The sequence below is a fragment of the Camelus bactrianus genome, chromosome 10, assembly GCF_048773025.1.
Source record: "Camelus bactrianus isolate YW-2024 breed Bactrian camel chromosome 10, ASM4877302v1, whole genome shotgun sequence".
In the NCBI taxonomy this organism is placed as follows: Eukaryota; Metazoa; Chordata; class Mammalia; order Artiodactyla; family Camelidae; genus Camelus; species Camelus bactrianus.
In genome coordinates, this window is record NC_133548.1 from 4,234,794 (window position 1) to 4,345,646 (window position 110,853).

Here is a 110,853-nt window from a genome sequence, read left to right on the forward strand (position 1 = left end):
TGATCCAGCAATCCCACTCCTGGGCATATATCTGGAGGAAACTCTATTTCAAAAAGACACATGCTCCCCAGTGTTCATAGCAGCACTATTTACAATAGCCAAGACATGGAAACAACCTAAATGTCCATCAACAGATGACTGGATAAAGAAGAGGTGGTATATTTATACAATGGAATACTACTCAGCCATAAAAAGAATAAAATAATGCCATTTGCAGCAACATAGATGGACCTAGAGATAGTCATTCTAAGTCAAGTAAGCCAGAAAGAGAAAGAAAAATACCACATGATAGCACTTATATGTGGAATCTAAAAAAAAAAGAGAAAAAGAGGATACTAATGAACTCATCTACAAAACTTGCAGACGTAGTAAACAGTCTTATAGTTACCAGGGAAAGGGGGTGGGAAGGGATAAATCTGGGAGTTTGAGATTTGCAAATGTTAGCTACTATATATAAAAGTAGGTGAAAAGATTTCTTCTGTAGAGCACAGGGAACTATATTCAATATCTTGTAATAACCTTTAGTGAAAAAGAATATGAAAATAAATATATGTGTGTATATGCATGACTGGGACATTGTGCTGTACACCAGAAACTGACACACTGTAACTGACTGTACTTCAGTTAAAAAAAAAGATTAAAAAAAAGAGTGATGCCAAATCCACAAGAAAATTTTTTTTTTAAAAAATCACCTGTCCTCCTGGTTACAAGAAAGAACCGTGGGCCTCAAACCATGCAGATCTGATTTTTTTTTTTTTTTTTGCTTATTCCAGCCTGTTTTTTTTTAAATTGAAGTGTAGTCAGTTTACAATGTGAGGTCGATTTCTGCTGCACAGCATCACGTTTCAGTCATCCGTATGCATATATATATATATATATATATATATATATATATATATATATATCCATTTCCATATTCTCAGCCCTGAATTTATATCCTTCCTCTCAGCCACCTAGAGCTCCGGCAAGACCCCCACCTTGCGGGGCCTCGGTCTCTGCATCCTTAAAATGGGGATAATGACGGTGGCATTCCCACTTGCAGCGAGAAGGGACACAGGACAGGGCCTGTCCTTCCACTCCCTCCCTTCGACACCATCCCTGGAGGAAACATAACGCAGTGTTTTAAGATCACAAAGAATCCCAAGTCCTTGTCACATTCAGTCTTAAAATTAGCACCAAGATTAGTGCAGCGACAATCCTACCGTTGTGCTTGGGGGAACTAAGATTCAGAGGGGCCGCATGCTCTGTCCACGGTCACACAGCAAGTGAGGGACACAGTGGACCTCAGGCCTGCCCGAGCCCAGGGAAGAGAATGTGTCAGCTGAGCCCGGGGCCAAAAGCAGGGGCGTCGGTTGAACAAGTCCCTCGTCTGTGCCCCGGAGACCAACCCCTGGGAAAACCAGATACTTCCCAGGCTGGGCACAGGCTGCACGGGCTATTTTCAGTTCTCCCACACATGATACAAACAGGAATCTGGGGAGACCCAGATCATTGTCCCGTTGGGAACCGAGATGCTCAGGGTGGCTGCCAAGAGAAAGGCTGTGAGTGCCGAGGGTCGGCGGGGTGGGGGCAGGAGAGCAGAGGGCTGGAGGGATGCCTTCACGGTTGGGGTGCAGTGCTGGAGAGAAGCCCCATGGGGGGCCCGGAGCAAGGGCCTGGGAGAGGCGGGGGCGAGTCGGCCTGACTGGGAGAGGAATCCGAGGCTTTTCCAGGTCAGGCGAGCGCACACACACACACACACACTCACACACACACACACACACACACATATGTCCTCCTGAGCTGGGAGCCTGAGACAGGGTTTGAGCAGTTTGTTTGAACTGCGATTGGAGATGTAGGTCAGGGAAGGAAGGAAGCCGTGGAAGGAGCGCTGTCAGCCAGTAGCAACAGTCCCCATGGGGACCTCAGAGAACAAACTCAGGGTGATTCCACCACCTCGGGGCGAGGAAGCAGGCGTGCTCCTAACCGCCCTGCAACGTGGCCATTGGCTCGGGCAGCTCCTAGGGTGTGAATTTCCCTGCACAGAGACGTGCAGGTCCCGGATGGGTCGGTGTCACAGCGCTACCAACCAGCATCCACGGCAACGAGGCTGTGCCAAGCTCAGACCATCCCGCACACCCCTGTTCACCCAGCACCGCCATGTGCCCAGCCCCGGCCACGCACCAAGGCACAGCCTCGAGCTCGCAGTCAGGTCTCCCCTCTCGGAGGTGGCATCTCATCAGAGAGATCAAAAATGAGACAAGCATGGTGGGGAAACAAAAATCCTACACAGGATTCGTGCACGAAGGGGCTGATGGAGGGATAAACAGAACTCTGCACATCCATCCAAAGGCATATTACTCAGCTATAAAAAGGAATGAAGTCCTAAATCTTGGCAATAATTATGCAATGCGGAAGAAGTCTGATACAGAAGGCCACGGATATATTGTATGATTTCATTCATATGAAATGTCCAGAGTAGGTAAATTCACAGAGACAGAGGCAGGTTAGCGGTTGCCAGGGTCTGGGGGGAGGTGGATGGGGAGGGACTGCTAGTGGGTAAGCGGCTTCTTCTGGGAGTGATGAAAGGGTTCTGAAATTAGAGTACTGATGCTGGTGCAATCTTGCGACTACACTAAAAATCACTGAACTGCGCCCTTTAAAAGGGTGAATCTTATGGGAAGCGAATTCATTAAATCTCAATTCTAAAAAACACGCAGAGGGGCCATCTTTAGATGAGACGGTCAGGGAGGGCCTCCAGGAGGAGGTGATGTTTTAGCCGAGGTCTGAAGGACGATGGGGAGTTGGCCACAGGGCAGGCAGGAGGGGGCGTGGTGTGTAGAGCGAGTGACAGCGGGCTGAGGACAGTGAGCTTGAGGGGAGGGGGCCAAGGCAGAGCTGGGGGGCCGCAGCAGCCCCTGTATGGCTTCGCATCCATGCTGAGGGGGTAGCTTATTCTGAGAGCAATGGGAAGTCGGCTGGAGGGTCTCCAGCACAGGAGAGAGACGGGATGGGAATTATGCTTTAAAGTGTGGTGGTGGGTGGAGAGGAATGGATTAGAGGGGCAGGAGGCAGACCCCCCCCCCCAGGAGACCAGTTGCCCCCTGGGAATCACTTGGGACTGGGGCTTACCTGGTACCAATGTGTTCTCACCCTCCTGCCTTAAGGAGGGGCCGTGGGTGGGGTCACCTAGCTCTGGCTGGCCACTTGCATCCAGTGGTGTCTTAAAGGCACCCTTGCCCTCAGGTGATGCGTTTCAGGCTAGGAGAGAAAAGGCCGCAGCACCGAACAGGGGCTCAGGGGGAGGCTGCCTGGCAGGGGCTGGGGGGAAGGTGGGCAGGGAAGGTGGTCTGCAGGTGAGTGAGAGACAGCAGGACAGGGACCCTGGGACCGCCTGGGAAGCAGCCCAGACTTTGAGCTTGCTGCCAGGCCAGCTGCCCAGGCTCCTCAGTGGGGCACCAGCCCAAAGGGCAGAGGCCACCAGGACCAGGAAACCTGGAAGGGGAGGCCCCTTGTGGGTGGACTTGAGGCCGAGGAGGGGCTGGTGGTCATCCAGGTTGGGGAGGGCAGGTCCTGCCTCAGCCTGCCGGGGAGCCAAGCCAGGCTAGGGGACCTCGCAAGTCACGGTCAAGAACTGTTCTGAGAGCGGAGGGAAAGTCCCCACCCAACTCAGACGGCTAATGGACCACGTGGGCTCCTCAGGAAGCCGGCAACTTCCCAGGAGCTGGAACTGGGGAATCTTCTCAAAGAACAATGCCTAGGGAACAACACTGCTCTTCAGAGCTGGCTGAGGGAGCCACACCGGACACGTGCATCCCGCATCAAGCGTTCCTGTGTGCCAGGTCCTAGCTGGCCATCATGGGAAGGCTTCCTGGAGGAGGTGACCTTTGAACTGGGCCCTGAAGGGTGGTGGGAGTTTTCCAAGGAATAGCAGGTAGAGAGAACCCATGAGCACAGACCTAGAGGTTGGAAAGGGCCTGCAGCAACCCGGGAACTGAGCCTGGGGCAGCGGGTGGAAAGCTGGGGGGACTCCTCTGGGAGGGGTATGGCCCTAGGATCTCTCTGCCAGGAGCCCCTCAAGCTAGGCCGACCTAGGATGGGCCAGCTACTCCCTAACTGGTTAGATTCCTTTGACTCTCCCAGCTTCTGGGCCGAGTGTTTGCCTGGTTCCATCCCTGACAGGTCCTTCCCCAGGTGAGACTGCCGACGGCGTGGGGGACGACAGGGTGACAGAACCGCACATTTCTGCAAGGAGGGACTCTGACACAGTTCAGAGCCAGACAGGAGTGCATCACTGAGGCGGTGGCTCCCACCATCTCAGGGAAAGACCACTTTGCAGACCCCCTGGTAGGGAATCCCACTGCAGAAAGAGGCCTCAAAGACATGCAGGCACCCCCTCTGTGTAGTCAGGGAAGCCACAAGCACATAGGGCGGAAGGCTGCACGCAGCCCCAGGACCGGACCCAAGGCTCAGCAAACTGCCTGCACTGGAATTCAGCCCCGCACACCTCTCAGCCAGGACACACAACCCAACGACGGTGCGCACGCACGGCGGCCCTGCCTGCAGCTCTCCCGCATAGCTCTGCGGTCCCGCTACGCGGCCTGGAAAGGCCCAGATCCCCACGCCTGCCATGCCCTGCTCTGTGCTACTGCTTGTTTCTGTTGCAGAACAGCTCACCTCGAGCTGCCATCAACCCCTGGACTTTCAGAATGGATGCTTCTGCTACTATTTATTTATTCATTTTGTTTTTTTTTTAATTGAAGTGTAGTCAGTTTAGAATGCTGTTAGTTTCTGGTGTACAGTATAGTGATTCAGTAATGCATATATATATATATATATTCCTTTTCACATTCTTTTTCATTATAGGCCATTACAAGTCATTGAATATAGTTCCCTGTGCTGTACAGTAGGACCTTGTTGTTTATCTATTTTATCCCTCCACCCCTCCTCCTTTCCCCATCTGGTAACCCCAAGTTTGTTTGTTTGTTTTTTAACACTGTTCTCATACCCATATTGAAATAGACTTTGAAGTGCCTTCTTTCCTCCTTTCTTTCTTCTTTTATTGGGGGGGATTATTAGGTTAATTTATTTTGACAGAGGCACTGGGGATTGAACCCAGGACCTCACGCATGCTAAGCACGTGCTCTACCCCTGAGCTATACCCTCCCCTCCAGGTTTGTTTTCTATGAGTCTGTTTCTGTTTTGTAAATAAGTTCATTTGTCTCATTTTTTAGATTCCACATATAAGTGACATCTTAGCGTACTTTCTTTCTCTTTCTGGCTAACTTCATGATGTATGATAATCTCTAGGTCCATCCATGTTGCTCCAAATGGCATTATTTCATACTTTTTTATGGCTGAGTAGTGTTCCATTCCATCTTCTTTATCTAGTCATCTGTTGATGGACATTTAGGTTGCTTCCATGTCTTGACTACTGTAAATAGTGCTGCTCTGAATATTGGTGTGAAGGAATCTTTTCAAACTAGAGTTTCCTCTGGATATATCCCCAGGAATGGGATTGCTGGATCATAGGGTGCTTCTGCTACTATTTAACTCTACTTCAAGTGAAGGCAGTTTTGGGAAGATGGGCAAGTCAGTGGGGCCCTGATGGTCCGGAGAACTGAGGACCCCCCAGCCGCCAGCAGTTTCCACTGCAAAGTATGGTGGTTCCATCAGACAGCAGAAGCTAGTAACTGGGAGGGACACGCGGGTTTCCATCTGTAGTGGGTGCAAGGGGACAGCAGTAGGGTCACACAGTGCTGGGGGCAGTCTGGGCCCCCGATCCCGTGACAAAGTTGCTGAAGCACCAGAAAACCTTCATTACTGCCCTTCCAAAGCCCACATCTCCTGTAGCCACCGAGCTGACGTTTTAGAAATCAAAGCCCAACTCTGACCCTGGGGGTCAGCACAGCCATTTGAACTCGTGGCCACACGGGTTCCCTCAGTTGAAGTTGGGACATCGATTGGGAAAGAGGGGAACCCTGAACATTGGAACAGATCCCATCTGGAAATACTGCCAGGCGGCTGAACCTCCAAATTCCACAGAACTCTCCTGCCTGGAGAAGCCGCCCCCGGGCCCCGCTCTGAGGGGTCAGCTTGAAGGAGCTGGGATAATCACTCGTAAGGGAGATGCTTCCTCAAGGGGCCAGTACTCCTCTTGCTTCTGGATCTAAACTCAAGCCACAGGGGCAGGGGTTATAAAATCTGACCCAGGAAGATGCACTGTACACAGCAAAAGAACTAACAGGCACCTCCGGCTTGCAGTGGCAGAAAGCCAGGCTCCGTATGCGCAAGGCCCTGCGGGCGTTACACCGGGTAGAAGGAATGCAATACTGGGTCAGCTTCACTTTGATGTGGGCGCCCGCACCTGTCCTAGACTCAGTGTATTAACCCAGAGCTGGGAGAAGCGCTTAACAGAATGCTCGTTTCATTGACTGAAATCTGGACCCAGTGGTAGCCCTTTTTTTTAAGTCAAAATTTAACTTTTTTTTTAATTGAGGGGAACTTTCTTTCAATTCTATAGCGCTTTACAATTTCCAAAGTTTCACACACATGACTTCACATCATCCCATAATAGCCTCCCCCCACCCTCTCCTGCCCCTCCCCCACCCCTCCTCCACCCCTCTCCTGCCCCTCCCTCTCCCCTCTCTCCGCTGGGAACCACTGGTTTGTTCTCTGCCTGTGAGCCTGCTTCTTTCTTGTCTTATTCCCTAGTTGGCTGTATTTTTTGGATTCCATGTTGAGTCCATCCAAGTTGCTGCAAGCGGCAAAATGTCCTTTTTCACAGCCGAGTAGGATTGCATTGTTTATGTAGACCACAGCTTCTTTACCTGTTGGTGGACACTTAGGTTGCTTCCATAACTCGGCAAATGTAAGTAATGCTGCTATGAACATTGGGGTGCGTGTATCTTTTCAAATTAGTGGGATTTTTTTTCCCAGTATATACCCAAGAGTGGAATTGCCAGGACATAGGGTAGCTCTGGTTTTCATTTTTTGAGAAACCTCCATGCTGTTTTCCACAGTGGCTGCACCAACTCACATTCAGTGGTGGCCCATCTTAAACAGAGGTGAGGTTCCGGGACTTCCCGGGTGTGCTATAGAGAACGGTTTTTCAACTTCGGCACTATTGGTATTTGGGGCCAGACGACTCTTTGTTGCAGAGGTTATTGTGGGGCTTAGCAGCATCCCTGGTCCATGAGGTGCTAATAGCACACCCCTCCCGGTTGTAACAACCAAAAGGTCTCCAAACATTGCTAAATGTCCCCATGTCGGCTGGGGGTGGGAAGCAAAATCCTTCCCGGTTGAGAACTACCGCTGTAGAGACAGTCCCCAAAGCCCTGGGGAAACGGGACTGTGGAGCGCATTCATTACACACAGCCTGCTCGCCCACGCCCTGTCCACGCCCCCGGAAGGGCCCTTCACCAAAGCTTCGAGAAATACATTGAGAAGAGGAACCCAGCATGTGGCTGTTCTCTGTGGACCGGGAGTGACTTTGGGAGATGCTGCCACTGAAAAGAACTTCCTGAATTCAGTGAGGATGAAGGCCTCCCAGTGCAGCAGGGCCGAGGAGACGGGGAGGGTGTAGCCACCATGATGGAAACGTGATAATCAGAGTAACGTGACCCACAGAGGTCCTTGGCCGTGGCTCATGGATCACGAAGTGCCTGGGACTGAAATGCTTAGTTTGACCATATGAAATTGCTGATAGGCGACCATTGTTGACCTGAACGACCATGAAACAGGGTTCAATCTAATCAATGAGCAGCATCCTGGGGTCTTACTTGACTGGAGTAAGAAAAACAGCTCTGGAGCTGGTGCACAGGACAACCTACTGACCCACTGCACTGACGACATCACGCAGGTGGGCCCCGACCAGCCAGACGCACAAATGCTCTAGAAATCTTGACTCACACGTGTCAGCCGGTAGGAGGTGATCCCCACAAAATGCATTGAAATTTCTAGAGACACAGTGACCTGGGGCATATTGAGAGAGCCCCACCAAGAGGAAGCACAAGTTGTCAGACCAGCCAGCTCCTGGGAGGCACCACGACACCTGGGGGGCCTCTTTAGATTGTGGACGCAACGTTTATTCCCTGAGGTGTGCTCCTCCGACTGGCTTACCTGTGAGGCTGCCAGGTGTGGGCAGGACCCGGTACGAGAAGGCCCGGAGATGCGTCCAGGCTGCAGGCCCTGGCTCAGAGGACGCAGCTAGAGGTAGCTGTAGTTCTTATGATCATCACTGCACGGGCCCCCAGAGGAGAGGGACAAAGTGCATCAGAGAGGTGAGAACAGGACATGGAGGGTGAGATCCTGAGCCCAGAGGAGGTGTTCAGAGCTGCCCAGCTCTGCATCCCCTCAGCCTCATCCAGCCCCTCATTTGCCTGTGCAGCCAGCCGCCTGCCTCAGGGCCTTTGCTCATGCAGTTTCCTCTGCTGGGGATGACTTCCTTCCTCTTCTCACCTGAGCCACTCCTGCCCAACTTTCCCCACAGGCTCCCTCATCACCTCCTCCAAGAAGCCGTCCTGATCTCCCTGGACTGCCTGGCCCTAGTGCCTTCTGTTCAGATGCAGTTTTACATGTGTCCGGGTCATCTGATTCCAGCCTTGCCTACCATCTTCCCGAGGGCAGAGACCTCATCTGTTGATTCATCAGCCCGGAGCACAGTGCCCGGCACCTGGCCGGTGCTCAGTGACCATCCACAGTGTGTGCGGTGATGCCTGGGAGGCTGTGAGCGCTCCCTCCTGGCTTGGAGGGACCAACCCACCACATAGCAAGCAGCTCGGCAACAAGGGGCCACAGAAGGGCCCGGCACAATCCTCCTGCCCGCAGGGACCCCCCAGCAGAGGAGTCCAGGCCTGCACCCTTGTAGGACGCGTGGGGTGGACCACAGAGTCCACCTGTGAGGCCCATGACAGGAGACCATGAAGAATAAAGTTCCCTTCTACTGGAGGGGTGGAGGATGGCACCTGATGGCTGGGTGGTGACTGTTCAGAGCAAGAGGACAGAACATGAGGATCTCCAGGGCAGGGATGGCATCTCGGTCGCCACATGGCCAGCCCTGGGCTGGCCACTGGAAGTAGCCCTAAGCCTCGCTGAGGGAGGGAGGGGAGGAATGACAGTGCTTCCGGGGTCACAGAGAGCTTTTCTGCCCAGGACCTGATTCCTTCCTCACGGCAACTCCATGAGTCATTCTTTTTCCCACCTGACAGTTGAGGAACCAAGGCCTAGGGTCACCCAAGATTTGAGGCAGCCACAGGGGCCCCACGTGTGGCTGGGGGTCTCCCCACTGTCCCTGCAGGAGCCCAGAGGATTCTAGGTGGCAATGGGACATGGCAAACCCAGGCACAGAGTGGCTTTCTCATTTACAAGCACCTCTCATTAGTTTTGAAAGAAACAGATTTCCAGACCAAATAAGGCGGTGGACTTCAGAGCCGCTGCCCACTTCACACAATTCCTTTTAAGAGTTCAAATGCAATTACACTTGGAACTTGCAGGGATTGGCTCCCCCCACCCCCCACCCCACCGGCCTCCAGCCTCCGCATGTAAACAAGCAGCCCAGCTGGGCCCCAGCTGGCCTGCCTGGGAGAGGAGGGAGGGTCACCAGCCGCTGCCTGCCGCCTGCCCAGCCCCTCGCTCTCAGCCTTGGGCATGGCCATGAGCTTCGGTATCCTCAAGCCCCTCTTCACCCCTCCAGAAAAACAAATGCCCCTGGAGGTCAGCTGGACCCTGCAGGTAGCCCTGCGATCCAAGCCCATCTGAGGTTCACACTTGGGTGGGGACATCGGGCTCCTCCGGCTGGGCACAGGGGTCCTGCAGCTCCATGGCAGGTGCAGGGGAAGTTCAATTTCTGGGTCCTCTTTAAGGTACCCACAGAGGCACCCCCTGCCTCCAATCTGGGCACCGTGTGCTCCAGCAAAGAAAGCACTCATCAGAATTCCCTCAGGCTCCCTGGGCCATGAGAAAGTTGGCCCAGGGCAGCGGGACCTTCCCTGGTGGCTCCCTGGGAATCCACTCCTCACCACCCCCGCCCTCATGGCCATCCCTCTGGCCCCTGCACCCCCCAGGCTTTGGCTCGATGCCCCAGGACCCCGCGGGGGGCTCGCAAGGGAAGAGGGGGAGCTGACTCATCCTCCCGCTGAGCAGCGCACGCACCAGGCACCACAGCTGCCGATCTCCCTGCTCAGTCCAGGCAAGCACTGTGATTTTCCACTTGCGCCATCTGACTGCTATTAGGGCTGGGGAAAAGGGAATTCCTGGCTCCATAAGCCCACAGGGGGCCCTGGGCAGATTCCGGGATGGAAGGGGGAGTGGGGTGCCACCTGGCTGGCATCACTGTCCTGCTGCCCACACCAAAGGTCCCTGCACCACCCCTTCCGTGAAGCCCTCATCCCGCTGCTTCCTGGCATCTCAGCATCAGCCCCTCGGTACATTTAAACCACCGGTGGGGACCTGCAAGCCCCGAAATGCGCAGTGGGGGCCGAGGGAAGGCACCAGGCAAGCAGACAGCCTGGCGCTCCCTCTCCCAGGGCAGCGGGCAGCCCTGTGGAGCTGGATTAACAGCCGGACTCGGGCTGCAGTGCTCAGGCCAACGTGACGTCACCAGGCGGAGAGCTGAGTCCCTGTGGGGCCCTGGGGGGGCTCCTGAGCAAAGCATTCCTTCTCAAAGCCTCCTCCCGGCTCAGCCCCTCCTCCTCCTCCCCCTCCCCGCCCCCTCCTGCCGGGCCTGGAATTGGGTTTGGGGCGGGTTACACTTCCAAAGCCATCTCCTCCAGCAGGCGGGCAAGGGCTCTCCTCCACTCTGAGCTCGAGCTTCCCGAGGCTCCGGGCAGTGTTCTGCGCTGGCCTGCTGCCCTGGTGGTCGGCGACCAGAGGTGGGCGTCACAGGAAGAGCCCTCCACGAAGGGAGGCCTCGGAGCATCAGGCCAGCTGCAGGTAGTTCGCAGCGTCGAGGGCCCAGGGGGGGCATCCGGGCACCGGGACCGCAGGGTGAAGGCCAGGCAGGGAAGGAGAAAGAGGGAGGCACCTTGGAAACTGGCAGCCCCCAGAAATCCCATAGCCCCCAGTAGGAACCCTGAGACCCCAGGGCAGTGCTGTCACCACCAGAGAAGGCCCTCCTGCAGCACTCCTGAGGCCCCAGGAGTCCCAGGGACACTGGGCAGCTCTGAGAGTCCCCTCTCCTGAGTGGCAGGCCCCCACACTCTGGCAGTTCCTGCCCCGCAAGTTGTCTTCCGCTTCCAGCTCTGTCCTCCTGTGGGTGGGGGCTCCCCCTCCCCCACCACGGCCAGCGTGCTTTCTGGAAGGGCCGGGAGGGAACACCCAGCAAGAGCCGTGGCTCCCACAGCTCTCACGCACGCCGACGGCTCTCCCCTCCTCCACGGGGCTGAGCTCCGGCAGCTGTGGGGCCGGCCCCAGGGTGGACACCCAGGGGTCAGCCTCAGCAGTCAGCGGACAGCTGTGGCCCACCTTCCCCAAGGTGGGCGGTGCCTGGCGGGGTGTCCGCATTGGATGAAGGCTGTTCCTGAGACTTTCTGAAAGGTCTCCTCTGTGTCTGGGGGGAGTGACAGCCACAAGCCCACCTCATGGCCAGTGGCCGCCCAGGGACAAGGAGAGAGACTGGAGAACTGGCATCTGCCGGTTCCCACCGAGGCCTCCTGGAGGACAGCCTTGCCTAGCGGGGCGGGTGGGGGGCCAGGGTAGGCTTGCAGCTGGGCGTGGTGTGCAGGTGTGAAGGCATATGAGGAGCCGGGTAGGGCGGGCAGACAGGTAATGGGGGCCCATTCCTGGGCTTGTGTTTAAAGGGGAAGGTCAGGGGTGAAATGAGAGAGCAGCTTTTTTTTGTCTGCTATAGCTAAAGCTAGTTCTATCACAGGCCAGATCCCAACCTGAGGAGCACACACACTCACACTCACACTCACACTCACACACATGTCACACACATGTCTTCCTATGGCCCATGCGGGGTCCAACTTGGCTTCCCAATCTCTCTGCATAAATCCAAGAGCTTTCCAGGTGGCCCGTTGCCTCAGAGACACACGAGGGACACCCACATGTCAAATCAACCAGCAGAGGTGAGCTGGGCCCCCACCCTCGCTCTATGCCCAGCCCCAGCCAGCTGCCCTGGAGGCATCTGTGTTGTTGTGGGGGGTCCAGCCCTGCAGAGGTGAAAGGAAGAGGCTCTCAGAGTCAGGGCACCCCTGGGGCCCAGACCTAGGGGTGATGTGCTTCTGAAAGGGCAACCAAGAAGAGCTGGACCAGTGGAGAAGGAGTGTGGAAGGAGGGAGTACCCCAGGCCAGGAAGGATGGGGGAGAGGCAGGTAGTTTGTGGGTGCAGGCACCAGCAAGCCCCAGAGCGCGGAAAAGCCTGAGGCCTGTCTGTGGCAAAGGGGACAGGGGCCCAACTCAAGTTATGCGGGGGAGGGAGTTGGGGGGGGCACGAAGTACGCACGCCTCCTAGCACCCAATATCTGCAGGCCCACACTGCACACGCATCACAAGTGCTCACTTGTTCTCGCGCACAAGGGCTCCCACTGCCTGCGCAGCCACCTGGGGCGCCGGCGCAAGCCCCGCGCCGTGCGGGGCCGTGGTCCCGGGCCATGCCATCCGCCCTCCCGGCCCCGCCAGCTGCCCCTAGGGGCGGCCGTGAGCCACCGGCTCCGGGAGGCCGAGGGTTAAAGAGGGGCGGGCAGCTCGCGGGGACCGCCTCCCCGCGCAGCCAATGAGCGGCGCCTGCCCGGCCCCGCCCCGCCCTGGGCGGAGGGGCCGCGCGCGAGCGAGGCGGCGGTGGCCCTCAGCCGAGGAAGGAATTCCGGAGGAGTCAGGAGGAGGAGGGGCCTAGCAGCCTGCAGCCTGGCTGTGCTCCCGGAAGGCCCCTCCTCCGCTTACAGCCTCAGTGTCCCGCCTGCACAATGCGAGGGATGGGGGCTGGCGGACCAATGAGCTCTGACTGGCCAGGGTGGACAAGTCTTGCAGGGACGCCCCCTCCCCGACCTGTCACTTCTCCCAAGCCTCCTGATCTGCAGTCCTGGCCCAGTCCAGCTGCCCCTTCTCCAGCCTGGAGCTGAGGCTACCACAGCGGCCTCCGGGCCGGTCCCTCCTGCCGCCGCAGCCGCTCTAGTCCTGCAGATACACAAATCTGCCAAGCTACAGTGTGTGTGTGTGCGGCTGTCATAGTGTGCACCCAGGACAGGTGACCTCACCTCCCTGAGCCTCGGTGCCTTCATCGTGCCCTCATCGTACGGGGATAACTACACCTGCCTCACAGTCCGTAACCAGGACCACATGGGAGGACAGGTGTGGGCTGGCTGGCACTCGCTGACAAGAGGTTGATGATGGTGGCAAGGATGCTAATGATGACCAGGCTGTCCTGCCTTCCAGGCACCTGCAGAGGAAAGACCAGACACCTTAGCATGTTACATACACGTGGCCCAGGCAAGCCTTCTCCTCCAGGAAGTTTTCCTGCCAGAAATGACTTCTCCTCATCCACTCTCCCTTCTGGGACTGACTGCCCAGAGCCCCTGTCCCATGGCCAGGCATGAAGGTGGTGGCCAAGAAAGTGTGTGTGGGTATAGATGTATGTCTCCAGAAGCCTTCTGGCTTCAGAAATCTTACAGACCAAGCAGGAAAGGAGAGGGACTTCTTCCCCAGAAAGCGTCACTAGTGTGTCAGCAGAGGGGTGAATGAGGGTCCCGGGGCAGGAGGGGGCGGTGCACATGGATGTGACCTGCTCTGGACTCAGCAGGACACCCCGTCCTTCCCATAAAGCCTGTCCTAGGGGCCTGGGGAGGGGTCTAGGAGGGCATGGAGAACACTGCCGCCCTAATGTGAGCCTTTCTGCCTTGCCAGGTGGGCTGGGCGGCCCGGTAGCTGTGAGCAGAGCCAAGAGGAATCTGGACTCACCAGGCCTGGAGATGGCTGGAAACTGCTCTTGGGAGGCCCATCCCACCAACAGGAACAAGGCAAGTGTCACCAGGCAGCTCCTGTCAGAGGGGGCTCCTCTGCGCGGCTGCAAGACAGGTGCGGTGGAAGGGGGCAGACCCAGCCCAGCATCCCTGGCTCACAAGCTCTGCCAGCCAGGCCCCGTTCTCTAGCTCAGGACAGACAAGCAGACAGCAGGGCCCCTCTGGGCTCTGTGGCCTGGCCCTGGCTACTGGGTCCTTCAGATTCCCAGGGCCTTCACCTCCGGACATCCTTGAGTCCGGTCCCATGTAGACCTTGGGGTGTCAGTTACCAGCCTTCAGAGGCCTCATCATTGCTTCCCTGTGGATGTGTGGTGGGCAGCAATCTCCCAAGGCCAAGCCCTGCCAGGCTGGCTCCCAGGGGACCCTGATGTCACGTGCTCCATGGAGCTCTGGGCCACCCTGCCAGTGTCGCCCCCGGCTCGGGTCCATTATTCACAGTTAATCACTCGCCTCCAGGCTCCAGCCATGGCTGAGACTCTGACAGCCCATCAGGCTGACCCACCTCTTCTGCCCACACCCTCCTTTTTCTCTGAGGCCCTTAAAAACTCTAGAATTACCTCCCAAATCCCAGACAAAACACTCTCAAGTTGGAAGGACTCCTTGAGTTTACCACGTGTAACATCTGGGGAAACTGAGGCTCACACCAGTGTAGTAACTTGACTGGGGTGAGTCCAGGGGTCGGAAAAGAACCAGGACTCCTCCTACCCGGGGGTCCCAGCCAGGCCCGCAGCCCTTTCACCTTTGGTGGTGACCCCCGTGGAGTGGCCGCCACGGGGGACAGGCACAGATGGGACTGGCTCGGGAGTCTCCAGAAATCCCCCCTCCCCAGAGAAAAGACAGAGCCCAGGGAGGGGACCGTGTTCCAGGGCAGGCGTTTTACAAGGTGGTATGTGGCTGGGATGGCAGCTACACACCCAGTGACTCACCCACCCCCCCACTCTGACTCTGAGGAGAGGATTGCAGGGTTTTTCCAGCCTGCGAGAGGCAGAGTGATCTGATCTGTCCGATGCGGCCCCTGCAGCCCAGGTCCCTCCAGCGCCCGAGCTGGCCCTCCGTGGGCTCGTTTAGGCAGTGGGTCTTGTAAATTACTGGGTCAGCTCCCCAGCTAAGGGGAGGCTTGTAGGAGGCCACTCTGTGGCCTGAAGTGCCCAGAGCCATCAAAGGAAAGGCTGAGTAAGGAGCAAGCTAGAGGGTATGAGAGTTGACAGACAGACAGACACATGTGTAGCCAATAAATGTACTCAGAGAGTGATGGGTGGAGAATAAGACCCCGTGCCCGGACCGCATGGCATCTCCCCAACATTTGCCAGCACCCTCAGTCCCTGCTTGCAGATTCCCCTTGACCAAGCCAGGCCGAAGTTCCCTCCCTTTCCCTAAAAGAGCAATCTTTTAGGACCCAGCTTTCTGCCAGAGCTGGAGGCCATCTGGAAAGTGGCATAATGGTCCTGCTTCAAGAATCTTCTAATTTGTTTAGTTGTTGTTTGTTTTGTTTTGATTTTTTTGGAGGGAGAGTCACAAGCGATGAGAACTGATACCCAGCCTTAGATTAGGGGTGGCCAGGTTCAGGCCTTGTGGGAAAGAGTGCTGGGATGGATTGGTGATGTCTGCCAGGGTGTGGGAAGGGGAGTGACAGACAGTGCTCTGGGCAGCCTTGACCGCCTGGAATGAGAGGTCAAAATCGACAGCCTGAGAACCGAATCCAGCTTGTAGACGTGTTGTGTTTGGCAAACACATGGCTTTTTGAATGTGAACATTTAAAGATCAGGATAGTTCACATTGTGATCTAGAGTTCTGGCTTCTCTGGGGAGAGGGGAAAGAATGACCCACCGCTCAGCCCGCCGGTCTCCCCTGGCGCCCACTGGCTGGAGCAGGGCTGCTGCCCACTTACTCAAGACGGGTGCCCTCTGATCTGCCACCGCCCCCGCCAACTTGCCAGTTGCTTGCACTTGGCCCACCTTCATGCATTTGTATGCCAGCCTAGACCCCGCAGGCAAGACTGGTTCTTAGCCAGATGGACTCGTATAAGCAAACCAATTGTCAAAATACTGAAGTGTCCCCCCACAGCTTGATAAATAGCCACTGCCTCAAGGGTCGCCCCTTCTAGGGACCCCCTGGGCCAGATCCAGGTCCCTCATGATCCAGAATCCCAAAGGGTCACCCTGGCCCAGCAGGGGCCCACCTCTGATTCCCCAGGGCTCTCTGATCCCTGTCACTATGGGACAAGGTCCACTTTTGTTTTGAGAACTTACAAGTGACTCTATTTTTTTAAATAAATATTTTCATGTTTTAGTGTGAAAAATTGTTTCATGTACAGAAAGTCTGCACACACCTTCACCGATTCATCAACTGTTAGCCTATTGCCACCTGTGCTTTCTCTCTACGTATCTCTTGATAGATTGCCTTTCTGTCCCAGAACTATTTGAAAGTAAGTTGCAGACATCAAGCCCCCTAGCCTCCAAACAGCCTGTGTCTGCTAAGAACCAGGGCATGTCCGTGCACAAGCACTGCACATTTTCCTGTTCAGAAAATGTAACATTGGTACAACACCATTGCCTCTATTCCATAGTCACATTTCTCCAGCCATCCCCACGGTAGCCTCTATAGCAATGGTTAGATCCACTATAAAACCCAGGCTGACAGCCCTGCACTTGTTGGCCATGTCTCTTAATTTCTTTCAATACGAAAAAATTCTTCAGTTTGTCTATCTTGCGTAACACGGACATTTTCCTTTATGGAAGGCTGACTTTTCTTCACTGTCCCTCCTGTAGACTGCTGGCTGCAGACTCTGGGGCGTGGAGGGTGGCACTCTGTGGGACCGGGGTGCCCTGCTCCAGCTGGAGCCAGTGGTTCTACAAGTCTACAGTCAGGACCAGCACACCTGGAATCCAGTGGGGGCTTAGGGGTGGAGCTAGCACATCTGGACACAGGTGCGAGTTTGGGGGTGGAGCCCGGCCAGCATCATCAGGCCTCTCCCCTCCACGCCTGCGCAGATGTGTCCCGGTGTGAGCGAGGCCCCCGAGCTCTACAGCCGTGGCTTCCTGACCATCGAGCAGATCACCATGCTGCCGCCGCCGGCCGTCATGAACTACATCTTCCTGCTTCTCTGTCTGTGTGGCCTGGTGGGCAACGGGCTGGTCCTCTGGTTTTTCGGCTTCTCCATCAAGAGAAGCCCCTTCTCCATCTACTTCCTGCACTTGGCCAGCGCGGACGTCGGCTACCTCTTTAGCAAGGCCGTGTTCTCCATCCTGAACACAGGGGGCTTCGTGGGCGAGTTTGCCGACTACGCCCGCGCCGTGTGCCGGATCCTGGGGCTCTGCACGTTTGTCGCCAGTGTGAGCCTCCTGCCAGCCATCAGCTTGGAGCGCTGCCTGTCGGTCGTCTTCCCCGCCTGGTACTGGCGCCGTCGGCCCAAGCGCCTGTCGGCTGTGGTCTGCTCCCTGCTCTGGACCCTGGCGCTCCTGGTCACCAGCATCCACAACTACTTCTGCGTGTTCCTGGGCCACCAGGAGTCGGGGGCGGCCTGCAGGCACATGGACGCCTTCCTGGGCATCCTGCTGTTCCTGGTCTTCTGCCCGCTCATGGTACTGCCCTGCCTGGCGCTCGTCGCGCATGTGGAGTGCCGCGCCCGGCGGCGCCAGCGCTCCGCCAAGCTCAACCACGTCATCCTGGCCATGGTCTCGGTTTTCCTCGTGTCCTCCATCTACTTAGGGATCGACTGGTTCCTCTTCTGGGTCTTTCAGATCCCGGCCCCCTTCCCCGAGTACATCACCGACCTGTGTATTTGCATCAACAGCAGCGCCAAGCCCGTAGTCTACTTCCTGGCCGGGAGGGACAAGTCGCAGCGGCTGTGGGAGCCTCTCAGGGTGGTCTTCCAGCGGGCCCTGAGAGATGGGGCAGAGCTGGGGGAGGCCGGGGGCGGCACGCCCAACACGGTCACCCTGGAGATGCAGTGCCCCTCGGGGAACGCCTCCTGAGAGGCCGGCACCCGGAGGGGAGGCAGGGGCCAGAGTGGCCTGTGGCCTCCGGGGCCCTTTGTGGAAGGACAGGAGCAGAGGAGCCGCCCCGGTGCCCGAGTGCAAGGAGAAAAGTCTGCTTCCTGCCTCACGTGCCGCCTCCCCCTGGGCTGAGGCTGTGGGAGTGGCCGAGAGACATGAGACGGAGCAGCCACCTGCAAACAGGCCCTGGGGCCACGCCGGGCTCTCCCCAGCCTTGTCCTTTTTCCACGACCCACTGTATGGAAGTTGCCCCCAGGTGGGGCTCCTCCTTGCCCCAGGCTGGTCAGGAAAGGAACAGAAGGGGTCACCCGTCCACCTCCTGCCCCGTTAGTCAGCCCTCCTTGTAAAGAACAGCCAGCACCTGCGCCCGTCAGGCCAGCAGACTCGTCCCGCTGATTGGACACCTGCCGTCTCCATCCGGTCCTCTCAAGTCAGCACTGTGAGCAGACCTGCACGAGATGGTGCTATCGGGGACAGTGTTCTCCCTACCCTGCCTTGCAGCTCAGTCTTTCTGCAGATGACGCCTTGCCCCCCAGTGAATCCTTTGGAGACTGAAATGGGGCTTTCTGTCTTGGCGATGAGCTGGACACAGGAAGGACCCTTGGCCGGCTTGGTGGGTCACTCTCTCTTCTGACTCCGTGCCGGCCAGTGTGTCCGAGCTGCCATCAGCCTGGTCTCTGAGGCTCTGGGGGGCCTTCCAGGCCATCTCTGGGCCCCTACCCGAAAGTGGGCACTGGCTCCACCTGGCCACCTTGACCCACCTACAGGCACCGTGGCCCAGTGTAGTCAGGGGAAGTTTTATGAGAGACAATCAATGTGTATCAATAAACGTTTCTATCTTGCATTGAGGAAGGCTCACTGCCCTCTGTCCTGCCCGTGGTCTTGTTCCCACCATGAGGATTCCACGGGCAACCGAGGCCCAGATGAACAGGCTTTCCATGCCGCACCCCACGCAGCTGCTCTGCACCCCAGCTCTTGTGCCTCGTTCCCGCCTGGCCTGTCTCCACCCTTGGCGTGCTCCCTCTTCCAGTAGGATGTCCACTTCTCTGCCGGAGGGAGCTTGGTCAGCCGCGCTGTCCTCTTTTGGCTAACACCCAGGCCCTTTTCACCCACACAGGGACATCCTGCTCCCCCGGGAACCTTAGTTTTCTTCACACCTACTCAGTGCCAGGCTCTGTGCTGGCTGCAAATACAGTCCCTGCCCATGAAGAACACAGTGTGTCCACACAGGGGACCCCTGGGGTGGCAGCTGCATTTTCTGCTTTCTTGCCCCCCATCCAGAACCCTCTGTTCTGAGCTCTCTGAGGCTGGGGCTGGCATCCGTGTGCCCGGCACCTCCCCACTTCCCAGCAATAGGCTGGAGCCCCTCTCAGGAGACAGCCTCAATTAGGGCCGAGCCGGAAGTCCTCCTGACTGCCCCCTCGCCTCTGTCAGCCCCTGGAAGAGGCCCATCTGGGGCTCCTGGTATCCAGCCTGGGACCCTGGCCCCTCTGGGGGGAGATCTGGGCCCAAGGAAAGACCAGGCAGAGGCATCGGGGGTCCAGGCCAAGAGCAGGTCCAGCCCCTCTTCTGTGGAGGGCCAGGAGATGGCCGGGAGGACTGGCTGGCAGGGTGGCTGAGGGAGCAAATGGCCCATGAAGGGAGAAGTACCGCCCAGCAGCTGCCACTCTGCCCGCAGACCCTGGACTCCTTCTGCCTGACCCTGGTGGTCCCAGAGCAGGGGTGGCCACACCACCCTTGGGCCAGCTGGGCCCTGAGTGCATTTCCCTGATGACTGGCCCCCGGCCGCCCGACTTGTCCCTCTGGCCACTCTAGGCCACTGCTCTCAAGTTCCCCTTTCTCACAGTCCCAGCCGCTCCTCCCAGCAAGGCCACTGCTCTGCAGAGAGAGAGGACCCTGTGTGGTCCAGAGACGAAGGTTCCTGGAGCTTCCGGTGATGGAGGTGCCCCTTTGCCCCTCTCCCAGTGCTTGGGGCGCACCCACCCCAGCCTCCCACCCATCCCTCCCCGAGCCAGCCAGAGGATCCCGGGAAAGCAGAGTTGGAGGCCACCCCCACTGACACTTCTGGGGACTCAGAGAAGCCAGGTGGGGTCCTGACGACACACATGATGGGGTGGGGCTGGGAACCGCCAACCAGAAAGCTTCCACAGCACAGGCCTCACACAATGGGAAGGCCTCCGAGGCCTGCAGGTGCCCAAGGCGGCCTTCCAGAGCCTGACTCCTTAAAGTCCAGTGAACCGCAGCCCCTGGGAGTTCGCCTCTTCCTCAAGGGCCCCCAACCCTGGGCCTCCAGCCCTGACCCCCCATGGGGAGCTGCCCCCCACCCAGGAACTCAAGGGGCCTCCCTGCCTGCTGTCACGGCTCAAAGCCCAGGCTTGGTGGGTGGACAGAGAGCCCTCACCCACTGCCCGGGCCTGGAGGGCAGGGTAGGGCTGGGCCCCATGTGAACACGCATGTGCCCTTAGCGGGCGCTAGGCCAGGAAAGGTGGGGGGTGAACCCCAGGAATCAGGCCTCTCCCGGCCCCTGGAACCTTCTCACTACAGTCTTGCTAGAGAGCCAGTCCCTTTCTCCCTCCAGCCAATCCGGCCCCCAGGAGGCTTCCATTCACAACCTGACCACCTCATTTCTGTGCTAATGGAGGGGCAGTATAGATGCCTGCAAGCCAGAGCTTCAGGCCCTCGGCCACTTTCTTCCTCCCTCCTTTGGTGTCTAATTATTACAGGGGCCAGGGAGCTGGCTGCGGGGGTGGGGCGAAGTGCCTCTGCTATCCCTGCCGCCCCCAAAGCAGCACAGCCAGGTCCCCCAGTGGTCCCCCAAGCTTCTTTCCAGTTATCCCATCGAGGCAGGAAGCCAGGGGGCCCCAAGCATCACCCTGAAACTGCCTGGAGTGAGGAATCTGGCCATTCTCACCTGACAACTGCTGGTCCACAGAATAACAGAATTATGAGTCAGGGAGTGGGAGTCTCTATTCCTGTCTAGGCAGCTGGACAAAGAGCCATCACTTGCCCCCCTGTCCTGGCTGCTCTGCTCGATACAAAACCCAACTACCCACCCCCAGGACGTGCAGGGTGGGGGCGAGGGGGTGGAGGGGTGGCCACGGGCAGGGAAGGGCGCTCCACATTTTCATCTTTCCGGTCACTACTGTCTCTATAAAAACGAGCAAGTGGAGAAGCATGCTCTGTTAGATCACCCAAGGGATAAACACGGCCAAATTTGGGAAGCCAAGAACAAGCTGCAAGGAGGCAGAGGGCCGCCGCCCGCAAGCTATGGGACCTCGGTCTCCAGTGGCTCAGTTTCCCCACCCACTACGATCAGGTTTCAGAGGGGAGGGGAGTGGCCGCAAAAGGAGAGACATTCACAGGAACCACCAATCCCAGACCGGTGGTTGGGGGAATGGCTGCCATTTGTTGAAGACCTACTATGTGCAGAGGGCCCTGGGCTGAGACCTCCACTTATGAATATCACTTAATCTTCACGACAGTGGTCCACGATACAGAGTATTAGCGGTTGTTGTGGAAGCCTGGGCTCCCAAATGGGTTTCCTTGTCCAAGGTCAGTCCTGCCAGGTGGACAGCCCTGCCTGGGGCCCCAGTCACCATCCAAAGGCACCAGCACAGTGGTTTTCTTGTTTCCCTGGAAGCTCAGGCCTCTGAGCTCCGTGTTTCCCATCAGCAAAGCACTGGGAGTTGGGGGTTCAGGAGTTATGCATGGAATAGACAGCGCATGCCCAGCATAGCCCAAGGGCACCCCTGACCGGCCTTGTTGGATTCCACAGCCTATAGAGATCAAAGGAGGGGACAGCCCAGTTTCAGGCTGTCGGGTTCTGGAAGGGAGTGGGGGATGGGACAAGGATGCGTGGGCAACAGACAGCACAGAGAATGGCCTGAAAGCTGAGGCCTCCTCCTGTCTCATCTTCCATATTAATCAGAGGAAATGGAATGCCTCTCTGGCATCTGCCCGGCTTTCCCGAATCTCCTGCCAGTATAGTTTGGAGATAACTTGAGGTTTACATTTTAGGCCAAAATTTTGAAGCCCCAGGTCTCTTCTGCACAACTTGGGTTCAGAACCTTCAGCCAAGAAGATTCCTCCTTCCCAGAAACCAAGGGCTTCCTCTAGAAGGCGACACGGAGTGATGGGTCCATTTATGGTCCAGCCTCTCAGCGCGCGGGGAGAAGCCCCAGCCCAAGGAAGTGTGCCCTTAAGCACACTGGCAACCAGGCCAAGGCGTTCTGCAAACAAACTGCAGAATCTTCTCGAACCAGGATGACTTGAGAACGCCAGTGCAAAAATATGACATTCTAAGCCAGTGGGGGCTGGAGAGTAGCCAGCAGGGCTTTGGAGAGAACAACAGGACACAGTTCACAAAACTGAAACTCATGGAAACTCTGCCTCAGTGAGTCAGAGCGCCAGCACCAAGTTTCCTGGCGAATCAAGAGAAGGCTTCCCTGCTCAGACAGATTTTTTTCTTAAATCTTTGTCATTGATTTAATTGCAGTCTAATTTATATACAATTAAATGCATCCATTTAATATATAGTTCGGTGATCTTTGACAGGTGTATCTAAAGCTCATGTTATCATAAAATCAGTACATAAAATGCTTACATCTCCCCGAAAAGAACATTTCTATCACCCCCCGCAGAAGTTTCCTAGGGCATCCAGCCCTCATCCCACCCTGCCCCCAGCCTGAGGCAACCGCACATCTCTGCTTTAGCCTCTATAGAGATTACAGGTTAGTTTCACGGGCAGATTTTTATACCGTATCAGGCAGCACTTTTAGTGACAAATACCAGAAACTCAATTTAACTTAGCTTGGGGGAGAGAGGTACAGGTGGGGGCATGCGTGTGTTTAAGGGAGTGCACTGACCCGGATATCAGAGAAGTTCCAGAATGGTCTTCACTCCAGACACAGCTGGATCCGGGCCTCAAATGATGTTCCTGAGATTACTTCCCTTTTTTTTCCTGTTTCTCATCTCTGCTTTTGTCTGTGTTGCCTTTATTCTCAATAAATAGACTAAATGACAGGTAACTAACAGTTCCTAGTTTTCATTTGACAAATTCAGCAATCCCAGCAGAAAAGAGGGCAGCCCTTTCCTGATAATTGGGACCAAAGTCCAGACCATTATGCCCACCGGGCAGGCCCCAGTCTCATGCCCTTCCCTGGAGTGGGAGGTGGGCTGGGGCATAAGGAGGACGCCCACCTGCTGAAGCCCAACAGGCTGAGAGCAGGGAAGAGGTGAGCTCAAAGAGAAAGAATGAAAAGGAGCTGCTAGCAGGCAAAGTGACAACAGTGGGCCACATTCATCCCCCAACATTCCACCACCCACACACCCGTTTCTTGCCCATGTTTCATTTTATAACATTCCCACCCCAAATCTGTAGCTATATTATTCACAGCAGACAATGCACTCCCCCTAAAAGAGAGACAATTCGAAGTCAATTCCAGGGACTGCCCCCCTCCCCCAGCACCGAGCCCAGGATCTGTGGGCCATTTGCATCTCTCTCCATCAGATCCAAAGGTACTTCCTCTAGGGTTGGTACCCAGTCCTAGTGATAGGTTCCATCCATGCAATCCAAATGATGATGGCCACTCTCAAGACACACAATTCACTGTGGACAGGACAGATGGAATAACTATGACTTTTTTTTTAAATCGCATTTGAAAAGGAGAAAATAGAAACAACAAGTAACAGGAAGGGGATAGCTCAGTGGTAGAGCACGTGCTTAGCATGCGTGAGGTCCTGGGCTCAATCCCCAGTACTGCCGTTAAAAAATAAATTTTAAAAAATGAATTTAAAAAAAAGAAACAACACACAATGTTATTGGGCCATAGCATATTCTACACTGGACGGAAAGCAGTGAGGACTGGCTATGAGGGAGGTTCTTCTTCAGAGAGTAAGCATGGTCACCAGAATCCAAGACGGCCCCCAACAGTCCATCTTGTGGTATTCACAGTCTGGTGTAATCCCATCCCCACGGGTGTGGGCTGGACCGGGTCACTTGCTTTTAACTGACAGAACGGAGAGAAGACGATTAGGTTACAGGAGGCTGTGACTCCCACGGTGGGAGCAGACTCTCCGCCCTCCTGGCTTTAAGGAAGCAAGCTACCATGTTGGGAGCTGCCGGACCGGGGAGGTCCCCGGAAAGGGGCTGATGGCAGCCTCTGGCCAACAGCCAGCAACCCACTGAGGCCCTCGGTCCGACAGTCTGCAAGGAACACAATCCTGTCCACAGCTGTGGAAGTTTGGAAGAAGGTCATGCCCCAGGTAAGCCTTCAGACGAGACACCTCCAAAGACCGCTTCCTGACAGTCCCACAGGACGAGCCGCTTTGCCGGGTCTGGGGAAGCCGCCTCCAAACTCCTGCACTGTGTGTGGCTTCTTTGCTTTCAGTCAGTTCCATGATCTAATAACCAAAACCAGATCCCTTGTTGAGTTGTGGCCCTTGAATCTAAACCCTGGCCCGCGGCGTCCCATCCCTCGGGCACAGGTCTGGAGGACCAGCCGTCCCCCTGGCCTCAGCTGAATGGCCTCCATGAGACTCAGAGCCGATGGAAACAACGGCCCTGGGAGCAGGCAAGCAGAGCTGATCTGTCTCCTGCCACAGAAAGTGGGGCTTAACCACCCCCATGGCGTCAACCCGCTGGGGTCGGGCAGGCGCACACTTGAGGCTGGGCGTTTACAACATGCCTCTTTGCCTCTCTCGGGTAAGAGCTTCCCCATGGTCAGGATTCTTGGTTGCAAGTGACAGAATCCCTGTTGAAACATGGTTTGTGTAACTGAAATCAGTCCAGGTATGGATGGGCTCCAAGAACAGCAGGATCCAAGGACTCTGTCGATGCAACAGTAATTAGTCAAAAATGTGAGCATCTGTACAGACCAGGCACTGTTTCTAGGCACAGAAATTCCAAGAACAGGGGAACCCCTGCCTTCCAGAAGCTCATGTCTTCTTGGGCAGTTTGTTTGTGTCTCTTGGGTCTGAAGCCCTGTATTTCTCTCCTGACTCATTCTCAGGCTGTCACCTCCTGGAGGAAGACATCCACCATGGCCCTCACTCAGGAAGCCCAGAATAGAAGCCTGTGACAGTCCAAGCGGTTGTAAAATCAGGATGGTCCTTGTGCCCCAGAGCCACTCATGAGCACAGGGGAGCCTCCGGGTCCTAAGTCACCTCTGTTTCCAACCTCCCTCCCACCTGCCTGGTGCAGCGCACGTGTTAACTCCTGATTCTCTTGGGAAATTGAGGGTGGCTAGGGACAGATTCTGAGCATCACAGTGAGGACTTGGACTCTCAGGGAGGCCGCCTAAACTGCACAATTCTCTAGCTAAGAAGAGGCAGAACTCGGACTTACAAGGTGGTCCTGGAACCTGGGCCCAGTGCGCCCTCCCCCAACCCGCAGCCCTCCACATACAGAGCGCTGAGCGAGTCCATTAGTCAGAGCACCTCTCCTCGTGGACGTAATGGCCTCTCCACGTCCTCAAGGGCCCCTGTTCCTTCCACAGCCCCACCCTGACCCCCATCATCGGGGCCTGCTGATGCTCTGAGGTCCCCTTGGCTGTTCCAGACGGCCTTCAGGAAGGCAGGCATTGCCAATATGGCACAGAAGGCAATCCTTCCGTCACTCCTCTCAGGTCCCCAGCTTCCGTCTCCATTTCTCTACAACCCAGCAGACCCCATCCCTCCGGCAGGGAGCCGGGGAGCCACGCCCAGCCAGGCCCATTAGCCCCCGCCTGGCTCTTCTGCTGGTCTCCCAGTGGGTGGGGCGGACTCCTCTCCTGCATTTATACCTCAAGCTCCCCTCCCTGCATCTCAGAGGGAGACAGGAGAAGGTTCTACAGGGGTCCCAGAAGCGGGGCTCCTCTGAGGCCAGGGCGTGGGGCAGCGGGAGACAGTTCAGAGCATCCCTGTTAAGCCGTGACAGTGGGGCAGGAGAGGCTTGGGGGCCTGGGCCAACAGGAGCTGCCGAGCTTCCAAGTCCAGGAGCAAGGATGGGGCCAGCCACCTTCCCTGAAGGACTGAGTGCCACACCGGGGAGCAGGTGAGAGGGCCAGGTGTCTACTCTCTGGGTGGAGGCAGGAAGGCATGCTGGTGACAAGTGATGGCCTACAGTCCCGCTAACCCCCAGGTGAGAGTCCCGCTCTGCTGAGGGTGGCGGGGGGACCTGGGCGAGTGTCTCAGCTTCTCTGAGCACGTATCTTCTAAATAAAATGGGCTAATGAAGCCTACCTTTAAAGTATTTAAAGGGGTGATGAGTTCTTACCATCCCCCTGGGTGCCTGCCACCTGGAGGTCCCCCGTCAGTGGTAATAGCAGAGCCAGGATGCAGGTGACACCAGCAGGTGTGGGGGAGCACCATTTAAGGAGAAGACGTACGACTCACTGTTGAAGAATCAGTGAGGTAATATATTTTCATTTTAAAATAATGGATGTGTAAATGCACAGGAAAACACTTCAAGGATATAGACACACAGTAAACAGTGATACCCAGGGTGAGGGCAGAGCAAAACCTTATTTCTTCTTTACCATTCGAATCTTTAAAACTAAGACTATTTTGTGGAGGGAGGGGTAGAGCTCAGTGGTAGAGCTGTGCTTAGTATGCACAAGGTCCTGGGTTCAATCCCTGGTACCTCTGTTTAAAAAAAAAAAAAAAGGCTATTTTGGTATCTAACCTATGGAATTTAAAAAAAAATGTTTAAGGTACAAGGAGAAACAGACACTATCACAACAGTAGTAGGAAATAACACATTTCCATCAGTCTTTAGTGGAATAGACAAAAATTCAAACAAGGCTTTCAAGGACAGAAAGACCAAAACTAACTCAGTAGTTTCTAGATTTTAAACCATCATCCACCAATAAACCGTCACTGAGCAGCAACTCCCACAGGCTTGGTACAGAGGGATGAAGCCAGCCCCAGGCCGGCCTGCCGGGCTCACGGTGACAGATGCCCCAGGGCAGCTGGCATGTAAGGCTGGATGGAGGGAAGCAGGGGAGGCTGTCTGGGGGCTCTCTGCAGAGCACTGAGGCCAGGGGCACCTCCACATTTATGCAGCACCCACTGTGTGCCGAGACCTGACTCAGGGATGGCTGAGACACATCCTCCCCTCCACCCACCCCAGCTTTGTTGTGCAGGTGACCTCACTGCAGAGAAGCCAGGCATTGGCAATCACGTGGTCGATTTTCTTGCCGTGTGTGTGTGTGTGTGTGTGTGTGTGTGTGTGTGTGTGTGTGTGTGTGTGTGTGTGTGTTGTTTACTTCCATTGGGAAGTAGTCACAGTTCATTATTCCACTAAGTTGGTGCATTAGTCCGCTTGGCTGCTGTTACAAAACAGCACAAATGGGGCGCCTAAAACAACAGACATTTATTTCCTATCAGGCCTGGAGGCTGGAAGTCTGAGATCAGTTCGGTTCCTGGTGAGGGTTCTCTTCTTGGCGGGAGGACAGCTGCCTTCTCACTGTGCTCTCCCAGGGCAGGGGGAGGGAGGGAGAGTGCACTGGCATCTCTTCCTAAAACGACACTGATCTTGTTGGACTAGGGCCCCACCCTTATGGCCTCATTAAATCTTAATCACCTCCTTAAAGGCCCATCTCCAAGTACAGTCAGGCTTGTGGGAGGGTTAGGCTCTGACAGATGGATTTGAGGGAGACAAAATTCAGTCCGTAGCAATTGGGATAAGGACTCCTCTGTCTTCAGTTCCCTCTTTTCCTTCCTCAGTCCCAATATTTGCCCTCCCCTCGATTTTCACTGAAAAAGAAGATGCCCCCAGGACCCCCTCCTGCTGCCTGGGCCTCTTTCCTGGTCATCAGTTTTTCCCTTTTTGCCGAATCACTCCCATCCACAACTGAATATCTTTCTTTAAAAATAAACAAAACCTCTGCCTCCATTGGCTCCTGTCCCTGCCATCCATGTAAGAAACTCCTTCAAGAAGTCGCCCACACTCCCTGACTCCACCGCTGGCTCCTCAGTGCGTGTGGGGGTCTCTGCCCCTCTCCCCGTCCCCCACCCCCACCCCCCGCTCTGTTACCTGGGAGAGTTTCTCATTAAAACGCCTGTGGAGCAGCTGTCACCATCTCTGTGACAGTGACCACGTCTGAAGCTACTTCTTCTTGTGCTTCTTGCTTATTGACCATCTGTCCTCAGAACCTAAGCCCCTGGGGAGGCAGCAAGTGTCTGACTTCTTGTCCCAAGAACCCCAGGACCTGGAATAGCATTGGCCCCGTCTGCCCTCTGACTGCGGGTGAAGGATGGATACCTAACGACTGCTAGGAAAGAAGCAGGTGGTCTGAAGACCCCTGATAAGGGGCATGTGGGGAGCCAGGGGTGTTGGCCTGTGTTGATCTCCCACTCCAGGCTCAGCAGGTGCAGGACCATGTCCCCCCATCACGAGAGAGCACCCCAACCCAGCTCACTAGTGTGACTTGACTGGACGTGCATTCATGGAGCCCTGCAGGCAGCCACCCAGCAGTGGCAGCCTAGGATGGCGGCGTGGAGGAGGGGGCCCGCTGGCTGGGGAGGGGCTGGGGGACCACAGTCTGTGGCCCCTCTGTGGAGGAGCCTCAATTGGTCCTTCAGGGCATCCCCTTTACCTGGCCTCTCCCAGCTGCCCTTGGACCTCAGTACCTCCCAAACCATCCATCCTCTGAGTCCCCACCTTGTTAGCTATCTTCCACCCAGGTCCCACCACTGCACCCGGCGATTGGAGGTAATTGTCTAATTGTGCATTTCCCACCCCGGACTGCAAGTTCTGTGAGGGTGAACTTGCCTATCATAGTCATTTCTGTCTATGTGCTGTGTGTGTGCATTCATGTGTCCACGTGTATACATGTATGTGCATGTGTGTGTACATGTGCCCTGTCCTATGTTTATCTATGTGTTTGTACTCTGCTGTACGTATATATGCTGCTATATGTGTTTGCTGTGTGTGATATCAACCCAGATCCTCGGACTCTTGAATCAGTACAAATTGATAAAAGGCCAAACAAGAAATTCAGACAAGGCTTTAAGGGGCTCAAGATGCAGCATGAGGAAGTAAGAACAGTAAAAGGTGCCCTTGCTGTCTCCCCAAGGGAGGGCGAGCTGCTCCCTTAGATGCGGTGGCGGAGAAGATCCATGGATCAGGCCGGAGGGGTGGCTTGGGTGGTGCCATGTGCAGGGATCATGTGCAGTCCCCTGCTTTCGCTCCAGGCACCTCAGAAGTGGCAGTTGGGTTTTGCCCTTTCTGTCTCTTACAAGTCATAATTTTCCCCTACTGAGCACGCACTCAGTCATTTTTAGTCCCTTATAGTTTCTTTGTATTCTGTTGCTCAAAGAGCTGTTTGTCCAAATGCAGTAAAGGGTCCCAGGTCCCAGCCTGTCTCAAATGTTTGTACATATGTATATGTGCTATTATATATATACGTACTGTGTGTGTACATGTGTGTGTGACACGTGCTGTGTGTGCTACATGTGTGTTGTATTTGCACGTGTATGTATATATGCTATTATATACGTATGTGTGTTCTCTCTGTGTATAGCACTTTGTATCTGGCACATAGTATAAGTTTGATAAATATTATTTAAACTTTTTTTGAACCTAAAGGAAAGACTTCTGGTTGTAGCTGCAGGGCACCTGTGGAGGTTGGTGCCCATATGACATGGTCCCACACTCCCACTGTGGATACAAAGAAACATGGGAGAAAACATAATCCCCTCCTGCCCACCAAATAGAATTCAGAGCTGAAAGGTGAAAGAGGGAAAGGAAATCTCCAGATGCCTCAGTAAACTTGCAACTGGCGCTGACATTGATGGCCCAGGGTGCATCATACAGGCTCTGGGGACCGGAGGTGCGGTGGGGCTAGGGCGAAGAAGGGGTAGGGGGCAGGGAGGTGGTCTCGGAACGACGTAAGTGGGGGAGGGAGCCTGATCAGGGGGACCTCTGAGAGGCCAGAATTCTGGGAGGACCTTGCTGCTTAAAGAAAGCAACGTTCACCCAAATGCCATTAGGATCCTCTCCCCGCCTGAGGCTGCGGGGTGGGAGGGGTGGCGGAAGAGTATTGAGTGGAACTGGACACCAACTGGAGTAACCAAAGCCTTGCATTTGTACCATTCAAATCTGAATTTACACACCAAACCTCCAAGCCAGGAAATCCAACAAAAACCAGGTCTTAGGCCAGTGAAATCCTTTGAAAGTCCAACAGAGGCCAAAGCCAAATGCCTAGATAGCAACATAGATACACAACCTCTTGGGGCTCCCAGAAGAAGTAATGTCATCCCTGTGGAAGACAGCCCAAAATTGCAAAGTATATGGGGAATGAATAGGAAGATTAGGAAACATTAATTTTAAAAATTGGTATCAGATCAAATAGACTTTAAAGCTAAAAAAGTACTAAGGATGAAGAGAGCTACACCATAAAAGGGACAATTCACCAGGATAATATAATCATCTCAGATTTGCATACACTTAACAAAATTTCAAAAATAGCTGAAGGAAAGAGAAAATGACAAAACTGGCATCATAATGGGTTAATATTTAAATCAGACAAAAAATTAATCAGGATATAGACCATTTAAAGAATGCAATTTGAAAAGCTTAATCAGATGAGTATAGAGGGGCTGGGGGTGTAGCTCAGTGGTACATGTGCTTAGCATGCACAAGGCCCTGGTTTCAATCCCCAGTACCTCCATTTAAAAGAATTTTGTTTGACAACAAAAAAAAAAAGTATAGAAAGTAAATGAAAATTGGCCTCTACTATGCTACCAAGTGTGTCTCAACAAATACCCAAAAATTGACCACATTGTCTGACCGCAACACAGTATCAGAAATCAACAACCAAAAGACAGCCAAAGCGCGCGTTGGGAAATAGACTTCTCAGTAATTGATGGATATTCAAAGTGTAAGCTGAAAATGTTTAAAATGGTTTTAAATGGTAAAATATTTAGACATAAACAACCATGAAGACACAACATACCAAAACTAATGAAACAGCTAAAGAAATACTTAATAGTATGTTTATGGGCCTAGACATCTGTTAGAAAAAGTAGAATGTTTGAAAATTAATTACCTAATAATTCAACACAAGAAGCAGAAAAAAGAATCCCAAGGTAAATCCAAAGGAAGTGGAAGAAATAAAAGCATGAATCAAAGAAATGGGAAGCAAAGAAACTACAGAATTGATTTAAAAAAACAGTTGTCAAAAACAAACCTCTTGGTGGGTAGGAGTAGCTCTGTGGTAGAGCACGTGCTCAGCCTGCATGAGGTCCCGGGTTCAATTCCCAGTCTCTGTATTGGACATAAATAAATAAACACATATTGTTTAAAAACAAATAAACAAACCACTGGTAAAATGATAAAGAAAAAGAAGGAACAAAGGTACAAATTTAAAACGGCAGACAGAGTTGAAGTTTTAAAAATAGTAAAAGAATACCATGCAGTGGATTATATCGAAAATGTGAAACCAGAAGCATGAACAATTTTCTAGAAAAATATTACTTACTGTAACTCAAGAAGAGATTGAAAACTAAATAGACCTAAAATATTAAATAAATCAGAGTTGTAATTTTTTTCCAAAGCCATGCCTATCCACTAACACAAAAAAATTACCAGACCAGATGGTTTTACCTTCTGCCAAATCTTCAAAGAAAGATGATCCTTACATGATACAGGTTGTTCTAGAGGGTGGAGAAAAAGGACAATCTCTCCAAGTCATTTTATGAAGCTAATAGAACCTTACAGCTTTGAAATTAAAAAAACTGACAAGGATAGTACCAGAAGGGAAAATTGTGGGCAAATTTGTCTTAAGAACATGGATGAAAATGGTCTAAATAAAATCAGAGCATCAAGAGGGAAAAAAAGAAAAAAAACAGAACACACTAGAAATGGTTTATCCTAAAAATATAAGGATGAATGAACACCATAAAATGTATCAATATGTATTCACCACATAAGTAAGCTAAAGGAGAAAATTATTAAGTAAACTCAGAAAAAAATTTATGATAAATTTCATCATTGACTTATGATTAAAAAAAACTCTTAAAAAACTGAAAGGGGAGCTTTCTCACCTCGATAAAAGATAACACCAAAAACTTAGAGCAAACATCATATTTAATGGAGAAAAGTTAGACACATTATGTTTAAGATTAGGAAAAAGATAAGCGTGTCTGATTCCAGTCATTGCTCAGCATCATACTAGGTATTCTGGGCTATGCTATAAGATATGAAAAAGAAATTAGAGGTATGAGGACAGTAGCATAGAAAATCAAAATATTCAACAGACAAAGTGATAGATATGATCAACTAAATGAGGTTATTTGCCTGATAAACGAAAGCTACAGAAATCACCAGTGCCCTCTACACCGGCAATAATCAACGGGAAAATATAACAGAGGCACTTCTGTCTGTGGCCATGATGGAGTGACTGGTACTAGCCCAGTCCTCTGGTTGTAAACAGCTAGAAAACCGGAGGAAACACGAGAAACAACTGTTTTCAGATACTGGACTAGAGGCATCCCAGGACTATAATCTCAGACGAGAGCCCTCGCGTCACCCAGCTCTCTGCTCGGAGCTGCTCTCTGCAACGCGGCACAGGAAGTGGGCAAAGCCAGGTGGAGCACGGTGGTCTCCTGGAGTTCAAGACACGAAAGTCAGACTTCAGGGAGATTAAAGTGGCTAGAATTTGTAAGGTGGAGTACTAGACAGAACGGAGCCCACTACCCGGAAAGATAACTCCAAACATCTGCACGCGGGCTCGAGCCTTTGGCTGAAAACTAGGCTGGACACGTTAGGATGAAACTGGCAAAGAACATCCACCGAGCAGCTGTCAGCTCAGAGCCCTCGGGGGTGGGGGGCTCACACAAAGCCATGTTTACTTTAGAAACAACAACAGTGTGTTAACGTTGCAGGAACAGACAAACCAATGACACAGAATGAAGAAGGCAAAAACAGTCCCGTGTGTAAACAGGAACAGCCTAGAACATATTGTTGAATAAGAAAACGAAAACAAAACCAGCACGAATTCTAAATCACAACGGCATTTGTAGAAATTAAAAACACTTATGCAGAACCATCTGTTGTGCAAGACGGTTAGATGTCCAAGGATGTATGTTAATCAGGTCAGAAGAGATGTGAGTGAAGGCAGGGGAAAGAGGCCGGAATGAAGAGGGAAACTGAAATAAATGATTTTGTTTGATTTTCAAAGACCTGCTGATCATGGTAGGCCGTAAAGTCAGGGTGCAATTAAACTATTCTTTGCACCTGAGGTCCAGTTTAAAAAAAAATTAATTCACAAGATTTGAAGATTACAGCAGGCAAAAAAAAAATGATACTATCAATATATATAGAAAAGCCTTTAAGTCAGTTATCTCTTCATGATGGAAAGAATAATTAAAGTCAAAATAGAAGAGAACCTCTTAACCTGACAGAGAGCAACTATAACCACTTTGTGTCTGCAGTGGTGGGGCTGGCAGATCCGGGAGGGGTGGGAGCTGGGGGAGCAGGGAAAGGGTCAGGCCTCCAGGTCACTGTCTGTTGCCAAAAAAAAAAAAAAAAAAAATCAGGGTTAGAGCCCTGGAAGGGGAAACAAGGTGAGGGTCTCCCAGGAGTCCCCCAGGGGCCAAGCAACACAGAACCTCACATGGACCCATCTTCCTTCCATAGGATGAACCAGACTCTGAACAGCAGCAAGACCCCAGCATCAAACTGGAGCGGCCCCCCGGGGGAAACACTGGGCGTGACCACCTGGGTGCTGAGTGCGCTGACCATACTCACCTACGTGGTCAGCATCGCAGGCAATGGCGTGATGGTCTGGCTGCTGAGCTTCCGCGAGCAAAGGGGCCCCTTCTGTGTCTACATCCTCCACCTGGCCGTGGCCGACCTCCTTTTCCTCCTCTGCTTGGCCTCCAAGCTCATCCTAGAAGCCAGCCTGGTGGCTAACATGGGTCATACAATCTACTCAGACCACACAGTTCACATGTTCCCCACGGCCCTCAAGGCATTTGAGGTGCTGAGGAGAATGAACTTCTTGGCCTACACGGTGGGCCTGAGCCTGCTGACGGCCATCAGCACGGAGCGCTGCCTCTCAGTCCTCTTTCCCATCTGGTACAGGTGTCACCGGCCACAGCACCTGTCTGCCATGGTGTGCGCCCTGCTCTGGGCACTGGCCGTCCTGCTGAATGTGATCAAAGCGTTGTTCTACAGAGAGTTCTGGAACCTGGACGCACAGCAGTGCTTCACAGTGGACCTCATCTTCAGCCTCCTCATCCTGGCACTCTTCACGCCCGTGATGGCCCTGTCCAGCCTCATCCTCTCCGTGCGGGTGCAGAGAAGCTTCCAGCGGCGCCGGCGGCAGCCCACACGGCTGTATGTGGCCATCCTGGCCTCCGTCCTGGTGTTCCTCATCTGTGCCCTGCCCCTGGGCATCTACTGGTGCCTCCTCTACTGGCTGGACCGGCACCTGTGGACAGACATTAAACTCAGCTACTCCATATTCTTCTCCTCGTCCGTGAGCAGCAGTGCCAACCCCATCATCTACTTTGTGGTGGGCCGTCGGAGGAGCCCGGGCCCGAGGGAGGCCCTGGGGACCGTGCTTCACAGGGTGCTGCAGGAGGAGGCCGAGCTGGAGCCTGGGGACACGCCCTCCACCGGCACCAACCAGGAGGGGGTCTGAGAGCGGCACGCCCGCCCGGGAGAGCTGTGTGCCTGTCTGGCCGCTGGCGGGAGCCCGGAAGGCTTTGCATCTCACCCTGTCCGGGTCCCTTTCTTGCCTGCCAAGGCTCCCCCACAGAACACCGTGTCCTGGATCTCACAGTGCAGCTCCACTGGGAAGATTAAATGTCATCTTTTTCTTTGCAGACGATCTTCTGGTTAGAAGGCAAATGTCAGCTTTCAGCCCTGGCCTGATTGAAGCTAATTATCTCAATAGTGTCACCAGTGGGTGCCGCCCCTAAAAGCAGGTGTGCTCTGAGCACCCTCCTTTCCTGGCTCATCTGCTTTCCCATCTCAGCTCAGACCCCCAGATGTGTGTTCCCCAGGGAGGCATGTGGGTGGGGGGTCTTCATCAATCATTCCGGGCATCCCATGGGGCACCCTGCACCAGCACTGGCCTTGCATGCATAAGCACTTAATAAGCACGCATTTCCCTAATAAAAATAACTGACAGCTGTACAGTGCTTTCTAGCCGTGGAGCTCAGAGAGGTCAGTGTTTTGTCCAGCGTCACATAGCCTGTGAATAAAATTGCTAGGATTCAATCCTTATATTTTGGCCACAAAACCCATGCTCCCACAAACCTGGGCAGGGACAAAGTGGGCCGTCTGACGCAGGTGGTTGGTGATGAGGGTCACCTCACCTCTTGAGGATTAGTGGTTATCATGGGGCCCCTCAGTTGCATGTGGAAAGAGAGGAGCCCTAGAAATTGTTCACACAGTTACATTTCAGTACAGTTCACTGTATCACACATCAGTTAGGACCACAGTCTCCCTCTACGCCAACTTTTCCTCCATCACGCTCCACCTCAGGCCATGTGACACTCGCTTGGCCACAGGTGTCCAGGGAGCTGGCTAAAGGAAAGTTGGGTCAGTGGCTCCTGCAGTGTGGACTCACCTGGCATCATGAAGGAAAATGCAGGCCCAGAGTCGTCTGGACATCAGATCACCAGAAGCGAGTGCGTCCTGGGCAGCGGAGAAGAAATCAGCTCTGAAATGTTCATAATCAGAAGCCAGTCACTGGCCATGTACGGTTGTAAGAGGAAGATTCCCCTCTCACGGATGCCCGGTTGAAATAGTTCTCATCTGTGAGGAATATGCCTGAAATTGCAGCGTGTGTGATCGTAAAACATGCTCTGCCTTGTTTACTATGGGAGACGTGCAAAAGCACAGTTTATCACACATCCTGCTCTGCAGAATAGTCCTGGAGCTGGGCTGCAAACCGCCAAAATGTCTGTGTGAAGTTGCCAGCTTTATGCATGCCTGCCGTGGATGTTACCAAATAAATCTAATCAGTGAGGAAAGACCGAGTTATCTTTCTATTTTCCCTGTAGAAAATATTACAAAAATGTGCAAGAACAAGAACTCGGGGTCACACGGTTGCAGGGGCGCCGAATCTAGTCCATCACACACAAACCATGTAGTCTGGTCGAGTCGTGACATCTCCCTAATTCTCCACATTCGCATCTTTGAAGGGGGACAATACCCGTGCCTGTCTCAGGGGTTTCCCGGGGGTTCAATGAGATGACTGTGCCGTGTTTAGATGTATGTGGCCCACAGCAGGGACTCAGTAAACAAGTTACGATTTTTATGCACCAGATCTTTTGGAGGACTGGGGAAGGGTGCCCCGAGCCTCCAGTCCTCATTCCTGGGACCCCACAATTTCCTACTGTTCCTCTTTGTGGGGCAACTTGGTTAATCCAGGAGTCCTCTGCCCCAGAGACCACAGGGGTCCCCTGAGCCTCCCTCCACAGGTCCTCACCACCCCAGAACACCGAAGGGCTGGCCAGGACCCACAGTGGCCAGGCCGCCTCTGCCCCAGGATGCCAGGTCTAGACGAGAGGGAGCCAGGGCAGGAGAGCATTCAGAAGTCATCCAAGCCCCCAGCAGCAGCCTGACATTAACTGAGATCTTGTCCGATGCCTGTTCTGTTTTCAGGCCGGATCTCCAGTCTCGGTGTTGATTGTGCAAACTCTCCAATCTCTCTCCAGTTACTTCCCTTTTTCACTGAACTTGTCTACAACATGTTTTCCTTGCCTGCAGCCAAGGAGCACTCACTCACACAGAGCTCCTATCAGCAAGGCAGCTGATAGCAGGGCGTTGAGAACTGAGATCTGGCCGAGAGGGTGAGGCTGGTGAAGGGCGGACCCCGAAGCTCCCCGCCGCGTGGGCTCCCCCGAAGGCCCTGGAGGAGGCCCGCCCTGTGTTCGCCAGGACGTTCGTCCGTGGAATTTGCATGGTGACATGGTGAGGCTTTTTAACCAGGACTGGTTACCACGGCTGCCTCTCTACCCCCTCAAGTTCTCTTGTCACTCTCCCATTCATGTCAGTGGCACTGGAGTGGCCGCGGATGGACCTCTGGGGGAGGCTGAGTCGGGGATATGCTCAGTTTGGGTTTAACACTATATATTTACCTAGTTCACAAGTCACTTCTATGTAACCATTGTTCCCTAGTGAGATTAGTGGGTTTACCGGCGTCAGGACACGAAGGCACGGCCACCAGAAGTTGGTGGAGCCCTACGGCGCCCAGCACACGAACGGTCTGGGCGGCAGAGGAGACATGTTCAGCCAGAAGCCAGGCTATGGGAAAGTCTTCCGGTCACCCGAGTCACAGCATTTGAAGTGGAGAAGTCAGTTCCCAGGGATGCTGAGATGCAGCAGACAACCACCATGCACCCTAGACCCCGTTGGAGAAAGAGCTGGTCCACACGGTTGCCAACTTCTGTAGTGTTTTCAGGGGTTATAGGTTTTCTCTCTTAGTTCATCTTGTAAATGGAATACTGGAATGGAATGGAATGGAGTACACCCCCCCCCCGACTTTTCCTCTTAAAGAGCCGTGAATCGTGAGCAGGGAGGGTGTAGCTCAGCAGAAGAGCCCACGCCTAGCGTACACGGGATCCTAGGCTCCATTCCCAGCACCTCCCTTAAATAAATAAAACATAAATCAACCTAATTACCTCCCACCAACCCCACAATCAAAATTAAGGAAAAAAAAAAGAGTTATGCATAACAAGTTATCCATCACAAGTCTGCTCGAGCCTCACGTCAAGGGTATGGTGACATTTTCAAGACTCTAAAATACATTTCTGAAGACTGGATGTGGCAGAAAAACACCAGTTGTAAACAACACAAAAAGGTTATTCATATTCAGAAAGGTATTTTGGAACATTTCCCCCCAAACAGTCAGAAAAGATAAACTCTTGACTTAAATAGATATGAAAGGGAACTTCTGTTGTTATCTTTAATTTTGCTTATTTGTGAAAGAAGTAAGAGAAAGTTCAGATTAAAGTTACTGAACTAGGATTCATAGCAATACTATATACAATAGCCAAGACAAGGAAGTGCCCATCAACAGATGACTGGATAAAGGAGTTGTGGTATATTTATGCAATGGAACACTACTCAGCCATAAAAAAGAATAAAATAATGCCATTTGCAGCAACATGGATGGAACTGGAGATTATCATTCTAAGTGAAGTGAGCCAGAAAGAGAAAGAAAAATACCATATGATATCACTCATACGTGGAATCTAAGAAAAAGAAAAGAAAAAAGAGGACACTAATGAACTCATCTACAAAACAGAAACAGACTCACAGACATAGTAAGCAATCTTATGGTTACTGGGGGACAGCAAGTAGGAAGGGATAAATTTGAGAGTTTGAGATTTGCAAAGGTTAACCACTATATATAAAAATAGATTTAAAAATGAATTTGTATGAAAAATGTATAGCACAGGAAACTATGTCCAGTGTCTTATCATAACCTTTGATGAAAAAGAATGTGAAGGCGAATGTATGTATACATGTGCATGATGGGGACATTGTGCTGTACACCAGAAATTGACATATTGCAACTGACTATACTTCAATCAATCAATCAATCAGTCAGTCAAGTTAATGAACAGGAGATAGTTTGAAATTGAAAGCTGAATTGTAACCAAAAGTAATTCATTAAGAGGAAGAAATTATTTTAGAAGAGAAGAAATAAATAAGCTCTTGGATTTTGATTACCAAATCAGAATGTGTCTTATGAATACATTTGGGAAATGTTTAAATTTCATGCTGATTTGACTTCATTGATGGCAGCTTAAAATCATGTCACCACTACAGCAAGGACATTGACAACAAAATAGTTCACAAGTGTCACCAATTCAAGAAATATTTCAGGTCCATCACCATATAAGAAAAGGAGGTGCCCTGAAATCTTACCGCTCAGATATGAAAAAACTTAGAGATCTTCCCAGATTTGATAGCAATCCTAAAAATGTACGACATCACCCATAAAGCTAAGAAACATATTTAAACTACTGATATCATAAAACAAATGTTGATCAGCCGTGCTAGGAAAAAAAAAGGGATTGAATTATCTTTCACGTCTCTCTATGGAAAATACTCAAATCTGTTGAAATATGAGAAGACTACCAGAGTGTGCAGCCAAAAAAAGATAGGGGAAAAAAACATTGCAGATGTTTTTCTCTATTTTGTATTACTTTTTGGTATTTGTCAGCTTTTAAAAATCTGTAATTTGCTGTGTGATTCTTTTTCCCATTCTAAATAACTACTCGTATCTAACTTTGTACTTATAATTTTGTTTTTTTTTTTAAAGAAGACCCCCCCATCTCATTGATAAGCTTTAGGCCCCACAAACTTTGCCTTAAAAGGACGGTGGAAGAATTCTCAAATTCCAGATGATCAGCAGGACCCCTGGGTCAACTGAGGTCAGCCTGAGGGTGACCACAGGGCTATCGCCAAGGATACCCACCAAGAGGGGGAGGAGCCCAAGGACCACAGGGCTGCGGGCCGCTTCTGACAGCACTTAAGTCAACAGAATGACAACTCAAATCCCTAATTTCTTGTTTTGAAATCTGGACTGAAACTCAGGGACTTCCGAGGCCAGTGCTGAGAGAACATTTTTTTTTAGTAGCCTGGGCTGAGATTGATTTGGAAAACCAACCAACCAACCAAATGAACACACAACATGCTTCTGCCTTTTGCTGAATTAAAATATCTGTTGAATTCACAGCTTCTTGGGTCTGTTATTCATTCAACAAGCATTTGTGATCATTTACTGTGAGCCAAGCATTGCTCATTAGAGGCTGCACTTCTGTTCATGGAAAAAGAGATACTGAGAAGGTTCCAGAAGACACAGGGCAGATCCTGACCCTGAAAAGACAAACTTCATGGAACGACCCATAGACTTCTCTTGCCGGGAAAGTTCCTCTCCTCCTTGTCTGAGGCCACCCCACCCTTCTTTGAGGAGCTGCTGCCTTCCCAAGGGAGCTCTGCTAAGGAAACTAATTCATTATCCCCTCAACCTTACCTTGGACCAGATCCCCACCCGAGCCTGGGTGGGTGGGGAGACAGCAGGAATTCCAGCCCCCAGGTTAGAAAACATGTGGGTGATGTCTGTGGGAATGGGTTCTGGGGAGTGCTTAACAGATGAGGGCACAAAGCTACTTAAAATCATGGTATGCGTATGTTTATAGAAACTGCACCCATGGCCATGCCCACAAGGCTGGATGTGGTCCTGGGAGCCTCGGGGCTGTTAACATGAAGCTGAAAGTCACCCAGGCTAAGGGGCTCAGATGACAGAGCCCTAGGCTTAATATGGATGGAAGGACCCAAAAACCTCAGAAAATAGAAGGGAATCGGGTCCGGGAGTGCCCCCACCTCACGCACCATGGCCCCAGAGAGGACCCAGAGGGACATGAGACGATGCCAGGACATTCCAAAACACTGGGTGTGAGGGGAGGGGCGTTGGGGAGGGGCGTTGAGGAGGGTGTGAACTGGGAGAAGGGCGTGTGCAGATGGACTTGCTGCCGCGTGGTCCCACCTCCAACCCCCTTTCTAAAAGAACAGAACTCCTCTGTAGGAATGGCCTTCCAGTCCTTTTATTTTTCAGGTTGTACAATGTGATTTTTTAAAGGTTATACAATGAGGTGATTTAATATATGCATATGCCACGAAATGATGACTGCAATGAACTCCACACACCCCCTGCCTCTCAAAATCGCCACATTGTGTAGGGTGAGAACATTTAAGATCTAGTCTCTTACTGACTTGCAAGTGTACAGGGCAGTGTTGTTAACTCTGGTCTCCGTACTGGGCAGTAGATCCCAGAACTTCTGTGTCTACAAGTCTGCCCTTTGTTTCACGTCGCCCCACCTGCCACCTCCAGCAACCGCCGTTCTACCCTCTGCTTATATGAGTTGGGTTTTCCTGGAGTCCACATACCAGTAAGATCATCCAGGATTTGTCTTTCTGTGTCTGGCTTAACCTCATTTAGCGAATGGCAAGCTTTCCTTCTTTCACAGCTGAGCAGTATTCCGCAGTACGCCCACACCGCGTCGTCTTCATCCATTCATCCATCCAGACACTTAGGTTGTCTCCCTCTCTTGGCTCTTGTGGATGATGTGGTGATGGAACACGGGGGTACAGATATCTCTTCGAGATGTTGATTTCATTGCGTTTGGCTGTATGACCAGAAGTGGTAATTCTGTTTTTCATTTTTGGAGGAACCTCATCAATGTTTTCCATAACGGCTCTGCCAGCCTCCCAGTCTTGATGGGAGAATAAATCCAGTATTTTCTGCCACAGAAACCAAAAGGGCCCCTTCCTACAAACACTTTCCATCATTCACACAACTAAGGGGTGTGCATTGTCTGCGGAGGATTGAAGAGTGTCCCTTCAAAGTTCAAGTTCACCTGGAACCTCACAATTCAATCCTCACTTTACTTGGAAATAGGGTTTTTACAGATGTAACTAGTTAAGATGAGGTCATACAGGATTGGGGTTGGCCTAAATCCAATGACTGGTGTCCTTATCGGAAGGCCACATGACGACGAGGCAGAGGCAAGGACCGCTAAGGGCTGCCAGGAGTCTCCAGGGGCCAGGATCCCCGCTCAGAACCTCCAGAGGGGACAACCCCTGCCAGCACCTTGACTTCAGACTTTGTTACCGAGTCCACATGTTTTCTGCTCACAGCACGACAGGCCAATAAATTGGGAGACGAGCTGTTGGGGCAAGGAATAGCGACTTTATTCGGAAAGCCAGCAGACCGAGAGGATGGTAGACTAATGTCTTGGAGAACCATCCTGCTCTGGTCAGAATACAGCCTCCTTTTATACAAAAAGCAAGGTCGGGGGTGTGTTTGGTTGTTGCAAACTTCTTGCTGCAGGCGTTCTTTGTTCTTGCAGCTGACCGCGTGGGCCAGGTCATGGTGTCCCTGTAAACCTCCAACAAAACAAATGTTATTCTCTATTACAACTTCTGGCCTCCAGACTGTGGGAGAATGAGTTACTGTGGTTTTAAGCTCCCCACCACCACCCCGAGATTGTGGTCATTGACTATGGCAGCCACAGGAACCGCACACCTGGCCCCAGATTGACCTGATATTCTCAGTCCCAGAGAACTGAGTCTTGAAACAAGTAACTCACAGAGAGACCCTTGAGGGTCACCTGTATTTTTCCAGCCCCTTCTCCAAGTACCAATCGATTCAGCGGCTCCCTAACATGCTTCTAATCAGTGCCTTTCTTTTTCTTTTTCCTTTTTTCCCTCAGGTCAGACAGGGCTGACTGTAACCATCTCAAGCAAGGAATCTGAACAGATATGTAGCATTGTCATTCAAGAAGTTGCTTCAGTGAAGATGCTTCAGGCTGCAAGTGGACTAAACGAAGGTCAAACTGAATAGAAGGGGAAAGGAATTTACTGGCTCTTGTAACTAAAAACTCCCTCAAAATATTACGACTTCAGGCATGGCTGGATCCAGGTGCTGTGGGAACCTGTTTCTCTTGGCAGTTCTGCTATCCACTGTGAAAGTCACTATGGGCCTGGGTTTCCCCAGTGCTGGCACAATGGACTTCACTTCTCCCACTTCCATCCTACCTGCTCTCCCACCCCAGGGGGAGTGTGTCTTTTCAATGTTTCCCATAAAATTCCTGGAATTGACTCTTTTTTTTATTCAAGTTTTTTTTAATTGAAGTACAGTCAGTTACAACGTATCGATTTCTGATGTACAGCATAATGTCCCAGTCATGCATATATATACATATATTTGTTTTCATATTCTTTTTCAATAAAGGTTATTACAAGATATTGAATATAGTTCCCTGTGCTCTACAGAAGAAATTTGCTTTTTATCTATTTTCTTATATAGTAGTTAACATTTGCAAATCTCAAACTCTCAAATTTATCCCTTCCCACCCTCTTTCCCCTGGTAACTATAAGATTCTATACTATGTCTGCGAGTCTGTTTCTGATTTGTACATGAGTTCATTAGTGTCCTCTTTTTCCTTTGTCTTTCCTTTCTTTCTTTTTTAGATTTCATTGCATAAATTGGATTCCAGTCTTTTATGTGCCTTTTCCCAAACTAATCACGTAGCCAGGGGGATGGAATCTGCTCACTGTCCATATCTGAAGGATATCACACTCGTGTGGAGCCAGATGTGAGACTGGAATTCCCCACCGGAAAACACGTGGGGCTCGTCTTAGCAAGATTCAAGCAGGCTGACCGGCGGCCAACTCCCTTCAAAGCATGGTTGCCCCACGGAGCATGCGTGTTCCATCAGCTCCGTGGTTCCAGTCAAAGCCAAGTCACCGTCCTTCCAACGACACCACAGGCCGTGATCCCCTCCACCCCCCCAGCCCTCAGCTTCCTGGAGCCCCCTCCCCCACCTGCCATGTGACATTCAGGGGTGGGGCACAGCAGGGGAACTGAGCCCAACCCTCCCGAGGAATTGAGAAGGACATGGCAAACTGTATGGCCCATTAATAGATGCCGGCCCGGCAGCCGCAGGAGTCTTGAAAATCGGGACGTCACGGAAGTTCCCTGAGACCACAGACACCAGCGGAGCTGCCATCTGCTCACTCAGCGGGATGCCATGCCGCAGGTGTGAGTCTCGCTCTGTACACACAGAGCTGGAATCCACCCTAGCTTTGCCGCCGTGTGGGGCCACCTCCCCGCAGTCTGGGTTGTGTGGTGGTGGTGGTGGCGGCTGCTGAACAAGAGGCACGAATCCTGTCTCCTGAATTGGTGAGTTCCTTTGGGACTTGGTTTCTCTTTCCCCACCGGGGCGCACCTGGTCATTGTCCCCAGGTCACAGCTGAGAGGACAGGTGGCTCTTACAGTCGGGTAATGTCCAGCTTCTCAGGCGGCAGGAAGCGTGCACCAGGCCTGGGCGGGCTGGGCGCTTTCCCAGGTCAGCTGGCAGGACCCCCGCCTTTGCTGGAACTTGGGCCCGAAGCAGGGGACTCATCGCTCCCACCGGGCTCTGGTCACGTGCCTCTCCGCCCCCTCGATGCCACTCCGTGGCGGAAAGGACCGCCCTCTGCACAGCTGTGTGGTCCTATTTCAGACAGTTTCAGGTAGTTCAGCTTCCAGGACGCTGGTCTTGCTCTTGTCAGACCTCATTACTCAAGACTCCCAGAAGCCTCAGAAACCCTAACCTTCTCCCCATTCTTCCAAGGCTCTGTGATGGGCTCAGCGGTGTCCCCGCAAATTTGTATGTTGCAGTCCTGACCCACAGCAAGTCAGGATGTGACCGTGTTTGGCGTTAGAGTCTCCTAAGAGGAAACCAAGATAAAATGAGGTCACTGGGTGGGTCCTTCGTCCCACAGGCCTGGTGTCCTTACAAGAGGAGATCAGGACACAGACACGCACAGAGGGACGACCAGATGAGGACGTGGGGAGAAGACAGCCGTCTGCACGCCGAGGAGAGGCCCCGGGGCAGCAGGCCCCTCCCATGCCCGGACCTCGGACTCCTGGTCTCCAGACGGGGACAGCACATTCCTAGGGTGTGGGCTGCCCAGCCCCCGGTGTTGGTTACAGCCGCCCTGGCAAACTCACACGGGCTCCTTCCTCAGTGAATGTACAGCAGGAGCAAAACACACAAAAACGGTTGGCACAAAATGGAGTTTTCACAACGACTTGCCGCCTTCTAACAAGGATCACCGATGTCCGGCCGGGCACTGGGGGATGCTCCCGGCCCACGGCCCACCCAGACCCCACCAGGCGCCATCCTACCCGAGGTTTTCTGCATCAGCTAGGAATCTTTCAGTTCCACGGGGCAGAACCCACGTCAATGAATGAAGCACACTCCTTCCTCGGGCTTGTTGGCGCCACACTCGAAACGTGCAGGGCAAGGCTGGCTCCAGGCACGGCTGGATCTCGGTGTGGTCAGGAATCTCTCTTTCCTCATCTCTCACCTTTGACTTCCTTTGTGGGCTACTTTTTAGGCCAACTCTAGGTGTGAGGGGAAGCATGGCAGCACTCCCCTAATCCTCTGTTCTCCTGCTGGAACCCAGTTTCCCAAAACCCCAGAGAAAGGTGGGCCGGGATTGACGGCAAGACTGACCTCAGCCATCTGCCCGTCCTTGAAACTATGACCTTGAGCCGGAGGTGCAACAGGCTGTGGCTGGCCTGGGACAAATATCAACCCAGGAACCCACCTGAAACACAGAGATAAGGGGAAACCCAGGTGGTCTTCTGAGAAGAAGAGGGAATTCGTGCTGAGCAGGAAAAATAAACTGATTTCCTTATGGTGCCTGGGGTTAACGGGAGCACCATGTTACTGGTACCACATCATCTGAGGTCTCACCTCTTCCATCTCCTCAATCCTCACCCCCCAGCCTTGACCACCACCTGGTGTCGGCATGCTTCCCCCTTCCCGTGCCTGCTGCACCTCCGCAGTGGACCACGACCAGGAGAATTCACACCCGCGTAAATGAATGGAGCCTTTAAGATTCTCAGTCATCGGTCAGTGACATCAGGGGACTGAACACTGTTAGTCTCCTACAGCTGCTATAACTAATAACCACACACTTAGTGGCTTAAAACAACACAAACGTACTATCTTACAGTCGTGGAAGTCAGATGTCTGAAGTGGGTCTTCAGGGCTGAAGTCAAAGGCTGGGCTCCTTCTGGGGGTTCTGGGGGGAAAGCCATTTCCTCACATTTTCTAGCCTCTAGAAGGTGCCGCCCACCCTCCTTGGCTCATGGCCCTGCATCACTCCAGCCTCGGCGTCTGTCATCACATCTCCTTTGCCCCCGACCTTCTTGCCTCCTTTTTCTTAGGGCCCTTGTGATTACATTTAGGGCCCAGCCAGACAGTCTTCATCTCGCAGCCCTTAATGTGATCACTTCTGCAAAGTCCTTTTTGCCCTGGAGGATGACAGTCACATCTATGAGGATTGGGACATTGTATTAGTTCCCTAGGGCTGTGATAAGGAAGTTCAACAGACTAGGGGTGATTGAAAACCAAAAATGCACGTCTCACAGCCCTGGAGGCTGGAAGTCTGGGGTCAGAGGTCGGCAAGGCCCAGCTCCCTCTGGAGATGCAGGGAAGCACCTGCTCCAGGCGTCTCTCCCAGTTTGCGGTGTTCTGTGGCCTGCAGCTGTATCCTTTCAGTCCTCTGCCTTCACACTGTCTTTCTTCCACGTGAATGCGTCCAAATCTCCCCGTTTTATAAGGACACTGGTCATGTTGGATCAGGGCCCACCCTAATGACCTCATCCTCACTTGGTTAAATCTGCAAAGGCTAGCTCCATATAAGGTCACATTCTGAGGTCCTGGGGGTTCAGACTCCAACATAACTTCTTTTGGAGGACGTATGTCAGCCCAGAACAGACATGGACTCTTTGGGGCCATGATTCTGCCTCCTCCATCTGCACCCCACCAAGGACTGGCCATCGTTTTATGTGGGAGAAGGGCCAGGCCCCTGGAGCAGACCACCAGATGGCATCCCAGTGCCCTTCATGGCGCTAGCTTCACCGCCGATTCTCACAGGAGGTGATGGAACCAAGCAGGTGATGGTCAGACCCAGGGGATGGCAAGCAAAGGTCGCTCAGCCAAGCTAGACCACTGGCAGAACAGGCACGTGGTCCCGGGGCTCTGGCTCCCATGTCCTGGTCTCTGCACTCTGGGCCTCTGCCGAGAAGGGACTTCAGAGACCCGGAAATGCCCACCAGCTGGAGCCCCTCACCCCGCCAGCCCCGCCACGCACCCCAGGCTGCAGCCTGCGATGCTTTTTTTTTTAATTGAAGTATAATCAGTTACAATGTGTCAATTTCTGGTGTACAGCACAATGTCCCAGGGTTCGGGGTTCAGCTGTCCCAGACACAGAGACCCCTGCTCTCTTTCTCCAAGTCCCCGAAAATCCCACCCTCCCCTGGACAGGAGACACTGAGGCTGTCACCAGGGCCGCCCATCCCCCTCTGCCTCTGGACTCCACGCACATTTGTACTTTGCCACCTGCTTCTCAGAAGATGCAGATTCTGATCCCAGTGACCAGACTTCCAGGAGCACCAAGAGACCGCCCCCAAGCTGGCCCTGCCCGGGGGTCCTCGGCCAAGGGCAGCAGCTGAGACCCCAGGTTCCAGCGTGTGGGTGGGCTGGGCCCCCTCCCCCGCAGGACAGGATACTGCAGCCAAAAGCAGGCGAGGGGACTCGGAGTAGGAGCCACAGTCCCAAGTCCGAGGCTGGACTCGGCCACTTACTCTTCCCCGGGTGACTCGCCCTGCTTTCCGTCAGCATCCCGCTTCTCTTCTGCCTGTGGGGACAGCCAGCTGCTCACCGCACCCCCGAGGACCAGTTGCCCCATCCAGATCGCCCGCATGTGGGACTTGCGGAACTAAATGCGTCCCCCGCCCGGTTATTTCCATCCTGAGGGCACAATAAGCTGCTATTTATTCAAAGGAAAAAATGCAAAGTGGAAAGAACACGACGTTTTTCCTTCATCTCCTTTAATGGAAAAAAAGTAGGTGGAAAAAAAACTGATTAATGAAAAAGGGGGGAAAAAAGCCTATTTGGGGCAACATCCCTTTAGTGATTAACTTGTTAAAAAAAAAAAAAAAAGGCAACAGAATACAAAAGGTAAAGTCGAAGAAGCAGGGCCAGTGTGGAGTCAGGTCTGCTCTTCCTGGTCCAGCTCCGGGGAAATGGCCGTGGACTAAACCAACAGGAGCCCCAGCCCCGGGGGCCGCACCCTCAAAGACGATTTGCTCAGTGAACGAGGCCAGGTGCAAAGGGCCACATGTACGATTTCATGTGCAGGAAATGTCCAGAGCAGGCAACTCCATGCAGACAGGAAGCAGAGGGACGGGGACTGTTACTGGGTAGGGCTTTCCTTTTGGGGTGATGAAAATGTCCTGGAATCAGACAGTGATGGTTGCACAGCTCTGTGAATTGGCTAAAAACTATGGAACTGTGTGCTTTTAAGGGTGACTTTTATGGTATGTGAATTACAGATCAATTTTTTTGTGAAAACAAGCCTGGGCCCTTCTGAGCACAGTGCCCTGTGTGAATGGGTGATTGTACCACCACAGAAGGCCCACCCTGGTGCTAGGGCAGGTGGGGGACACACACAGCCCTGTCCCCTTACCCAGAATACACCCCAGCTCCTACCATGCTGAGAGCTGGCAGGACCCATCAAGGTGCCTTTACCGTCTCAGCCTCTTCTCTCTTCCCCTCCTACCATCCACCATCCCACTGCTCAAACACATCCAGTGCATTTCCCACCGAGAGCTTTTCACTTGCTGTTTTCTCAGCCCAGAACTCACTTCTCCTTGATCTTGGGATAACTGGTTCCATCACATCATTTAGATCTCAGCTTGGACTCCGCCGTGGTGAGGGCTTCCCCACCATGCACTCAGCAGCACTGCCCTGCACACTCCTGTACCGGGCAGCACTCAGCACCTTCTCGTTTCTTTGCTCACTTATTGCCTGGAGCTTTTCCGTGGCTGTTTTCCCAGCCCCCAGCTGGCCTCTGTGCCCCCAGGTGAGAGGCAGGGCCCTCTGCCAGGGCTGGGTCACTGCCCAGAGTCCCCGGAGCACCATGGGTGCTTCATAAACATACTGATGAATGAGTGAGTAAATGAATAGCAAACACATGGATATTCCGTATATGATGTAATGAGTATTGAATATCGACTGGCATCTAAGCAATGCATTTTAACCCTGGAGCAAACTTGGTTGCATTCGGACTCCCACTTGCTGACCCAGGAAAGACTTAGCTCCGTCAGGAAGATTTTTCAACCACCTTGTTCCAGGTCAGATGGGGTCAAATCCTTTTTGCCTCCCCATGTGACAGCTACGGTCCTCAAGGTTAAGAGGTCCCCAGGGGGATCTTGGCCCCATTTGATTTGCGACCAGCGGGATCCCCGGGGCGTGATCAGAAAAACCTTCTGTTCTACTGTGTTTTTAAAAGATTTCTTTGAGAAGTCAGTTCTTCCCCAGCTTTGATGAAAACTGGTCAGGCCCCATGACGTCTCCAGTCAAATGACAAAGTCCTGATTCAGAAACGCGATGGCAAATCCTGTCACAGACCTGGTGGGCAGTCAGGGACTCAGGCACAGACCCCTCTTCGGGTGTGAGCCTCCTCCCTCAGGCCTCCCCTCTTCCTCCCTCCTCCTCCATAGTAATTCTGGTTTCAGAGCACTGGGAGGGAGAGGGTTCTGCAAAGTTCTGGCTGGATGGGCACTGTCACCGGTGAGTTCGCCCTCTCTGGGACTGACAAGTATTCACAGCCGACTCCTTCTCTCAGGGACACTCATTGCAGTCCTTGAGAGGCGACCTTTGGGAACTGTGGCCTGTAGCCCATCCACTTAGCAGACCCTGAGTGTCAGGCTCTGTCTTCGGCAACATGCAGAGGGCAACCCCTTTAGAGCTCACGAAAGCCCTGGGAGGCAAGCACCTGCCATCAGTGAGGAAACTGCAGCAGAGAGTGAGCTGCCCAGGTCCCTCTGGGATGTGTGTTGAGCTGAATGGGCTGCCCCCCTACCCTCAAGGGGCCCACGCCTGCTCTTTAGAAAGCACTCCCCATGCTGTGCTGAAAGGCACCCCAATCCCAGCGCTGCCGGTACCCCCATCTGGAGCCCAGCTGGCCTCTGTGCCCCGCAGGTGAGAGGCAGGTACCTCGGCCGGGGCCCAGGTCACTGCCCATCAGCCGTTCACCTCCAAGAAATCTTCTTCACCCCTCCCGGGTTTCCAGCCCTAGCCTCCCCAGCAAATCTGCCGACTTCCCCAGCCCCGCAGCTCAGCTCTGCTGCCCCATCTCTTCTCCCTTAAAGTCTCTGTCGAAACTTCCTGTTACACATAAGGGAACAAACCGAGGTGACAAAAGTCACCCACAGTCACACAACCCTGGCTGACCTGGGGCTTAATCCGTCTTGAGGTTTCTGGTCCAGAGGCTGCCTTTCCAGTGCCTACTGTGAGTGAGGTGGTAAGCCCCATAAAAGACCGGCAGGACCCCCAGGCAAGGCCACCACTCTCCTGCCAGCACCATCCGGTTCCCTGGCCCAGAGGCTCTATCTCTTTTTGCCTCTGAAAGGGCTTACTTCTAGGAAAGTGGAACTTACCCCTAAAATTCTATTGGTTCCCTGAGCTAACTCCTGATTGGTCCATTTGCAGTACTTCATTTGCATGGAGCTCACTCCTGATAGATTATTTCTCTCACTCCTGATTGGTCCATTTCCCTCACTCCCGATTGATTGTTTCTCTCCCTCCTGATTGGTCCATTTCTACAAAGCTTGTTCCTAATTAGTCAACTTTTATTATACCTTATTTGCATATGATGTTCAAAGTGTAAACTGGCAGCGTATAAAAGCCTGTGTAACCCTGCAGGCGGAGTCCAGAGCTTGGAGTGTTAACTCTTCTGAGCCCACTGTAATAAACCTGAGTTTTCCAACTCTCTGAGTGCTGCTTGGTCTCTCGCCCAGATCCAAGTTGCTGTCACAACTGAGCTATAACACATTTTTTTTGTAACAGGAGGAGCGACGGAGAACCAGAAGTTTCCACGCACCAGACATTCTGCTGATGCTGGCTTCCCAGCTCCTGGAGGCATCAGTCCCTCTAGGGGCCCCGGAGCTCCCGACAGGAGACCACCCAAAGCCTGGTGGCCCCTGAGCCCTGGGCAAGCTTCCTCTGGGGAGGCCGGGAGAGGGGAAGTGTTACCATCAGTTCTTGTTCTGTCCCCCTTACCCAGCCCTCCCTGCTCACAGCCCCCTGCCCTCCCTTGGGGCCTGGGAGCCAGGGCGGGCCCATTAGGCCAGTGATCCTGCAGGAAGAGGCCTAATGCAGCCGGTCTCATTTTGAGGCCTCCCCACTCCCTCGAGGGCTGAACACCTCTCTTCTCAGAGGAGGCAGCCTCCGGGGGCAGATCCCAGAGGCAGAGGCAGGCCCCTTCCGGAGCTCAGAGAGCCTCAGGCGCTGGTGCGAGCAGGGCCTGCAGTGGAAGTAGCACAGGGGTCGGGCCAGGGAGCCAAGGCCTCCAGGATGCCAGATCAGACAGCGCAGGTGGGCCAGGTGAGAGGGCCGCTGCTTCAGTCCACGGTCAGAGGCCGCCCCACACACACACACACACACACAAGCACACCCTTAGCAAGGCCACTTCTGCTTCACGTGCCCACATTTCGTGGATAGCCCGGGGTCAGCCCAGACTCAAGGCCTGGACAGTTCTAACTCTCCACTTTTGTGGGAAAGACGGGAGACAGCACTGGCAGGTCCAGGTGAGTTTATCCTCCCGCAGGGTGGGTGGTGACGGAACAGCCTGGTTCCGGGGCTCTTGCTCTGCACAGTCATCTTTTGGGCACCAAGCAGGGCTCCCCCAGGTCAGGAGGTGAACACAGACGGCCCTCTCAGTGCCCCGAGCGTGCTGGGGACAGGAGGGACTCTGGTGGCCTGAGCTGCTCCCCTCGTGGGACAGGTGGCCATTGGAGACCCTCGCCTGCCAGGTGCCTAGCTCTGCCGTCCCAGGGAGGGCATCCAGGCCAGGAAGCACTCCAGGGAGCTGCGGCTGGCTGGCCTCCCGTCCCCTGACGTCTCTGCCCTACTTGATGACCATGGTGCAAAAGACCCACATGGCCCTTTCAGCAAATATGGAGGGGCCTTCAAGGCCAGAGGCAGGGTCACATGGCTCCAGGGTGGGCACTGGGATGGGCAGGGACACACAGATAGGCGGGGACACACACAGGGGTGTCTGAGCCAAATGGGAGGCTTGGTGGACGGTGGACAGACCTTGAGACAGCAAAGGGGCGGAAGGAGAGCAGGACTTTTCCAGTGGAAGGCTGTGTGCCCCGGGGGCTGCCCTCTAGGGTCCCTTAACCCCTTCTCAGTCTTTGGAGGTCAGATCTCCCCACACTGTCCCCCATGCACATTTATACAAGGAAAGCAATCTAGTGGAGGGTTCAGAGCCTAAAGCAGAAGATCTCCAACTCTGCGGAGGAGGTGGGAGCCCCTTGGGGCAGGTCCCACCCCCCCCCACCCTGGCCCTAGGTGACCAGTTCAATAATAAGCAATGTGATCAGTAATAGGAATACCAGTAATAAACAATACAATCCATTACATCACTAGTAGAGAAAGAAGTGATCATTATAAAATAAAGAAGCAGCGCCTGCCACCAGTGGTGGGGCGCCCCCCACAGGCCGGAGCCACACCCACAGACTTTCCGAGTGTGCACGGACCTCAGCAGACCGCGGCAGTCTGGACTCCGAGGACGGAGCTGAAACCTGTAACGTGGGTGTGACGACACTGACCTCGCCGGGCGCTGCAGGCTGGCAGAGCAAGTGAGCACAGTGCCCCCCCAGCCCCAGGCTGCCGAGTGCACCCCGGGTCCCAGCCAGGCCTGACAGGCCCTGAGCTTTTCCACCCCTGGGTCTCTGAGCCCTCCGGGCAGGGCATGCTGGGGGCCAGGAGGTTAGACCCAGAAGGCAATTTGCAAAGGGAGTAAAGGAAGCCACGGGGGAGGAGCACTCTGGCCCATCAGAGTGCAGGCCAACGCCAGGCACAGCGGTGTCACCGGCCGTCAGTCGGGCAGCACAGGTTTGTGGAGATCCCTCCCCAGGACCAGGACTGCGATCCCGGTGAGCTCTGCAGCAGGGTAGATGGGTGGGCAAGAGGGCCTTCCAGGCAGGCTGGGGACCCGGCGGGTAGGGGGCCGCGCTGACCGCAGGACGCCCTCGGGCACCTGGGAGGAGTCAAGGAGCTTACTGGCTCATTGCCGATGGTGCGCTATGAGTCCGCTGTGTGCCAAGCATGTCACATGGTACCCTCACGATGATGGGGTGCAAGGCGCCAGGCCCAGGAATCCCAGCTGGGGAGGGGCAGTGCTCCCCGCCTCCCCCAGCTCCCCGGGGGGCACAGTGTAGTGACCCTGTGCAGCCACTCTGCTCATTCATGCTGACTGCTGCAGGGCCCAGAAGTGGGCACCTGGGGGCCCCAAGGGACCAGCCCCCAGCATGGCAGAGGCCAGGCCTGTGCCAAGCCTGCGGGCCATGCTGGGGGCAGCTGCTCAGGGAGCCTTGCCCCAAGCTTGGCCACCCTCATGGCCAGCAACAGAAATGGGCCTTGGCCTGCCCCAGAGCTGGGAGCAGGTAACCTGAATTAGGCATGAGAGAGTGACCTGGCATGGCCGGCAACAGCTCCAAGGAGTGGCACGTGGTAAATCCAGAGGACATAGATGAGGGTGGAGGCTGTGGAGAATGGTCTGGACCAGGGGCAAAGAGGACCATCAGGGCCAGGAGGGTGGTGGTAAGAAACCCCAACAACATTCCAGAAGGATCCTCAAGCAAGGGGCTGCTCAGAGCACAGAACGTCATTTTTCATCACCTTGTGATCGGAAGAACGAGGTGCAGATGCCAGGAGAGGCTCACTCCGCCCGCATCAGTGACTCAGACTCCCTGGCAGGTTCACCGCATGGGAGATCCCCCACCGCTGAGTGGCTGGGCTCGGACACAGGTGATGGAGGAGGCAGAGATGCCCCAGCTCCCCGGGCAGAGGGCTCCAGCGGGCCCTCCATCTCTCCCTGCTTCATTTGCAGGGACGGCGGACGCCCTGCTTAATGGCAGCAGCTCCAGGAGCCGCAGCCTGGACATTGCTGTCTGGCGGAGGTGCCCACCCACACGGTGCGGAGGTGCTGGTCTTGTTCGCCTGCGTGGGCAGCATCGCGGGCAACAGCCTGGTGGTCTGGCTGCTGGGTGTCTGCGGGCAGAGGGGCACTATGGGCACCTACATCCTCCACCTGGCGGCCGCCGACCTCCTCTTCCTCTTCTGCTCGGCCGTCCTGACCATTCTGAACGCCACCGCCTGGGCAGCCCGCGTGCACCATCTGGGCCTCCTGGCCGTGAGTTGCGCCAAGTACCTGGCTTACATGGAGGGCCTGAGCCTGCTGACGGCCGCCAGTGCCCAGCCCTGCCTCTGGCTTCTTCCCTGCCTGGAACCAGGTCCACTGGCACCCGCACCTGTCGACCCTGGTGTGCAGTGTGCTCTGGCTTCTGGCCCTCCTGGTGACCACACTGGCCTTGTATTTCCTTGATGAGCCCCCGCCTGCAGTCGGGCTCCACGGTGGACACCATCTTCCACATCCTCACGCTGGTCAGCTTCACGCCCCTCATGGCGCTGTCCAGCACGAGCCTCTTCATCCAGGTTCAGAAAAGCCCCCGGCCGCGGCAGCGGCGGCCCACGCGACTCTACGTGGTCACCCTGGTCTGCGTCTTTGTACTCCTCGTCTGCACCCTGCCCCTCGGCATCTCCGGGTTCCTCCTCTACTGGCTGGACCCGCCCTAGAAGACAAAGACTGTTCGGCCACTTCACACACCTCTCTCTGTCCGTGAGCTGCAGCACCAAGCCTGTCATCTGCTTCCGGGTGGGCAGTCAGCGCAGCCCGAGCCCATGGGAGGCCCTGGGGACCACGCTCCACCGGGCACTGCAGGAGGAGCCCGAGCTGGATCCAGGGAGGTGCCCTCCATCGGCACCAACCAGGCGGGGATCTGAGAGCCTCCCGCACCCCTGCCCTGTGCTGCCTGTGCCTGCCAGCCGTGCACAGCCCTGCCTCCCAGCTCCCAGTCCTGCTCCCACCCTTTCCTGACCCCAGCGTCCAGCGGTCACTTTGTAGGCAAACAGCTAGTGTGGGCCAGGTCCTGGGGATGGAGCGGAATGCAGTGAGGAGGGGGCCAAGCTCCCGGGCCTGGACATGTAAAACCTGACAGCAGCCGGGCTTGAGCGCTGAGCTATTAGATACCCCCAGCCTTGGCAGGTGCCAGCCTGTCAGCTGCTGGGTCATCAAGGGAGAGGTTGGGGGGTCCTGGGGGAGGCTGAGCACCTGGGCCAATGAGTGTGCTCAGGGGGCTTGGCGCAAGGGCAAGTCATCAACCGTACCAGGATGGTCCCGGACTTTAATGGCCTCGGAGGCTGAGCGCCAGCCTGGGTGACAGGACGGGAGGGGCAGCCCATGCACAGCCACGTGAGTGGCACAGATGGCCCTGATAGGGGCCTGGGGTGGGCCGGGGGCAGCGGGCAAGAGATGCGAAAGGAGAGAGGGCCCAGGAGGGCGGTGCAGGTGGGCAGAGGCGTGCAGCCTGGGATACAGGGCTGGATCTGAGCTTCTAGACCTGGCCAGGGGCGGGGGTGGCTGTGAGGGGAGGGGCACTGGGGGCCACGTGAGACATCAGGGCAACGGGTCTCTGTGCCAGCCCTGTTCACATGGAGGCCTGCAGGCCAGGAACAGACCTGGGTTGGCTCACCCCCAAGGGATGGCCACCCCCCAGTGGTCAGTGGTCCCCAGGAGACACAGAGTGGGGCTGTTTCTGCTCAGCTACACCCTATGCCAATGGGCACGCTGCACAGACCATGCATACAGTAGGCATTTAATACCTGTTTGGTCGAGTGCGAGCCACGCTGCCCTGCTCTGAGCCTGATGTTCACAGGGTGCCCACATGTGTGTCCTGGCTTCACTGACCCTCTCCTCTGGGGCCCTTTCCTGCCTCCTTCTGCACAGACCCCTGGCAGCAAGGACTACCCACCCCCTCTGCCCTCATCTCCTACAACATGGAACACTCACTCCAGCCCACCTCAGGGCGTTTGCACTTGCCAGTCCCTCTGCCTGGAATGCTCCTCCCCACACTGTGTGAGGCCCTCTCTCCCTCACCTCCTTCAGGTTACTGCTGTAATGTCTCCTCTACCAAAAGGCCTTTCCTGACCACCTCATATAAAATAAAGCAACACCCCCAGCACTGATCATCCCACCTGCTTCACTTCCCTGTGTGCTCACCACTGATCCGTGTTCACCACCAGGGAAGGGGCTGGGTCCATTTCAGTCACTGCTGTGCTCCAGGCCTAAGGTGAGGCCTGGCCCAGGGAGGGGCCCAGGACATGTCTATGGAGTGCCCCACTTGGCAGGAAGGCCTGGGGGTGGTAACTCAGGTGGCTCAAGTCCACACTCATCTCTAAGAGAGTCCCCTCAAATGACACACCCATGAGGGTCCTCCATACCCGGGTGGGAGTGTTGGTGTTTATCTGTTGGATGTATCACTTATAAGCAATTCAGAATTGGGTTGAGTTGCAACTTTGAAAATTAAACCCACCACTGCAGTGAGTGGGCCTGTGTGTCCTGACTCCCCTATCCCACCCAAGAGCCACTCCTGAGGGGTTGCACAGGTGAGCAGGTAAGAAGGCCCAGCCCTCACTGAGGGGCCCCAGCAATCAGGGAAAGGACTGGCTCTGGCTTTGAGCCTTGGCTCCTCCACCACCTCCCTGGGTACCTTTGTCCTCTCTGAGCTCATCTGTGATATGGGGACAACCACCTCCCTCTGCTACCAGGCTGCTGTACAGAGGGACATACGGATCCTGCATCCATCCATCAGTGGGCACTGAGACGTGTCATCCCTAAGGTGGAACCCTAGGCCTTCCAGTGAGCTGGCCTGCACTGCATTAGAGGTGTGGGGCACAGCCCAGCCCTGCCTGAGCCATCCCAGGCTCCCTCCATCCTGGGCCCACCAAGGGTTAGGGAAAAGATGTCAACCCCCAAAGGGACTCACAGGATCTCAGAGGTCGAGCTTTCATCCCAAATAAGGCCGGGACTTGCTTGGATCTTACGTAGCCTGTGCTGCATTTTCCAAGGCAGGGCTGTACCCAATTCTTGGCTCAGGAGTTCCACTTCGGACTTGGAGAGCCCAGGGCACACTCATGCCAGAGACATCCAGGGGTAGTAAACAGGGCAGTGAGGATGACCAAGGGGGCTGGATGACCAGGAGAGGCCAAGGTGACCAGGGGAGCCAAGGTGACGCCGTCCTGGCCAGGCAGCCTCCACTCCAGTCTGCTCCAGTCCACTCTGCTGCCAAGGCCTCCTGACCCCCAGAGACTCCTCTCAGCTCCCTTTTGCCAAAGGGAACATTTGCCTTTTCCAGATCTGACTCACTGCAGTCTGACTCAGGGACAGCCAGGAACAGGCAGAAGAGGGAAACACAAGGAGATAAAGAAAATTTCAGTCACCTTCCCAAACCTTCCTCCCTCCCCAAACTCCTGCCTTTTTAAGTAGCAATAGCAGGGTGTGGGAGGAGAGGCCGGAACATCCCCAGTGGGATGTATAAGCCCAAAGCGGCATCTCCTGCTCCCCCAAAGAGGTGCATGGACCAATCCCCAGATAGTGACCGGCTTGCAGAGTGCCTGGACCTCCAAGGCTGCCTCTCTACTGGACCAGGCTGTTCTGTGCGGAAACAAAACGTGGTAACCGGAAAGGAGACAGAATCAGGACCGTGGGCAAGCCTCACCCACCGAGCCCCACCCACCAGGCTCCGCCCAGGCAAGCCCCACCCCACCATGTCCCTCCCAGATAAGCTCCTCCCCAAGCCTGCCCTGCACCAGAAAAGCCCCACCTCCAGGCCCCTCCCAGCCCCAAGCCCCACTCTCCACATCCCAAAAGAACTCCCCAAAAGGGCCTGTCAAGCCCACACCGGTGAGGAAGGCCTGGGCCTGGCTGGGGTGGAAGGAGGCATGTAGCAGGGGGCCCTGGAGCTCAAAGGCCAAACTAGAGCCCCATGCCAAGCCGAGGGGCCCCTCATGCAAACTGCTGCCAGCCTCATGGCTTCACCATGGCTCCCATGGACCCTGAGCCTCTAGTCCCAGGGGTACCTGAGACCAGCTTCCCCCAGCCCCAGCCAGGTCAGGGAAGACCGTGTCCTGATGAGGCCCCCCTGCATGAAGACCCACTCAAGGGAGGAGGGTACAGCTCAGTGGTAGAGTGCATGCCTAGCATGCACGAGGCCCTGGTTTAATCCCCAGCACCTCCATTAAAAGAAAAAATAAAGACCCACTCAAAATGTGATTGTTAACTGGTCATGACTTGGACACAGGCGGCCCTCACTAGGGGCAGGGGCGCAGTCTCAGGCACCATGCAGACGAGCCAGTCAGTCCCCCATCGCGCCAGCAGGTGGTCCCGCGGGCACCCTCCTTTGGCAGCGGAGGTGGTGGGGCACCTATGGGCTTGTCACGAAGCCGGGAGGCAGCAGGAGTGGACTTTGAGGCCAGGCGTTCTGCTCCAGAGCCTGTGAGCTCAACCCACGTGCCATCCTGCCGGTCAGAGCCAGCACTGACGTGGGAAAGCCAGTCTTCTCTGCACTGCATGCTCCAGCAAACCCGGACCCCGGCACCAAGACACGAGCTGGTAAACAGGTGCAGGCGTGAACCCTTAGTGTTCTCCATCCCGAAACAATCCAACCTCAGGTTTGCATCCAGTGACCCAGACAAGACTAAGAGCAGGGACAAGGCTCATTCTGAAAACCGGAGAGAAAGTGAAGATCCCTGCTGGTCAGGGGGAGCCCCAGCTTCCGGGGCAGAAGGTTGGAGGATTCCTGACTGGGCGTGTTTGTTCCCTGTGGCTGCTGTAAACACACATGACCGCCAGCTTCGCAGCTGAAAGCAATGCAGTTTCATCACGTTGCAGTTTGGGAGTCTGCAGTCTAACATGGGTCTGCAGGGCTGCATTCCTTCTGGAAGCTCTAGGTGAGAATCCATTTCCTTGCCTTTTCCAGTTTCTAGAGGCCACCTACCTTCCTTGGCTGGTGGCCCCCTCCTCCACCTTCAAAGCCAGCAGTATGACATCTTCAAAGCCCTCTCTGTGTCAGCTGCCATCACCGTGTCACCTTTTCTGTCTCTCCCAGGCCTGCCTCCCTCTTTCAAGGATGTATTGGGCCCCCCTGGACAGTCCAGAATAATCTCCCCATCACAAGATCCTTAACTTAGTCACATCTGCAGAGTCCCTTTTGCCATGTAAGGTCACGTTTTCACAGGTCCTGGAGATTAGAACATGAACACCTTCGGAGGACTGTCTACTGCACTGTGGAAGATGGCCTGCCCAGGAGTCAAGACATACAGACAGTATGTAAGGTTTTCCCAAAGTAACCAATGGTCCCCTTCCCGTAAACTGACAGTGAAACCATTAATCAACTCACTCTGCCTCCCCCCACCCCCCCCCCCGACACACAGAGCTTTCCATCAGCTTAGTGCTGCACTCTAAGATAAAAATAGAGTCCTGGATCTACAGATATTTAAGAAAAGTTTAAACATGAAAGACAAGGCACTAAAACCAGGAGGAGAAAGGAGCTCAGAGGGAACGGGCCCCCCCCCCGGGTGCCAAAGGAGCAGGCATGGCAGCAGGATACAGTGGCTTCCAGCTGTGGAGTGAAAATTATCTTCAGCCTGGGATCCACGCCATCAGTCTAAGTGTGAGGCTGGATGAAAAGAAAGGGTCTCAGAAAAATCTGCTTTCCGTTCACTCTCTCAGAAAGTCACCAACAGCAAAAACCAGAAAAAAAGGGGTGCTTCAGTTTTGTGAGAGTGTTTGGGGATGAATTCATGAAAGTACATGGATAATTAAGCAAGTGAAAAAAAAAGGCAATTAATAACTCTATGAGAAACAAAGTTGTATGAGAAAGGAAATGTAATCGGAGTTTGTGGCCCTTCTCTGTTCTGACTTGCCTCCCAGGTGGGCCCATTTAGTCCCATGGCAGGGCCGTGTTGCAACAAAACTTTACTGAGAGACACTGAAAGCTGCTTTTTATAACCAGTGTCATAGGTCACAAAATAGGATTCTTCTTTTGATTTTTCTTCAACCATCAAAAAATGTAAAACTAATTCTTAGCTTGGGGGCTGTACAAAAAAAAAGGGCAGCAGGCCAGATTTGGCCTGGAGACTACAATGCGCCAACCCCCAATTTAAATAACATTAGGGCACAAGTGAACCTACTTACAAAACAGACACAGACTCACTGACACAGAGAACAAACCTGTGGTCACCAGCAGGGGAGGGGGTAAATTGGCAGTCAGGGATTGCAGATACTACCACATATAAAATAGATAAACAACGAGGTCCCACTGTTCAGCACAGGGAACTATATTCAATATCGTGTAGTAGCCTGTAATGAAAAAGAATATAAAAAGGAACATATGTTTGTGTACGTAAGACTAAAACGTGCTGTGCAACCGGAAACTGACACAATGTTGTAAACTGACTATACTTCAGTAAAAAAAATAAAATGAAATACGATGTTCATAATTGCTACCAAAATAAATGAAAACAGCAGGTTTACTGAATTTTAAAGAGCTCCATGACGTAGTGCTAGGAGGTGGTTTTATTTCTATCTTTTAACTGAAGTGCAGTCGATTTACAATGTTGTGCTGGTTTCTGGGCGCACAGCACAGTGACTCAGTTACACACACACATATTCCTTTTCTATTCTTTTCCATTATAGGCTATTACGAGATATTGAATACAGTTCCCTGTGCTGTACAGTAGGAACTTGTTGTTTATATGAGGTGGTTTTAAATAATGGTGACAAGTACCAAAAAAGACAGGAAAATGTTTATGACCCATGAAGTGAAAAAAAGCAGGACGCACGAGGGTCCGGACAGCCTGACGACATCTGTTAGAAGGATGCAAACACGTGGCGGGTAATCGGCAACCTGTTAAGGGAGCTGTGCTGGGTAAGCACAGAGGAGGAGTTTATCATTAGCCTTCACATTTTTCTTCAAGAAGGATCACTGTGATTCTTGGCTCCTGTTAAAGTGAGATTCCAGAGGTTGGAAGGGGCAGCAGAGTCAGTGATTAAAATAACTTTCAGCCAGAAATGGATTTGCACCAGCTCTGGTCCTCGCGCCAAGCCTCAGCCCCTCTTCTAGGAAAGCTGCGAGTGGGGAGTGGGGGGTTGTGGGTGGAGCGTCCAGCAGGTGCTCGGCGCGTGGGAACTGTGGACAGAGAGGCCCCTGTCCCTTGTAGGCACCTCCCTCACAGCTGTTTCCTGCGTCTCTGTGGTCAGCCAGCGAGCTCTCCCGGGGCCGGCCTAGCCCTCACCAGCTTTCACCCAGCTCCTCCATCAGAGGGAGGTGGCCTCCATCGGAGCAGAGGCTGGAGGCCAGACCGGCCAGTGGTGGCCGATGAGGGGGTGGGGGTGGCCCCCAGCTCCTCTCGCTGCCCTCTGCTTCCTCACCTCAGATGGAGACAACCACCATACCCCACCCCGCACAGAGGACAATGATGGCCAAAGGAGATGCAAGTTATGAATAGTCCGGCTCAAGGGCAGGCTAGAAGGCTTTTCAAGAAGTCCAGGGGAGGCGGGACAGTATGGCTCAGTGGTAGAGCGTGTGCTTAGCATGCATGAGGTTCTGGGTTCAATCCCCAGCACCTCCACTAAAAAAAATGAAGAAGAAATCCAGGGGACACAGAGTGACCATATGACCCGGCACTTCCACTCTAACAGGAGTGAAAACACTTTCACGTGAAAATGTGTTCACTGACGTCCACAGCCGTGCTGTTCACAACAGCCGGAAAGTGGAAAAAGCCAAATGTCCACCAGCTGAGGGGATGATTATGGATGGAAAAAAAATGTGGTCTACCCGTTCCATAAATCAGTGCTCAACGGTAAGGGGTGAACCCTAACACATGGATGAAGCTTGAAAACATTCTGCCCAGAGAGAAGCCAGACGCACACAAGGCTACATACTCTATGACTCCATTTATATGAACCACCCAGAACAGGCAAATCCATAGAAATGGAGATTCGTGGTTGCCAGGGGCTGGAAAGAGGGATGAGGAGGGACCGCTGGTGGGCATGAGGCTTCCTTCTAGGGTGCTGATATGTTTTGGAACCAGATGCAGATGACAGGTGTAACACATTAAGAACGCCACTGGGGGAGAGCAGCAGCTCAGTGGTAGGCTGTGTGCTTAGCATGCGCGAGGCCCTGGGTTCTACCTCCAGTGCCTCTGAGTTTGAGGTTAACAGACACACATTACTATATGTAAAATAGGTAAATAACAAGGACCTACTGTAGAGCACAGGGAACTGTATGCAGTTTCTTGTAATGAGCTGTAATGGAAAAAAATCTGAAAAAAAAAATAGAGGTATGTGTATGTATAACTGAATCACTTTGCTGTACACCTGAAACTAACATTATAAACCGACTACACTTCAATAAAAAGTAAGAATTAAATAAAAGGAATAACCCTGAATTGCTCACTTTAAAATGGTTTAATTTTATGTCATGTGAATTTTACCTAAAAAAGAAGTCCAGGGGGAGCTGGCCAGGGGTGGACACGGCAGCTGACCAGTGCCAGCAAGAACAGGAGAGCTGTCACCACCAGCACATCACACAGACACACCCAGCGAGGCTTCCGTCCAGCAGATGCACACAGGCATCTCCAAGGTCAGCAGAGCACGCAGCCCGCAAACGCCAGTCAGCCACCCGACAAGGCTGGGAAATCCAGAATTCCTCACACTCGCACATTCCCAGGCATGCACAACTTCTGGGCTCCATGTGTGAGTTAAAAACGAGACAAATACAATTATTATTAAGAACACTTGGACAGAACTTCCTGAGCCATTAAGTCACCCGTCACCCAAGCCAGAAACGAGGAATTCTTCCCTGTCCCTCACCCCACGGTGGGTCAGACAACAAGTTCTGATGATTTAACCCATGAATGTTCAGTATTGTGCCCACCCCAACCCGATCAGCCCTCCAGACCCCTCCCCGTGGCCCTGCCACCACGATTCCTGTCCACCCCGGACACGTCCTCCGCATGGCTGTCCCCAGAGGGATTTTTCTAGAACACAAATGGGGCCACTCTCCCCTGACATGAGGCCCACCTCCCCCTCCTCCCGCACGTGTGGGACCCAGGCGCCCTCCTCCAGCCAACCAGGACCGCACAGGCCCAAGACGGAGGAAGCATGTGGCAGACCCCAGACCCAACAGGGATCGTTCTGTTGTGGCTACAAGACCAGTTCTCACCATCGTGGGAAACTAAACATCCCAAAAGGAGCACATGAAATACCAAGAATCCTACCAAATCCCAAAGGTCGGAGACGGTTACCATTTGACCTTATGATTTTCCATCTTTTTTATGCACATCACAGTGTTTTACATAAGCTAAAGCATGCTGAATACATCGTTTGGTGTCCTGCTTTTATCATTAAACATTAACAAAGTGACTCCACAATGTGATTGTAAAATGATTTTGTTTGATTTTACAAAGACATCTGCAAAAAGAAGAATTCCTAATTATTATGGAAGAACTTCTGGGTAAAGAGGGCAGACCAAACACATACCTCATCTGAAACTCACCCACGAGTCCAACAGACCCAGTCCACAGAACCACCGAGGCTTGGGAGTCTGGGGCCTTGCATGCTCAGAGAGTGGGGTGCGTGGGTGATGAAACAGGGGGCTGAATGAAAGCTTTTTGGAGAAGCAATCTCTCAGAGACAGAAAGAACAGAGGTTCCCAGGGCCTGGGGGAGGGAGGCGTGGGGGGTGATTGTTGAATGGGGACTGAGTTTCCTTTTGGGAAGATGAGAAAGTTCTGGAAGCGGACAGTGGTGATAGTTGTACAATATTGTGTAAGTACTTAATGCCACTGAGTTGTACACTTCAAAGTGGTTAAGATGATCAATTCTATGTTAAGCACATTTTAAACAGAATTTGTGGGGAAAAAAAGACGCCGTCAAATCTCATATCCTCCCAACCTGAGGGAAGACTCAGTGCGGGTCCCCTCTCTGCGGTGGGTGAGGCGGACACCCCTGCGCTGGGACCCAGGGCACAGTGGGGGCGGGGACTCCGCGCGGAGAGCCGGGTGGGCGTCCAGGGCCGAAGGAACGGCTGGGGCTGCGCGCCTGCCCCGCCGCCGCCGCCGAGGGTCCGACAAGTCCAGGGGGAAAGGCAGAGGCCGACCTCCGACCCCCAGCTCCGGGCAGCTGACTCTCCAGCAGGGCCCGGGGCCGGCGGGCCCGTGGGCGCTCGGAGGGTTCAAGCCTCACCAGGTACACGCGGATAATGACCAGGTCACGCGGAGGGCAGACGAAAGCAACGTGACGCGAACGCTTCGGGGAGAGGAACGCGTCGATCAGCACAGCAGCAAACAGCGCCTGAGGGAGGGAGGGAGGGAGGGAGGAGAGCGCGAGGTGGAAAGGAAGGACAAGGGGGGTTCTTACACCGTGACCACGCGATCGCGTGGGCAAATAGAACGGCTGGGCACGCAAGGCTGAGAAACAGCTCACAGAAAGAAAGCAAAGGACCCAGAGGCAGAGAACGAGGAGGTGAGAAAATGAGAAAACGGATCCAAGAGCAGCCCCAGGGACAGGGCGGGGAGAAGCCGCAAAGAGGGAACTGCTCGGCAAAAGGACCTAAGAAAATCCCCAGGGGACAGAGCCACCAAAGAGTGTTTGCGCTGGCCGCGCTGGCCGCACCGGGAAAGTTCCAGGAGGCGCCCCGGGGGCAGACCCACCCCCGGGAGCTTTATAAACATTTCAAACTGAGCCGCAGGGAAAGAATTGCGTTTCCGTCACCACTTGGGACACACAAAGCCCTGAGCAAAAGTTTCATCAAACGAGGCGCACGTGGACGGGATTCATCGCACTCTGATAGCTGCCAGTCTCGTTTATTCTATTCTGTTTCATTGCACTTTTGGTTAAAACCCTGGTCACAACTCACCAGACTGATTTCACAGCCCACTGTTGGGGTGTGACCCACAGTTAAGAAGAAAGACCAGGAGGGAGGGTCGGGGGAGAGAGCCTGCCGCACGGAGTCCTGGGTTCAGTCCCCAGGGCCACCATTTAAATAAATAAATAAACCTACGTACTCCACCCGCCCCCACCAAGATAAAACGAACTTTAAAAAAAGGAAGGAAGAAGAAAACTAAAACACTAAGCTAGAGGGGGAGGCAGATACTGTAAGGCTGTCGTGGTCAAGTCTCATGGGTTCCACTTTGCTGAGCTTTGAAACCCCCTCCATCCCAGAATCCCAGAGCCCGCCCTCCCTCTGACAACAGACTACCGGCCCCTTGTCTCCATGTGGCAGAAGCGAGGAGCCAGATGAACTCCCAAGGACCCCCTGCCCTTGTTGAGAACAGCTGCCGGGCACAAGGCTGGAAGTTGTGAAACCAGGGCACCAGTGGGGTCCAGTCAGGAAGAACAGGCAAGAGGCTGGTTCTGGAGACACCAGAGGGAGCCTGTGAGGGGAGGCAGCTGCTGCTGCTGGAGTGACACTGAGAGGAACAGGAAAATAGGGGACCCAGGTCCCTCCTCCATCTCCCAGTCTCCCTCTGGAGCCTGCCACTGGCAGAGCAGGCGGATGAGAATGTGGTTGGCCGGGTGTGGGCCCAGCACCACAAGATAGAGGAGAGCGAGTGTGGAGAAGGAAGGCGCAGTGTAACAGCCGGTGATCCCTGATCCCCGGGTGGAGAGCCCAGCAAACGGGGAGGGGGCTGTGCCAGGATCCGGGGGACAGGGCAGCAGCAGAGGGAGCGGGAGACACGAGAGACACGGTCAGAGTCTGAGCGTGTTGTGAAGGCAGAGCAAAGAGGATCTGCTGGCTGGCCGCTGTAGGTATAAGAGAAAGAGGGGCTTGGGTGACTGTGAGATTCAGGGTGCGCAACCTCAGAGACAGAGCTACGGGTTTAGAAGGTGTGTCAGTGTCCTGGGGCGGCGACAAATGACCACGCCCCGGGTGGCTTAAAACCACAGAAAATTATTCGCTCATGGTTCTAGAGGCCTAAATCAAGGTGTCAGCAGGGCCACACTCCCTCCCAAGACTCTGGGGAGGACCCTCCCTGCCTGTCCTGCCTCTGGGGGCTCCGGTGTTCCCGGGACTGTGGCCTCATCCCTCCAGTGTCTGCCCCCGTCTCCACGTGGCCCTCTCCTCTCCTTGTGTGTCTGTCCGCTTCTGTCTCTTATAAGGACCCCGTCATTGGCTTCAGGGCCCACGGGCCACCAGGATGATGCCCTCTTGAGGTCCTTAATTACATCAGCAAAGACCTTTCATCCAAAAACACCTTACTCATAGGTTCTGGGTATTAGGATGTGGGTGTAGCTTTTTCTTTTTGGTTTTTTAAAAGAATTACTTGGGGGGTATATCTTTGGGGGCCACCATTCAGTTCACTACCGAGGGGCAGACCAGGTGCTCAGACTGGGACATCCTGAGATCGAGATGCCTCTTAAATATCCAAGTCCAAGTGCAAGTGCGAGTCGGCCTCAGTTTGGAGCTAGGGGAAGATGGCAGAACGGTCCTGGGGAGCCACCCGCAGGTAATGGGAATGGCAAGCCCGGAGTGAGTGGCCCAGACCCAGAAGCAGGCAGGCGCCGGGACTCAGGTGCCTGTGGTTCGGGGGGAGAGGACGCCCAGGGGAAGAGGGTGCGGAAACAGGCGGGCTCACGGGGGCTAAGTGAAGAGGAGGTCTTGGCAGGAGACAGGCACCTGCCTGACCCACAAAAGCTGGGATGCAGATCTCACCAGGGCCCTTCCGCCCCCGAGGCCAGGGCCGGCATTTTGAATCTCTGTGTCCTGCTGTGCTCTCTCCAAATTCCTGAGCCCTAGCCCCCATGAGCACGATGAATGCTCGTTTTATACCACAGAGTTTTGGGTAGATTTGTTATGTGGCCATGGCAACGGGAACCGCCTTTTTCCCCCCTCTGATGAATGGGAAAGCCCTGACAGGCGTTTAACTCAGTGTGACCCTGGCCCCTGGCCCCCGTGCCACCTCAGATTTGGCCCTTTTGTCCCCATTGCCCACAGGAAAAGCACCCCCGCTTCTTGCCAGACCAGGAGCCTAGAAGGCTTGCAGTTCTCGCCCCTCTGACTGCCCTATTTCTGTCTGTTTTCTGGAACACAGGAATGTTTATCTTTGGGGGGTGTGGCTCCTTGTTTTTAAAATTCTTTTTGCATTTTATTAGGACTTCTGGGTGTTGGGTCAGAGGTGGGGGTGAGGAGCTGGGCCCCAAACCTGGCAATGTCATCTTGACTGGAAGCCTCAGTTCTGTGCCTCCTGCCCTCCTCCCTTCATGATGGGGGTCAGGGGGGCCCCGTGGGGACTGCCCCTCCCGTGGCCTCCCCTGGGAGAATAAAGAACGAGATGGTACGACCACTGTTCGCAAGCTCACTGAGGCGGAGGGTCCTGCCATGGCCTGGAGGACGGCTGCCTGCCCCGAGGGAGCAGGAGACAGGCTCGTTCCCGGCTGAGGCCCCGGTTCAACTGCCTGCTACTTCTGTGCATTAAAGTATTTTCCCTGTGCACTCAGAGAGGGGCCAGCAGTCAGGACAGGATTTGCGAGGGCTGAGCCCCATGGATCTCAGTGCTGGAGGCCGGGAGAGGAGACTTACCTGCAAGCCGCAGTCTCCATCCTCTCACTCCAGGAGAGGGTGTAAAAGACACCAGGACACCCCTCCATTCACTGAAAGGAGCGACCAGACATTCCCTGCCCTGGCTCGGCTGTGTGATCCAGACCTGGCCACCCTACGCCCACCCACAACCTCTGTGTGTCCAAGGCCACGAGCAGCATCTCTGGGCAAGCTGGGAACAGCAGCCGGTGCACGAGACTTGATAGGCAGGGCACAGATGGGTTTCAGCCCCAGCTCGCCCCCAGCAAAGCCCAGTCTGCACAGCACCACACAGAGGCCTGCTGCCGTCCACCCCGAGGGAGGCGAGCAGGGCCAGCCCAGGGGCAGGACCACTCTGCCGGCTGCAGTTTTCCACGTGGGGCTGAGGGCAAAAGCAAGTAGCGTTACAGCCTCAGAATGGTGTGGGCCCCGTGTTTCACGGGGAACAGAGGGGCGCGAGAAACCCTTCGCTGGGTTTCTGTTTCTCTGAGCCCTGGAATCTCTCACTGCATGAAGAGACTCCAAGCACGCCTGCCCCATAGGGAGACTCAACTTCCAGTTTGCCGCAGACCCCAGAACAGGATTCTGAATGTTTCTGATCATATACTCCCATCAACAGCACGTGTAAAAATCACGCACTGTGATCGGGTGGGATTTGTCCCAGGAATTCAAGATTGGTTAACATTCGAAAATCAACGAACGTGATCTCCCATATTAACAACGGACAGCCCCTCTTGGGGTCATCACCATGGCACAGAAGAGCATATGACAAAGTCCAAAACCTATTTGTGATTTAAAAATTTAAACATTAATTGGGGTGGGGGGTATAGCTCAGCGGTAGAGCGCACACTTAGCACGCACAAAGTCCTGGGTTCAATCCCAGTGCCTCCATTAAAAAATAAATAAACCCAATTACCTCCTCCCCCCCAAAATAAAAAAACCAAAAAAGTATTAGAGAGTTAATTAAAAATTTATTAGTAAACAAACAAAAACTCAGCAAACTAAGGGAACATCCTCCCATGATGCTGCAATCGGGAGGCAGAGAACTTGGCGGGGGTGAAGGAAGGCACGGCCCTGGGCAGTTACTGACATCCGCTGCATTGTGCGCTGGCAATGGGTAAGTTTTATGGTGTGACGATCACGCCTCCATAAAGTCATGCAACAAAGTAGCTTATTGACAGATGAGGGCAGGGGGAGAGGGCTGAACGGGGCTTCTAGCGGAGAAGGGCAGGGGGACCTCTGCTGAGACGGGCAGGCAGCCCAAAATGGAGAGACAAGGGAGAGATGAAGAGAAGTCACCAACTGGACGACCCAAGCTGGCAGAGCTGACTCTGCCCACCCAGATGAGTCCGCTCGCTCCACTTTTCCTCCCAGTGAAGAAGTTTCCAGACCAAATAAGGCTGCAGCTTCTGCAATGCTCCTGGCAGGGAACACAGTTCCTTTTAAATGCCAGGTTGTAACTCGGGCCCAAAACATCCCAGAGCAGCCTGGTGCCCATCGGCCCACTCTGGTCCCCTGGTAACACTCCAAACAAACCAGGGAAACACAGCAGGGCTGGCCCGGTGGCCCGCCGTGGCCCACCGGCAGGGGGCGAGGGTGAGCCTTGTTGGCCGGGAAGAAGTCCGGGTGCCCGGTGAGGCGCAGCGCTCGCCACACCAGCAACGTGGGCTGGCAGCAGACCTGCTCCCGGGCCCCGGGCACTCTGGCCTGGGCCCAGAGCAGGAAATACCATTTGCTGAACCTGTAGGAGGAGCCCCACGTGCCGCCCCGTGTCGCCTTCAGGGCAGCTCTGCAAGACGGTGACAAGGACAGCAGGAGCCTCCTGAGCGCTGAAGTGCCAAGGGCCGTTTCAAGGGCCTTGTGAGTTTAAAGCACTCACTGTTCACGGCAACCCTGTGAGACAGGTCCTCTTACCTCCCCATTTCACAGACACGGAAACTGAGGCCCGGGGCTGCACAGCCTGCACATGGTAAATCTGGGCGTGTGCCCCAGGGGCGGCACACTCTGAAGCCAGGGCTCCATCCTGCGCCGTGTTGCCCCCGCCACCAAGGAAGAAAACAGCAGGGTCCCCTCGCTGGTGCCCCCACAGAGGAGACAGCCCACCTGCATGGAAGGGGCTCCTCAACACTGGGCGGCTCCCTCAGGAAGGGTGCAGCCTGCAGATGCCGGCAGACACACCCCTTTGGCTTGGGATGGTTTTGACTTTTGGGGGGCTACCCTGTCCTGGCCGAAGTATAGGATATTTTTTAAGCAGCCAACAAGGTCTCTCTGGGGTGAGAAATGGAAACTTCTGGGGTTGCAGCCTTCATTCAATTCATGACACTTTAATGACGCATCAAAACTGGCTTGAGGGAGGTCCGTAGTGGAAGGGTGAAGGCTCCGTGCAGGGCAGGTGGGCACGGCGACTGGGGCAAACCACACCGGGCACAGCCATGGAGCCCGCTAACCCAGCCCGGGCTCTCGCCAGCACACACTGCCCACCCCTACTCCGCTGACTTCTCAGCACCACAGGCAAGGGGGCCGGTTCCAGGCCCCGTGACAGATGAGCAGCTGGGCTCAGAGGGGAGTGACTTGCTGAAGCCATGGGCGGTGGAGCCAGCCTTCAGACACAGGGCCTTTGGCTCCCCACCACTCCACTGCATGGTGCTGCCTGCCTTCCTCCACTCTGAGCTCTTCCTGGCAGGATGGTCCACGGGAAAAGCAGGTGGACGAAGGTACAGGGCCTGCTCTTTCCCTAATGAGGGGAGGTGCACTGACTTGGCCAACACCTCCACGCCGGGACTGGGTAGACCCAGTAAGATACGCAGACGGGCACAACTGGATCAGCAAGGATCCTTTTCAGCCACGATTGGCAGAAACCCCGGGCAGACTTTCTTCAGCTGGAAAGGGATTTCTTAGTTCAGGACACCGAAAAGAATGGAATGGGGGTCAGGTGTGGCTGGATCCGGGTGCTCAGCGTGATCAGGCACCCCCCATGCTCGCTGTGGCTGTTCCTGTGTTGACCGCCTCCTCTCCTGCAGACAGGCTCCCTCTAGGTGGCAGGGAGGGTGGCGGTTGGTCATCCCCAACAGAAGTAGAACCAACATATCTTTCAGCAACTGTGTGTGGACCCTGATGAGCCCTGTTTGGCCTTGCGTGGCCATTAGGGTTTCTCTGACAGATCAAGCTGAGGACCCAGAAACTCCTTGTGGCAGGGGATTAGGGCTCATGACCACAAAGACAGGGTGATTGGTGTCCTCAGCAGGAGAAAGAGCTGCCACCGTGCCCCTGCGCAGCCACACTTCAACCAGACACCTGGTCATCTTGTAATCATGTCCGCGTTTCCCATAAGCCATGGGCCCCCGAGGGCAGTGGGCACTGTGGGTGACGTCGACACTGCCCTGCACACGGAGCTCTGTGCGGACTGTGTGTGGCTCTTAAATACACAGTGCGATGGGGTTCCCGCTCCTTCCTCTTCCTGAAAACTTCAGTCCCGAAACCACCTGGCAGGAGCAAACATGGAAGACACCCACACGCAGGGCAGGAGGGGGCCTGGACATGGGGATGGGCCGGGGTCCCCATGAGAGGTGACACAGAGGGGTGCCAGGCCTGGGGTGGGGGGCGGGCCCAGCACTGACAGAGGAGAGGCCAAGTGTGTGGGCCTGGCAGGGAGAATGGGCTCCATCGTGCTAGACAAATGGTGTTCAGGGGCCGATGGCACCAAAACCCCCGAGAAACTGCGGCCCGAAGCACAGACCCTGCACACCAGTCACCGGGACAGCCCCGAGACTGGAATGACAATTAGGGGGAGGGATCCGGGGGCGAGCCCAAGTCGGGAGGGCGAGAGCGGAGGGGCGAGCCCTCGGGCTGAGCAGGTGACGGGGAAGGCGTCAGGCCCACGGCGGAGGGTGGACCCCCAGGTGCCGAAGAGGCCCCCGCCCTGATGCCAGGCCCTCTTCTCAGCAGCGGCTCGAAGGCAAAGTGCCCTCCTCCCCACTATCTTTCCACCGAGCCTGGCCTTGTGTTTCCCTCGTATGTTTACAGCTCTCAACCTGCCAATCTGAAACTTCCATTCTAGTCGGTGTAAAAGTCAAGCAGATCAGTAACGTCTTCTCCCCATCACCTATGACAGGACCAGAACTTTCCCGGCTGCGGCCTGACACCCACCTTCCCCAGCAACCAGAGTATTCAGAGCAAACACTGGCTCACCTGAGCTCTCAGCCACTTCAGAGAAGTGACACTTTGAGCAAAGAGGGGAAGAATGTTCACTTAGACACAAACATACTGTGAGCCGCGTGCATATGTTTTTATTTAATTTTTAAATAATTTACATCTCTTTGAAACAAATAAAACTCTGAGACTAAAATAATACATCCGTCTGAGGTTCTCTCAACAAGGGACCCCGGAGGACACCTCCGAGAGGGCTCTGGACTGCAAGTGTTACCCCTCCGCCCTCGGGGACGGCTCTCTCCGCAGACCACCACCGGGCACGGCGCCGAGGCCAGGCTCACACCCGCCAGGCCCGACCTCCAGGCTTCCCGGAGCTGGGAACGGCCAGAGCTGTGTCTGCTGCCCTGCGGGGCCAGGGCGGGATCACTGCAGCCACCAGGAAACGGAAGACAGAAGCGGCCTCGGCGAAGTCACAGCGCCGATGAAGGGTGAGCCGGCCGCACGGGGACACGCGGGAGAAGGGCTGGGCGTCCTCAGGCACCGGCTCCCAGGGCACAAACTGAGTGCTCAGGTGCCGCCCTCACCTGACAAGCTGAAAGCTGGCCAGCCCTGGACAGTGGGGTCGTCACTTGTACAGAGCCTGAGGCCCAGGCGCCTCTCCAAGGGAACAGAACCTCCCCGACCCTGGGCAGCAGCCCAGGAAGCTGATGGCAGGACCAGGACGCAAGGAAGGGGGACGGTCCAGGGCAGGAGTGAGGAGGGGGCGTGGCACTGCCAGGCCCACCCCAACACTGGCACTGAGAAAGGGCTACAGGCCCCAGCTGCGTGTCCCCGGGCCTCTCCGCCACCTTCGTCACGTCAGAGAGGCTCATGACCGCGTCCGCCCACAGGCACCTCACCCCGCCACCCAGGGGAGATGGTGCAGGTCTGGTGGCAACACTGTCACCAGCAGCAGCTACGAGGAACAGAGGGCAGTGTGTGACGCCCAGCCCTCACTTCCCCTTCTCCTTCCTCTTGCTCTTCCTCTGGCCGGTCAGCTCGTCCAGCTTCCTGTCCAGCCTCCTCTGGAGCTGGGCCCTCTTGGCAGGGTCCAGGGACCTGTCCTTGGTCCCACTACCAGCGTAAAGGACTCCTTCCCGGCTGATCCTCTGCCGGGCATGGGTGTGAGCCCTCTCCCCGCAGCCGTGGATCTGGGAGGACAGGACAGTCAGTGCCAGGCCGGGTAGGGACGAGGCCCCGAGGGCTGCTATCACAGGGCTGGGGACCACGAGCCCCAGCGCAGACCTCGGAAGGGCTCCCTACTCTTCCTGCACATGGACCCTCGCCTGCAGGCTGCCGGGGGGAGTAGGGAGGGGACCCCCCACCCTGGCAGGGCTGGCGGCTGGAGCCCAAAACCCATCCTGCAGCCCTGCCCTCGGCTCAGCCCAGACAGTCCTCCGAGCCGAGGCCAGTGCGGGGCAAGTCCCCACCCCTCCCCGGCAGGGCAATGTCATGCCACTTAGGTGGCATTTAAGGTGTCAGCACACTCGGCGGAAACCGCACTGTGCGGGTCAAGCGCCTTTCCGCCCGATTAGCTCACGGGCGCGTCTCCCGAGGAGGAGCATCGTCAGCTACGGATAAACACTTCTTTCTCATGACCCAAGTGCCAAGTGCTCCACAGCTCGCACCAGCTGACGGGTCCCCGCTGCGGGCGGGTGTCACACACTGCGTTTCAGTGAAGCTCCAGCCCGACTCCTTCCAGGAGGAGGGAGGAGGGAAGAGCTCACTCGGCTTCTCCAGGTGCCAGCACCACGTCCAGTGCTCAGCACGCGTGTTCTGTGATTCCTTCTAGAAAGCGGAGGAGCAGCCTGAACCCACTAAAGCCTGTGCTTCCTCCGCTGCCCAAAGGAAGGGTGTTTGCCTTGGAAACCGCGAGGTGGGTCCCATGTTCAGACCCAGCAAGATCCCAGGACAGGCAGCTGGTCGGCTCCTCTGGCCCCGTGCAGGTTCCCCGAGCCCCCTGGGCCCGCCCCCCCACCCCCCCGGCACCCGTCCTTCCTCTGCCCCTTCTGGGCGCCCCCGCCCGCAGCCCCCAGAGACAGACGTGCAGTGGTACCCCGTCCACGTGGCCCAGGACCCCAAACCCACCGCCTCACAGCAGCACCGAGGAGCACAAGCCATGCATGTGACGGGAGCCGGCGCCCAAAGCCCTCACTTGACCATTTCTAAACGTTCCAGATAAAAGTCTAACATTCCGTGCACCTTATGAACAGGCTTGACCATGGAGAGGCCACGCCACTGTTGGAGGAGGGCCAGCCTCTCACCCCGGGCTTTCTGGGTTCAGAGACGAGCAGAGCCACCCAGTGGACGGCAGCCACGCCCCCCGACCTGCAGAGAGACTCACTGGGACAGACCTAGCCCCTCCACGACGGCGTCGCCTGCCCCTCCTCCCCCTTCCGAGAGCCCCACTGCCACCCTCCCACCACCCAAACCAGAAACCCAAGGGCCACTTTGGGTCTCTGACCTCTTCTCATCCTTGACATACCACCAATTCAAGGAGCTCCAAATTCATCCCCATCCCCAGGGAGACCCTCGAGGTCTCTGGCCCACATCCCTGCAGTCACTTCCCACTGCCTCCTGGCCTCACCTGCAGGGCCACTGAGTCTCCGGCTCACAGCTCTGCTGAACCCCCAACGCTCCCCACTGCCCTCAGGACGAGGCTTGACCCCTCGAGGCAGCTTGTTGGGCCCTCCTGGGTCTGGATTCTCACCCTCACACATGACCCCCAGTGGCCCAAATGCCCTGCAGCTTCTCCCCAGGGTTTCCACATGTGCCACCCAGCCCAGTTCCCTGCCTGTCACCTGTCAGGTCTCAGCCCATGTTACTTCCTCCAAGAAGTCCACTCTGATGGGCAGCTGGGCAGCCCCGCTCCCTGCTGCCACCCCTGGGTCCCTCTTTGGAGCACACGATACCATGTGCTGGCCTCTTATTGGCTCCCTGCCGGGCCCTGCACCTCCCAGGGCAGAGATGAAGTCTGCTCTGACCCCCAGCTCCCCATGCCTGGCAGAGGCCCTTCCCACTCGTATGAACTCAAGGAACAAATGAAAATGCAGCCAGGCTGCCAGCCCACTTCAGACCGTGGGCCAGAGGCCCCCTCCCACCTCTGCTAAGTTAACCCACTGATCGGTCCCCAGGACACTGGAATAAAATCTCCTGTGCCTGAGCTCCCGCCAACTCGGCTGTAACTCAGCGCATCTGGTGTTTTACTTGCTTGTGCCCTGATGTGCTCTAAACAAATCATGAGTCGGTGTCGGCTTTGAGACACTGAGAGTTCACAACCCGCTTCCGTCTCCATTTGGAGCCCGTCTACGGGGAACAAAGCCCGCCACCCCTGCCACACCCTGAGCCCACAGTGGGCTGCGTACCTCGGGCAGGTGGTGGCTGAGGCAGTACCGGCGGCCGCAGTGCTGGCAGAGCTGGCCCAAGGTCGCGACACTGGCTGTGCACTTGGCAAGGCCACAGGTGTTATCAGCCTTGATGGCGGCCGAGACTAGGGCGTCAAAGTCCTCCTCGGCGGGCAGATCCATGGCTGTGAGTCCTGCGGGGAAGGGGCGTCACTCAGATGGGGAAGGACAGAGCAGCAGAGGAGAACAGTCCTGCTGGGCCCGCGGTGGCTTCCTGCCCTCGGGGTCACAGCGAGCGAGCAGCTGCACACTCACTCCAGCATGGTGTTTGCCCTTCACTGAGCCAAGGACCAGGCGCCCGGCGGTGTGAGCTTGGGCACGGGCTCCTGGAAGAGGCTGGCAGGGCACGCAGCGTGCCTCTGAAAAGTGCATCCTCTTAAATCCAGAAAAGCACTTAAATAAGGAGATATTCCTTTGTCATTAACTATCAAGACAAAAACCCTAAACAAATGAGGGTGCCACACAGGGGAAATGGTGAATTGTGGCCTGTTCACAGGCCCCGGGGTTAGGACACTGTAACGTCTATAACCAGATGCACAGAAATCTCCTAAAGTTGCAGGAAAACGCTCAAGAGTGGAAAAGAGACGCGATTACGTATAGTCGTAGTTCTACAACGTACACACACGTGTGATAGACACAGACTCGGAGACGGGATGACACACAGGAAACCATGGGGAGGAGTCTCCCAGCAGCTGACACGGATCATCTGGGGAGGAAGAGGCAGGACGCGCTGGCGCAGCACGTTCCCAGCTGTCCTCCGTAAAGGGCCCCGAGGTGGCCAGAACATAGGTCCCAGCGGCTGACCTCGGGAGGTAGGGGGCACACAAGGAGAACTGTGATGCCTCCCAGAGCCCCATTCACTTGCAATTGCCTCGTCCACGGTGGCCATTGCAGTCCTTCGAGGCAGACACTACTTAGCCATGGTCACCTGTCCATGGGGACACGTCCCCTACCCTGTGCCCCCAGATGGGCTATGAAGCTGATGCTTGGCCACGCCCCTCAGAGCAGTTCCAGGAGGCAAGAGACGGCCCGGGAGACACCCATGGAAGAGAGTGATCAGGCCACAATCCAAAACAGTCTTGTAAACGTGGTGCTGGCCAGCTGTCCTAGAGGACTCACACCCGCCCAACCCTCCCACAGGACAGGCAGGGCCGCCCGGAGCTCCCGGGCAGGGCCCATGCAGACGCCACGGGGCAGCCAGGGGCTCCATTCGGCCGCCGCTTTGCTGGTGGGCCTCCAGCCGTGGCCCTGGGGTCTACTTAGGCTGCGCCCTACTTCTCAGCTGCTGGGACATCAGCACAGAGCTTGGAGACCCCTGACTGCACAGGTCACATACGAGCCTGAGGGGCAGATGGCTTCTGAAGGTGGCTGCTCAAAGAAACGCTTCAAACACCGAGCAGAGCCAGCATCCCTGAAATGGGACATAATCTCCCCTGGGCGCTCTGTCCTCAAATGACCACACCTCACACCGACCTCCGACCTCCGGAAGGCAGGCAGGTCCTCCGCTCACACTCCCGGCTCCCGCCCCCAGGGCCCTCACAGGCTCTCAGCCTGGTTTAAAGAGGAGAGGAGCATCTCTTTCCCAGCCAGATCCCCGCTCCCCGAGGGCGAGGTGGCGTCAGCCTTGCTCACCAGAACAAAGCCTGGCACGCAGGAGCGCTCACTAAATGTCGTAGACGGGACCTCAGGCCCTGGGAGGCCGGCTCTGAAACCAAGAAGCCTACTTGTGCAGCTCTGCTCAGAGGAATTAAGTGACACGGAGAAGGAGACCAGCTCCACGGTCTTGCCAAGAGGGAAATGGCTCTGACGAGAGCTCACAGAAGTTTCCAGAAAATCCAGGCTGTGACCACCAGGTCTTAGAGCTCCATGCCCACAGATGTTCAATCACAGTGCAGGCTGAGGGCAGAGCAAACGGCCCACGGGAGACCCCGCATAGAGCCAGCATGGCACAGGATGTGACAGCAGGGCACGCAGCCTGCCTGGGACCCTGTGAGAGCCCACGGAAGGAGGGTTGGGGTCCGTGACCGCCCTCCCATCCGGAGGGCTCCCGTGCCCACCCCGCCTGCTCCTCTAGGCCCTGGCCCTGCAGTGGAGGCCCTCCAAGTTCTTCCAACCTGCCAGTCCCTGCACGAGGCCACTGTAACCAGTCACTGCCCTCAGGGAGCTCAGACCACACACAAAACGCAGCATCAGGGAGACGGCACCACCAGGTGGATCGCAAGCAGGGTGGGGCAAATCCCTGGTTAAGGGGACCCCACGACTGTGTTCTCGCCAGTTGACCGACTCACCTTTTGCTTTCTTCTTCTTTTCTGGTAACTTCCGCAGCCCTGAGCCCGCGGCCTGTGGCCCCTCCCTGGTCTGCTGCTCCTGCCGGCCCCTCGCCCTCTGCAGCCTTTCCAGGTGTAGGGCCCTCAGGTCCAGCTGGTCCCGGCTGCCCGGGCCCCTGATGGGGGGCTCCGTCTGCTCCAGGCTGGGGGGCTCTGTCTGCTCCGGGCTGGGGGTCTCCGGACAGACTGGGGCCTTGCTGTCGGTGCCGGCTGGAGGCGGAGGAGCTGCAGGGGCTGGCAGGACTCTCTTGCTCACAGTTATGAACCTCTCCTTCCCTTCACCAGAGCTGTCGTGCCTCAGCCCCAACTCCTCTGCTATCTGATGTACCCTCATCCTGTCGTGCGAATTCAGGGAGGCAGGAAACTCCAGTTGCGTTTCCTCACTCGCCACAAACTCCGCTATCATAGCCCTGAAGTGGTCTGCGCCATCTCTTCGGGCTCCCTCGGGGCCACCTGCATTGACGCTGGGCTGAGCATGGGCCTTGGAGCCCAAGGGCACCCCGCCCGGCTTCTTCCGGCCTGGCCGGGCCCCCACGGGCTGCTGGCTCCCAGGGGCCTTCCTGGCAGGCACAGCTGAGCCCTGGGGCTTCTCCCCAGCCTGGCTGTGGACCTGGGGACTCTCGTGGGAGTAGTTTTCAGGGACAATGTCGTCCAGGTACTCAAAGGCCGTGCGCACTTCCCCGTGCTCCGTGAAATAATCCACCAGGGTCTTCAGGAAGGCGTGGTTGCTGACAGTGTGGGAATCGCAGACGACCGCCACATGGCGTCGTGCACGGGTGACGGCGACGTTGATGCGTCGGTCCTCAGCAAGGAAACCAACTTCACCTACAAAAGAGCCGGGGTGGGTGGAGGGTAGCAGAGACTAAGGAACAGGAATCGGGCTCTTCCCCCGAGTCAGCAACCATCACCCAAGAAGGCCCATCTCGCCACTCCGTCAGCCTCCCCGGCACCATGCCCCCCGCCCCTACAGAACCATGGGGCCACGTCCACTCACGCACCACCGCCTCCAGCACGGTGCCACAGTACCTGAGGGGGCTCCTCTCCAGTTAGTACAAATGCCTCTCCCTACGCCCTGGCCTGGGAGACAGCCCCAGGGACGGGCTGTGGCTGAGACACGAGGGCAATGCAAGGGGCGTTCCAGTACCTTCCTTCTCATCCGCTTCCAACCTTGTACTGCACCCGAGTGACAAAGCCCCTGAACCAACAACTGTTCCTGGGGACAATCTTCTCACCAAATGGAGCAGGCACCAGCCCTGACAGCATGAAGCCGTGCCCTGAGGCTAAATGCACCCTGAGGCCAAAGGACAAGCTCTGGGTTTAGGGCCGCACCTCCGCAGCGGGGAGCCCAGGCCCCCCCAGCACGCCGAGCTCCCAGCCCACAGCCCCCTCCGGTCTCTAGGCCCCCACGCTGTCCCTCCTGCTGGAACACCTCTCCCCACCCACCGACGTGGCTCATCCTGCCGCGCTGGGCTCGGGTCACCTCCTAGGACCACTTCTGCCAACTGGGCGCTGGTCCCAAGCGGGTAACCACAGGGGCCCTCGGCACGCCGCTCTCACCACCGGCTGTCCCGTCGCTCTCCCGCCTGACGCTGAGCTCGGAGGACAGAGACCACCTCCACCGCCAAACGTGCAGCAGCAGAAACCCTTCCTTCTGTGCTCCCCTGGAGGACCCTGACGAGCACTACGCACCTTTCCTGTTGGATCTGACGAAGGACAGTATCACGGCCTCCTTCTCCCGGCCCTGGAAGCCATCGACGGACTTAATTTCAAGCTCGGGGTGTCTGTGCGCCAGGCTCTGTCTGAGCAGGTCCACCTGAAAACAAAGCAAGGCCGTGGCCTCCTCACAGCCCAGGTCAGGGGGCTTGGACACCCGGCCCTTCAACTCAGCGGAGGCCTCGCACAGCAGAGCTGCCAAGTCCCTGGGGAAGCCCAGCAGGAGCCTCGGGGTGACGGCTTCCAAGACCCAGGCGCACGTGAACCGGCAAAATTACACACGGAAAGGGTCAGATGCGACCCCACACCCCGACACTGACGTTTCACCACCTCTTTTGGCTCATGACGACCATCCCCTCACACAGCCCTACATAAGATGCCTCTAAACCAGGATGCCAGCATCCACCAGCCTCATAGTCCTTTGAAGCAGGTGCATTTTTCCTACCAAAGGAGATAGGCTTTGCTTCATAAGCACACAGACACTAAGAGGAAAACGTGCGAAAACCCAAGAGAAGGGCGACGCCTGTTGCTTCTGCTGGCCCACCACCTGCACCCTTCTCCAGGCGACAGCGGCACCCGACTTTCCTTAAGTGCCGTGCTCAGCCCTACGGTGTTCCACAAGCTGGGAGGGGCAAGGACCCGGCTCTCAGCCACATGACGTGCTCCAGGATGGGACAACCTGAGCCAGACCAGGAAAATTCAAAGCTAGGACTCCCGTGGGAAACCACGTAAAAAGACAGGCTGCCCCCCAGGACTGCCTGTCAGGACGACGTCAGCCTGAGGCTGCCCAGCCACCCGGGAGAGCAGGCTGACGACGAAGCCAACGTGGGGAACCGGGCGAGGGCTCAAGACGGGGCGGGGCAGGTCAGACAGAGGCTCCTGCTGACGTCATCTGAGCCCTGGATCCGGTCCTGATGTGTCAATCCCAGCCTGGAGTTTTTGGTCACAAGAGCCCAGAAATCACCCTTTTTCTTTAAGCCCCCCTGGGGTGGCTAAGTGGCAAAGACACGTGCAGAGACGGCAGTGGGGAGGGGTGTGCTCTCTCACCTGCAGGTTGTACGGAGTGATGACAGCAATGTCGCCCGCTCGGACGCCAGCGTCCACCAGGGCCTGGACGTGCAGGCTGACGAGGCGCACTTCGCCTGGGGAGTGAGCAGTCTTCAGTACGAGGGCCGCGTGAGCTGACACCCGTCACCCTAGCATCAACGCTGGACCTCCTAGGTGCTGTGCTGTCTGTTACGATGACCTTGCCCTGTGCCTGAGGCAGCTTCCCAGGAGCTAGTACCCTGAGGCAGGGGCTGCCAGATGGAGTACAGGACGCAGGAGGCCCAGCTGAAGTGCGCCTCCTTTCTGACGGAAGCTGGACCAGGCATCCTGTTTCCCTGGCAGGCCTGTGAGCGAGGGTCTCATCCCAAGGCCGAGCCAGGCAGTGCTAGGCCGCTTGGTCCACAGCGAGAATACACGATGCTGCCCAGGCTGACCCGCTCTCTTGAACCAGTCCCGCCTGTCCATTTAGGAGAAGACTGATCATGCCCAACCTCTGCGGGCGTCTGGCTCAGGACCCCTGCCCGCTCCCCCGCCACGTGCCCCCACCTCCTCTCCCCCTCCCTTCACTCAGCTCCTCCCCAAAGTGGGCAACTAGAGGGGCTTCCGTTTTTAAAGAGGAACTCAGGTCTATTTAAACAAAACAGCTGACCCTTTCCAAGCAAGCTCACCAGGGTTCCCTTTAGACTGATCATCCTCCTCTTCCAGTTCAAACAGCCCGCAGCCGGCCGTGTCCACCAGCAGCAGAGGAAGGCCCGTCTCCTCCGTGGCAGCCACTCCCGGGAGATCTCTGCACACGGCCAGAGACAGAACATGTGAGGCCACGGCGATAATGCAGCTCTGGGGTCCAAGAAACAGAGCCCGCACTTCCCTTCCTCCCCGCGGCACAGGCCCTCCCACAGGAGAGCGGGGCGCACAACCAGCACGAGGAGCCGCAGGTAGAGCAGCCCAGCCCAGCACCCAGCATGACAGACACTGCGTCACTCACCGCAGGAGGTGCCTGGCCACAGAAGGGTGGGCTGTGAGCTGCCCACGGTACAGGGCCTGCGAGGCCCACTGCATGATGGCCCCGTGCATGCGGTACTGCACCGTCAGTGTCCGCACCGTGCTCCCGCCGTGCTCCTCCGCCAGGCGCTCCATCAGGCTGAGGGACAGCCCCGCCAGCGCAGCTCTGTGCCCGGGGAGGAGAGAACAGGGCAGGAAGGCCTGAGCCCCCGAGTCCACCTTGAAACTGGGGACGATGGAGGAAAGCAGCCCCCAAACCTCAGACGCAACTTGTTCCCCACTTCTGATCTGGTCCTAGTCCTGGGACCTGAGAACATGTGACTTTACGTGGCCGCACCGAGGGAACTTCAATTCAACAAGTAGGGGCTGAGTGTGCACCAGGTTCTGAGGCCGCAAGGACCACACCACCCAACCCTGGCCTCCAGGAGCCCACAGGCTGGCAGAGCTTATGTCTGGACAAGGAAGGGTAGTGAGCCGGGCAGGGGATGCAAGCAGGAGAGGCACCAAGGTCGGCACAGCCAGCGTGACCAGAAACACCGCCCTGCCCCGCTGGGCTGCTGCCCCAGCACTGCACAGCCCGAGCACCTGCTCACACAGCAGGCCGGACGTTCACAGAAGGACTTGAGCTCAGGATTCCTTCTAAAACCGCCACTTAGAGTGCAGCCCTGGGCACGTTCATGACCTCTGCCCCCACCACCTACAAGCCATCGGTCAGCTGCCTGCTGCCCACGCCCTGCTCGCTGGTGACCTGGGACAGATGGCTGCCCCTCCCTACTCGAAGAGCCCCCATTTCTGGAATAGGTTCTTCTGTGTGGGTGGACTGAACTGTGCCTTCAACCAAAACATCCCCAGGGTTTTCCCTTCCCCAGAGCGGGAGCTCAGACACCCAGGAAGCTGCCTGCCCGGCACATACCCCTAACTAAATACACCAGCTCTGGCTTCCCAACACAACCTAGAGCTCCAGGTAAGCCCAGGGCTTCCTGGAGGACAGACAAGGGGGTGGTGGGTGAGGGGCAGAGAAGGGCACTCCAGGCAGAGGGGTCTTACTTGTGAGAGACTGTGGTGGGGGGCAGCTGCTTGTGGTCTCCAGCTAGGATGCACTTTCTGGCCTGCAGCAGGGGGATCCAGCAGCTGGCTTCCAGGGCCTGGGCACACTCATCGATGACCACGATGTCGAAGTGGCCGTCAGGCAGCAACTTCAGAGGGCCGTCCAAAGAGGCGCCTGATGGAAATCAGAACTGTAAGCCTCTACAGAAGGCACTGGCTATGTCATAACAGCTGTCGTCATGCTGAGAGAGACACGCAACAAGCCGCTGTTTCATAATCTAGCCTCGCGCTAAGGCCGCGAGTAGTATGTCTGCATCTCGGGACAAAACTTGGGAAGGACATACAGAAGCTCGTGGTGCCAGCCCACCTGTGTTTAAGGGTAAAGTGGAGTGTCCCTAGCCACGGGCCACTCCAGCGTTCAGTCACCAAAATTAATCACCCCTTTGGGTGACTGGAAGGCTGTCTTAATTCTAAATATTGTCTCTGTATCATTTTCTAAATTTACAATTTAATTCTCTTCTCAGGTATTTTCTTGGACACACAGAACGTTAACCGCTGAGCATTCACCCAGGGAAAAACCCCCACGTGTCTGACAACATGAGACCACCACCCCGACTGCTCTGACGCGGAACACAGAGCGGGACAGGGGAACGAGGTCAGGTGTGAGCGAGACCCGGCCCCACCCCACACCAACTCTCGCAAACAGTGGTGGGGCCTTGGGCAAGCCAGCCAGCCCTGGGGCCTCATCTGCCAAAGTGGGCAACCCCTGTATCTCGCAGGGCTGTTAGGATGGCACATGCTAACACAGCACACAGGTGCCCTGTAACACACACACGATGTTTAAGTACATATACAAAAATGCAGCATGTGTATCACATAACACGTGTGAAGTGCCTGCCACAAGAAGGTGGGCTTTAGTAAATGCTAAACACATTAGCTCTTGCCCTTTTCCCTAGGTTACTTACACTGAGATATACACACACACATATGTAAATATAAATGCATACATATTGCTTTATGACTAAGATCTATATGCTGATAAATGTCCTGAGGTTGGCTTTTCAGAGACGGCCAGGGAGAGCGTCTGTAGAGGAAGCAGAATGTGGACCGGGCTCTGGATAACGAAGAGATGTGTTCAGATTATGGATGTGACTTCAGGTGCAAAGGGAAGCATTTCTAGGAAACTCATTCTGGTTTCCCGGTCCAACCAGGAGGGACCTAAAAGGCCACGTGCTAACCTTTTCAGCAAGGTGTGGGGGGGAGCTGTGATTTCCAGCCAGGGCTGCATTTAACGTCAGTCAGAGAGCTACGTGTAGAAGAATGAAATTAGAACATTCTCTAACACCATACACAAAATACATTCAAAATGGACTAAAGGCCTAAAGGGAGGACCGGATGCTATGAAACTCCTAGAGGAAAACACAGGCGGGACACTCTGACATAAATTGCAGCAATGTTTTTGAATCCGTCTCCTAGAGTAACAGAAACAAAAGCAAAAATAAACAAATGGGACCTGATTAAACTTAAAAGCTTTTGCAGAGCAAAAGAAACCATAAACAAAACAAAACAACACCCTGCAGACTGAGAGAAAATACTTGCAAACAATGTAACTGATGGGGCTTAATTTCTAAAATATACAGACAGCTCATACGGCTCAATAACAGAAAACTAAACAACCCAATCAAAAAAAGGGCAGAAGATCTAAATAGACATTTCTGCAAAGAAGACATCCAGATGGCCAACAGGTGCATAAAAAGATGCTCCACGTAGCTAATTATTAGAGAAATGCAAAACTACAATGAGGTATCACCTCACACCGGTCAGAACGGCCATCATTTCTAAGCCTGTTTAAGTGCTTACGTATAAGTATATAATTGTATAAATATTTCAAAATATATTTATATAATAACAATTTAAAAAAAAAAAGAATGGCCTATCATTAAAAAGTCTACAAACAATAAATGCTGGAGAGGGTGTGGAGAAAAGGCAACCCTTCTACACTGTTGGTGGGAATGTAAATTGGTGCAGTCACTATGGAGGACAGTATGGAGATTCCTTCAAAACCTAAAAATAGAGTTACCATACGATCCAGCAATACCACTCCTGGGCATATATCCAGAGAAAACTCTTAATTCAAAAAGACACGTGCACACCAATGTTCATAGCAGCACTGCTTACAATAGTCAAGACGTGGAAGCAACCTAAATGTCCATTGGCAGATGACTGCGTAAAGAAGATGTACTCTATATATACAGTGGAATATTACTCAGCCATAAAAAAGAATGAAATAATGCCATTTGCAGCAACATGGATAGATCCAGAGATTGTCATACTAAGTGAACGCAGACAAAAAAAAGACAAATATCATGGTATCACTTACATGTGGAATCTAAAATATGATACAGATGAGTTTATTTACAAAACAGAAACAAACTCACAGACATAGAAAACAAACTTATGGTTACCAAAGAGGGAAGGGAGGGAGGGATAAATTAGGAGTCTGGGATTAGCAAATACAAACTACTATATAAAAAAATAGATAAACAACAAGGTCTCACTGTAGAGCACAGGAAACTATACTCAATATCTTGTAATAAACGATAATGAAAAAGAATCTGAAAAAGAATACATACATGTGTATATGTATGTATTGTGTATATATGTACAACTGAATCACTGTGCTGTACACCAGAAACTAACCACAACATTGTAAATCAACGATACTTCAACAAAAAATGTTTTTAAAAAGTCAGAGAAGGATGTCAGCAGAAACAGCTGAGTAAGGACCTCTAAAAATCCTCCCCTCCAATAAAGCAACGAGAACACTGGCAAAACTATCAGAACCAACCTTCTCAGAACTCTAGAAATTAACCAAAGGCTTGCAGCAATCCAGGAGCATCTAGTCCAAAAAATGGCTAACCCTGGGCAGGACGAGTGGGCTCTGTGGTCCCTACGCACAGGCACTGTTCCCCGGCTCCTTGGTGGCCTAGAAACAAATGGCCTGTGATCACAGTGACAATCAGCAGCCTGACTCATGGGGGGACAGAACTCCTTCCAAGCCCCATCCCCAAAGAACTGCCACCATCAGAGCTGTCTGCTGGCTCCCTGGAAGGTCCCACTGGCAGGACCGTCTTTATCTGACCTGACTTGGAGCTTGGCCACTGCAAACAGCCCTCTCCCCAGGACTGCTGGTGGAAAGCAACCAGAGGCCAGTGCTGCACACCAGTGCTCTGGGAGGCAGTGGATAACAGCTGGAGCAGAAGGCCACACTCATGAAGGGCCGCGTGCTGCTCGGGGAAGACCCAAGGGGGCCTTGAGCACTCACACCTGGCTCACCCCGCAGCTCTGTGCCAACAGGAGATGAAGGCTGGGTCAGAAGTCGCCTGGCTGAGCGCTACAGTGCTCCCCAACACACACAGAGCTCTCGGCAAAGACCAGCAGACTTACTGGTCCCAGGACTTCAAGGGCATCTATCTAACCATTGCCTGACCACAAAGCCAAGTGAGCAGGGGCTGCAGCGGCCACTCAGGACGCAGAGCACAGACTTCACAGAGCCAGCTCAGGAAAACCACTAGACAAACACCAACAACAAGGAGCAGCAACAACCCTGGGGAGGGAAGAGAACCTGACCTCCAGAGCCACCACGCTGTTCTTCAAGATACTCAGTCTCCAACAAAGAAATCACCCACAAGGAAACAAAGTCAGGCCCAGATACGGACAAAAAGCAACTGACGGAAACCATCCCTGAGAAAGCCCAGGTGCTGGATTACCAAGCAAAGACTTTAATACCAGTGACTTTAAATATGATCAGAGCAAAAGGAAGTCACAGCTGATGAAATAAAAGAATCTGTAAGAATAACGTCTCACCAAATAGAGACTCTCCATAAAGGGCCAGGATTTTTTTTTTAAACTCTGCAGCTGAAAAGCACGATAACTGAAATTCACTGGACAGGCTACACAGCAGATCTGAACAGGCAGAAGACCCAGCGAACTTGAGGACAGGTCAACTGAATTATTCAGTCTTGAGAAACAGAAAGAAGAACGAACGAAGGGAAACGCGCAGCGCCTCAGAGACCCTGGCGCGCCGTCGCGCCATCACACACATCGATACACACTCAACAGGGGTCCCAGAGGGAGAGCAGAGAGCGAGGGGCCGAGAGAACATCTGAAAAAAAATGACTGAAAACTTCCCAAATCTGATGAAAAACAATGCTCACATCTAAGAGACTCAACACACTCCAAGCGGTTCCCTCAGAGGCAGCCGCACCGAGGCTCATAGTCAAACGGCCAAAAGGCAGAGAAAGCAGCGAGAGAGAGGCAACCTGTCCCTACGGGGGTCCTCGGTGCGACGGACACTGCCTTCCCGCCAGAAACCGCGCAGGCAGGAGGCGGCGGGGACATGTTCACAGCCCAAAAGAAGGAGGCTGTCAGCCGAGAATTCTGCCTCCAACAGACACTCAAACACAGACAGGAAAAAAGACACCCCAGAAAGAGGGAAGCCAAGGCCCGCCCTTCAAGAAGTGCTGAAGGGCGTCCTTCAGGGGCAGATGAAGGACGCCAGACAGTAACTCCAGTCCACAGGAAGCAGCGAAGAGGCCACCAGGGGCAACGACGCAGGGAGACACAGAAGGCGGCGGCACAGTATTTCTGTAGCTCTCTTCTTGTCCTGTCTGATTTAAAAGACAACTGGACAAAGCAATAATCACAAAGTGAAGCAGAACCCGGACTCTGTTCCTTAGCGCAGGTCCCATGAGAGGCTGCGGCAGACAGACCCCAAGGCGACCCCCGTGCCCCTGGCCTCCTGGTACTCACACCAGCTATGACCCCCAGTGCCTTGCTTCTAGCCCACAAGACCTGGCAAAGGTGATGGGGTGTCACGTCGTGATAACATTACACAAGGTTATAACCCAGCTTGCTAGAAGACTGTTGCTTGCTAGCTTTTAAGAACCAAGTGGCCACATTAGAAAGGTTGAAAGCAGCTAAAAGTTGTCTCCAGCTTAAGCGGCTACTTTTAGACCAGACATGGTAGATTTCAAAGAACATGACTAGCGATAAAGAAGGTCGTTCCACAATGAAAAACTGGCTAACTAATAAAGAGAACACAACGTTTACGCCCCTGATAAAAGAGCGACCAAGGACATGGAGCAAACACTGACAGAACTTCACGTAGAGACAGACAAACCAAATAGTCGCAGGTGATTTCAACACCCCTCTCTCAACAAGCGACAGGACACGTACACAGAAATCAGCGAGGATGCAGATGCGCCGTCAGCCATGACAACGCTCCAGCAAGACCAAAGAGCACACTCTTCTCAAGTGCACGTGGAACACTCACAAAGACCATATTCTGGACCATAAAGTAGGTCTCAAGGAAATGGCCCAAGTTGCACACAGTATGTCCTCCGCCCACAAGGAGCTAAATCAGAAACCAGTGAGAGGAAGATAACCGGAAAATCCCCAAACATTTGGGAAGAAAATACACTTCTAAACAATCATGGGTCCAAAAAAATTAAAAGGGAAATGAGACATTGTTTCACAATGAATGAAAATGAAAACACATGAGGATTTACGGGTGTCATGAACCCAAACACGCGGAAACCCGTACAGCACTAAATGCCCACAGTGTGAAAGACAGCAGGTCCCAAGTCAGCATAAGCCAATGCCCTCAGCTCCCACCTCAAGACAACAGAAATTGAGAAGCGAATTAAAACCAAGTGAGCAGAAAGGGACACAGTAAAAATCAACACTGAAATCAACGAAACACAAAACGGGAAAACAACAGAGAAAAACCAGTGAAGCCAAAAGCTGGTTCTCTGAGATCAATAAAATTAAGAGACCTCTTGCCAGCACGTCAGGAAAAAAGAAAAGGACACAAATCACCGATATCGGAAACGAAAGCAGTGACATCGCTACAGACGCCACAGACGCCTTCAAAATCACAGGGGGCCCTACGGACAACTTTGTGCCTATAAATTTAACAATTTAGATTAAATGGACAAATTCCTTGAAAGACACAGGCTGGCTCACTCAAGAAGAGACACACTGAATATCTCATTTCAATTAAAGAAATGGAATTTGCAGTTGAAAACCTGCCCACACAGAAAACTCCAGGCCCAGAAGAGCCCCACTGGCACATTCTACCCAGTTTCAAAGACAATTCCACAAACTGGTCCCAGGAGACCCAGGAGCGGGGCACGCCTGCCGGCTGCGCCTCACCTGTGTTTGTGGCCAGGACCACGCAGGCGGCCGTCAGGCTCTGCAGGGCAGCCGCCTCCTCCCGCTCCTTCAGCTCTTTCCTCAACAGCCTGATCTCATTTCGAAAATCACTCCTCTCTCTCTTGTCCTGGGTCTTCTTGTTTTTCAACTACAAAGAAAAGCAGAGGGAACATCAGAATCTTGATACGACCTCAGACTTACTTAGCTCTTTTTAATTTGCAAAGGGCTTTTATTTATGGTCACTTGCTCCACTTCCGTGAGTCCCTTAAAAGGCGCTAAAAGGTCAAAAATCTTTCCTGAAGGAGCAACAGATCCACGCAGTGGCATCCTGACCTCAGCACCACTGTCACCTGCACAGCGGAGGGAGAAAGGGAGAGTGAGGTCCACGAAGCAGACGGCGTTCTCAACTGGGACCTGAGCCAAGACCAGCGGTCGGACCTCAGCCCCAGTCCCGCCCTGAACAGAGTCATCAGACCTGCTCTCGGGGAAGAAACAGCACCTGCCCACGCCAGGATTTGGGTTTTAGCAGCTTTTACACAAAGAGAGGCCGAGCTTCTCTCAGTATCCCTCACCTGTCAAGAGATTAAAGTATTTTCTTCAACCCAAAAAGTGTTTCCCTGGACCCTGCCTTACTTCCACACTCAAAGACACGCAACCCTCTCCTCATCTGTGGCGTCTGCCTGGAGCACGGAGTCCGGCAGGGGTGACAGGAGGGGTGCCTAACTTACAGAAAAGAAAATTCCAAAAAGAACTGATTTAAAAAGGAACAAGAAACGGAATTACTCACATCTGTGAGAGCACAAATCCCATCACTGCATATTCCTACAGCACCTTTAACCCCGAGTGACATGCGTGTGCCCTGGTTTCCGCCCCTGGTGTTCCCGCTACTAACAGGCCCACGGGAACACCTGCCTCTCCGCACCAGGCCTGTGAGGCCAGGACTCCGAGGAGAGGAACGTGAGGCAGTGAGACCAGCGGACAGTGAACAAACACCTAAGGGGATGTGGGGACGTGTAAACCAGAGGACCCATGAGCTCAGAAGTACTAAACTGCCCGAGGAAACTCGGTCTCAAACTGGCTTGTCACCTACCTTGTTCTCTTTACAAGGATCACGTAAAATGGACCCAAAAATTAGGGACAATACATATTTTCCGAATTTTCATTTTCAGTCTGCCTGTTTTTGTTTGTCAATATTATCCAGCCAACAGGATCAGTACTCACAGAGGGAGTGAAGGGTGGGGGTGTGGGGGGAGGCTGTTCAGGACCCTGAAGAGGAATGTTTCCCGTAAGACACCTGCTCTCCTCTTCATGAAACTACCTGAAGACAGGTGAGTCCCTGTTAAGCGCTGAGCACAGGTCTCTGTCAAACGTGGGCGTCCCGACGTTTGAAATGATTAAGTGACTCGCCAAAGGCCAGAGAAGGGCGAGAGGAACACAGGCAGACGTCCCGCGCTCCGGGACCGACGGCAGAGGCACACGCTGCACGCAGCGCGGACACAGCGGGGTCGCACTCAGAGACCTGGTCGATGTCCCTCCGGATGTCGGCCACGATCTGGGCGCCATCGCTGCGCGCTAACACCGCGTCCAGGGAGTGCCGCTGAATGGACTCCAGGAGCCGCGCGGGGTGCCCCAGGCGCACGATCCTCTGCTTCCACCGGGCCAGACGCTCCACCAGGTTGTCCACGGCGATGTTAGAGGGGGCGCAGCACAGAACCTGCGGAGCACAGCTCAAACTCAGGCTCGTGATTTCTTTTTTAATGAAATCACTTAAGTTTACATTAAAGCAAACAAAGTCTGCAAGAGAGGTGGATGGAGCGCGCACCAGTGGGGAAGTGGAAGTGGAAACGCACAGCGGAGAGGGCGGACGAAGGCAGCCTGGAGGCGCACGTCGCTGCAAGCCGACATGACTTCCGGGCAACCAGGCCTCAGTCTCAGGAGCCTGTGAGCCTTCCAAGCCCAGGAAAGTCGACTTGCAACGGGAAGGAATGTGCCCAGAGACAATCAGGGTGGGACATCCGTCTCACCCCCAGTCAAACCATTTTATCATCTGACAAAGTGGAACCTTTCTGAATGGGCTCAAATCCTGCTCCCAGAACTGCAGTCCCACTCTTAGGTGGGGTGGGGCTGGCAGAGGAGGTGGAGGGGTCAGTCCCTACCCACGCCCACCCCTAGAGCAGGAGGCCACGGCCAGCCCTCCCAGCACCCTGGCTACGCCTCCACCCCACCCAGGTGGCCTGGGCACATCTGCGCCACAGCGGGCACACAGGTGCCACAGAAGCACCCAATTAAACCCCCAAATCTGCTTCCCGCCAGTAAGTCATCTTTTACAAGTTTTCAAATATCTGTGCCAAGACACTCTGTGGGAAAGCACTGGACGTGGCTTTGTAACCAAGTGACACACTTCCCTGCAGCTCTAAGGGCCGCAGCTCTGCCCACAGAGAGGCGAGGCTCAGAGCAAGGGCTCTGGGAGTGGGTCAGCCCAGGTTCAACCCCGGCTCTGCCACTCACTGCTGAGTGACAGCACACGCGACCTTGCTTCTCAGTTTCCTCTGTAAATGGGGCCACACAGTCCCTGCACCAGGTCAAAGGAGCAGCACAAGGGAAAGCTTAGGATGATGCCTGGTCTGTAAAAAACACCCAGTGTCACCCTAAAAGTCAGTAGCCAACGTTTATGAACCAGAAATTTTTTTAAAAAGCTTTCCACGTGCTCAGAACCCGTGATGACTCGTGTTGATGCAGATGAGGATAAAAGATCCTTTCTCAACCATTAAAAATATAAGCGAACAATAATGTTATTGTTCACATCTATTATATACGTGGATGTTATATTCCACATCTCAGAAACCAGTGGTATCAATTAACCGGACCATCTGATTAACTGAAACACGTCTGTCCCCCTTGACCTGCCGCAGGGCCTCCTCCTGCAGGGCACAGACAGGCTCTGACCACCCCCATGCCCACGGCATACCCAGCATGCCAGGCAGGGCCTGGACACAGAGCACGGGTCCTGGACGATGGCCTGGTCTACAGTAACCCGGACCTCAATACCCCAGACAGACATTCCCAAGCGTGATCCCAGAAGTCAAAAGGGCCCAGCCCAGCGCTCAGTCAGAAAACACTCAGGATCGCTCCGGACCAAGCCCACCCGAGCCCAGGCCAGGGCCCCACTGAGCACCTGTGAGCTGCAGCCCAGGGCGATGGGTGCTGATGGGGACCCAGCGCCCACTGCCCACCTTCGAGCCCTGTTTCACAGCTTGAAGAATGATTTCGACCACCGTGGTGGTCTTCCCAGTGCCAGGAGGCCCATGGATGATGGCGAGTTCTTTCTGGGATAGTGCGAACAGAACTGCCTCCTTCTGGGAGGCGTCCAGGGAGGCGTTGCAGAAGGTCAGCGGGGCTGCAGGAGAAGCGGCAGTCAGGACCAGCTCCCCACCACCACCACCACCACCCGGCATTTCCTCCCTACACCTGCACAGATGGGGGCGAGCAAGGCACCAAAGACAGAGCTGGACTGCCCAGAGCTCAGCCGGTCAACACAAAACCTGCTTTGTTTCCACAAGCTCTCTCCTGGAACTGGATGCTGCAGCCCGGGGACCACAGGCCTGCTTCCCGAGTCAGGTCTGGCTGGAATGCAGCCCCGCCCGCCCACTCACACACTGTCCCTGGCTGCTTGCTGATATTTCAGCCCAAAAAGCTGAAAATATTTACCATCTGTCCCTTTATTGAAAAAGTCTGCCAAACCCTGCTCCAGAATAACAGATTTTTCTGCAGTAAATATTTCTCAGAACATGTTCATTTCTACCATATTATCCCTTTTTATTTACCCATGAAATGACAAAAACAAATGACAAAAAAGAATTACTAGTAAATCCAGGACCTGTGTCTGCTCTGAATCTTCTGCGACCAAGAGTAATTATCTGCTATTAACTACTATATATAAAAATAGATATTTCAATTTTAAAGACATGCTAGAAAATAAATACATTTAAAAAAAGGTTAAAAAACAAATTTCTTCCGTATAGCACAAAGAACTGTATTCAATATCTTTTAATAAATTTTAATGAAAAAGAATATGAAAATGAATATACGTATGTATGTGCATGAATGGGACATAGTGCTGCACACCAGAAATTGACACGTTGTAACTGACTATACTTAAATTTAAAAAAAACAGTTATCTGCTTTGTATGTGCGGTGCTTCAAAAGCAGACACCGTTGTCCCAGCCTCGAGCCCGCAGCCCCACCACGCGGTGCTGGTCGCACAGAGGTGAGTGTGCGGGATCCAGGAGCACCTGGTGCTGACCCAGACAAGTAAGACTGAAACTGACTTGGAAAAAGGAATAGAGCATCCAACCCAAAGTTCCAGCCTGTGTCCCACTCCGCGTCCCTTCTCCCCTAGACAAGACGTTAGCAATAACCAGGACACATCGTGTCCCTTAAAACACAGCAAATAAAGCGCTAATTCCGTGTCCAGCTCACAGTAGCCTCTCAGTAGATATTTGGCAGAAATAAAACATTACTGTAACACGAGTGCTTCTGGGACGTGAGAAAGTACAAAGCAGCCCTGAGCTGAAAGCCGTCACATGGCCAGTGTATTAGCACAGGTGTGACGGGAAGAGGGTGCAGGGTGGCCTTGCTGTTAGAGTGACTGAGGCTATGCTGTAAAAATCGGCAAAGCCCAATATCTAGACGACTGTTAAATTCTGGGCAGCTGCTTAATGAGATGATAAACTCTCAGCATGAGGTTCTTCAAGACACTGAAGGAGATGAGAGTGCAGAGGACACACTGTGTGTGTGTGTGTGTACACAGATGTGGAGAAACGACCAGAAGAATACACACACACCCGTGAGGCTAACCCTAAACGGCAGGTTTCTGAGTGATTTGTTTCCCTCGTTGATACGCTTCTTTATTTCCGAAGTTCTACGACGAACACATATCACTCTTACAACTAGAAATAAGCTGTCTTCAATTTGAAGGATGCTGAGAAAATAATTAAATGCATTTGGAACTGAGACTTCACATACACACAAAAAAATGCCATCAGGCGTAAAGTACAATCAGCTAGCCTCCGTTTTCACAGGGCACTGAGCTGGAAGAAAAGTCCTGACATTTTAAAATAAAATATTTAGACATATTAGAAAAAAATCATTTAAAAAAAACCAGTGAAATGAGCTACTTCTTTGACATTGAAGGACAGAGTTAGTTCAAGCAAGTCACACTAAGAAACTTATAAGGAGACACGAAGGTAGATTTCTTCTCACTGCACATCCTCAAACCCCTGCTAAAACAGCCCACGGTCACAGCATTCTCGATATTGTCCACAGTGATTTCAATCAGAAGAAGAAAACCACAGCTCTTACGTATTTCACTGGCGGGACAGGGGGCTGCTCCCCCGAGAAGGACCTCTATGAGTGAGGATGCAGGGCCAGAATGGTACTTCTTTAGGGTAATCAGAGCCCTGCCAGGGGAGAAAATGAAAATTAGGCGCTTAGTGAGAACCAGCAATGAACTCAGAGCCAAGTCCCCACCCAATGCGGCCACCCGCAGCCCACCGTCTCATGCGAGGGGTGCGCGACCGACCCCAGTCCAGACATGCCTGCTTGCTTTCGACCAGCAGGAGTGAGATGTGTTTAGGGAAAACGTTACTTGTGATTGCCAGTCACACACACTTACTTTTTCAGTCGCTTATAAGTGATGTCATTGGCAAGTTTTAACAGTCTGTAGGAATTCTCTCGGTCCAGACTCAACTGGAGATCATGGGACTCATCAAAGGCCACCGTGACCAGTTTTGGGGTGATCCGGGTCAGGATCCCCGTGGCCAGCTGACCACTTTCGTCATATAGACCCACTATATCGCCTGCAGACACAAAGGCCAGTTACACAGAACAAAGTTCAATGTGAATACCTCATATAATAAATTTCAGCACATTTCAAATACCGCATCTGTTAGTTTCATTAGAAATGCAATCGGCAGCAGTAAGAAAAGACATTTTTAACTAACATCACATATGAAAATTTACTTGAGCTCAATAAAATATTGAAAACAAATGTAACAGTCAATAAAATATTTAAAGTGCCTACTCTGTGCCAGGCACTGTTCTAGGCACTGGTCTGTATTAAGAAAAAAACATGGACCCTGCCCTCACGTCAGGGAGGAGAGGAATAAATACAAAAACCTCTCAGGTGTCAGTGCCGAGCGCCTCAGGAAAGATGAAGCCCTGGGTCGAGGAGACGAGGGTGCCATTTTCGAGTGTGGGAAAGGCCTCTCTGAGGGGTGACAGGTCAGTAGGTGGGTTCTCAGTGAAGCACATGTAGGGGAGAACATTCCAGGGGGAAACAGCACTGGTGGCAGGGGGCCAGTGGTGGTTTGCTGCCCCCTCAGCTGGACCTCTCACTCCTGTGATAACTGTTTGGGGACTCGCCCATCGCCAGGTGAGTCTGAGGGGCCCCCCCAATGCCAGGGACAGAGCGCACCATCCACACCTGAGCCCATCAGAGCTCCACATACCCCCTGGCCAGTGACTGGCTCAGGGATGGACACAGGTCTAGATGACCAAAAGCCTCGTGATGGCTGAACTGAGAACTCCCTACTGTCATGCTTTCCTCTCCAATTGATCACACGTAACCCGGTCTTCACAATCCACACCTCAAGACAGCAATACTCAGTGCATGCCCATGTTGAAAACGCACAGCGGGGGAGGCGCAGCACAGCGGCAGAGTGCTCGATCAGCACGCAGGAGGCCATGGGCTCCGTCCCCAGGACCTCCATCAAACAAACAGCAGTAAGCTAATTACCTCCCCTCACAAAACGAAACAAAATGTACAGACCAGAAGTAAAGCCGTTACTGGGAAGCACGGCGGCAGACGCGCATTTCCTGGGCTCAAAGGCGACCAGCAGCCGTCCGTACAGCCCGGTCTGCTGGCTTGACACCTGCAGCTTCAGCAGACAAACGCCTCGGCTCTGGAGTTCTTTCAGAGGCACGTTTTCCTGCCAGGACCTGGGAGACACCCAATGTGGAGACTTCAGTATTTGTACGTTTCCAGTTTTGACTTCCAACCAGGCAGGAGGAAGGCAAAAGAGAGAAAAAAAAAACAGATGGAGATCTGTGCACAGGCTCTAAATCTGACCAGGGAAATTCTGAATCAGCCCCCCTCAAACCTGCTCCTCCAAGAGCCCCAGTGCACCCTGAGACAGACCCTTCACTCTCCCTTATCTTTTCTCCTCTCATTCCCACATCCTGGGTCCCACATGTCCCTGAGTCCGACCAGGTCCCTTCCATTTATACCCTGAATCCACTTCTGCCTCTCCCTTGCTGCCACAGCTCTGGCTCAAGCCCACATCACTGATCGTCCAGACTAAACCGAGCCTTCTAACTGCCTTACCTCTGGGTCCTCCCCTTCCAGTCACCAGAGGCAGCCTAAATGCAAAGCGATTCACTTCCCGGACCTGCTCAACTGCACTGAGGGCCGTCCTCTGCATAAGAATATAACACAAGCTTCTCTGCAAGGCCTTTCTCAAACCGACCCCTGTCCATGTCTCCACAGGTGCTGACTCTGCACTCGGCCCCGGGCTGAGCACTTTACTTAGAAATCACTGTATTCTCGCCTCACTGGTTTGCAGTGAGAATGATCTCGTTTTACAGACAGGATAACTAAGGCTGCCAAGTGACACAGCCACACATAATGCGGGATTCGACTAAGGTCAGTATGACTGCAAATGCTCTTAACCTCTGTAATCGAAAACCTTTAAAACAAATCCTCTCAACTTCTGTAGTGCAACAGTTGAATGCAAACTCTGGAATCAGCCTGCCTGACCTCACATCCTGACCCAACCTGTGTTACCTTGGGCAAGTTACTTAGGCTCTGTATGTCTCAGCCTCCTTAGACATAAAAGGAGAATTACAGTAACATACTTCACAAGGCCGGCATGAGCTTCAAAGGAATTAACGTACCTCAAGTGCTTTTACAGCCCTGTGTCAGCTCTCAATGTTTCAGTAGTTCAGAAACAAGCCCAACTCTCCAGGGCTCCCGACTTCGCTAGAAGGGCTGCCCTTGGTCCCCATATCTCTTCCAGAAATGCTCCGCCCCCGCATCCACCTTAACTCCCGTTGTTCTGCAAGCGCAGCTCGGGGACCACCTCCTCCAGCAAGCCACCCTCAACTTAATGCTCCCCAGGATCAGATGTTCCTCCTCCACGCTCCCACCGCACTGTCTCCACACATACACACACACAGCGTTAGCATGTCACGCTGGAAGGGAACTGTTTACGCTTCCATCTGCCCCTTCTGCTCACACCCAGCCTCTAGGTGACCGTATCCATGACTCTGCCTCACTCGGGGCCTGGCACAGAACAGCAACAAACATTTATCGGGTGGACGAATAAGGAAGAGGGCTGAGAACACGCTGGGGATCGAACTGGGGAGAGAGACAGAATCTACGAGTCAAAGTTCAGAAGGGGACTTCAGGCGGGGAACAGAAAGGGCTTCCCGAGGGTCCCCAAAACATAACAGGCTGCCCTGGGGGTGAAGAGGCTTCCATCCCCGGAGGCGGCCGAGCCTCCTCACAGCCGCGGTCGGGACTCGAGGGGCCAGGAGAGCAAATCCCTGCCCCTGGCCGGTCAGGCCGAGCTCCACAGAGGCTCCGCCCGGGGTCTGAGCTGGGGGCTGGGGAAACCGCCGGACCGACCCCGAGAGGCCCGGGCCGGCGGCCGTACCTGCGCTCCTCAACCTCCGCGTCTCTCTCGAGTTCCAGCAGGTCCAAGTGCTTGGTCACGAAGCTCTCCACAGCCGCCGAAGCCATGGCCGCCGCCCGGTCCGGGCGTGGAGCCGCGGAGGTCCGTTTGCCGCACGGGGCGGTGCTTCCGGCCGGGCCCGGTGCGTCGACGCACTGGGTTCGCGCCACTTCCGCTTCCGTTCTCGGCTCTGAGGCTGTGGGAAGATGGCTGCGGCCGTGGTGGCCTTGGCGTTGCCGGTCACCTTCAGGCGGCTGGTGTCTACGTGCGGCCGCAGCGTCCTGAGAGCGTCGGGGCCCGAAGCGGGTGAGACCCGGGCTGCGGGGTGAAGGGAGGAACCCGGGCGAGCAGTGCGCCCCGCCGTCCCGCCACGTGTGTGTCTCTGTCCGACCTGATGCTTTGGTGGTGATTGCTTTTTTTGGTGCGGTGAATATAGCGCGCGGGCTCTGGAGTCGGGGGAAACCCGGGTTCAGAGCCTGGTTATTAGCTTAGTAACTTAAATACTGTAGCTTAAATACTGACAGTATTTAAGTAGCTTAAATACTGACAGTACCTCTCCAGCGTCTACATGGGCTCTATTTAACCGGAGGCGCAAATTGAGATTCAGACTAGTTAGGTAACTTGCCTATGGTCACACAGCAGGGACGTGGAGAGGACTGAATCAGACAACTTGGTCTGGCTCCAAAGCCTGTACTTTAACCTCTGCCCCCAGGCTGCGAACCACTCTCAAAACCTCATTGCCCTTATCTGGAAAATGGAGATGAATGTCCTAATCCTAACCAGAATGTCTATTTGATGATGAAAAAAGAATCGTTTCCCTTTTCAGGTGTGATGATGATGTTGTGGTTGTATTTTTTAAAAGAAGGCTTGTCTTGTCACAGAAGGTTGGGCCAGAGGCCATTGTAAATGAGCCAAGCTTGGCCTTGAGCTGGTAACTTTGAATCTGGGGAGAGACACTTTAGGACTCGCTGTTTCTGTTCTCTTCACTCTGGTGTGCTTGCCATTGTCCTTGATAAAACTCGGGTTTAAGCAGGTAGGGGTGTTTCTACAGAAGCTGTGGGACTTATTCCATTATGCTGACGTAAAACCACCTCCAGAATGCTGCATTCTAGACCCACCGTTTTAAGAGAGAAACATGGATGCAGTGAACTGAGTACAGAGAAGGGACCAAAATGGTGAACGGGCAGGACCTTGAAGAGTGAATGAAGGAAACGAGAGGGAAAGATGCTGTCACCATCTAGAGATCTAAAGGATCTGGTCCCCTTCGAAGGGAGGGATCACATTAGTTACCTGTGGGGTCTAGGGTTAAGCTAAGACCATAGGTAAGAATTTCAGGGAAGCAGATCAGGTGCTGAAACTTTCTAGCTGAGCTTTCAACAGCAGGATGGCTCTCAGGAGAGGTGCTGAGTTCCCAGTCATGGAGTATCCCAGCAGGGGCTTCATTTGATGGCTCTGCAGAGTAGATTTCATTCATTCATTCATTCATTCACCATTTAATGAGCACCTGTTACGTGTCAAACACGCATCCAAGTATGGCAAATACATCAGTTATAAACATAAAACAATAATCCCTGCTTTTATGGACCTATCTTTCTGAGGGAGAGGGATGTGCCAAGAGACAGCCAATGTTTAAGAAGAAGCAAGTTCCATAGTATATTAGAAGTTGGTAAGTCTTAATGGAGAAAAATAAAGCATGAGTTGGGACGAAAGTGTTCCTTTTTAAACAGGATGGTGGGAAGGCCTCTCTGCTGAGATGGTATTTGAGTGGAGGCCCAGAGAAAATAGGGAATTAGCCTGGCAGATACCTGGGGCGGGGGTATCCAAGGAAGAGCAGTCAAGGCTTAGGCTCTGGTACCTGGCCTGTTCCAGAAACAGCCAGGAAGCCAGAGTGGCAGGTGTGCAGTGACTAAGGGGAAGCTCGTGACATCCGTGGGCTCAGGGAAGCAGAGGGGAGCACACAGCCCACCGCCCTGTCGGCCTCTGTGGGGACTTTGGCTTTTTCTCTGCACAAAATGGGACACTCTTGGAGAGTTTCCCCAAATAGTGACATGACCTGACCTAAGTTTTAACAGGATCACTTGAACCACTGTACAAAGAGGGAGGCAAGATGGAGGGCAGGGTGTTAGCCATGATCCAGGCGGAAGGTGGGGGCGGCATGGGGGGATTTAGGTGGTTAGAGCTGGATTTCTTGGAGAGCAGCCGGGGGGTTTGCCAGTAGGTTGGCTGAGGGGTGAGAGAGAAGGGTCATAGGTGACTGAGATTTGTGGCCTGAGCACCTGGAAGGAGGCAATTGTGTGAGATGCAGGGGGCATGGGAGAAGCAGGCATGAGGGCGAGACCAAGAGCCTCTCTTAGGTTTCAAGGTACCTGTTTGACACGCAGGTGATGACGGCAGATAGACAGGTGGTTGTCATATCCAAGCTCAGGCTGCAGGTGTGAACTTGGGAGTCACCAGTGATGTTGAGAGCCTTTCTGCTCGAGCCAATCACCAGAGGAATGGCCATAGGTAAAGAGGAGGTTAGGTCCAAGGTCTAAACCCCAAGCACACCAATGGCAGAGGGAGGGGAAACCAGCCCAGGAGATCAAGAATTGGGAACAGCTGCTAATGAGTGAGCTTTAAAGGGGTGCATTTTATGGTATGTAGATTAGAGCTCAATTTTTTTAAGTGGTTATTGAGAAATGCACCCTCTGTTTTTGCACTAACGCGCTGTGCACTTTACTGCTGAGCCCTCTCGAGAAACTCTGAGCGCCTCTGTCCCTTGATGGGTTTCTCATCTGCTGCTGAGTACCGAATCACCCCAAAACTTCACAGCTTGACATAACTAGCGTTTATGACGTCCCACCACTTCTGACAGGAACGCCGGAGCAGCCCAGCCGGGCGCTCCTGGCTCCGGGTCGCTCATTTGCGTCAAGTCAGGCTGTCAGCTGGGGCCGCCAAATCTGCTTCCAAGACCCCTCCCTTGGGGCTGGCAGGAGGCCTCCGAGCTCACAGCGTGCTGGCCCTACAGCCGAGATGAGAGAGGGCTTTCAAGACAGCAGTACTCTCCTAGAACTTTCTCTTGGAAGTGCCATCCTGTCACAGCTCCATACGGGGGACAACACAGGGGTGCGAACACCAGGAGGCATGTTCATCGGGCCATCCTGGGGGCTGCTTCTGCATCTGGGTACCAAACAGAGCCTGAACTCAGTGGGCACTTAGTGGTCAAGAAATGGGTTAGTGGGTAGGTGATTAAGCTTTAGGCCCTTTAGGATGGTGTGATGAATGCATCTTGACGCTTGCAGTAACAACCAGTAACTCTAAGTGGTGTTCTTTGAGTTGTGTTGGCCTAGATTCTTCCGCAGACGCATTGTGATGTGGTGGTTTAAATCCGGTACCAGCTACAGTCACAGCACTCGCGCCCGTAGCATCATGAGGGGCAGTCTGCACACAGTTAGTAACGCCCATGTTTCTCTTCTTCCCTCAGCTTCCCTGTGGTCTGCTTCTCGAAGGTTCAGTTCACAGAGCGGTTCATTTCCACAAGGGTAATATCAAAATGTGGGTTTTGATGACTCTTTTTCCTATGTCTTTCTAAAGTCAAAACTTCATATGTTTGGATTTTCAAAAATATTTACATTTTCTTTCAACTCTTTTGATGATATTTTTCTTAGGTCCTTGACATATAGAAATACAGAGAGAACCTCAAGAGTCCAAGGACAGACGTGTCTTTTTAACGAAAATCTTAACTTCTAATTGGACATTTTTAACTGGGAAGGTCAAATCACAGAAAGGTTGTATCAGAATCTCTAGGAGAAACTTATGTGACTTGAAAGGGCATATTCAGTGGTAAAATTTTGTCTTTATTTGTCCTTAAAAAAAAAAAAACCGTAAAACTAGTACAAACCAAGGAAGGTAAATCTGACAGAGTCGCACTCAATGGGAATGTACAGGAGTGATACTGGGAGTGGTTCTGCCCCCAGGAAGCCGCCCAGGTCCCAACCCGGCCCCGCCCTGGTCCCTGAGCCAGGGTTAAGGTTGTGTGCCCCCCCCCCCAAAGCTTTGTTTCCTCTTCGGCAAAATGGAAGCAATGTTATCAGCTCTCTATGGGTTTCCGTGAGCCTCGAGTGAATCCCTACCTTTCAGGAGCTGAGCACAGCTCCTGGCACGTGGTGAGCTGCGCACCTGAGATTCTCAGCAGTGGGAGACCCAGGGCTCTGTTGTTTCTCTAAAGGGGAAAGGGAAACCCTGAATTAAGACGGAGGCAGCAGACCTAGTGGGTGTTTCTGTGAACTTAGCTGAGTTTTCCTGTTGCCGCTGTAAGATCTTGGTAGCAGGTGCTCCGACACAGCATGGCGGGGGGAGGGGATTTAATGTAGAGGCCAGGTGACACCAAAACAGCCAGCGAGCCCCAGTGAGGAGGGGGCCCGCTCACTTCGCGGGCCTGGGCTCCGCACCAGCCGTGACCATGACCGAGGCACCTGGCCCTGGGGTGGGGTATTCCCTGTTTTTGTCCTGACCCAGCCCTGGAGTAGAAGGACCAGCCCTTTGCTTTCTGATGGCAGACAGCAACAACAGCTTCAAAATGGTTCTGAATAATTTGATTTGAGCCCCACCGACCTCTCCCTTCTTTGTAGACTCCAGGAATTCGTGTCCAAAACAGGTCAGGGAGTTAGGGAGACCCACCCCCTTCTGTGTCCAGGCCCCCCTTCTTCTCCCACCCCTGCACCCACTCCGATCACATCAGTACGTGGGGCGGGGCAGACTGTTGACGATGGTGGGCCTCCTCTCCCCAACTCTGCCGCGTCCCGCTGGGCCCCCTGCAGCCCTGGAGAGCAGGGGGTTTTACTCCCACTTTCTCGAAGAATCCAGGATGCAGAGTAGTTAAATCCCTGCCAAAGCCATGTGACTGGTCAGTGGCAGAGCTGGGGTGCAGACCATGGCCTGCCTGCCTCCCCTGGGGCCTGAAGGAAGAGTTGGCCCCTCCATGGTGGGAGTTGGAGGCTGGGGTGACTGGGTGGGGAAGAACATGGGAAGGGGTCCCACTGGGCGAGAGGGAGGGGAAGGTATCAACGCCCCACTTTCTGGGCCCTTGGGTGCCAGGCGAGCGGGGAGAGCTGCTTGCTCTTGTGTTGAGGGTCGTGTAAGGAAGCGAGAGAAGGGTGGGGCGTCACAGCCCGGGCCTTGGGAGGAAGTGTGCCCCGAGGACACCGGGAACCCAAGCCTTGTGGGCTGGGGCACAGCCTGGGATCCTCAGCTACTCCAGGGAGGGTCTCTTCTGGAACAGAATGCTTAGAATGCCTGTTTTGATTACTGGGTGATTGGCCTTTGTCGCACAGTATGCGTGGCCCTTCTAAGTGGATGCGTGGGAGCCTGTCCTCAGGATTACACCAAAGGCGGGGTCTGTGCTAGACAGTCATAGCCACCCAGGGGGCGAGTGTGACACGTCCCCGCCAGCATCTGGGCCTCCTGCACGTCTTCCTCACCGTGACTGTCAGAGAGAAGAAACTTTCCGGGCCTTTCTGGGATCTTCTGGCTAATCCAAGAGTTGAGCTGACAGGAGACAGGTTAACAGCAACACGCACACACGGGGGAGACCCAGGGAGAGACGAGTAACTCGTCAAAGTGCCTGCAGCCCTCGCCTTGAGCAGCGTCTCCAGCTAAAGACAGAGGATGTTGACGGCAGTGCTTTGGGACTTCAAGGGGAAGGCAGTTCACCTGGAGATGGAAAAGCAAACGCTTGGTAAATAAGTGTTTGCTGGGCCGTGCAGACGCGGGATGCAGAGAGGCCTCTGTCCTTGGCAGCTGTCTGTGGTGATGCTGTGTTGCGGGGCAGGCCCTCCATCTCAGCCCTTTCAGACCCAGGCCGGCCTGCCTCCCGTCGGTCAGGATTTCTTTCTGAGTCTTTTGGGCCTTGATTGTTTTCCACTGGAAGTAATCCACTTGCCACAGAGACAGCTGGGGTGGCAGATTTTGCTCCCCTGTTGACCACAAGGGCAGCAACCCCACCAGCAACGTGAGCATCCAGGATGCACTGGGCCCTTGTCCCCGCTAGTGTCCTGGGCACAGCCCTTGCTCAGAGATTTCGTACTGTCTCTTCACGTGAGTGACCTGCATGCACCAAATATTTTTACAGATACGTTCCTAAAACATCGCTGAGTTCTCCACCTTGGCCAGAGGTGGTTCTGCCAGACCCTGTTGAGGAGACCAGGCACCATGCAGGTAAGAGAGGCAGAAACTAGGGGGTGACACCCCTCCTCCCGCCACAGAGGTGGCCCCCTGGCCACACAACAAGGATCGCACTTTCTGGGTGCCCGAGACACGGCACGGTGTGAACACTCAGGTTCACTCACCCAGCACTAGAATTGAAACCCACGCTCATTGAGCAAATCCTCCAAGAGCAGCAGCCGTGTTGCAGGCAGGTGATGCGGGCGAGGGGAGGGGCTGGGCCTAGCTCTGTCTTCCTGCCGCTGGTGAAAACGTGGGTTCAGGGAAGAGGAACAGCGTGCAGTCGTCAGTGGACCAGCCCCGTCCACGTGCTGGGCAGGGGTGTGTCAGATGGAGCACGTGTCGTGGGGAGGGCGGTGTAGCTGCCATGTCCAGTGTCCCCAGGAGGCAGTGTGAGATCCTTAGCTTCCAAAAGCTGCAAATCATAGTAATTTGTCCAGTCTTCCAGTTTGAGGTTTTTGGTTGGTTTTGTTTTTTGGTTTTTTTTTTAATGGAAGTACTGGGGATTGAACCCAGGACCTTGTGCATGGTAAGCATGTGCTCCGCCACTATCTATCTGCCACCACCCCCACCCCAGTTTTTTAAAATACTGTTTTGGATTCTGTGCGAGATAAATAAAGCTTCGGACCAGGCTCCTCCCTGTTGACCCGGTGCAGCTGGGGTCTTACCTGTTTCCAGGGCGGATCTGTGTCCTGTTGTCTCCACGCGGCTGCCCCAGGCACGGCTGGGCAGGCTGGGACCTGAGGGGAGGTGGGGAGAGCGGGGCGGGGATCCCTAGTGGGCAGAGGCATGCAGGTGGACTCTCCACCACGAGGTGGAATCCTAGGTTTTCCTTGTTTGCACAAAGGCCTCTCTTCTCGCTTCACCAGACCCCTGGCTCCTTATTAGTAATAACTGGGAACCAAACATGGTGAAGGCTTCTCCACCCCAGAGCAGAGAAACAGGGCCAGGCATGCCAGTGCTCAGGCCAGAGGACCACAGGGTGCCACGTCTGGGGGCCTCCATCTGTAAGAGCCCCACGTGCCGAGGTGCCAGCCCTCCTGGGGACAGTGGGCTCACCCTGTGCCGGGCACCAGGCCCTCCCCGGGAGGGTGAGGAGGAGCCCACACATGCCCTGCTGCCACCCACTCTGTGGCGCTCGGAGCCGTGCGGCTGCAGGGAGCGGAGGGCACCGGGAGTGGAGACGTCGCTGCCGCCTTCTGGCTGTGACCCTGACCGCCCTCCTCCCCACAGAGGCCACGGGGAGGGTGAACGAGCTTATCGCCACGGGCCGGTACGGCAGGCTCTTCGCTGTAGTGCACTTTGCCGGCCACCAGTGGAAGGTGACCTCTGAGGACCTGATTTTAATTGAAGGCGCGTTAGACGTTGCTTGTGGAGAGAGGATTCGGCTGGAGAAGGTGAGACTGTCTGTTTCTTGTGTATTCGGGGACTTGGTCCCTGCTCTGCAGGGTCACCTCTGGGGAGGTTTCCTCAAGGCGGAGGTGAAGGTGGCACCGTTCCCCAGGCTGCGGCGGGTGGCCCAGCGGGCGCGGGCAGGGCCGGGCGGTTGGGCAGAGCTGCGCCACAGCCCCGAGGGCGGCCCTGACTGGGATGGCCCTCCTTCCAGGGAGACAGCCAGCACACCTCCCGTCTGTGGCTTTGTCTCACGTCTCCTTAGCACATCCTTACAGGAGAAAACTGATCACAGATATTGAAAATCCCAGTTAAGGTTGTAAAGAATTTTCACGCCCATGTTTAGAAGGAGAAAATGTTCAGTTTCAGCTGGAACATCCCTCTGACGCTAGGTTTCTTTGACGGCCGCTGCTGGTTCTGAACAGAAAGTACTGGTTCAGAGGCTTGTCCCCGGGCGCTGGTCGCCTTACTGACTGTTCGGAGCTGCCTGGTCTGTCCTGCACACTTAGCTAAGTGTCTGCCCTCCAGTTTGCCGTGTTTAGGGGTCCATTTGGTTTTTGCCTGTTGTACTTCTGTTTATAAAATTATAGATAAAAGTGGAGGAGGGTATAGCTCAGTGGTAGAATGTGTGCTTAGCATGCACGAGGTCCTGGGTTCAGTCCCCAGTACCTCCATTAATTAATTAATTGAACCTAATTACTTCCCTCCTCCAAAAAAAAACCAAAATAAATAAAAAGCACAATAAAATGTTTTAAGAAACTATTAAGAAAATACAAGGTCTCTACACTGGATCATTTTTCTGGGACATATTTAACTGTTGATATAAGATAATGTAACATATGGTTTTCCTTATAATTTAAAACTCCCCCTTGCTTTGTAATCATGGAGTCTTCACACATTTACATCCAGGAGAGCGTCAGCTTGTTACTTCTTAGGTGACCTCACGGTCTGTGACCCAAGCACAACCACTTGGCCCAGCCGCCAGCACAGCCGTCCCCTTCCTGGCAACCCCAGTGGCTCCACCATGAGCTCCCGGACAAAAGCACATTTACTTTTTCCTCTAAAATAAACCAGAGACTCCTGGAGTGTATTTGTGAGATTTCTAAAAATATCTTATTTTGAAACATCTCAATGCTAGCAAAAGCACGGGAAGCCCCACCCAAGGCAGATGGTGTTTCAGAACCTGGGGGACCGGCTTTGGAGAATGCGCCCTGCTGAGAGCCGCCGCACTGGTGTTTCATCACTGGTCGTCGCCCAGCAGGCACAGTGCACACGTGCTGTGGTAAAACAGGCTTTGTCTTTGGTTATTCAAGTTTAGTACAGTCGAATTCTTTTCTGATCGGTAAAATTTCAGTCTCCCAGCGTGTCGCAGAGCACTACCGCGCTTGGAGCGCAGAGCTGTCCGCACCGAGGCCATGCTCAGCATCACAGTTTCCCGGCGGCGGGAGTGGCTGCTTGGCCGTGTGGGATTTTCAGTTACTGAAAATACACTTGAACCTAAATCTTTGCAGTGTCAGGAGGACTGTGAACTGCTTCAAAAAACACCACAGTCTGATTTGCACATTTTCCCCCTGTACGTATTATTACGTATTCAGATAATAAAAGGTTTTTTAACAAAGACACCGCTTCCATAGGAGGTTCCCCGCTTACCTGGAGGCGTGGTGGAGTCACACGTGTCCTGGTCTGACGGCTCGGGTGTTTCCACAGGCAGCCCGGCGCCCCCGTGCACCGCCGCGTCATCGGCCGGTGTCCCCTCTGTTCCGGGTTAAGGGAGCTGTTAGTTAGATGGCAGGTAGCCAGCGCCTGTCTCGCTTCCCAGCGTGTTCAAGTCACTGCCTGTCCTAGCAGCTTTGGGCTGTTTGTTGGTAACGAGCCTGTTTGATTCCAGGTCCTGCTGGTTGGGGCCGACGACTTCACGCTGCTCGGCACGCCGCTCCTCAGGTAACGGGCTCTCAGCTGCTGGGCCGGGGGCGCGGTGGGCGCTGGGGAGGCCAGGCAGAGGGGCTCCCACCACGCTCGCTGCCAACCCCAAACTCACGGTGCTTACACTTCCTAATGGGGGGGTGCTTAGTGTCCCGAGTGGAGAGCATGGGTCTGTTACTGACTCACTGTGGTTTGGCCCTCTTGAGATCTGCCGTGAGACCACACTGTTCTTTATTGTGCTTTTCTGTAGTTTTCACAGTGTTTGCAGGGAGGGCGTATCGCCTTGATAACCAGCAGGAAAGAAAGTAAATCTTGATTTAGAAATTCTTACATAAAGCATTAGTAAAACTGAAAAGTAATCAAGACGGTGCATCGCTGTTCACTTTCCTCCCTCCTAGAAAGGATCTTGTTCGAGTAGAAGCCACGGTCATTGAAAAGACAGAGTCATGGCCAAAAATCAGTATGAAGTTTAAGAAAAGGAAAAACTACAGAAAGAAAAGAAGTAAGTTGGAAAAAGCGTAGCTGGCTGCGTTCGGGTCCTGTCTGGGTGGTACCCCCACGTCCTGCACTGGGCCAGTCCAGGTCTGCCCTCTGCCTGGTGCTGCCGGGGGTTCGGGGCCACAGAGACCAGTCAGGTCTGCCCGTCTCCCGGCTCTGGTGGGGAGGGGCAGGCGGGGTCATCCTTAACTGCCCCAGCGTTTGCGTAGCCTCAGACAGGCTGCCAGGGGACCACTCGCCCCACGGGAACACGCCACGTGGTAGCTTGGCATGCTGGAAAACCCAGCGGCACCGCGCATGTCCACCTCGGGAAGTGGACAGACAGATGGGAGATTCTCTCTCAGTGAGACAGTCTAGCAGGGCAGTGATGGCCACCCTTCTCCGAGGCGCAAGTGAATCTTCGGTTACACACAGCCTGATGCCATGTTACACGACCTAAAGGTGGACAGTGCTTGGCCCTACACGGCCAGGCACATGCCCGTGTCCACACACGCGTGCACGGTGCACGTCTCTTAAGGGAAGAGTGATACACACAGAATCTTGGGTGTGCCCCTCTGGGGAGGAGGGGCAGCAGGAGGAGGAAGGGATTGCGGGGTTCTTGTGCCAAGTTCACCTCTCTGTGGTGCTTCAGGCCTCTGTGTTTGTCCCTGAAGTAGAGGTGGGTGGGGCCAGCACCCTTGGAAGGTGACTAAAGGGAAGAGATGGTGGCAGGAAGGGTGTGAGGTCAGGACTGTGCTGGGAGACACATGCAGGGCTGATTTGTTTTAAGTTGTGAGAGAGGCTTTCAGAGGATGGAGGTAGGCTGCCCTGGAGCCTGAAGGAGGGGATCCCAGCAGAGGATGGCAGTCTGGACCCGCCTCCAGGGAGGCCGGGCAGAGGTGAGGCCTAAAGTCCAGTGGCCCCTGGAGGGTGTGGTTGTCAGGGCGTCTGGCTGGCGGGACAGCGAGGAGGGTGGGCTCCAGCCCAGGGAGTGAAAAGCCTGGGACGGGAGGCCCCTCCATCCTGTCCCCGAGCTGAAGGGGCGTGCGGTGCTGGCGGTTTAAAGAGCTAGTGACGGGCTTCACAGGTGGGGCTGCTGGGAAGGGAGAGGGCATGGAGGCAGGAAGGTGTGGGGTCAGAGGGCAGAGAGGTGAAGGGACAGAGCCCCTGTGTGGACCAGAGCAAGCTGCGTGATGCTGGTTCTAGTGGGGGGGGCCACAGAACTGAAGCCACGGCAGGGGGCTGCAGGAGGGGCTGGCGGTGACCAGGAGGTGGAGCTGCAGGAGCAGCGAGTCTGAGGGGCGCCGCCAGGGCAGAGGCCTGGTGGCAGTGCACGAGGGAGCAGAGGGGCCAGGTCAGTGGGAAGTGGATGGAGAGGGTGAGTCGGTCCACGCCGCAGAGGGGGCATGGTGGAAGGAGGTGGCTCGGGCGGGGACGAGAGGGGAGCGAGTGTCCTGAGTGGGGGCGGGAGACCCAGTGTCCCTGCCCAGCCTTGCGGGGTGGGCGCCAGGACCAGGGCGGGGGGCACCCGGGGTCAGGGGAAGCCAGCAGCTCTCGTTCCGGCCATCACTGCCCCCTTCCCGCTATCCTGTCCTGGAGGGAGTGCCCGGCTGCTCCCAGCCTGCGTCTCCCTGTTCTCCTCGACCCTGGGTGACCTTTTGTTCCCATCTAGGTGGGAACACAGGTTGGAACAGAGCTGTCCCTGCGAGGGCTCCACTGGAAGTCACCGCCCCACAAAGTAGGGGCTCCCAGGCCAGGACCTCGCCGACTGTAGACTCCTACCTTGAGAAATGTGTACTTGGTTCTCTGTATCCCCGCATTTCCTATCTGGAGTCAACCAACCATAGATCGAAAGTTTTTAGGAAAAAAAATTGCAGAGACTTCCTAAAAGCAAAGCAAAACGTACTGTGCTAGCAGCCACTTACATAGAATTCACATTGTACGTGCAGCTGTTTACACAGCTTTACAGAGTGTGAGGTGCTGCACGGCATCTAGAGCTGGGTTGCGGTGCACGGGAGGGTGTGTGCGTGCTGTGTGCGAACATGCACTGTTTTATGTAAGGGACTTGAGCATCCTTGGATTGTGGTGCCCTCGGGGGTCCTGGAACTAGCCCCCTGCACGTGCTGAGGGACAGCTGACAGCGCTCGCAGTTCTTGGTGGTAAACATAAAGTACATCAGAGACAGTCGCGTCGGCTTTCCCAGAATCTGGTCAGCAGGGAGCCTCTCTCACCCTCCGCCGCCTCCGCTTGCCTCCAGGTAGCCAGGTGGGGTGTCCCCGCCACGCAGTGCAGGGGTCCCTGGGCACGCGGGGGAGGCAAAGCCCTGGCCTCCAGGCCCCCCGGGGCTGCAGCTCCTGCTGGGGCCCCCGCAGTGAGCGGCCAGGCGGTCAGCCGTCGCGGCAAAGCATTTGCAGCACGTGCGACGTGGCGGGGGCCGGTGCGAGGCAGAGCCCTGGTGGGAAGAGTGGCAGGTGACGGTCTTGCTGTAGCCCGTTCACAGTGTCAGACCCCGTGTTCACGCCGTCCCCGTGTTCCCTCTCTCTCGCAGTTACTGTGAACCCCCAGACCGTCCTCCGGATAAACAGCGTTGAGGTCGCTGCACGTTTGTGCTGACGCCCTGCTGACACTGACGGAAGTGTGAAAATAAACTCGTTTTCTGAGGAGACCGAGCTTCCGTGTTCTGCTGCAGGAAGGGCTGACGTAAAAAGCTCGGCCCTGTTACAGATGCACTAGATTGAGCGCCGCGGCCGTGAGCTCATGGTTAGTGAGCAACAGCCTCCCTGATCCAGGGGAGCCGGGAATTGGGGCGGAATTACAAGCCTGGCTCTCCCAGGGCTGGAGCCCGGGTGCTTGCGTAAGAGCCAGGCCGCCCTCCAGCCCGCACCGCGGGCGGCAGGACCTCAGGGGCATGCTGCGGGAACGCAGCTGGGACCCGGGCGCTGATGCCGGGAGAGACGACCTAGATTCCACTTCCAGGAGAGATGGACAGACACATGGGCAAATTCCACGCCCAGTCATCCGGGGTACCTGTTTCTAGTGACTTGCTTTTCTAAGAAGCTGGGATTCAAACCAGGCATTCTGGGCGCAGAGCCTCTGGTTTGTTCCACCGGCTCCGGCAGGGAGGGAGGGTCATGGTGCTGGCGGGGGGCTTTCTGATTGTGGGTGGCCAGGGTGGGGCCCTGGGGCCTGAGAGCCAGGGCAGCCTGGCACATTCTGGGAACTGAGTGTGAGGGGACGGGAGCAGAGACACACCAGAGGGGCGAGGGGAGTTTCGAACTTAATCCTGAAAGCAGCCTCCTGTCCCAGAGGGGTTTGGGGTGGGTCAGGCAGGCAGCTAACACATGTGAAGGGGGTGCATGCTTAGCATGCTCTAGGTCCTAGGCTCAATCCCCAGTACCTCCACTGAAAAAACTTTTTTTGTTTAATAAACCTAATTACCTTCCCTTCCCGCCCAAAAAATAAATAAATAAATAAATTTTTAAAGAAGAGAGGGAGGGATCCTAGACCCAGACTGGCCAGGGGTGGAGGGCAAATGGAAGGACTTGGTGGGTGAGTGTGGGGAGGAAGGGGCTCCCAGGCAGCCCAGGCTCCCTGTTCTGTGTCATTCACAGAGGCCAGGCCTTCCTCCAAGAGTAATTAGGGCTTTCAAGTGACACAATAAAACTTTTTATCAAACCATAGTTCATACTTCCTTCTGCAAGATTCCTCCCAGAGTCCCATGAGGGCTGGTCCCTGTGATGTGGAAATGAGAACGGCAGATGGACCTGCACCAGGCGGCCTCCCCCTCTCCCTTCCCTCTTCCTGCCCCTCTAGGCACCCAGTCACCCCGGGGATGCCCGCCAGGCCCCTGGGACACTCCCTCTCCTGCAGTGCCCTCTGTGTACAGCAGGGGGCAGCAGTCCTTGACCAGGAGATCCTGGCTTCTGGCCTTGTTGGTTACTGGCTGCGGTGACCCCGTGTGGGCTGGAGGGTGGTGGGCTGACCTCAGAGGGTGGAGTGCCCTCCCTGACGCTGCCACGCTGGGGATCTGTGATAACGGTCTACACACTGTAGCTTGTGCAGACCGCTCTATCTGAGAGTCCAGGCTCTGGATCCCAGGGCCTGACTCCCAGTTCTTTCGGCCAGCTTGGCATCTTCTCCTGTGGTCCTTTTTCCACGTGCAGGTAGTAAAACATTCAAGACAGGA

At 54.4% G+C, this 110,853-nt stretch overlaps 3 protein-coding genes across 5 annotated transcripts; 2 read left to right on the forward strand and 1 right to left on the reverse strand.

The window, feature by feature from the left end:
* The first annotated feature begins 10,713 nt into the window (after nucleotides 1-10,713).
* LOC105070364 (mas-related G-protein coupled receptor member F) lies at nucleotides 10,714-18,780 on the forward strand. 2 transcript variants are annotated; one of them, XM_045517953.2, is made up of 4 exons: nucleotides 10,714-10,911; nucleotides 11,979-12,047; nucleotides 13,822-13,934; nucleotides 16,928-18,780. In XM_045517953.2, the coding sequence occupies exons 3-4, from the start codon at nucleotides 13,887-13,889 to the stop codon at nucleotides 17,909-17,911; spliced, it is 1,032 nt and encodes a 343-aa protein (XP_045373909.1). In that variant the 5' UTR covers nucleotides 10,714-10,911; nucleotides 11,979-12,047; nucleotides 13,822-13,886; the 3' UTR covers nucleotides 17,912-18,780. The 2 variants fall into 2 exon arrangements, with proteins under 2 accessions (XP_045373909.1, XP_010955080.1); XM_010956778.3 differs by lacking the exon at nucleotides 11,979-12,047.
* Nucleotides 18,781-71,259: 52,479 nt separating this feature from the next.
* On the reverse strand, nucleotides 71,260-96,811 carry IGHMBP2 (immunoglobulin mu DNA binding protein 2). 2 transcript variants are annotated; one of them, XM_010956777.3, is made up of 15 exons: nucleotides 96,657-96,811; nucleotides 94,772-94,941; nucleotides 93,617-93,800; nucleotides 93,304-93,401; nucleotides 91,176-91,339; nucleotides 89,462-89,656; nucleotides 87,943-88,090; nucleotides 81,727-81,901; nucleotides 80,663-80,845; nucleotides 80,346-80,464; nucleotides 79,678-79,772; nucleotides 78,607-78,730; nucleotides 76,879-77,742; nucleotides 74,552-74,724; nucleotides 71,260-72,337 (listed from the first exon to the last, which is right to left on the reverse strand). In XM_010956777.3, exons 1-15 carry the CDS (start codon nucleotides 96,740-96,742, stop codon nucleotides 72,140-72,142), a joined length of 2,976 nt encoding a protein of 991 aa, XP_010955079.2. In that variant the 5' UTR covers nucleotides 96,743-96,811; the 3' UTR covers nucleotides 71,260-72,139. The 2 variants fall into 2 exon arrangements, 1 of the variants encoding a protein (XP_010955079.2); XR_012509501.1 differs by having other exon boundaries at nucleotides 72,202-72,337; nucleotides 73,389-74,724.
* An 11-nt stretch (nucleotides 96,812-96,822) lies between these two features.
* Nucleotides 96,823-109,332, forward strand: MRPL21 (mitochondrial ribosomal protein L21). The gene is made up of 7 exons (XM_074371582.1): nucleotides 96,823-96,980; nucleotides 100,138-100,195; nucleotides 102,784-102,869; nucleotides 104,109-104,272; nucleotides 106,156-106,208; nucleotides 106,589-106,692; nucleotides 109,216-109,332. The coding sequence occupies exons 1-7, from the start codon at nucleotides 96,881-96,883 to the stop codon at nucleotides 109,278-109,280; spliced, it is 630 nt and encodes a 209-aa protein (XP_074227683.1). The 5' UTR covers nucleotides 96,823-96,880; the 3' UTR covers nucleotides 109,281-109,332.
* The last annotated feature ends 1,521 nt before the right edge of the window (nucleotides 109,333-110,853 follow it).

Coding starts and splice junctions, on each gene's coding strand:
- LOC105070364 (XM_045517953.2), top strand. CDS start 13,887: ATGGCTGGAAACTGCTCTTGGGAGGCCCATCCCACCAACAGGAACAAG. Junction 13,935..16,927: donor ATCCCACCAACAGGAACAAG/GCAAGTGTCACC, acceptor ACGCCTGCGCAG/ATGTGTCCCGGTGTGAGCGA.
- IGHMBP2 (XM_010956777.3), bottom strand. CDS start 96,742: ATGGCTTCGGCGGCTGTGGAGAGCTTCGTGACCAAGCACTTGGACCTG. Junction 94,942..96,656: donor GCGGAGGTTGAGGAGCGCAG/GTACGGCCGCCG, acceptor GGTGTCTCCCAG/GTCCTGGCAGGAAAACGTGC. Junction 88,091..89,461: donor TCCGGAGGGACATCGACCAG/GTCTCTGAGTGC, acceptor TTTTCTTTGTAG/TTGAAAAACAAGAAGACCCA.
- MRPL21 (XM_074371582.1), top strand. CDS start 96,881: ATGGCTGCGGCCGTGGTGGCCTTGGCGTTGCCGGTCACCTTCAGGCGG. Junction 100,196..102,783: donor AGCGGTTCATTTCCACAAGG/GTAATATCAAAA, acceptor ATATTTTTACAG/ATACGTTCCTAAAACATCGC. Junction 102,870..104,108: donor GGAGACCAGGCACCATGCAG/GTAAGAGAGGCA, acceptor TCCTCCCCACAG/AGGCCACGGGGAGGGTGAAC.